We start from the raw sequence: 109,820 nt of genomic DNA, 5'->3' as shown, positions 1-109,820 counted from the left end.
TTCATAGCTTCTCACAGCTGCTTTGCCCATCAGCTTTATCATACTGCAGAGGCTCTATTTAAATGTCCCAAAAGAAGCCCTTGCTGGTCTAAATGAGAAATAATGCCTCTAGCAGGAGTCATCTTTTCTCACCTATCTCATTTTAGGTTTGGCGGGACAAGTGCTGCAGAGGTTCAATTCTCTGTTCTGGTCTGACATTCCCTTGAAGCACTTTCATAAACTAATTGATGGGCAGGAGCAGTCATAAACCAAGCTGATCCAAAGGATAGATGATTTTGCCAAGTTAAAGATGTTTCATTATAAGACCACCAAAGAGAAACAGTGCTACAGCTACTTTATTATGATGCACTCATGATACATTCATGTGCTTGGCTCAGGCATACAGCCAAGAAGAAAACTAAGGAAAACAGTGGGGATGCAGGGAAGTGATGCAAAATTTCACATTAGTTCTCCCCCTCCACCCCCACTCTGACACTCCCTTTCCACCTTCTGTAACTTTTGTGGATGGGCTGCAGCAGAAACGCTCTGTTCATAAGGTGCTCCATGAAGGCCTTGCAGCAGGCTTTGTTGCCTCTGCCAGGGAAGAGGCTCTTCCCTGTTTCAGGTGAATAGAGAGAGTATTGTACTTTGGCTGCTGAAATCCTGTCACTGCTTTTAGCAGTGTTTGATTATCAACAGCAGTTTTAAGCTTAGCAGAGCTACTCATTGTTATACAGGTGGTATCAGTTACTCAGTGGAGCCTCTGTAGCAACACATACACACATGTAATTACTGTTCAAGGAGTATCTGCCCTTCAATATGAGCCCTGACTGCAGAGTAAGAGAAGCAAAGCAAGGTTCACACCTGCGTTTTCATGAAGGCTGATCAAGAAATGTGTACAGATACCATCACTTAGGAATCACCAAGCAAATTATCCCTGGAAAAGGTCATGTGGCTTGGGCTTTAGAAATGGTGAATGTCTGGAGCACAAGTTCTTTGAGGAGTGGCTGAGGGAGCAGGGGTTGTTTAGGCTGGAGAAAAGCAGGCTCAGGAGAGACCTTATCACTCTTTACTACTACCTGAAAGGAGGGGTAGCCTTGGCCTCTTCTCCCAGGCAGCCATTGACAGGACAAGAGGACAGTCTCAAGCTGTGCCAGGGCAAGTATAGGTTGGGCGTTAGAAGGAATTTCTTCACAGAAAGGGTGATTGATTATATTCTGGAATGCAGTGCACGGGGAGGTGGTGGAGTCACCATCCCTGGAGGTGTTTAAGGAAAGACTGGACCTGTAGTACCCATGTCCAGCTGACATGGAGTTTGGTCATTGGCTGTTCCCGATGATCTCAGAGGTCTTTTCCAACCTAATTCATTCATGATCCTATAGAGGCTACTTTGGTACGAAGACAAGGCTGGTCCCGGCTTCGGAAGGCCTGAGCAGCCGGCTCTACTCCCCCGACGTCCTCCCGGCTTGGCAGGGCTGCCTCCGGCCCCATCGCTAACGGGGATGGCCGCGCCCCGGCGCTCCCAGCACGGGCAGGGCGGGCCCCGCCGGGCCCCTCCGCAGCTGTGGGGCCGGGCCGGGCCGGGGGATGCCGGGGCCGCCCCCGCTGCCCCGCGGCGCTTTAATGCCGGCGCTGGCGGCCCCAGCCCCGCTCACTACCATGCTCCGCGCCCGCCGGGGCCGGCCGGGGGCCGCGGGCAGCGCCCGGCAGGGCGGCCTCGCCTTCTACGTGCTGTGGGCTCTGCGGGAGCCGCCGCGGCGCCTCGGCAGGTGCGGCCCGGCCCGGCGTCGCTCCGGGTCAGGGCTGGGCTCCACCGCGGCCCGGGCACCTGCACGCCATGCAGGTGGAAATGCCTTGGCCCTCTCTGGAAACGCCGCTGCCCGCGTGGCTGCGCTGCTCCAGCCCCCGGCGGCTCTCCCTTCCCAGTGGTTATTTCCTTCCCTGCGTCCTTGCATGGTTTCATCTTTAAATGACATAAGCCCTCTGCTTTCAACCTTCCCTGGCATAAACATATTTTCAGGCGTTTTCATATATTTTCCCACCTTTTATTGATTCCTCTCTTGATTACTGTCTCTGGTTTTTTTCTCTCCCCTTTCAGCCAGTCCAGCCAGATGGGTTTCCAGGCTTGGCTGCCGCTGCCGTTGCCAAAGCAGCTGGTGGTGTTCGGGCTGGGAGACTGGAGCTGCTACTCCCCGGACACGAGCATCGCAGTGGACGTGCTGGTGTCCCCAGGCGTGGCGCCACAGCGGCTCGGCACGCTGGAGCCCACCCGCAGGTTACAGCAGGAGCTGCTGGGGTGTCAGGAGGGGAAAAGCTTTCTGATCTCTGGTGCTGCCTGATTCTGATTATCCAAGAACTTCTCAGGCCTGCTGGTCCTCCACCATGATGTTTCTCTCTAGTGATGATTCCTTTTGGCTGCTTTTAGGATTGGATCTCTTTTGGCTTTGGGCTGTTATCTAATATGGGAACAGGAATTTTGTCCTGGTCAGTGTTACTTTTGAGCTGAAAAGCCATGGTCCCTTGTGCAGGTCTCTGGTGTGGGAAGGTGACTGGAGAACAGATATTTTCATGGCCTCGTTGAAAGAGATGGACAAAGGCAATCCTGTGAGGCTTGTCCTGACTGTCAACGGACAGGTAAAAAGAATTGACACTCCCATCTCTTCCTGCCCAGGGTTTCAAATGTTATCACTTCTGAGCCCCAGAACCTCCTCTCCCTGCTCGCCTTCTCCTTCTCTGCTACTGCAATGTAGAGCTGACAAACATGGATCTGTTAATGCATGTCTGTGCTGAGCCTGAAACCTCTGTGTTGCTCCAGGCCTATCCTCTAAACATAGTTTTGCCAGAACACCTTGTGTGTCACAGGAGACGGGCAGCAGACAACTGTCCACTTCCATCTCCACTCTCCTGGGTCTTTGGTACTTACATAGTTGTTTTACCTTGAGCTGAAGCAAATAGATTTAGCATCTTGCAGTGCCTGGCTTTCCTTTCCTTCTTTTGTTGGTGTGGGAGATAAAAGGCAGGTTATGCCATTGCAGGGGACCTGTCCCTTGCAAGACATTTTTTTGATCATCCTTTGTGTGGATGGAGGCCAGCACACTTAAGGTCTTTTATTCTGTCGCTGTTTCTGCTGCAGCTGCCCCAAGGTGTCTACAGCAGTACACCTGCCCATCCCTTCCTTGTACCAGAGACCTCCCAGTCCCCAGTTCTCCCAGCAGATGATGGGCCCTGTGGCCAGGACCTGGAGGATCCTACGGGGGTATGTATATTTTGGAGTCATCTTCTTGTTATTTCACCTTTTTCTTAGTATCTTCTCCCTCACCAGTAGCCATTCAGTCAATGTCTAGCTGAAACATTTCCTGCCATTTTTTCAGTGGAGATATGGCTAAGCAAGTTCTAGAGCCAAAGTTTCTCTTGTGCTGAAGGAAGATATATTCTCCATTGAAATGAGTTTTTAAAGGTTGAATGTAGTAGTCCTTGGTGGGATGATCAACCAGCCCGTTCATTCCTGGTACAGGTAGCCTTTCTGCCCTTCCATGTTCTAGCAGTTCCCAGCAGCCAGCAGTCTGAAAGCCCACAACAGCACACAGCAGCAGAAAGCTGCATTGCTCAGCATCTGTTTGGCAGCTGATACTGATGGCATGCTGGCCCTTAAAAATCAATGGGAAGATGAGTCTAAAAACAGTTACCACTCTGGCCCTGTAAGATGCAAGTTACAGTAGTCTCAAGTATCTTTCTTCAGGGGTGATTTGGCTGGGACTCATGTCACAGGTTGAGAGTCAAAGCCCAGAAGTGGCTGCCAGAGCATCCAGGCCTGTGAAGAAGGATGTCCAGCCACCACCGAGGACTGTGGTGGTACCCTGTGCCCTGAAGTCACCAGCTGGAAAGGTGGAATCCAGTGAGGCCTGGAGGAAGAGTCCTGACCAAGGACCACCAAGAGTCCACTCCAAAAAGCCCAGAAAAGTTTTATTTGAACCCACACCATCTGAGAGAGATCTCGATGAAGAAGGTAATTCTGGTAGCTTCCAACTTTATTTTACAGGTCTTGTCTGAATGATGTCAATGATGCTGGGCTGCACCTTCCCAGTCCATTTCTCTATGTACCTTTAAGGCATGATGGGCTTGTATATTTGGCTTTGAAATACTGAGAATGGTCTTTATTCCTGAATCAGCTGCTTGATGAGTTTTTGCCTGCTGGGAAAAGGCCAGAAATAGAACATGGGATATTCCTGGTGCCACCACTTTTTACCATGACATAATGCCTATCTTTTCATACAAGTAGAAGTATTTTATAAATTAAGGCAAATATTGTTAACCTTGTTTTACAAAAAAGTAAATTGGGGCACAAGAATGTTACCTGCTGTGATGTTCTGTAAGCCCTGCATTAGTCTGTTTGTACCCCTACTAACAGCATACCACTTGGTCCATAGAAGACATTGGTTATTATTACAGTATAGAGAATACAAAAAGGAATATATATGTAATTAGTATAATTGGACTGACTTTTGAGTAGTGAGAGGGTAACTGCCAAGGGATTTGGAAACAAAACCTTAGGCTTCTGGAGTGGGAATTCCTTGTCAGCTCCAGAGTGTGACCAAGTTCATTTGTAAAGGTTTGGCAATAACTTAATGGTCCCCATAAGAAATTACTTATTGGGATTTGGCTTACTTGTCATAAAGGCAAATATAGCTCCATCATAAAGGGTTTTTTTCTGCTGCAGGCAGTGTGAGAAGGGGGGAAACGAACTTCCATCAGAAGGGTAAAATGCAATGGTGACAGCATTTGGCGGTCAGAGGAAGTGTGCCCTGTTCTTACCTGTCTTCTGCATTTCTTCTGATGAGACAGTTCATGATTCTTGGTCTTGCACCTTGTTTGTTGCAATGAGGTAGATTTGTGCTGCAGGTTGGAGGAAGGCAGGTCAAAGGGCTCTTACACAGTGGAGCTGAGCATTTTCCATAGTATGTCTGCTGGCTGCTTTATGGGGCCATCTCTGTGTTCCCTTGCAGATATGGCGGTCAAGGAGTTGCAAGGTGAGGATTTGGTTCCTAGACCCAGGTTTGTCTTTTCAGTCACTCAGTGATGATACTGCTTCCCTTCAACATCAGAAGCCTCTCATGCTTCACCCTGTATTTCTCCAGTGATCAATAATTACAAGTAGGTTGTGTGTATATACTGTTCCTTTTCATGCAATTGCCATCAGCGCTTCCAGTACTGTCAGGCTCTCAAATATGTTTCTTTAGCCCCTCTGAATCTCAGGCACATCTCTGGGTACACAGCTCTTTAAGCAAAAAAGGTAAGATATGAAATAGACTTTGATTAAAAAGTAGTTTTTTAGCTTGCTCAGCCAGCTGCAGGTGCCTGGGAGGGGAAGGGAGGAGGAACAGAACAGTACAAGGAATACCTCTGGAAGCAGCTCCAAGCTTCTGATTGTTCTATCTTAGGCACTGACAAGCTGTCCCTGGGTAGCCCTCCCTCATAAGGAGTAGCACGGGGCAGGTAGCACAACTGGGATAACACTTCTAAAGATGGGGTAGTAAATGGGGGACATCCAAGCCTGTCTGAAGTGGCAGCCTTAATGCATCCTACATCCAGCTACTCCTTGCTCCTGAGGTCTTTCCAAGCACAGCAAGTATTCCCCCAAGCCAACTGAAAATATTGCTCAGAGAGGTATGCCTTTTTCCCCTGCAGAGGGAAGGGACCAGGGGCCCTTGCCTTAGCATTTCCCCCTCTGAGCATTCAGGTGGCTTGTTCTCTCCAGCAGGGAAGGGAGCTGAGGGTGTCTTGTCCGACTGCTCACAGGCCTGTGCTCTTCCCTCCTCAGGCAGCCCCAGCCCTCGGTGGTGCCACGCCATGTGCCTCAGTGACCTGGGGACAGCTGTTCTCATTGGTGGAGAAGGTGTCAATCAACAGTCCTGCAGGGATGCTCTCTGGAAGCTGGAAATTGGTGGGGACCTTAGGGTTGTTAAAATCAATGGGGACAGTGGGACTTGAGGATAGCTCTTGCAGATGACAGGGGATACCTGGGCATCTGTGCATATGGAGGGGACAGCAAAGGCATCACATCTGGCATGTCACCAGGCTGAGCTGACAGCATAGGGTGCCTTATGAGGATTTATATATATATGGGATTGTACTTGAGAGCCCTCTAGGAGCCAAGGTACAAGTTCTGGAAAGAGTGGAATTTTAAGGGGTAAAAGCAACAGTGCAGTTTACAGTCTATGTGTGGTGGCTGGTGGGGAACTGTCAGACACAATTCCAGTGCCTTGTGTCTTTCTGCACCTCATGGGTCTCTTTCACCTTGCTATTCCCTATCATTCCTTACAGAAACAATTCTGTATGAGTTCCCTCTAGCCCAGAATCAAAGCAGAGGAGGAAAGAAAGGGAGCAAGGTTTTGAGTAAAGATTTTATGGCATATTCTTTAAATCTAGAGAAATCAAGAGCCTTTTTGAACTCCCACACCATGTATCTGCTGTTGTTCCCACAGACAGTGATTTATGGCTTCCAGTGGGTTTCCAGCTACAAAATGCCATGCCATCGTGCTTGCATGGTCACACAGCTACCTACGACCCTGACACCAAGCGTATCTACGTCTTTGGGGGCATAAGGGAGGACAAAGACTACAGCAGCATCTACATTCTGGACACAGTCACCTGGAAATGGCTCCTTGTGGCTGTGAGTACTGCATCTCTTCCAAGACAAAAGTGCAGGAGGGGTGGCAGGTTCTGCCTAGATGTGGCAGTCCATGTGCCCATGTCCAGTAGTCTTGGTGTCACTGTTGCTGCAGATTGTCCGAGATGCATAGTTGGGTTTGACAGGTATTAGGAGGCTGTGTTAAAAAGCCACATGCTGAATGGAAACCAGGAGCTGTGCCTACAATGAATGAGGCAGTGTGAAAAAGTGGTTGCTGCAGAGGGCTGTGCCTGACCAAGCTCAAGGGTGGGACGCAGTGAAGAGAAATGGCCTCTCATTTTATATGGTGCCATTGAGAGCAGCAGTAGATGCTGAGGTGAAGAGCCGGTCTTCTCAAATGAGGAACTGCCCTGAGCACAGCAGAATTCTGAGCCCTTGTCAGCATGGGACTGTCTCTTTCCTGGTAAAGCACAAAATGGCTTTTATAGAGTAAGCCTGGATGAGATCTTTCTGTTCCATGACATCTTCTGAGGAAGGTGTGGGAGGCTGACTTCCTTTTCTTATCAGAACATTCTGGTGGTGTAGAGCATGCAGAGAATGTACTGTCTGCCTGTACAGCAAAGATCTGGCTGGGGAGCCAATAAAGTGAAAATGGAGACTTGTCAAACTCACTGCATGACGTGAGCACCCTCCCTATGGGTCATACAGCAATAATACACTTCTTGTAACAAATATATATTGAACTTCCTCTAGGCTAAAGGGAGGATACCAGTGCTCACCTACCACAGTGCAACTATCTACCACAAGGAGCTCTTTGTTTTTGGAGGAACTTTCCCCAGAAAGACATCGCTGGCAGTTGCACCCTGCAGCAATGTGCTCTATGTCTTCAATCCAGAGCATGAAATTTGGTATCAGCCCATTTCAGAAGGGGAGAAGCCTCTGCCTAGGCTTGGGTGAGAGTGCTCTAGTTCCAGCTACTCAAAATAGTGCAGGAAACCTCTGCTTACCTTCCCTTCTGCACCTAAATATTAGGTGATTGTTCTCCACCAAGTCCTCCTTAAGATAGGACTGTGTTTAGAGCAATGGGATTCTCAGTACTTCCTGTTGTGAATCCTGATGGGATTCTTTCACAGGTGTAGACTGAAGCTATGGCAGCCCAGTATAAGAGGCCAAGGCTAAAATGAAAGTTTTGAGTTTGCTGAAGATGTTTTATTAATTTGCTTGCTCTCTGCCCAGGCATTCAGCTACTCTATTGAAAAACAAGCTGCTGATTTTTGGTGGTCGGACGACTTCTCTCTACCTCAGTGACATGCACATTCTGGATCTGGGTAAGAAAGTCTCTGCCATCTGGCTCCCTTGGGAAGGTGTGTTCCAAAGACAGGGACTTGGGAGTGAGGTGTGCTCAATGGGAAAATAGCAATAACATTATACAAACTCCTGACTAGGCAATGGAGATGAAAAATTATGTGTTAAAAAACCACCCTTTCTGGGGCAATAAGGCAGGGGATGAAGAAAAACCAAAGGCTTTTTTGGAAGAAGTTGGGTAATAGAGAAGGTAGATTGTGATGTGGCAGAGCATCTAAGTTTTTGTCTAGTTATGAGGCTGACGTTTTTGGACATTTCACCTGCCTTTTCTCTGTCTGTCAGGTTTCATGGAGTACACACCAGTCCCCCTCCTGGCAGGACAGCCTTCTGCACGTTGGTAAGATTCTATTGCAGACCCAGGAGCTATCTTCTGTCATTTCTCTTTGAAGCCGGGTTTAAACAGTGCTTGTGATCAGACCCAGCTGCAAATCTCTGTCCCACTAGTCAAAATAGAATGGCTCTTCTCTCTGCTGTGGGGCCAGGAATTCCTGTGCTGTCCTTGTTGGTGCCTGTATGGTGTTGGGGCATATTCCTTAGTCTTCTTGGAAATATGTCTGTCAGGCATGGGTAGTTTTCTGCCATGTGCTAGTAAACTGTATAGCTTGCTGTTTGGTCTTCACAGTGCCTGGAGAGGTACTGTGCCACAGAGGAAGAAACTCCTGTACCAGGACTATGCTGTTCCTAAAGGGACAGAACTGCTCACTAAACAATGACCTACATCAATGCAGGGCCCAGCTAACCTGTTACTTCACCCCACAGTGCAAAGCATAGGAGTTTTGACAGCTCCTTCTGAGATAATGAGTTGCTCTTGAAGTCTGCCCTGCAGAGGCAAACATCTCTTTTAGGGTTATTCTGCAAGTCAGAGCAGAGAGAAGCAGAAGTCCACTTTATTTCTGCAGCTTAAGCACCCAGCCTCCTGATCAAGTCTGCCCATCCCTGCCCATCGCTGAGTGAGACCATCCCAACAGGTTTTGTTGTAGTCACCTTTTGACTTTGCTTTGGTCACAGTTTTCATGCAGCTCTGGCTGTGTCAGACCAGAAGGTTCTGATCAGTGGAGGCTGCAACACCAGAGGAGCCTTGAACGATGCCTTTGTCTTCCACCTAGGTGAGTGACTCTCCTGCCCTGTTTTGATAGCTGAAGGTGACTCTGGGGCTGCAGTGGTGTTTCTGAACACCTACTCTAGTCCATTTGTCTCATCCCTTGTACAAAGAATGGGCTTGTCAGTATTGATATCCCCTTTCCACTTCAGATACTCTTTCATGGAGCACAGTGATCCACCACGACCTCTGCTCTGTTCCCCGAGCTGGCCACACATTGCTTGACCTGACTCCTGCCCACTTGATGGACATGGACAAGGAGAACAAAGAGGAGCAAAACCTGCACACAGTGTTGATCTTTGGGGGCTCCAACTGTGCTGGAACCTTCTATAACAGCACAGTCAAGATCCAGCTGGACCTAAGATAATGCATGATTCTCAGAATGAGCCTGAGCAGCAAAGCTCTTCACCAGCCTAAATACAGATATGGATGGCAATAAATGAGTCCAAGCAACATGGCAGTCCAGGTATCTGTATACAGATGCATGGCACCTTGGTACAAGAGATTGTAGGTTTGTAGTCTGAAGGCCATGGGTATGTTGTTCTCCTAGGGTACCTGATATACAACATCTGGGCTCAGGTGCCAAAACACTCAGTGGGATTTGAGCTGAGCCTGCACAAGAACAGACACAAGGTTATGGGTTCCCTTCTTGTGCTACAGGTTTTTAGCTGGAATTCCCAGGGTGCTTTCAGCTTTGAAGGTGACTATTTGGAAAGTCCTCACACTAAAAGTACAGGCATGATTCTGGTTTGGAGGGGATCTGGGGTGGGATTCTCTTGGGCAACAGTCTGCAGCTGAAGGCTAGGAAAATACCTAAAGCAGTATCTGAGGATGGGAAGAGAACATAATTACAATCACCTAGCTTTGCTGTAGGCAGATCTTTTATAAATTTCATGCAACTGCTCTTGTTATTGTAAGAGTGGCTGACTTGGCTCTTTCAAGACCCCAACAAGGGTTAAGCTATCTTCCAGCAGAGACTAGATCTCATTGCTTATATCCATGGAACAGATGACTGTGCTGTAGCTCTGAGGCAGCTCCAAGGACAAGCATACTGTGTTCACTGCTTCCCTGATGCTCTTTCTGTGGATGGCAGAAAGATGTAGCCCCCGTGGGAAATACAGAATTGGCTCAATGCCTCACAGTTGTTTGTGGCCACATTCCCCAACCCAAAGCCATACAGAGGGAACTTCTGATCATTATGGATACTTCTGCTTTAATCTGCTTCATGGGGATAGACTGCATAGAAAAACCTAGTAGCTGCAGGTGCTCCAGCACAGGCATAGCTCCTGTAACTCCTCCACAGTATTTGCAGGTCCTCTGTCCTGTCCACCCAGACGAAAGGGAAACAATAGTATTAGGGACTCCTACTGGCACTGAAGTCTTACTCAAACTGTAGGTGTTGTCTTCTTCATCACACCAGCTTTCTAGATTTAATGAGTAGAAAGGCTTCAAGCTCGCAGCTCTGCAGGAGTATCTGGCTGCCGGGAAGGGTGGCTTGTTTTGAAGGCCTCTAGCGCCAAGAGAGCTTTATTTATTCTGGCTATTGTGGGATATGGACTCATGTCCACTTTGAATCTGTGAAAGGAAAAGAATTATGAGTTGGAGAGCCAGTGCAGCAGTGAGCAGAAGTACAGAGCAGTGTGACAGGCCTGCCTAGTATGGGAGAATCTCACAGGCATTTACACTAACAGAAAAGGTTCATCCTTGTAGGTTTAAAAACAAATGCTAGAGGGATTAATCAGTGCTTAGAGAGGTCGTAAAGTCTCCTGTCTCTAGAGATACTCAAAACCCAACTGGATGCAATCCAGTCCCATTTCCTCTACCAGGAAAATTGGAATGGATGACCTCCAGAATTCCCTTCCAACCCCAGTGATTCTGTGATTGTGTGATGTTCACCAGATTTTTATTTAATGTGCAGCACAAGGTAAGAAGACACTGCTTTTCCTGGGAATCATGCAGCCACTACTTGTATGGGTTTAAGGCTTTAAACAAATAGTGTCTGATTAATCTTTTCCTTCTGTGTGCAGTGTAAGAATAGAACAAACAGGGACAGAGATCATGGAGTGTGGGCAACTTCAGCTTTTCTAAGGTCATAGATCAGGTTTTCCCAGGGGCCTCTATGAGGACATCACAACTCTTTACTTCCAAAAGACACAGTATTTACGAAATAGGAAAATTTGTGGAGAGAAAAAACGTAAGTGGATAGGGCAGACAGGAGGGATACTTTCTAACAGGCACAAGGAGCAGAAGGTAAGCTCTGACAGCCCAGCGTAAGTAGGTGCATTGAAGAATATCTCAGGCTTAGCCTTAATTACCTTTCAGCATTGGCAACTTGAGGCACTAAACACAGATCAGCCATGGAAACCTGCAAATATAGCAGAGAAAAGGGGTTAGAGTAACGCAGAGCCTGTCCCCTCACACTTCCCAGTGGTGGCAGGCTTTGAGACCAGGACAGAAATTATTTTATCAGCCAGTACAGAGAGTTGTCATGATGATCTAATTCTTTAATTTAGCATTAATAACGCAGTAATAGTAAGAAAAAGAACTTCATTGCAGTCACTAGTAGAAGCCATCAGCTTTTAGGGAGCTTTATGTTTACCAGCTGATCATTATGACCTCAAGGACATTGCTTTTATGGCAACTGCCTCTGAGCAAACAAGTCTGCTGGCAAGCTGCAGATGGAGGTGATGGAGGGAGAGGAGTGTTTGCATGACTGGGAAAAGTAAATTTTGCTTGTTTGCACTGCAGGAGTATCAAGCAGGTCCTGCCAATATCAAGACTTGGTATGTGATAGGGCCTCTACACAGGCCCAGAGACTTGCAATTGAACAGAAGACTCAAGGACAGTGCTGCTGGCTGCCCATCTGCACAGAGGCAGCTGGCCCCACCCTGCTCCCCAGCTCACAAAGCCCTGGGCAACTCTCAGAGCACGTTACTCTCCAACATTAGATCTTGTAAGAAGCCTTTGCCTACCAAGGGCTCCATAAGGCTGCTACTAGACAATCTTCCGCATCAGAGGATAATGCAGGACGCCTTCCTTTTTTTCTAAGGCATTTATAGGAAAAGTCTTTTGCCTGGCAGCAGAACTAATATATGGAAAAGGCCTGAGCTGCCTCTAGTTTGGTAAGGGTAAGAACAGCTTTTATGTGAGATCTGTGAAACCTGTCCATATTAAAACTGGATGATCAGAGCAGAAAAATACAAGGTGGTTAAAGGTTCCATAGAACAGAACTAAGAACTGAGCTCATGTTCCTTGAACCAAGCATTGCCCCTATGACAGGACATGGTGAAGTCTAAATCCCATAAAGATAAAATGATATCTTTTTCCACATCCTCTAGTACCAGCCAGATCCTAGATACAGCTGCAGAATCTGGCCATCAGCAGGTAATAGGCAGGGACAAATAAACATCTCCATAACGTTCTGCCAGTCAATAACGCCCTAAAGTAGGATCCATGCAGCTGCTTTTTTATTATGGTGAAGGCACCGCATGTAATTCTAGGCACTGGATGAGGTTGTGCTCTTGTCTCCTCAACTGATTTTCTTTCCTATTTTAGGAGAAGATACTGGGATTTTCAGTTCTGTGATAGCACACAGGGCTGTCTCAGATACTTACTTCATCCCCCACACAGTAGCATCCAGCAGTGTGCTGCAGAATCTGCTCCAGTGCTGTCAAGAGAGGTGGTACACTGGAGTGAGACATTGGAAAGTCAATTCAAAGGGACACCAAACACTTTCTAGGCTGGGAATTCTGTACAAGGGCATCTTAACCCTGAGCAGAGTATGAAAAAGGAGCATTTGGGGACAGAAACTAGAAGGAACAGAAATCTTATTATAGTTATGAGAGTCTTTAGGGTCCCTCAGCTTTTTTGGACCGAGGGTGATTTCAGCTGCTTCAGACAATTCACTTGAAATACTATGAGGATAATGTAGAAATACTTGACTGGGGAGGGGAAAAATGCAAAGGTTCAGTCAGTTTGTCTGTCTGAAGTGAAGATGGGCCTGTCATTGCAGCACATAGGGGAAAGGGTTTTGAGGGAACCAAAAGCACTTTATTTCTCTCAAAGAGGCAAAGAAATACTCTGCTACTTGCTAGACTCTGTGGGAGTTTGTTGTTAGATGTCCGATTACAAAAGCACATCTATCTATCTATCTACCTGTATATATATGTAAAACATTAGAAGTGCTGTGAGCCCTTGAGCTTCAGAATGAATCAACTGCTCCAGTGTGCAGGATGGCACCAGGCTTTCCCTCTTCATGTGCAGCAGTGGAAGTGTTCTGTGCACATCTTTCCTCTAAGATCCTGGGGAGCTACCAGTCCTGGACAAGAGACTCTAGGCAGGAAGAGCACTGTCTCTGCCAGCAAGGCAGGACCCCAGCACAGCAGCCTAGGAATATGTGGCTTTACTTGAAAAGGCAAGCAGAAAGCCAGCAGTGCAGCAATTTTGTAAGGTCAGACAAAATACTGATAATTTTGGATGTGAGATGTACCTTGAAAGCCAGATGTGATACATTTCTGAGCCCATTCCATTTTTTTCTCCCCCATTTGGTTCAGGACACTCAGGTTCTGTGAAGGCAAAGCAATCTCTAGGTTAGATGACTACTGCTGGCTGTATCTTACCCACTGGGTCACCCAGTGGAGGAGAGGGGAGATGAGGAGTTGCCAAGGCTGAAGCTCTGGCCTGAGTTCAGTTGGTTGGGTCAGCCCTGACCTCACCTGCACCAAATCATGCCCCCTGTGGTATCTTCCTCTTGGCACTACCCTTCTGTAACAGTTATCAGGGTATCCCTTTGCCTCTTCCCTTTGGGCTGCTCAATTCTCTTCTTCCTAAAACGTCCTAGACTCAGCAGTAAAACCATATGGATTCAGCTCTTTCTGGAAAGAACCCTGGGATGCTATAGGATTTGCTGTGTTGGAAATACTGTATTGTTGCCATTGGCAGATCAGGCAGAGGTTAACAGATTTTATCTGCTAGCACACCAATCAGAAGTTCTGCCACCCAGCTGGTAACAATTTAAGGAGACTGAGAATTTCGGAGACAGAAATCATTTCTGATTTTCTCATTTGCATGGATCTGACAAGGCAGTACCTGGAGTGGTTGAATGCCAGAGGCAATGTGATCAGCAATCATTCTGACTTGGGCTCTCTTCTTTGGATCTTGGGGCAGAAGCCTGGGGTTAGGATGTGTCTCTTCTAGGTAATTAATTATAGCTAGCTGTAATGAACAAAGAGATAATGGGAGGTTATTTGAGAGCCAAGGAAAACTTCACACCTGGGAAAGGGGAGTTGATCCAAGAGAATACAACAGCTTTTGAAGGCAGTTTGTTACCAATCGAAGGAACAGAATAACCCTTCTGACATCTGCCTGTGATCTTGTTGTCACTGCAGTAATTTCAGGTAAACTATGAAACAACCACTGAAATCGGACTACAAACTGCTTAGTGAAAGGTGGAGTTATGAACCAAAGCAGAATTGCACTTAAATCCTTGACAGCAGCTTCCCATCAGGGACTACGTGCTATTTTTGTTCCCAAGTGGGATCATAAATGCCATCACTTGTCCAATGTATAGGTGAGAGCTCTGGGTAAAAAGATGAGACAAAGCCATCCCATCCAGATTGGGCAGCAGGCTGGAGTGAAAGGTTAACAGGGGTGTGGCTGATAACTCACTGACTGAGAAAGGGTGATGCCATCAATTTTCAAGGCTGGGACTTGCTGCATTGGATTCAGTGCCTTGAATTCAGCAGAAAACTGTGGAAACAAACCTGTGATTACTCTACAGCAATGAGAAATTCTTCATCCTTGTTTTCTTCTCCCAGAAGCCAAATTTTTTTTTCCTACCTCTGTTTTCTCTCTATCTTAATACTAATCTTTGCAGTAAATTATGCTGTACCAAGCTCTCACTGGGGCTCAGGGATCACTGCATCCAGGGCCAGACTGCCTATCTCTGATAAACCACCACTGCAATGCCCAGAACGGATGGTACTGCGTCAGTGCCACCATTACTGTCCCTCTTGTCCAACTCTGCCTTAGCCCACACCAGCCCACTGAGTGGTACTACGAGATGCACAACTCCCTCCTGTGGACACCCAAGTAAGGTCTCAGTGAAGATCTCTTTTGGCAACCCATCTCTTCCTTTTGCAGGCCCTTTGCAGCCCCCTGCAATATCATTTAGCATCTTTTGGACACCCCCTATCCCCACCTTCATGCATTATCTGCTGCTAATTGAAATTGAGTCTGTTTGAAGTGTGGGGCAGCTTCTCTGAGGTCTGTGCTCCTGATGTATTCCGTTGTATCATGGTAAGCAAAAGATCTTCAGCCTTATGGATTTAGTCACAAATGTCTGAGACAGGAAAAAGCCTCTACTCTCCTGCAGTCATATTCTCCTCCTGTCTCACATGCCAGGGAATACTGGCTGAAAGCAACTATTAATTACAGAGAAGCGGTGAGGAATTCAGTAACTTTTCCTGTGATCTTTCTAGTGCTAATCCCAAGTCTCCTAATGATCCCCAAGTTCAGTACCCCTGGAGAGAACAGTGGTATTTTTATCCTTACCTGCTGTCCTCCATCCTTAATGAGGTTCACTGGGACCAGGTCATAGGAAATTCCTTTCAAAGCCAGTGCTAGGGAGAGAAGAATGTGCAGCTTCAGACAGCTACACTGGGACCAGTTTCATTGGTAATGGGCTCAGGGAAATGTTAGCATCTACATCTGGAGTCCACTGAGAAGACAGTGCTCTGGCAAATGAAGGACGAAGTACTAAAGATCAGTCCTGGCAAAAACACTGCATTTTTCAAAATAAGCTTTGCAACTGTTTACAGCACAGCCCTTCCTGTTTTGGCTTATAGAGGGCAGGGGACGATGTACTCACCTGTAAAACCTTTCTGTCTCAGTACAAGTAGGGACTATTCCCAGCCCTGCTTAGCTCTCAAGACCTAGGCAGGCCAGAGTCTGAGGCAGTATCATGAAGCCCTCTTATCTGTTCGCCTCTATTCCACCTGCCCCTCCTGCCCCATGGGTAGATGTCTCACTGTTCCAAGCTCATTTCTGCTGACTCTTCTGTTAATAAGTGATTGATTAATTAGATTAGTGAAGGCAAGGATACTGCAATATTGAGACAAAAAAAAGATACCAACTCTGAATCTTACCGATTCGCACTCTCCAAGAACAGGAACTTCGGAAATAGCTGTAAAGTATTGGCTGAGAAGAGAAAGAGAAAAGGGTTACATGCTGGGAGCACCAGAGTATGCAAAGTAAGGAGAAGAATGCATGAGCAGAAGGCATTTCAGGAACTCTAAGACAGGGGAGAGCAATGTTCAGAGGAGAGAGGGCTCCTTTCTGAAAGTAACGGTTCCTGATTTGAGCATACAAATAGCATTGCTATCTGTCACAAGAGCTTTCTCGCTATCCAGTTGTACCTGATATTTCCAGCAATGCACACCTGACCTTGAAATGATTCCCTATAAATCTTCCTTCTTCGTCCCTATCCAATACTGCTAACTTCTACTCCATCTTAGATTTCCGAAACAATTTCTCTACTGATTGTGCCAAGCACCTGCACAGAGTATTTGCATGGCATGAAATAGTTTTTCCAGCCATGCAGGGAAAAGCCAGGTCTCTTTCCAACCAAGAGCTTCTGCTGTTTGAGATTAAAGCCAGACGACAGACAATTCATCTCTACCTGAACTACAGCACTAAGGCAACCTTCCCAGATGCTTCCACCCTGTCCAAAATCTCACCTTTTCAGATGCCATGATAAGTGTGTGTAGTCGTCTCCACGAAATAAAAACATCCTCTGTGTTTTCCCTTTTAACTAACTGGAATGGGGGAAGGCTTTTTTCCTACAACCAATGAGGAAAGGACTATGCCCTCCAGTCTGTGCCCAGGACACAAAAACCAGCCAGTCAGATTCAATCCTGCGTCACTGCAGTCACCCTCTCTCAGCCCTGATATCCGAAACGTTAACCAGGTTTAAGCTTGGAAGCACGTTTGGGAACCATCCTTATTTCCACAGCTTTTCATCCAGAAACAAATCAGACATCTAGAGAGCCCCTCAAGCTGTCACGAGTTGCCAATGCAGAAATCTAACCCTGGAGAACAAAAAAAAAACCCAAACCAACCAAAAAAAAACCCCAAAAAAACCCAAAAAACCCCCAACCAACCAAAAAAAACCCCAAAAAACCCCAACCAACCAACCACAACAAAAAAAAAACCCCAAAAAACCAACCAACCAACCAACCAACAAAAAAACAAACAAACAAACACCCCAAAACCAAAAAAACCACAAAAACCCACAAACCACACAAAACCACCACCAAAAAACAAGCAAACAAACAAACAAAAAACCCCACCAAAAAAACCCCAAAGCTGCTTGCAGAATTTCTGTTTCACTAGGGAGATTCCTTAGTGTGCTCCTGTAGCCCCCCTCCTACCAGTACTGGCCAGTGCAGGGGATTTTCTACATTGCAGATATGGGAGAAGCTGCTACTCTGCTCTCAAACCAACTTTGTGTAAAATAAAAGATTGCTTTTTTTTGTGTGTGTCACAGTCTCTTCTTTCCACACAAGAAATTGGCACCCATGTATGTCTCTAAATAAACCTGTTAACATGTCTCTCCTTCCTTACATAGATCCCATGGAATGCCATGGATCTCTCTGTGTCTCTACCCTTCCAAAATGCATTAAAAGTTTTCCAGAGACTGGTAGCAAGACAAAAGAAAGCATGGATATGCTCAATTATAGTCTGTCACTAGAAAACCAGAGACACCGATGATCTCTGTCCTCCAGCGCTCTTTGTAAACTTCATGCTTCTCTTACAGATTAGATTGGCTTAAACAACTACAAATGAGGTATCTTTGACTAAATTACTCAGATTTATAAGTGAGGAGGAAAATGATGGTGGTACTGGTAACACTTTAGTGGACAAAGTAGTTACTGATTTTCTTAAATTCTCTTTTTCTGGGATTAGGGCATTAGAAATATCAGCTATGTTCATTTTTCGTACGTCTAGCCTGCTGAGTTGCAGGGAAAGAAACAGAAACTATGGCTTCAAAGAGAAACATAGAGCATTCATGGGATATTAATTTTGCCTGCTTTTCCTGAGGACCTTGCTAATGTTTTTTTTTCTCAGAAATTCATGTCCTTTACCACATTTGTTTTGGATTCTGGCCTCTCAGCCAGCAGACACATTTCTCCTCATCCTCTCTGCAGTTCTTTTTTTGTTTTGCAGCCTATGCTATCATTTGGAATAAACTGTGCTAAGATAATTGCCTTGCTCTATAATTTCAAGGCCCTGGAGGATTTCACTGAAAAGAAGATGGAAACCAACCCATCATTCTGCTGGGAACTGTCTCCAGAGGCTGGGGCACGGAGTGATCTCTTGAGTTTATGCTGTTTTGCTCCTAGCAGCAGGGCAGATCACAGGCAAAAATAATCAGCTAAGTAAAGACTAGAGACAGCAGAAATGTTTTGTCCTCAGTGGACAGATCCCCGAGTGACAGTGTCTTCCTCAGAGGAAATGCTGAGCATGTTCCAGGGAAGTCTCAGGAAAGAATTTCCTGCATTTACAACCCTGTGGGACAAAATCCCCAAAACCTGCAGTTTAATTGGTTGGAGCTGGGATGATAGCAGGAGGACAGGATTTGCTTAATGTCTACTGAGAGTTCTGGTTTGGTTCTGTTCTCATTTCTGGCAATCACTGAGGAAAGGCCTGGGCTTAAACACCAGTCCAGAGTAAAAATTTGGGAAACGCACTTCCTTGTTGTGAAAGACAGCACATCCCAAACTTTGTGTGTTGAGCTCTTAGGTTTCCTGTTGCCTTCAGTACGGTCTGCTCTGGATACCACCTCTTTCCAGGCGATGCAGGGGATGCACTTGGAAAGGCCAAACCTCTCACCTTTCCTGAGACCCATCAAGCCCAGCAGCCCGCACACATACACTGCTCCTTGGGGGCTGGCGCAGGGGACACCAGGGTGCCCGAAAGGCACTGCTTCTACTCTGCTGGGATCAAATGTAAAGCAGAAAGCGCACATCTGCTCCAAAACTCTCAGCATCTCTTCAGCAGGACTTGGTGTGAATAGTGCACCCGAATAAAATATGGTAAGCAAGCACCACCGCTAAAAGCATTAGCACATTAAAGCATTTTATTTAGCGAGGGGTTAAATTCCTTGCTTTCCACTGCGACAGAGACACGGGGCAGCGGGGGCGCGGTCCTCCCGGGAACCGCCATCCCGGCCTTCCCGGGCTGCCGGGCACCAGAAGCTACAGCCGGCGACCGAGAGAGGCCCCGCACGCCTTAGGCGGAGAGCCGCCGCCCCAAGCCCCGCTCCCTCCGGCTCTGGCGCCGCCATCGCCCCCCGTTCCCCTGGCGCCCGGCGGGGAGAGCGCGGAGGCAGCGCCGTGTACCTTGGCGGCGGCAGCGCTCATCGCCGTCCCGGCCTCCGCTCAGGGCTCCGCCGGCATCCCCGGGACTGCATTTCCCGGCGTGCCCCGCGCCGCGCCCCGTGCCCAGCATGCGCCGCGCCCGGCGCGGTGCAGCGCGCGGCCGGTGCCCGCGGATGCCGCCGCGGCAGCGGGAGCCCCGCCGGGGGCCGGGCGGGCCGGCGCGTCCCGCCGCCCCGCCCGCCGCCACCCGCCCGGCCGCGCTGGCCCTCGTCACCCTCCTCAGCTTCGCCTCCCGCTTCCACCGCCTGCGGGAGCCGCCGCATGTATGGTACGGGCCGGGGCGCGGCGTGCGCCCGTCCGTCCGGGCGCTGCCCGGGCCCCGGGTACGGGTGGGTGTGTGTCCGCCTCCTCCGCCCGCAGCGGCCGGGACCGCGCCCTGGCTCCCGGCCCCCGCCCCGGCCCTGCCCGGCGTGGGAGGAATCCCTGCTTGTCCCGGGCAGCTGCAGGGACGGGATGTGGCAGTGAGGACCACAGAGAAGCGCTGAGCTCTCAGGCCAGCCCGGCCTGGCCCGGCGCCCTCCCCGCTGCTCTCGGGACGTGCTGCAGGGACGCGTCCAGGGAAGGCGGCCTTGGGGATTTATGTGCAGCAGGCCGACTTTTTAACCTCGCTACGGTCAATTTGGAGTCAAAAGGGCAAACCAGAGGCTTTGAAGTGATAATATAAAACTCTTTTAAAAAAAGAGACCTTTCCTACAATGGCTACGATGCTCGCCGTGATTTCCCACTGAGTATAATGCATTGTCTCATAATGGAATGTATGACAGTAACCCTTTAGACTATAAAAAGCACAAGTAAAAAGACCATCCTGGATTTTTTTTTTTTTACTCTCTTTGGCATTGTAGTAGATTGGTTATTGTGGTTTGTCTTTTGTTTCTGTGTTTTTTCCAGTTGGGATGAAACTCATTTTGGGAAGATGGGAAGTTACTACATTAATCGGACCTTCTTCTTTGATGTCCATCCCCCTTTGGGGAAGGTAAACTGCTTTTCTGTCACATGTTTCACAAGCCACAGGAGTGGGCTAAGAAAAGTCTGCCTCTGCCTTCTGGCCAAAGGATGTGGTGAACAACAAAGTCCTTCCTAGCTATTGTTGACATCATAGTAATTTGCAGTCTGTGTCCAGAGCCTCAACTTGCAATTTTTTGTCTTCACAAAAAATGCTTCAAATATAAGAAAACCAAACAGTACTGCATGTTGGGTTTTTGAAAGGTTTGACATGAAAAAATCACTGTGACACTTGGAGGGTGTATGTAATAGAAGCCTGCATTTTAAAGAAAGCAAACTGTTCCTGATAACTTGTGAGCAGATGAGGTGCTTGCCACAAATGACTCTGAGAACACTGATTTCTGTAAATGAACTTGTTTTAGCAATTGTATATTGTGGATGAAGGTGCATCCTCGTACCTCATCAAGGTTATCTGCCTTTCAGAATGAGTCTCCTGAAACTAAAGGGATAGGGAGCTATGAGGGACTCTACAGAGTTCTCTCTGCTCAATTCCACACCTAGTATTTTTATTGAGCTTACAGTCATCCTTATAGTCTGTTGCAAAAATAATTCTGATTTTGCCTTTAGACAAAGGGCAGTATGTATGCATATGATTTCTGTGAATAAACTCTTCTTTGGATGACGTGTCTGAATTATTTGTCCTCTGGATCAATGTGGCTTCTATAAAAATCCTACCTGCTACTAGCTTGGATACTTCTTCTTCCAGTGTGATATTCCTGACCAGCTTTTTTGCCTTTCCTCTTTAGATGCTGATTGGACTTGCTGGCTACCTTAGTGGATATGATGGTACATTTCCTTTCCAGAAGCCAGGGGATCGATATGAGCAGCACAACTACATAGGCATGAGAGGGGTAAGGCTCTGCAGGCCAGTGTCAAGCTGGTTAGCTTTGCTGTGCCTTTCAATACAGAGTGTTACATCTGAAGAACAGCTCTCCTTGATCAGGTCAGAGGTCTGTTCAGCCTTGTGCCGTGTCTTTAAGCTCCTTTGAAAAGTGTCAGTGGTTCTATTGTGAATAAGTCTTAATGTGTGTCTCTGAGAGGCCAGGTAAGAAATTAAGGTGAAAATTGAGGCCAGCTCTTCCAGCTCATTAGTGAGACCACACTACTGCATGGGATAGATACCTTGCCTGTTCTGCAACAAACATTGCTGAGTTTGAGCTTCTCTCACTCCGTTGTGAGTTTGAGCTTCTCTCACTCTGTTGCTTGGCTGATCTGGGTAGCCAAGGATATCAGAAAGCCAGGATCATCCACTGTCACCTGCAGTTTGCCACCCCCAGTGACACTGAGCTGAGAATGCTGGTGGAGCCTGGGCCAGCAGGGCAGAATTCAGAATTCTATTCAATCTGAAACCCTGGCTGTACTGCTATTTAGAAAGACCAAGAGCTATGTAACTGACAGCAGATAAGTCAAAAGGAGAAACGGTGGCCAATTACTACTACCTAGAAAGAAAACTGAAAACTGGGAAGGCACGTTTTCTTAGTTTAGTTTCCAGAAGTTCATGGTTTTAGACTTCCCCTGAGCCAAAGGTGGGAGAGGTGCTAGAAACAGACATTAAAGATAACAGATTTTACTGTGGTCTTGCTTTCTTTTGTTTTGATTTTTCCTTTCTCCTCCACCTATCCTTGGTCTCATTTGTATGAGAGAGGGGAATCTGGTCTGCTAAAGATATAGGTGCAGGTGTATTTTGTTCTTAGCTTTCATAAGCTAGTATCTTGTTAAAAAAGGCTGAGTGTAGTGGATGTGTACTGCACCTACTTGACACATCCTTTTATGAATACCTGGTGTAGTCTCGCAAGAGAGTGACTGGCTGTTGTTACTGACACTTCTGCAGAACAGAGCAAGCCTCTGTCCTCTGAGCCGTGTCTTTGTTCAGTTGGCTTTTGTCTGATGTTCTTTGTGACTCAGTTCAGCTGCTGCAACACCTGCTGTTGTTGGAAGGGAAGGGAAGGGAAGGAGAAAGGAAGGAGAAAGGAAGGAGAAAGGAAAGGAAAGGAGAAAGGGAAAGGGAGGTATGAGCTCTTGTCTACCATGGGTGGGGTTATAATTTCTCCCGTGATCTTTTCCTGCAGTTTTGTGCATTTCTTGGCTCCTGCCTGGTTCCCTTTGCCTACCTCACAGTGTTGGAACTGTCAAAGTCACTGCCTGCAGCCTTACTCACGGCTTTCATCCTTATCTTTGGTAGGTGTTCCTGCAACAGCAAAATTGAGTATATTAATTGTTCAGGTAATTTAATTTCTGGATTGCCATGTGTTACCTAACCAGGGGATATTTGGGTTAATGAGAGACTTTCTCAAAAGCAAAGTAATTCCACTTTTTTTAATATATATATGTATGAGGCTTTTTAATTTGTGGTCCCCTTAAGAACTTTACAGTCTTGTTTAGTTCATAGGTACTTCTGTTATTTATATAACCACAGGATTGGATTAGATTACACCTTAATTTAAAAAAAAATTAAGGTGGATGGACAGGAATGATTTTACCCACTAGTGAGGCATTGTTGTTTCCCATATGAATTACAGAGATGTTTAGCAGCCCCTGCATTACTTTAGAAGAGACCACAATAAGAAATTAATAAAGTTCCTTGTTGAATTGAGCGAATTGGAGAAACTGACCTTGCAAATGGAGTTACGAAAATGGGGGTTTTGTGAGGACACACAGGTATCGAGAAATGGAGACTTAAAATATCAAAGCCATATTCATTTTTTATAGGTACCATCTGAAATATGATTTCTCCTCTGGCACCATGGTGGTGCCTTAGGTAGATCATTACTGGCTGTAATCCTCTCCATCTGAATGTTACCAGCACTTTCCAAATGGTGTTTCACAGATACTGCTGTACTGCCTTTTGTTTTTGTAATTGTTTTTATTTTTGTTTTGTTGTTTGCTTTTTTTTTCCTTTGTTATCCAGGTAGAAGATGAAATGTTGTCATCTCCTTCTGTTTCTAAAATTTCCTGCCTTATTCTTTTCTTTACTGCACTGAGGAAACTGAATTCCCACAATCTTAGATTCACTTTGGAACTGCAAGTCTTTTTGACATTGCTGTGTGTCTCTTTGCAGATACAGGCTGTATTACGTTGTCCCAATATATTCTGCTGGATCCCATTCTAATGTTCTTTCTCATGGGAGCTGTTCTGAGTATGGTGAAATGTAACAGCTGTGCAGACAGGTAAGATAAGGGTGATAGTTTTGTTAAATATGGGTATTTAACTTTCACACAGTTAAAGTAATGTCTGCCATTGGTGATGTGTGAATGGCGAGATGAGATTATTTTAGGAAATTTGAAGGTGAAAATGACTGTTGGTAGCAGAGAGAAATTTTTACTCTGAGGGGTTGTGTAGTTAGGGAGAAAGTACTGTGACTGGAATACACCAACTTACCTGTGACTGTAAGCATCTGTAAAAATCCTGCTGTCTGAGGTAAATAGTGTAATTTGTTTGGTGTAGAGAAATGGCTACAAAAACTTGGAGGGATATAGCCAGGGTGATTCTGGATACAGTAGTCAAGTTGCTAAGGATATTTCCTATAGACCCATCCAGAGAGGGTGGAGGTTTATAGGTATTGGTATGTGTCAAAAGGCTTCTTTGTGGCTGGGCTGCACAGAGTAGTTTCCTTGAAATGCACCCCGAATTCAAAGACATAAAAAGTCAAATTTCTGTGTTATATATGAGCAGTTTTTATTTCATGAAACATTCAAGAACTGATCGTTTCAATCTTAGTGTGTCTACAGTTCATGTGGCTGAAATGCAGCCTGTAGCATCATGTACAGCTATCCAAGGCCATCCTTATCTACAGCACATTCCCCAGGGAATGCAAGCACTAAATTACAGGGCAATGCTTGATGAGCTCTGTGTGCCTTGACCTGAATTTATTTTTCATATCTTAGAGCTTATGCTGTTGTCAAAGTAGTTGATATTCTGCAAATTAAAAGCCAGCTCTAGCTGTCGTGGTACTTTGCGGGTCACGGGGATTTTGTCAAGTTGAAATAAAAGCGTCAAGACATTAGGAATCATAAGGAAAATGGTTTTAAATTCTGCTGTCATTTCTTATCATCTCTCTTCTATGGTTCAGTTTTATGTCAGTTTATAATTTCTTTGCTTTTTCCTGCAGCTTTTGTTTGTGTTTTGGATAGATGTTTTCAGCTAAGGCTTTCTTGTTTTAGTTAGGGTGGCTGCTCTTTGGCTCTTCTTCCCCATGTCCCTAAATTTCTGAGAGAAGTAAGTTTGCACTTAATGGAACAAAATTCTTGTTTCTGTTCTCACAACTTCCATGTAGCTAGACTTTCTTCACATTAGTATTTTAGCTTATACCTGATGTCTGTGTTTCCATCTTTGAATGGGAGATCTAGGGTTGCTCCTGGCTTAAGTGTACCTGAAGCCTGTATCAAGGCTTCACAAGTCTGTATCTGGAAGCAGTATCCTTGCATGATTCTAAACTAAATGAAAAACTTGGTTTTCCACTTTCCTGAGAAGATGGACTGTAATTTTGTGGGGTAACTGATTGGTTATTTATTTTTGTGGTTGTGGGCTGCCCATTCATGTAGCCATCATTTTATTTACTGACTTGCTCTACTGGTCCTGCAGGCCATTTTCTGCCTCCTGGTGGTTCTGGCTGAGTCTGACTGGTGTGAGCCTTGCTGGAGCAATGGGGGTAAAATTTGTTGGCCTTTTTGTAGTCCTCTTGGTTGGCCTGAACACAGTCTATGACCTATGGGACTTGCTGGGGAACCTCAGCCTGTCACTGGTGAGTTTCAAAGGCTTTTTTTTACTTTAAGGGTTTCTTTGTTTTGTTTACTCTGTGATTCTCCTAGTCTTTGACAACCCTGCAAGTACCCAAACAGAGGTGCTCTGTCTACAGCAAGGAGAGGCATCTGATGTGGGTGATGAAAAATGTAGATTAAGGTTATAATGAAAGAAATGTTGCCAGACTTTTGAAAAAAAACAAAAACCAAACATGCTTACATTAGCAGGACGTAATAGTATACAAGCACAGCAGAAAGATTATTGCTTTTTCCTGAGAGAAACTGTTACCATTGCAGTTGGCTGAATTTTCAGTCTAAGCTAAAAATGCTCATTGGGAATGGCTTTCTAGTGGCCCAAAGCAAGATGTTGTCCAGCACTGACAAGGGGTGTGTGCTACCCGGCAGACAGGCATGGCTTGTGCACTTATTTTGCATAAAGCAACGTGAACTCAGGCTCTGCTTCGTGAGAGTAAGGGGCTGCATAGCAGGAGCAGCACCAGTCATAGAAATGCTCTGCAACCTACAGTATCCATAGCCAGTTCAGAGGATTAAGACAACAATACGTTTAGTTCTTCTAAGCCCTAAAAAATTTGCTAGTGGGTTTGAGGGTCCTGGTCTAATATATTGCATTTTGTGTTTGCGAAGTGTGAAATCTGCTATTTGGAGAAATGCCTTGATGTACCATTTGCTGTCTTGCAACCAGCAGGAAGACAAATTCTTCAGTTATATCTTTTAAAGGGCATTCAGTTCTCCTCTTTTCTCAGCCTCTCTTGAAGCTTGAAAATTTTATTTCTTTCACTTACTGTTTTTGTCTTGTTTCTGTTATAAACAGTGGGGGCAGACACAGGAGGAATAGAAAAATAGACTTTTTCTATTCCTCCTGTGTGATTTGTTTTCATTGATTAATGTGAATCAATATGGGCTGCAAAGATTCAGTGTTTCAGCTCCAGAGAAACACTTTTCTTGAGTAAAGTCAGTTAATTGCATTTGAAATAGAACAAATCCATCATGTCTAAGCTTTCTGCCAGCAGACAGCTGCACAGTGATTTCATTTGTGCTGCTGGCAACAAAGGCAGCAAACCCTTGAGTGTTAGAATATGTAAAGAAATTTACTCCAGAAGGTAGATGCTTTCTGAATAGCTATTTGGCAACCTTGGTGTTTGAGGAGAGGGGAAAAAAACCGTGAGGATTAATCTCCTGAAAGCCTGAATAATTTACCTCTGCATTTGTTAGGAAGATACTCATGATTATTTACGTGCAACTTTTTGGGACCAACTTGATTTCTAGAATTCTCAGCGTGTTGGTCCATTGTTCTGGTTTGCTCACTGCTGTCTTTCACATGCACTTCTTTTTTTTTGACTTTGCATTGAAGTCTTTAGATAAAGAAAACCACTCCATGAAAATTGAAACATATTGAAGCCTTTTTAAATAGGGAATTGGAGCTTAGTTCATGTGCCTCTCCACTGCCTATGTTTGGTTATTTACCATCAATCAGCATTTTTCTAAGTGTCCAGTGGTTATTAAGTGTTCTGCTGAAGTACTTGAACTGAACAGCTCTTTCCTTTGTTGACTTCAGTGAGTTTTGCAACGTGTTCAGCTTTTTCCATTCCTTCTGAATTAATTGGTTTGGGTACTAAGGGATGGAGAATGATTAGCTTAATGATTATATCATAGGTATCATGTAAAAAAAAAATTGGACAATAGCAAGTGCATCTACCTTCATCCACTTTGAAGTTAGTGTGAGCATTTAACAGTTTTTCTATTTAATTTTTTTCTTCTTCCACAGCTATTTATTATCCACCTTCTACTTTACATTATTTACTCTGCTACCAGCAGTGTCAGTAGGATGTGAAAATGTAGCAGCTTCTTTGGCATCTGTTTGCTAAACACATTTTCAGTTGGTTGCAAGAAAATGTTTTGCTTTCATTTTGGGACATACGAAGAACAGGTTTTGCTGCTGACTTTTCTGTAGCTTCTGGCTGAGCAGCACTAGAAGTTGCAGTGTGAGAGCATCCTTGCTAAGCCAGATGATTTCTGTAAGTGAAACATATCTAGATCCCCAAGATGTCCCAGTTACATTCACATTTGTATAGACTTACTGAGGGAACAAATTTTGATTTTCCCTCTTGCTTAGCTTTGGTAGTTACTATTTTGGAATCCATCCTTTTGCTGGGAGTTTGGGTCAAGATGTCACTGATAAACAAGTTAAGGTCCTTGCTCTCAAAGTATTTTCAATGGGGGCTGCCCAACCTCCTTTGCCAAAGTTAGGGATACCCAGCACTTTGGAACCCTAAACTCTCCTATTGCCTGTTTTTGTCTTTTTTCCTATGACCCTAAAATTTTGAGGTACCAGAGCCCCAGCTTTTGGAGATACACTGCAAGGTCTGCCTTTTACCTCTCTCTGTGCCTTTCTGAGGTAATTCTTCAGCCTGATCAGCTGCCTTGCACAGCAAGCTCCAGCTATAGGACTGCTGCTCAGGGTCTTGTGAAATAAGGAGTGAAGTTGTTCCTGCAGTGTTTGATCCAGATTGTGTTTGTTACAGGTCATGTTTGGGAAGCATTTACTGGCTCGTGTGCTCTGCCTCATCGTGCTCCCACTTGCCCTCTACATGGCTATGTTTGCTGTTCATTTTGCAGTGTTAAATAGAAGGTAAGTCACAAGGTTTTCTCCAGAAGAACTACTTGTCTTTCTTTGAATTAAAGGCTATTGGTTAGGTAGTTACTCCACCTTCAGTGTCAGAAGCACAATCACAAGCTGTGTCTTTGTTTCATTCCCTTCCCCAACTCTCTGGCCAAGCTGGCAGTGAAATTGAATTTGAGCTTGAGACTTTCTGAATTGCCAAGCAAGTAACCAAACCAAACTTTCTGTCTCATTTTTTCCTCTTCTCTTTCTGGGACCTGAAAATGTCTCAGCTCCATTCTTTGTCTTTTTGCAATTAAAAAAAAAAGTCATTGCATTCCTGAAAACAGCTGTGATTAAAAGAGTCTGAGTGTACCTGAGAGTAGGGCTTTTCCCTGAATACTTGCAACCAAGGGATGCTTTTTACAAGGAAAGAGTTAGTAAAATGGCCAAGTAATGTTTTCCGTATGCAACACTGAAAAATAAGGTGAATAAGCATTTCACTGTAGAAAAAGAATAGAAAAATAAATCGATTATTTTTCAGTTAAAGTCGACTGGTCTTACCACTAACCTCTTAGCAGAAGTAAAACTACAGGAGCCACAGAGAATGGCTTTGTTATATCTGTCCTGACAGTGGATCAGTTTATTTGTTGTAAGAACATGTCCAAAGACAGTTCTGATGCTTTGTGCAGTGCCAGCATGTACATTTTTGTGACCTCAAACCCTTACAGCTCTGGACAATTACCTGGAAGACTGCCTCTATCTTCTGTGATTCACAACATTAGAGAAGTGTGCCTCTTAAGGGAACTGCACCCACTCTCCTTTTTCTTCAGATACCTAGTCTGGTTTTATAATTTTTCTTCTGTAAAAACAACTTGGTAATGCATGATGGAAGTTTGTATGCTGTTTAGTGAGACTTCAAATTGTCATATTGTTTGCTCTCTTTTGTAGTGGTCCTGGGGATGGTTTCTTCAGTTCAGCATTTCAATCCCAGCTGATTGGGAACAATCTTCATAATGTCTCAGTTCCAGAGCGTGAGTGTCCAAATGAGCAAAGCACTCTGAATGTTTTCAGTGTACATGAGAACTTAAATAAAAAAGATGTCCCCATGACTCGGTGCAGGGCAGTGTGAATTATGCCTTCCATAGTCAAGGCCAGATCCATGCTCTTCCTCTGTACAGTTTTATGTATTGACAGAAAGAAAAAGGCTGAAAATAGCACCATGTTCAGTGCATGGTCACTAGCTGTTTCATCATATTACATCTAGAGGGAAAGATGCCATTTTGAGGGGTTTGACTTGTGTGCATGTATCTTGTTAGTCTTTGGTTCTGTATTGCTTGAGACAACAAAAAGGTGTTTTTCCTGTTTACCTTAGATTTGTAGGTATTCAGATGTGGGATTTGTTTCCAAAGTATTTGTAAATGGAAACCGTCAACTTTTGTGATACAGTGTGCCACTGCTCCAGCTTTGTTGTATTCGGAACAGATCCGAATTAGCAAAAAGAAGGCTCTGTGGTTGTTCCCTAATGCTCAGGTTGGCTAGGGACTACTAAGCCTATTAAATGGTTTAGCTTTCTGATTACTTCAGCTTTTTTCTGGCTGTTCCCTGCTTCAGAGCTGTCACTGGAGGAGCATCAGGTCTCCAAGGCTGAGTTCTCTCAATGCACTTGAATTGAGGGGCTAGGGGGGAAGATGTTTTAAGCCAGTGTATCAGCTCTACTATCCCATAGCTGAGCTTGTCTCCCTTCACTCTTGTATTGCTGGAGGGGTCAGCAGTGTTTTAATTTGACTGTATACTCTTAGGGAAAGCTATCTCAAAACTCTCATTATGAAATTACAAACAAAGGAATGCCTTACCACATCTGTTTATGTTAAAACCTTGTGGGAGAGTTTTAAGAGTTTCAGCCAAATGTTATGTAACAGTTTCACTGAATCCTTGTTAGGGATGGAAGATAGGCTTGCAATGAGCCCTGTGGAGTAATGTGTCAAACAGGAAACAAATTTCCATCAAAACAATGGAGAATGCATGCCTAATGGAGCACTGTAGACTAGCTGGGGGAGATACAGGAGAGCTGTCTTATGTCTTTTTTCCTCCTTCTTTCTTATGCAGATTTGGCATATGGGTCTGTGGTCACAATGAAGAACCTTAGGATGGCAGGGGGATACCTTCACTCCCACTGGCACCTCTATCCAGAGGGCATTGGGGCTCGCCAGCAGCAGGTTGGTGTGCTGTGCTAGTACTGCCTGTGGCTAAAACTACTGACTCACTCTTTGCATGTAGCATTAGGGGCCAAACTGGCAGGAGCTACGTGTTTACTCGGCATCTGTTGCCCTCTCAGTGCCACAGCTGTGTCCTTGGCTTGGAACTCTGATTAAAAAGGAGGCTTGATGAGAGCCTATCACACTGCACCAGAGGGGTGACTTACAGTGACAAGGCTTTGCAAGACCACTGTCCATAAACAGAGTCCAAGAGGGCTTCAGAATAGTTTTCCATAATGCAAGTTATCTCAAGGAAGGCTGTAAAACTTTGTTTAAAAAAGTACATTATCTTACAGCATTTCTGGCTGTATATTAAAAGCAAGGGAATATAACTGCTGAATATTGTTTTTACTCCAGCCACTGGCCTCTGTGACCTTACATGAATCCCTCTCCTTTGTGCATTGCTTCCTTCATCTGTCACCAAAGAGTTTGTAATGCTTTGCTCATTAAATTAGATACTGTAGGTTTGTAAGCCATATGGAAACCATCTGAACTAAGGGCATCTCATTAAATGATTAAGCAATAAGTGAAAGTAGAAATCAGAAATCATGTAACTATCTCTAATTAAGAAATACAAACATCAAGTGGATTACTTATTTTTGTCCATCATCATCAAGCTTCACAAATCTCTGCTGCTTCTGCACTTTTACCAAGATGTATTCTGCAGTTTGATTATTGGTGTCTAAAAATTGCTCTGAGATCCTTGAAAGAAAGTTGCCAGAGAAACACAAGTGTTTGGTTTTTAACTCTCTGCTGTCTCTGTGGCTAAGAGGAAGTTTTCAGAAGTGAAAACTTTGTCTCAATCTTTTTCTTCCTGCTGCTTGTCACAATCAGAATTTCTAATACTCTAGCATGACACTAATGTTTATTACAGTAGATGGAGATGTCATGCTAAACTGCCTCAAGCATAGGCAAAATTGGAGTGTAGATCATGCTTTATGACATTAAAAGCAGGGAAAGGCAATTTGGAGAGGACACTAATGGGATTTCCTTGTGGAAGGTGGGAAAGGATGGAGATTTCCCCCCTGTGCTCCCTGCCCCAGTGGTAGGACAACAGTAGGGTTCTAGGGTAGTTTCAGGGCTCTGGAGAGGGGAAGGGAATTTAGAACTTGGAGGAGATTTAGAAAGGAAAAAGTGATCTCTCTGCTTCCACTTTCCCCTCCTCTCCTGATGGCTTGACCTCAAGGTATGAGGTTGTACCTCCAGCTCGCCCTTTTTCCCCATCATCAGACACTCCGTGTTCTCTCACCCGCCCACTGGGCCATCCGCTCCCACCTAAGAGAGGGGCACAGGTAGCACTCTGGGCTGGGCTCCCACAGGGCAGGGCTTGCTGCTCTGTAAGAGCAGGGTGGGTGAAGGGAGTACAGTTCCACGTGCTGTGGGGAGCAGCAGCCTGGAATGAGATGGTCTTTGTGCCCATGTAGCAGTAGATGCAGTTACTCTGTGTGAGGCTGAGCAGGCTGGCAAGGGTTAGCTGTGTAGCATGTGTGGCTGTAATGGGTGATCCCTGAATCCTCACCGTATCTGGATCTTTTGGCAGATATGGTTGTCATAACCAGCCATTTGTCACAAATCTCTACTGTAAAGCCAGTACTGCTTCTGTCTCCTGGTTCGGATAGTGGTCAGTGATTATTCAAGAGTTCTGGTTTGGATATCCTGTTGTTGTAGAAGGAGCCTCTGAAACAGGGTGAGAGGAGGTCAGGCTGTGTTTGGAGGCTGTTGATGCATGTGAACTGCCATCAGGTGTGGTGCTTCTGAGTATGGGCTGTACACTGGCTGAGAGGTGTCATCTGGGTTAAAGAGTGGCCCATAACTGGTTTCCTAGGGGGCACTGTCATGAAGGTGATCCCAGGATTTCTGTGTGGTTGGTGCATTCATTTGGGGCTTTGATTTGCTGGTGAATGTGTGACTGCTATCAACAGTTTTGTTAGGTAAAATAATTAATCCTGTCATTTCAGGTCACTGCCTACTTACATAAAGATTTGAATAACCTGTGGATCATAAAGAAGCATGATTCAGATACAGGTAACAAATACCAGTAAAGTGCCTTTGTAACTGCTGCTTCTGTTTTTCACATAAATATTCTGAGTTCTTTCCAGGGCAGAGTATCTTTCATGGATATAAGGGGGAGAGCAGGAAGAAGAAGGGGAAGCTGTCTCCATCTTGATTTATGTTGTGTGTATGTCCACTGTGTTTTTGGTTTTTGGTAAATAAGCTTTTCTTAGCTGAAGGTTGCATTGACAGTTTTTCAGCTGTGTAGGGCTGCAAATAACAGCAGAGAGGAAATTTGTCTGAACTGAGTTAATATTTTTGTAATCTGTTATTGTGGCTAAGAGTCATGGGAAAGCTGGGCCCTGTTAGAGTCTGCTGCATTGTCTTTCACAGATTTTTGTGGATGATTGCTTGGGAGAAGATAAGAGTACTGAATGTGATATTTATGGTTTGCACAGAAAGCTGTTGGTTTAGATTATGTAGTGTAGGTAACTGAGGCATGCTTGGTCTGGCAGTTTCCTTGTTTTTTTTACCTGCTGCATGTGTTTATAAAAATTAACAAGAATTATCTAAATAGCAGAAAATGTAAATAACGTAGATATGTAAGAAAAATTATAATCAGTGTTGCAAATGTCATTTATATTTCACATTCTTTGGAGTAGCTCTCAGGGCTAGAGTCTAGAACAATGTTTTACACAAGGCTTAGAGTTGCACAACTTTGTTTGCTTTATTAACTGCTTGAGGCATGAGCATCAGCAAGAAACTTTCTAAGACCCTGGTAAATTTGTCAGTGCATTGATATGGTTGGATTGTCTTCCTTCAGCAGATCTGTCTGACCCCTCAAGCCCTGTGGAGTTTGTGAGGCATGGAGATATTATTCGTCTGGAACATAAAGAGTAAGGATGATTTCTGGGATTCAAAGAGATTGTGTGATTGAATAGAATTGGTGGGAGACTGTGCTTAGACCAGCACAAGCAGGCTGTGTGACAGAGGTATATCTGTATATCTGTATATCTAAATTTCTGGTGTGAACTTTGTAGAGTTTCTCTTCTATGGTTTATATTTTGAAAAGTGTCTATTAAATGAGAAACTTTTAACAGAACACCACTTTATTAGAACCACCTACCTAAGCAGCAGGGAGATTTGTTCATTTATGTGAGATGCAATAATCAGGGTAATTCTTCCAGAGAAGCAATTTCAAAACCCTTTTTCTGTTGCCTGTCTCCATGCTGAATTTTCTAGACAAATAGAATACAGTTTTTTTGTCAGTGTACTGCAGATATCCTGTTCCTGTGCTCATAGGCAGTATCCACATGCTGAAGTTCTCAACAGTACTGAGATCATAGCAGTTAAACACTTTGAATGCAAATGGAAGCCGATCCCTTCCCTTTCTGCAGGGAATACCTAAGGGAAAGCAGGGGATCCATAGTGACTTGATATTTAGTCTTTGTCTAGTCTAATGTCACTGTGCCAAAATGCTCTGTGCTTTCACAGCTTTGATTTCTTCACACAATCTCTAAACTCATGAGCCAGGAAATAATGTTGTGTGGTATTCAGTATGGCGTATGCACAAATCATTGCTTAGGTTTCTGAAATGATTATAAGAATTATTTTTTTAAATTTGGGATTTGGGAGTTTACTATCAAATATATGGTAATGGGGATGATAAACTCTTGATTAGGCAAAACGGGTTAGGTCCTGATGAGGTCTGTGGCTTGGGAGGGATCCGGCCTGTGGCGCATCCCACGGGACAGCGGTGTCCGTGCGGTGCGGCCGGGCGGCAGCAGCGCCCTGGGAGCTGTCCCAGTGCCTTTGGCAAGGACTAATGGCTGTGGCCAGGTTTCTCTGGTTGCCTCAGTTGGCAAACCCAGCCAGGGTGGAAGGCTCTTTTTCTGCACTGTGCTGGTGCTGAGTGGTGGCCACTGATTTCCCCCTAAATGGTACAATCTTTCCCCACAAAAGCAAAACTGATAATCACAAAAGATCAGGATCTTGCTTTGCTTCTTACAAGACAGGTCTCTTTGTCACACTTTTACTGTTAATTAAAAAAAAATAAAAACAGAGCAAACCAAAACAAATCTCCTTTCCTTTTAGAGGTGGTGGATTGTAGTTTGAGGGTTGGATTTATTCATGCTGTCCTCCTTTCCTGACACTGCCGAGTATGGCATAAGCTCAGTCACATGCTGGGACGTGACAGTTTCATTCCACGTCCCCCATCCCATTAAGGCTGCATCCTGCTGTGCCCTCAGCTGGAATTCAATGGTTGGAGTACTAGCAGATCTCTGCATGGCTCAAACCAATGTTTTTATCACAAATTGACAAGGTTAAAAGGTTTGACTTTTAATTTCATTTCAGAACTTCTAGAAATCTGCACAGTCACCAGCATGAGGCTCCCCTGACAAGGAAGCATTTTCAGGTCACTGGCTATGGAATAGTAAGTGAAGGCAAGATAAAATAAAAGCTTCTTCTTTTGGGAAGAGTTCGTATCATGCCAAGGGAATTTATTGTTGCTTTTTTTGGTTTGTTAGCCAGGATGATGGATGGACATCTGCCATCCTCAAGGAAAAAATTGATGTATGAAATGCCTTATCTCATATTTAAGGTCTATTTAATATGAACACAGATAAAAAAATAATTCAAACTTTTACTGTCAGTCTGGCAGCATTCAACTCCAGAAATGACAAACTGAACAACCTTGAAGTTGCTCTGACAAGTATTATTTTATGTATTTGGCCTTGTCACATAGACAATTGTGTTTTTTGACAGAGTGATGACAGAATTTTGAATCACAAAGTTGAAATATGCTTTGAGGGCTAAATTTCTAAATGTAAAGATCTGTCGCCTAAACCCCTTTTGTGAAGCAGCCAAGTTACCTCTGTTTATGCTCCAACTCTGAGCTACAGTCAAGAATGAATTGAAAGCAAACCAAATTAAGGTTAGCAAGATTGAGATATATTTGCAAGTGGTTGCTTATGTCTAGAGTGATGCCTTCCTGTTGGGGAATCTCTTCTGTGAAGTGTGAGTGAGGTTGGTCTGGACTAGTTTTTTTAGCTTTGCACACACTGGAGTTTCAGAATTTCCTATTTGCAGTGTATCAGTTCTGTGTGTCTTCTAGTTTGGGCATTCTTTAGTTTCTTCTTTCTGTTTTTGTAATATTTTTTCTCTGATGGTGTGTTTGCATGGCAGAATGGAACAGGAGACTCCAATGACTTCTGGAGGATTGAAGTGGTAGGCAGAAAGAGTGGGAAGCTCATCAAAGTCCTGCGGAGTCAGGTCCGGCTGACCCATGTGGCCACAGGGTGTATATTGGGATCTTCTGGAAAGACTCTGCCAAAATGGTGAATAGTTTTTAATCCCCATCCACCCCTGCAGGGCCTTGAGCTGACAGGTTCCTTTACTCAGTGGTACTTTTAGACTAAGCAGTAACTACATTTCTTCAATTTCTTTAAAAGAGTAAAAATGTAACTAGCAGGTACTAGAAATACGATCAGAGGGAGAGATCTGGGTTAGGATTATGCAGTGTGTTTCAGTGAAGGCATACGGCTCTGAAAAATAATATCCCTTACTAAGAGATCCAAGAGTGGCATGGACATAGATCTTGTCATCTGGTAAGGCCAGGAAGGGATGACAAACGTGTTATTTAACGTGTTATTTATTCTTGGGGTTTGTAAAAATCACTGGAAACTGGGGCAGTTCATGCTGTTCTGTACCACAATCTTCAAAATTGCTTTCTATTGGTATTAATTTACCTTGTGATCAGAGACCTTTGCCATTTTTGCACACAGCATCTGAAGCGAGGCAGCAGTTACAAGCTGCTGTTAGCAGGGGTCAGGATTTCATATGTGCTTGATTTGTACATCTTCATCATTCAAATGAGGTGTGTGCAGAGACATCCAGGCTGATGCCAAGCAAGCTGCCCTGTCTGTAAAGCTGCACCATGTGGGATGCTGACGTGGATCCTGAGGCAGAGGCTGTGCACTCATGTTGCTGCTGTTTCCAGAGCTGCCTCCCTTTCTGCTGCTCTGGGTTTCCCTTCACTCTGTTGTGGTACAACCATATTCCAAGGAATCCTGTGGATGCTGAATTATAGAGCTGGCAGGTACCTCTGGTAACTGCCTGGCCAGGAGTGCAAATGCCACTTAAGAGTCACCATAAAAGTGGGCTCATGGGTACATAATGTGTTCAGTTAAAAAAAAAGCCAATCTCCATCAAGAGCATTTAAAAAACATTGTGAATTGTTGTTTTTTTTTTCTCACTAACAATTTACTATGTGAATGGAAGTTATTGCCACAAAATATTGATGACAGAAACAGCTGAGTGAAAATAATACTTGTTAACTGCAAATAAAGATGGTTAGAGTACATTGGATTTTTAATATTATTTTTATTTAGGGGTAGTAATCACTGTCCTTCAGATAATTTAATGGTAATTATTTAATGGAATACTTAATTAGTGAAATTTGCTAAGTGGGGATTGATAGAAAATTCAGTATTAATGTCATATTACTGCCAGATTTGATACACTTTCTCCCAAAATCTTTCATATTACCTGCTAGACATAGGGTGACAAACTAAAGAACAGTTATCAGAATCCTCTAAGGTAATTGTTTTGTTTCTGTAATACAGTTCTTGTAGATATGGAATGACTTAAATTGGTGGTGATTTTCTTTGGAGGGACTATAAGGGTTGAATTGGGAGAAGTTTCTAGTTGGCAAGGTGCGTAATTTTCAAAAATCCCACATATCCACCTAGGGCTTTTTAGGCGAGAAAGTGCGAAATTCACTAATTAAATTAACTTAACTAAATTAACTTAATTAAATTAACTATTCTGTAGAATTGATGTCAGCTGCCTTGCAGATATGTTTTGGTTTCTACATGGTTCTTATAGCGTATAAGAATGCAACTGCTGAAGCATTACGGAGAAGTATAAAGCTAAATGGGGAAAAACTAAACATGAAATGGAAATATTGAGTGTTCCTGTGGGGTGGTGGTGAACTGTTTGCTGATCCTCAGGGGCTGGGAACAAGTAGAAGTCACCTGCACACCATACCTGAAGGAGACACCCAATTCCCTCTGGAACTTTGAAGATCATATTAACCCTAAATGTAAGTAATTGATTTCCTTTTCATTTGGGATTGCATCTCGGCTTGCTGTTAAAGGAAGGGATGAGCTATCACATAGCTCATTGGCAGTCTGGATTTGAAATGTGTGTGTTCTTTCCAGCTTAAGTGCAAACTTGCTGAACTTGAGTATGTGCAGGGATGCAGAGCCCTTTTCTGTTTCACTGTTTGTACTGGAAGCTGGTGATAATGCTTGAAGTGTAGTGGAAGTATAAAGACTTCTTAAAGGATTTTGAGATTTTAATGTGTTACAAAAGTGTAAGCACTCCAGTACAGGCTGTTATTTCTAAGGTTGTTTAATTGAGAATTGTGATTGATATGAGTATGTCATATATATTTCAATGATTTTTAAAAAAAGCTTGGATCCAGTCTGTTCTGGTGTATTTTCTTCCTTCTCCTACTGGGGGTGTGCTAAATTATGACTTTGCAGCACCGTCAAGAAATAAATAGTGTGTGACAGAGATCTAAGTTTGCCAGTAATGACAGGTGGGCCTTGCAGCCTCATCCAGGGGTTATGGATGTTTCACAGGCTCGTCTGGCTCGAGTTGTTCAATACAATTTTTATCCCATGAATTCCAGGTGACTGGGCTGAGTTCTGAGTTATTAAAACACCTACTCTTCTTCCTCCTATGAGAACAACTGTATGCAAACCAAAAGAGACAAATCCTGGGCTGTTGACTTGGTAGAATTTCCTCTTCTGTTGTAATGCATTTTACATTTCCATACTTATGGCTTTACAGATAAACAACAACCTATGAAGAGTGTGTCTCTGATTTCAGCCAGAAATACAGATCTGTTTATTTCATAGACTTTTATATATTTCTATTGCTCCTGGAAATAAAGGAGGAAATTTAGAAGTACAACAGTTGTAAAGTTCACTCTGGGATACTTCTGACTGGAAGCCACTGTGTTTAGAGTATGAATGAATTGCATAGAGAATTAAAAGAGGTCCTGGAAGCAGATTTGTTGTAGGAGGATAGAATTCAGTTTATTGTGAAAAAGCAAATAAAAGTAAACCGTACAAACTTCCAATCTATTTTTCTCTTTTTTTTTTTCTTTTTCTTTTTTTGAAGTGCCCAATATCAGCCTGGATGTTTTGAAGCCTTCTTTTGCAGAAATTCTGCTAGAATCCCACATGGTTATGATCCGGGTAGGATACCATTGATTCCAGATTTTAATTTTATTCCTCCTCTCTCCTGCATTCAAAAAGAAATAGCACTTTCTGAGAGATCTAGGTGATGGCTGTAAGCTAGGGCAGAATTTGCATGCCCAAGCAACCTACTTGAATTTATACTTAGAAAAAAGGATGGTCTTGGAGCTAAATCTTCCAAGTCCAAGTTTAGAAGCCTTGGGCTTAATGCCTGGCTCTGCTGTTGGTGTGATCTAGCTACAGCCTAGTTATTTAATGTTTTCCCTACCTTCCTGTAAGGCTAGAGAGGGCAATTAGTATTTGTGAGGCAGGAGGATATTACTGTGGTCAAAATCAGGAAAATCAGCTAAACAGACACTTAAAAAACCAGTAAGTGTTTGAATCGAAAACGGAAAATTTCTGATTTTTTTTCAAGTTCATCAAGGAGCTGTGATTGTTGGTTTCCTTTTTATCTCTGAATGTATATATTTTTTAAAAGAGCAGATTTAATATTTGCAAGGTGGACTGCTGTTGCAGTCTTTTTCTGTGATTGTTCTTTGTACTCTTGGCCACAGCCCTTCTGCTTCCAGCTCCTCAATCTTTCTTCTGAAGAATGAAAAGTTAATATTTTGAGAGAGGAGTCTAGGATTTTCTTTGCTACTGTTTGTGAAGCTCTTCAAGAGAAAAAAGTAGTCAAGCACATTATTGTTAGTACTTGTAAAGTGTTTTTGTAAAGCGTTTCCATGGCAATTATTGATAATGCTGTCTCAGGTAAGGAAGCACCTGCACGAGTTTCCATGGAAATAATCTTTGAGGCTTTTTTTTGTAGTGGAGGAAAACCTGTCACAGTAGTCTCTTAATGAAAAGAGGTCCTGCTTATGTAACATGTATCCTCAGTGACAGAAAAGCTGAAGAAGGAAAATGAGAGAATACTGCCTCTTTTGCTACCCAAAAAGCATTTTTACTTGCACAGTAGTATTGAAACATTCATAGTCCAAATTGTGACCATTGTGGAAGATGGTGTGTTTATGTAGCTCAAAAAAGACCCTTCACTCAGGAAGGGCATTGATGTGTGTTTGTGTACACAGACATTTCTGGGCAGACATTGCAGCATAACTGCCTGCTCATTTAAATTTTATGTTGATTTATCTGTAGGGAAACAGCGGCCTCAAACCAAAGGACAATGAAGTTACATCCAAACCTTGGCACTGGCCCATCAACTACCAGGTATATTGATCAATCCATATTCCTTTCTAGTTCCAAGTGCTTTTGCAGTGCCTTTTGAAGAGCACTACCCTGTAAATGCATTGAAGATGCTGTCAGCTTTCTTTTGTAGCACCTGAGATGCATGGATGGGAATTTGTCTTAGGCACTGCAAAATACAAACTGGACTGATGAATATCTGTTCTTCTCCCTTCTGATCTCTTTCCTCAGGGCCTGCGTTTTTCTGGTGTCAATGAGACAGATTATCGGGTTTATTTGCTTGGAAACCCGGTAAGTTGGAGTGAGAGGTTCCAAACCAATGTCTTTAGCAAATTTTTGCTTAATCTTGCTTCTGCCAGTTCTTTTTCTTCTCCTTTTGGACTGTCTCTTTTATTGGACTCTTAATGTTTGCATGTCACATGCACACGTCCAGCATAAGGTCCCAAATCTTTCTTTTTCTCTTGTGTAGGTGATTTGGTGGCTAAATCTGGTCACTATTGGGTTATATCTTCTGATAACAGTTTGCACTGCAGTGGCACTGAAGAGAGGTGTCCAGCTGACATCTGAACTCAAAGGTGAGGTCAGTCTTCCTTTTCATAAATGTCTTTTGCAGGAACCTTAAAAGTGTGTGGATGGCAGGACTCCCTGTGTCAAGAGTGGGAAACCACTGAGCTTGGATTATCAAGTGTCCACGGGGAAAAGAGTGGGAACTTCCTTGCTGTAGTTTAATAGTGAACACCACAGATCTTCTACAAAAACAGTGCACAGCTGCCTCCATTGGCTGCAAGGGATACAGACCAATTAATCAGTGTCCTGCTATCAAGCTCTGCATGTGCTCTGTGCTCGGTAGTTTGTACAGTGTGTTTTAAGACAAGAAATGTTTTCTGATATTTATGCAAAGCAAATGACAAATGCAAGAGATAAAATGATCCTTTATTATGTCCACTGCCAAGGTTTTGGAGCTTTTCACAAGCTCCAAATGAGTCATACTTTCAGCATTCCTCTTCACATCAACGGTTGCTTCATTTTGTAGATCTCCTTATGGGAAGTCAGTTCTAAGATGTGATGGGAAACTACTCAATTATACAATAGGTTATTGGCTAAGCTGTATACAGACACCAGAGCTCTCAGTCCTTTCCTCAGGCTCTGAAAGCTAGGCACCACTTCTTTCCAGGAAGGGCTGGCAAAGTGATGATCTGGATGGCTCTCACTGCAGAGACAATGAAAATTGTCAGAAACCAGAATCTCATGATTAATCTGATGCACATCCAGAGAAACTGCACATTTGGTCTTAACATAGAGCATGGTCAACCTCCTGCCATGCCTTGAGGCTTAGGTCTTTGTATATCTTTTCTGACAGCTGTTCTCCTGAAGAGTGCTTGTGTGTTTATAAAGAATGCAGCTAGGATGTTGCAGAGGCTTGAAGAAGACCAATACATGACTTGAATTCCAGACCAATACATGACTTCCTGCAAAGATTATTCCGGTTGAGTTTACTTAGTGTGTTAAGGTTTGCAAATAGGAACTCTAGCTGAGTTTTTCTCTGCTGGACTCTGTTTATTTGTGTTCCAGAACTGTCCAGAGTTGTGCTACGTGCTGGAGGGCAGATCACACTGGGCTGGCTCCTTCATTACCTCCCTTTTTTTATGATGGGACGAGTTCTCTACTTCCACCACTACTTTCCTGCCATGCTTTTTTCCAGCATGCTGACAGGTAAATACTAGAGTCTTGGAGAAGACAGAGTAGGGAAAAAGGTGATATTCTGTTACATTGAATGTTTTTCAGCCTAAAAAGTTAAATATTTTTATAGGCTTTGTTTGCTTGTGAAAGTGCTTGAAAGCATTGACTTACTCAAAGTGTTTCTCATAAAGCAGCTTGTAGGGCCAATTTTTTGTTAGTCTGTTTGGTTTTGGTTTTTTGGTGGTGGTTGATTGGCTGGTTGGTTGGTTGTTTTTTTTTTTGTTGTCAGCCTGAAGAGGGAGTCATGTCTAGTGCTTAGGGCATTTAAATTTAGAGCTATTTCACTGTTCTTATATATTCTTATATATAAGTTACTTCCTTCTTGGTTTACTGCCAACACTTTTCTGTCATGTCTGTTTATAATTTGGCCTTGGTGGTTTTTCCTGTGATTTTATACCAACTTCATTAGCATCTGAGGCCCAGATCTCTTTTGCATTTATTCAAATGGAAAGGTAGGACAAAAAGAACCTTTGCTGATACAAAACAATCTCTATGGTTCTGAAGGTTACCAAAGTAAATGAGTTTAAAAATTGACATAGTCTTTTGGTGTTAACAGAGTTAAATCAGCCTAGTTTGTGAACATAGCAGCTCTGTTCTTCTGACTTATACCTCTTCCTTCTCCTAGGAATCACCTGGGATGCACTACTGAAGTTCTGTGCTGGGTTCTTGTCACCCAGCACTACAGCTAGAAAAGTATATGGAGGTGGATTCCTAGCACTGGTTCTGCTCATCCTGTACAGGTGAGTGCTAAAACCTGAACTTTTTATGAACGGAATGTGTGATGGCTGTCATCTCAATAGAAACTTTGCTGCCTGTTAATTATCCTTAGCCTTTGTTCCTTTTTCTCTGCTGAATTTGTTAGATATCCTCAAGCCCAGTCTTAAACCTTTAAACTTGATTAGATTCAGCATCTGTGTCCCAGTAATGTATCATAGAAGATCTTTCCATTGCAGGGAATCTTTCTTTTGTTGCAGCACACAGTGTAAAACACTCTGTGCTCCTCAAATTTTTTGCTGTTCAGTGGTTCTAATCCCAGTGATGGTGACATATTCCTCAAATACAGGCAAATTTTTCATTATTGTAGGTTTTATCAGATTCTAAGAGAAAATACCATGTGTGGTAAAACTGTGTGCTCTGTATTTATTTGGTTCGGCAGGGGTTAGAAGGTTCCCAGTAGAGCTTAGAGCAGCCCAAGGACAAAGGTCCCATAGGCTGTGAACTTCTTGAGACAGGAAACTGTGCTGTGTTTGATGGGCATTTGGTTTCTTTCCACAGCTTCTACCTCTTCCATCCGCTGTGCTACGGGATGATAGGACCCATGGCCTCCAACCCGAGCAGCCCCATGGCAGGGCTCCGCTGGATGGACTCCTGGGAGTTCTAGAGCAAGGGAAGCCTGGGGACAGCGGGTCAGGAACATGAGATCTGCTGCCCGTCAGGCTGATTCTGGTGCTTTGAAGACGTGGCTATAAAACGCCCTCTCTGGAGAACTCAGGGTATAGTAACCCTGTTGTTTGCCATTTGTTTGCACTGCCTGCATTGGAAGATGCAGAGGATGAGAAGGTCCCCTTAAATGAAAAGATTCATGTCCTGAATCCTTAGGTTATATTAATGGACAGCTGGCTGCCTGAATGCAAATTCCTTGAAGCAGTATATGTCAGTCAAACAGCAGTGGCATTCCAGCAGCCAGACCAGTACAAGCTGGAATCTGGCTGTACACTCTGTGTGTCTTCCTGCTTGTAATCTAAGCAACACTAAAGTTTGAAGCACTATAGGACTTCTATCATGATTAACAACCTTTCTTATGGTGAGGTTTTTGAAAGCTTACTGTAAGTATCTGGGGACCTTCATTCTACCTGCCTTGGCTCTCTGAAGGTTTTTTTGTTCTGACCCTGGATTTTTAAAACTTGACAGAAAGGGTCTGTCTGAAATCTGCTGAGCCGTTGTGCCTTGCCTGTCTCCCAGGCCCTCTGCAGAAGTGGAAATTGTTTATTCCTATATACTGCCTTGCTTTCTGGTCACCTTTAATTGTTTATACAACTCATCTAGCAGGCCTGTTTTCAGGGCCAGACTGTTCCAGCTCAGCTCTTTGTAGCTTCTTTCAGTTCTGTCTGAAAGTGCCAAGGACATTACAGTAGAAATGGCAGGTGATTTATGTTCAGCCCCAGTATGCTGTGGAGACCAGCATGGGGATGTACTAGAGACTGTAATGATAGCTTGGAAATCTTACAGACAGCTGTCATTCAGCTTTTGTTCCCAGCTCTTTCAGTGCCAGTGCCTGTGCTTTGAGGGGAAGGCTTCATCTCAATGCATGTGGCATCTGCAAAGCTGGCTGCTGGTGCCAAAGTATCTGCTCAGTGTTCCCATATTGAACAAGTTCCTTCTCTAGACTGCTGAACATCAAATTACAAGGAAATGTGAGGCCAGGCAAAAATTCTTTGTCTGTGAAGTGTCAAGAACCACTGTATGTTGAATCCACCCCTTCCAAGGAAGTGGAGTTTAGTTTATCAGGTACCTTCATACTGTGTTAGGTCTATTTTTGTCTCTGTTCCTTTTATTCCATTTCCTATTCTTCATCCAGTGTCGATTTCTTGTCACAGTTCAAGTTGCTACCTGGTAGCATCCAACGTGAATGATCACAACTGTGTTCCTATATCAAGAAGTAATATTTGAAAAATTCTTTTGTGTATGTTTCAGTGAACTCATTTCAGAGTTCTTGCTTTGCTTCACAGCCTTGCATCAAAATTACAGGTAGAGAGAGTAGCTGGTGGGTGTGTCTGCCTTTAAACGTGGACTGTGTATTTATTTCTCTTAACAAATCTTGGATTCCAATACATTTCCTACCACACAGAAGGGCTGCATTAGCATAGTTGTTCTGTGGAGGGGACTAAACTCCAGTCAGCCTTGCTTTGGTTCCTTTTTAGTAGAGATCCATAGCATTGTTCAGTAGGGCAGCTGCTTGCTTTGTAAGGCTCTGGCTTGGTATGTCACATATCTCCAGAAACTGACTCCTGCAGATACGAGCTCAGATGGGATGGACCTCTGCTTTTGATTCTAAAGGTTTTGAGTTGATCATATGCTGCTTATACATGGTGGGAAGTCACTGCAATAATTAGCTGCTGGGTTTGATGATTCTTTTCCACTTTTTATTGCAGGAAGTGCTCCTACCTGCACGAGCCAGGGGTTCACAGAGGTTTGTACAGGCAAGAAGGATGTGGGGAAAGGCTGCAAACTTCTTCAGAACCTGCCAGATCAGACAGCAGCAGCAAATTGTTAACTGCTGGCAATGTGGAAGGCAGACAGTGCAGTGCTGCCTTGTAACAATGTGATCCAGCATCTTCTACTCTCAGTGAGATTGGTGTAATACATTGCTGCTCTCAGTATGAGCTTTCCCTAAGGTAGTCCCATTGCCATGGGGAGGATTTGCCAGAAGAGCTGGCAAAAGCCATGATATAAAGCACATACTATTATACACTTCCCCTTAGCACTAACAGCAAAGAAATGTAAGAAACATGCGAGTGTTTTGGAATTACTGTTTCTAACACCCTTTATTCATTATATTAAACTTGGGAATGCAAAAGTTGAGTCAGGAACCCTAGTTTCTTCAGTTACTATGAAGGGGTCAATTTTGTAGGAGTTGCCTGAGGAAGATGGACCAGTCTGTCCCTTGGCTAGGATCCCTCCATCCTTTATTACTAATAATCTTGTGGATGTGGATTGGCAGCTGAGTGCTGAAGGTGGCAAATTTAATGCTCCCATCCCACCTTCCTATGCACAACTCCAGTTTCTGTTTCAACACATACAAAAGATTTGTTTTTCTTTAGGACTGTCACTTCAGAAATTCTCCTGACAGCATTTGATTGACATTGAGACTATTTCTTAGGTCTTGTGTGCTGGTAAGGGGGTGAAGGCATACAGTGAAAAAAGAATCTAGCTATTCCACAAGAGGGAGCAACTTCCAGCAGAATTTTTATTTTTGATCCAGAGTTAAAAGGATTGAAAGGTCTACACTGAAGACTTGAGGGCAGACATTTCCTCTGCACTCTCTGGACTCCAAGGGTTGGGTTTTCAAGTAAGTGTACATTGATGTAGCTCTGTCTTCTTTTAGGAGAAAAATACTGAAAAAATAATCCAGTTAGAATTTGATCTTCAGTATTTGCTTCTTAAAAATAAAACCTGTCAGCCCATTGCTGAAACATAATAGTAACTGATATTTTGTGAGGTCAATAAAATACAATAATTTGGATTCCCTTCCTGACTCTGTTTTGAAATACCTGAGTGGTACAGATGTGAGGCAATGGGTGCAAGGCACTCTTTGCTTTTGGGACAAAATTTGGGCTGCTTTAGTTCATTTTTTCCAGTTGTGCTTGTGGAATGAGTTCAGGTTCTTTTTAAGAACTGCTCATTAGTCGTCTTCTCCAGTCATGTAGAAAATAGCTAACGGTGCTTTCTGAGGCCAGAAGGTGCTGTTCTCTGAGCAGCTGCTCTCTTTGAACCTTGCTTGACAGGGCTCCTTTTATCACTGACAAAGTATTTAATCAAACTGTATCCATGGATTCAAATCACAAAAAGCTGCAGGCTGCCACGTTCCCTGATTCAAATTCTTTTTTGTGTGTAAACTCTATTTTCAACTCTTTAGTCTCTGAAGGATAGATAGAGGGCCTTTAGGCTCATCTAGCTTTATCCTAGGCAATCCATCCATCTTAAAAGGTTTCTGCTAACAGGCGCTTCAGGACATCGATACGCACACATCTATTCCAGCAGCAGGGACTGGCCTATTTCCAGGAACTGGACCACGCATGCTATGAGACACAGATCTGACTGTGAGGAGGATTTGAATGGACATTTCTGTGCCAAGGTTGCCCTTGGTCCAGGTGGAGGACCTTGTGTCATCACTGTTTGCCACCATTGTTTGCAGCCCTGGTAGCTACCACCACTTTTCAGTCTGTACAGGGTTTTCTTTTTGCATCTTGATTGGAAAGGCTGATTGATGCACAAAGGACATTGACAGAATATACTGTTTTATATCTTCCTTCTTCCTTCTGGTTGTTGAAAAATGCCCAAAGTACAGGACATGTCTTTGCTTCCCCTAATTATTGGGGTATGCATCCATTTCATACAGGTGCCTGAACAGGACATCTTGTAGTAGCCTGAGTGAAGGAATACCTGTCACTGTGGTCTGAGAGCAAAACCAGAACCTTGTTATGGAAAGGTAAACAAATGTGTTGATAGTTCCCTCCTGTCCCTCCTGAATTCTTCAGAGAATTGTTTTTAAGGGACTTGAGAGCAAACCAACTGTTAATGTGGGAGCACAAGGCATTTACCTGAAATCCTCCATTGCCACGCTTAGCAGCTTCCCTTCTGTGCTGTGAGTGAGTAACGCTCTGGGTTGGCACTCTGTGCACAAGCACTGTTTCCTCCTCTCAGGGTCCTGCTGGCAATGTGAAAACCTCCTTAGCAGTGCCCTGTGTCTCTGCCAGCTGGGGAATGTAGGTAAGATTTTTTTTTTCTCCCCCTTTACAGCAAGTGACCCCATGGCCCCACACATGGGGAAATGTGTCATGAACGCAAAAATGTGTGGACTGTTAGAACAACATAAGGCTCTTCCCTGCTGGGAAAGGAAGGCTGAGGATTAAAAACACCACCTCCGTAGCATACTTTCTTTGGGGCAGAGCTGTTGGCTGCAAGCAATCAGGACTGAAAATTCTCTGTCTTCTGTAAAGTACTAAGACCTTGGTTGTGTGGTTGGTTGCGAGTTGCTTCACTTTGTAAACATTTTTACGCTCTTTACTTGAATGTCAAGGGCTATGGTTATAACAAATAATATCTGAGGCAATCACATGTTAGCATAGATACCACTCCTGCTGAATTTTTAATTGATTCTAAAACTTTGCCAAGTGAGCTTACTGTGTTTTACAAGAGATATGCTTTAGAGCCATCCTTGAAGAGCTTGCCGCTGGCTAAGCAAGAGTTTGCAGCAACAGAGGGAGGGATTCTTTGGTAATTCTGAACCTTTCTTACTAATGCCGGGGGGTGTGTGTGTGTCTGTCTGTGAAACTGAATTCTTTTAACTACGGTGCAATTACTGTACCATATGGTGTGGATGGGAGAATGTTCCCTTGAGCTGTAAATGTGTTTTGTACAGGTGATAATAGAAAATGAGGTAGAATTTGGAATTTAATTTTGTAATAAATATCCCTTCTTTGAAGCAATCTCTTTGTGTCTAGATTTTGGGGTGGGTTTTTTCCCACTTCCAGTTCTTCCTCACATACATGCTTGAAGTAACAACATGAACTTTAAATGGACCCATTGGAGAATTTAATCTAGGATAGTGATGATGTAGATCGGCTTTTAGCACACGAGTATTGCTGGACTGCAATTTTAGGAGATCAGATTTTACTGCAATCCAACCAATGTATTGGTGAGCACAACAGAAAGTGAAACTGGTATATTTAGACAAGAATAAAGTACTGTCTGTTGAAGCAGGTTTATTTCTCCCTATTAAAGATGTGGTAAATTGTCAATATGTATAATATGTCAGGTTTAATGGGTATTTTCACCAAGGTTACCTATGAACACTTCATTTGACAGGTGAAGCACTTTATTCAGAAACCCAGCATTTTTCTGTAAGTCATGTTCAGTCTGTAGTGTCCATAACATCAGACTGGTGCACAGTTTTGTACAAATGATGCCTTTACTGTGAACTAAATGTGAGCATCTGTAATAAAACTGGAACACTGAAAATCAGAATCTGGCTGTATACGAGGCTGTAGGAGTGGTTGGGATATGCTTTTGAGTACAGTGTAAAAAGGGGTTGCTTGGGGTGGAACTAGATGGGAAAAACCAACATAAAGCCACCTTACTGGGGACTAGACATGGATGCCCAGATAAGGGCTGGAGGAGAGCAAACCAGTCTGTTTGGACATGTTCCAAGGGCTGCTGAAGTACAGCCAGGACAGCTAGAAACTAGGCTGTGGCCTATTCAGGGGATACAATAGCCTATTAAATGGTTACTGAAAAGCCTATTGACTCCTTGTATTGCTTCACACAGTACAAGTTGGTCTTTGGCTATTGTCTGATCAGGGCTTTTGTTCTGGAAGGGAGGACTGCTGATACAGAAGCTGTACTAGAATGTAGGAAGATGACCAAAAAAGAAGGAAGTGGTGTTGATAAAATGCTGATAATATCTAAAGTAAAACTTCTCACTGCCCTCTAAAGGAAGAATGGCTTCTTTCCGCAGGTAAGTGGTCTCACATGGGTGAATAGTGGTGACTGATTCCAATTTGCACTTGATTTGAACCTGCCAGATTTGTAGGCTTCTAGATTCCAGCCATCACCTCGTTATCTCTTCCTCAACAAGAATGAGGCGTTTTTACAACCTGGTATTTTAATATAGATGTTGTGCTCTGTCTTCAAGATGCCTCTTAATATTCTATTTTCTAACCAAATAGAAACTTCCAATGCAAGTTGCTTCCTTTGGCCCTCAATCTCCCATGACTTCCTGTTAATTTTCTTCGTTTTACCATAAGGTTTCCCAATCTGTACCATTTCTTCCAACCTCAGTCTCCCAAGGTCCCTATGCTGAAATTATACCAATTTCATCTTCACTGTACCTACCACTGCGGCCTGGTTTACGTCCAAGGATTGTGGTTGTACCTTTGGAGTTGTTTTCTAATACACCACCACTAACTGTAACTCTGGCCCATGTAATGCTTGCTCTGGAAGTAGAAAGTTTGTGCTTTATAGAATGGGTGTAAATCTGACAAGCATTATAATTGTAAATTGCTTTTCCATTTTTATCCTTCTTGCAGTCATTGTTTTATCTCTGTATTGCATCCAAAGCCTGTCATCTTGTCAGGCAGCTGACAAAAGGTAGTCTTAAGACTTCATTCACCTGACCTATTTTTTACCATGTATTTTAGGATGAGGTGGTTCTGAAGTACTTGCGTTTCTCCATTGACCAGATTCAGAGTTTAGATTATGTGTCCTTATGAAAGCATCTGTATTGGATCACCTGAGTCACACCCTGGCAGTGTGCTGGTGCCTTGCAGTGCTTTAGGGATGATAAATGTTCAGTGACAAGGTGGAGAATGAAAGCAGCTGAGAAGTGGGGAGAATCAGTTAAGGTGAGAATGTGAATGTGGATTAAAGTGGTACATTCCTCATGTGCATCAGAAACAGTGTGGCCAGGCAGGACCAAGGCAATGATTGTCCCCTTCTCAGCACTCACACCTCAAATCTGGTGTTCATTTTTGGGATCCCTCACTTCAAGAAAGATGTTGAGGTACTGGGGTGTGTCCAGAGAAGGGTAACAGAGTTGGTAAAGGATCTGGAGCACAGCTCTGATGAGAAGCAGCTGATGGAGCTGGGGATGTTTAGCCTGGAGAAGCAGCTCAGAGGGGACCTTATCTCTCTCTCCAGCTACCTGAAAGGAGGCTGTAGCAAGGTGGGGGTCTCTTCTCGCAAGTAACAAGTGACAGGATGAGACAAAGTGGCCTCAAGTTGTACCACACCAGGTTTAGATTGAATATGAGGAAAACTTATGTCATTCAGAGGGTGGCCAGGTGTTGGAACAACCTGCCCAGGGAAGTGATGGAATTACCATATCTTAAAGTGTACAAAAACCACATAGATGTGACACTTGGGGACATGGTTTAGTGGTGAAGCTAGCAGTGCAGTTTGCAGGTGAAAAATTCCTCACTGAACAGGAGAATTATTTTTGACAAAGCTGTAATGGCTTAGGTGAGAAGGAGAAGGTCTCAAGCCAGAAGTGTCCCACACATAGAAGGAACAATACATGGCATTTGCTTTGAGACTGATGGCTGAGTGCAAAGCTGAAATGTGGCAATGCTGGCACAGCCCTGACATGAAGGAATGGGTGCAGTAAAATACAAAATCTTTGTTTTCATAGATCATATCAAAAATGCTATTCCTGGAAACAACTGCTGTAGGTCAAATGTTTATAGGAGATGGCCTAATCAATATTGTCGATTTAAATTGCAAGGAGGGAGAGAACTCAACTCTCAAGAGAGTTGAGATCAGAGAGAAGACGATCAATGACCACTTGAGAGACCAGCAGTGATTCTGAAACAAGAAATCTAAGGGGGAAACTACAGAGGAGACTCCACAATGAATAAAGCATTCTTTTACAAGCTTTTGCCATGATGTTTGATGTTTCAGCAGCTGAGAGATAACCCAGTCCAGAAGCATAAAGACAATTGGAGGAAGATCCAAGATCATGTGCATCATCCCTAGGTAGGACAGAAGCCATGTAACTGTGCTAACACAAAGCTTGCCAAGTTGCCAGGCATATTAACTAGAGCACCATGTTGAACTAATGAGGCTGGAGAGCTTTCTGCTTGCAGCCCACCAGCTTGGGGTGCATGCACCTCCATAGCTGTGTCTTATTACCAAATTCAGCTTGTGTGTCAAGACTGACATGGTCTTGAAATCTTTGAACTCACTCTGACAGAGTGACTTACAAAAAGCAGAGGTTGCTTCATGGGAGATCAGCCTGCTGGTGTTGGGTTATCATTGTGCTAGGGAGCCCAAGGTGGATAACATCTGGGATGAGGTCTGAGCATCTGCAAGTGCCAGACCTGGTCCAAGAGCTTAGTATGATCCCCTTTGACTTTTCTCACCATTTCATGTCTGGTCATCCTAGGACTGTTTTCACCTGCCTGTACAAATATTCCCTGGTGTCTTAGGTTGAAAAATGTAACCAAAAATGTGTATTCTATTTTCATCTGTTGAAATTGGTTGGGAGACATTGTTCTTTATCCTTTGTAACTCTAGGAGTGGAAAGAGGGCAGATGCCTTCTGTTGATGGGACACCTGATAAGACCAGATAAGGCAATGCCTTCTTATCTCTTCCTCCACCCATCCTCCTCTGAGGGACATCACCTGTGAATGGGCCATTTAAGGCCTCTCACATGACTGATAACATCATTTCATTCCATTGTGAGATGCTCCACCCCGTGGGAGGAACCAAAGCATTTTCACAGGGATAAAACCAGCAATCCCAAACTCCGGAGCAGCTGGTTTTTCTACTGAATTCTCAGAGGAAGGCCAGATCCATCTTGCCAGCACTGGACCCTTTTTTCTACAGGGTCATCTCTATTCCACAGAACAACATCTGTTACTCCAGGAAGACTTATTTGGACTGCTTCCAACATCCTGATAACAGGGTGTCAGGTCGTATCTCTGACTCTGTCAGGGTTTTCTAGGACTTTTCTTTGTTTGCTTGTTTGTTTTTTGTGCTACTGCATTTGTATTTTTTAAATATTCCTAGTAAACAACTGTTATTCCCATATTTTTGCCTGAAAGCTCCTAATTGCAAAATTGTAATAATTTGCAGGGAGGGGGTTTTTACATTCTCCATTCCAAGGGAAACTCCAGATTTCCCTGACAGATACCTGTCTTTCCAAACCAGGACACCTAGCTGGCCACAGGATATTCAAGGTAAACCTGGAGATGTCTAGCAAATTTAATTCAAAAGAAGTTTTCATTTTATTCTACTGTTGAATCCTCCCTCTGCCTATCCCTCTTCCCTTAGCCCAGATCCCCACCACTAAGGGTGGTAGCGCTGCCCTGCTCTCTCCACAGCCATGGTGACAGCAAGCAAGCTCTGCAGCTCATCTTAATCATTTTATGGACAAGATTAGTACCTTCTGCATTGCTTTGATTCTTGTTATGCAATCATCTTTCGTGACTTGCTTTGCTACTGAACTGTGCTGTACCATGGCCTGAGGGGGTAGCTTGAGAAGAAATTTGGGAACGTTGCATGATTTCTGCACCCACCTGAGGATGCGATGGGAGGGGATGGGAGTCTGGGAAAAAAGAACCTGTCATAATCTGTGGTTTGGAGACTGGGGACAAGGGGAAACAGAGGGGATTAGCCAAGCCCAGGAGTCTGTATCCTAAGTGAGCAGGGAGCTTGAGGCAGATAGATCAGAGTGTCTTTATTCATGAAGACTCACAGATGTAGATTTGGAAATGAGCAGGAGTTCAAAGGGAGATACGGCTTTGTTAGTGCAGCAGCTGGGATGAAAACTGACAGTGCCACAGCAGCACACGCAAAGCAGTCATCCCTGGGCCAGGCAGAAAGGGGAGGGCTGTTCTCCAGGTGCTGTGAACCCTGAGTGCTGGGCTGGGGACTGGCATTTGTGAGCTTACCTAGTTTTGTCACACTGTTTTATGGGACTGGGAAACTTTCTCTCCATGGGGGTAAACTGAGGCACTGAACAAGAAAAGCCAACACTTGGCAAGGGAAGTTTAAGAGTGTTGGTACTGTAACTTGAAGTGGATGTAAATTACAATAATGAAACCCACTGCAAACTAAAAACATTATAAATTTGTTCTCCCAGACACAAAGGAGCATTATCATCCTCTGCATGACAGAGAATTTCTCCAAAATCCTCCCTCCCCTTTCTTCAAGTGGTCTACAGATGATTTTGTGCTGCTGACCTGGTTATTCTTCACTTATGAGGGCTCCAGGGACAGTCTTTGCAGAAATCCAAGAGCAACTCAGAAAAGAGCTGAACTGGCACGTTAGGTACATGGAGCCAAGGGAGCTCAGAACCATCACAGGAAACCCTCAGACTGTGGAAACATTTGCAATGCTCAACCTCTTGGTGAGATTCTCATGCTTGAAGACTCACAAAACATTTGGAACAAGGAAAGAGGTTTTCTTCTTTGCTTCCTTGTACTTTAAATCCTCTCTGGACTCCACTTATGCTCTCAGCACCTCAGTGCCGTGACAGCAGGAGGAACTCTGGCAGCCACATAACTGCAAGGGAGAAGCTGCTTTGCACACAGGCAAGAGCACAGTCTCTCCCAAGCCCTCGGTCTTTTAAATCACTTGAATGGTGGTTTGAATGTTTCTTACCCCTGAGCTCTCCCTGTCTCCCATCTCAAGTCCCTCCTTGCAGCTCCTTCGTCCTGTGCTGGAAGACCTATGCTGTGACAGGGGAAAAAATGCTGGGTTTATTAAGAGAGTGGAGATCTATCAGTGCCAGAAGGCAGCTCTTGTATCTGGTCTGTTCTGACGCTTGTGCCTTGTCTGTGAACATTCAGCTGCCACCTGCAGCACAGGGGGAAGGTGCAGGGGGAACATTTGCCAAGAGCCACCGTTTCCTTTCACCATCACTGCTATTTTCTGAGACACCCTTTCTATCAGGAATAATGGCTGAACCTGTACTTTGTTGTTGCCCTGGGATAGTGTAGCTGATATGGTGCCCTATGTGGATGGGAGGAAAGGTGTCCCACATCCCAACAAATCTTCAGGAACTGATCAGTCTTAACTACAATGTCCTTTTGTGGATTTTTTTCTTCCTTACTATCAGCTTATATACTATCAGCCAGCTCTGAATGTATTCAAAATGTTGTTGGGCAAATAATGAGCCCTGGTTGCTGCTCTGACTGCACATATGTGCTTCAACTCTGCTCCTCAGTGTCCTGTGGCCTGGGATGGCTCTCCATGCTCCTTCCAGTACCCTGGCAGCACACCACTGCCTCTCTGTTCTTCCCATTATTGTTAGCAGGGCCAGGCTGAACTGCCCAGCCAGGCTCTGGTGAAGCTCCACATCTGTGTGGTTGTGCTAACTGGCTGAAATGTCAGTGTACCTTGCACAGGTGACAAAGGATGACACTTCATGCTCGTTGCTGATAGTTAAGGGTTAATGTTTGCGTTGGTGCTGCCGGGCTGGTCTTCTCCACCGCGCACAGATTAACCCTGTATTTCCTGCTGCTGTCCCAGCTGCCCTTTCAGCCTCCTTGCTGCTTCAGCGGTTATCATGGCAGTGGCTTATCATCAGCCCGTGTGAATGTGCCCTTTGAAACCACACAGTTAAGATGCTGTTTTATCTGGCTCCTTAGTCCCATCGGACAGTTCCTTTTTTTTTTTTTTGGGGGGGGTTGGGGGTGGAGTTTGTTAGACTCTTCCTTCAAGTGCCCAGCTTTAGGACAGGGTTCTTCAGCTTCCTTTAATGCGTGTGAAGCTTTTCCTATGCAGCATCTTGTGTGGTCTGGGCTGAGAATGTGAGGTCTCAAACTCCTGAGAAAACAGGTAATTTATTCTGGCACTTGCAGAGCCATCTCGAGTGGCTTCCTGCTGTCACTGCAGTCAGTGCTGTCACTACAGCTCTGTAGGAGAAAGGCCCTGGGAGACAAGCTAGGGCTGAGAACATTACCATTGAGCCTTTGAACTTTTCTCCTCCCAGAGAAGGTTTTTAACTCTTCCACAAGAGCCTCCTTTCTGCCTATACTGAGTCAGTGTGCCCTGAGATGGGTCAGAGGCTTCTGTCTGGTTACCAGAAATAAGTCTGATGTACAGAAGCAGAACTTGTAATAAAAGATCAACACAATTGTTATTTTGGTGCAGACTGTGATGGTTTCAGTATTAGTTGCACTTTTGTATTGCTCTCGTCTGTCTGAAAACCTTCACTTTCCTGACTTCCCTTGTGTTGCTTGTGACCTCATTTGCCTTTTCTTGCTTTGTTTCCTCTGTGCTGCGTAAATCCGGGGGCCAAATTAAGCAGTGTCTGAGCAGCAAAGAGAATCCTGAACACATTTGACAAAGATGTCATGTCTTCTCATCTGTTATTAACAACTTTGCCCGCTTCAGCTAGCATAATTAGCTTTAAATTAGACACGTACCTTGCAGTGTCTAGACTTCATCTGCCTGTGGAGATAGCAGGTGGCATCCAGAGTCTCAGTGGAAGTGGCCAAGAGCAAGAGGATGCTGTGGAGCATCGCTGAGGCCCTCCCAAGGTTACGCTCCGAGGGAGCTGTGCTGACGGTGAACGAAGGTGGCCAGGTCCCGGTGGTCTCCTCGCTGTCGCGGCTCTGCCCTGCTGTAAAATCAGGACGACGGGAAATGTCAACCGTGAACCAGCTGAACTTTCTGTTCTGCCCCGCGGGCCCGGGACAGGGAAGTTTGGGCATTTCGAATTCCTTTTTTCCTCCTTCCATCCCTATTTCCTTCCTTCCTTCTCCCGAGAGGGAGACCCTCGGTGAGCTTTTCCTGCCCCGGCCGTGGGGAGCGGGGTGGCCGCGGGGCCGGCGGGGCGGGCGGGCGGAGCGCGGGTGAGGCCGCGGCGGGGCCGCGGGGCGGGACCCCGGGGGCAGCGCCGGCGCTCCCGGCGGAGCGAGGGCAGGGCGGCCGCAGCTCGCCGGCCCCTCCGCCCGCGGAGCCGCGGCACCGGCGCAGGGCCCGCCATGGAGAGCGGGACGCCGCTGTCGGGCGGGCAGCGAGCGCTGATCCGGGAGAGCTGGCGGCGGGTGAGCGGCAGCCCCGTGCAGCACGGCCTCGTCCTCTTCTCCAGGTGAGCGGCGCGATGCGGCCACCGCCAGCCCGCTCCCGGCCGCCTGCCCGCCCCGCCGAGCCGAGCGGGAGGGACGGACGGGCTCCGCTTCGAGGAGAGAAGCGCTGCCCCGTGCCTGGCGATGGCTCCTGGCCGGCTCCCCTCCCCTGGGTCCTCCCCCCGGCTGGCGGCCCGCGGGGAGCCGCAGCCCAGCCGCAGGTGCCGCGGGCGTGGGGCAGGGCTGGGCTCCGCTCTGCCCTTGCCGTCCTTCGCGAGTGAGAACTTCGCCACGCCGAGACGGAGAGTGAGAGGGAAGCGGCGGGCAGGGTTTGTGCGATTCTGCCCGCTGATCCCCTGCCTTGTCACCGCGACTTCTGCCCTTGGAGGAGCTGTGTGTCCGCTCGGCTCTGAGGAGTGTGTGGAAGGGGCCGCCCGAGCATTCCCCGATCGGGAATCCCAGGCAGGGATTCGGGCGCTGGGCAGAGGAAATGGTGTGCCGGGCGGAATGGCTGATACCCAGCTTCTTGCCTCTCCTCAGCAGATGAATCTATCAGTTATGTGAAGAAAAAAAGGGAAAAATCAGTGAAAAGTCGTTTAAAAAGGGCAATTGGAGAGTTGATGAGCAGCTATCGGAGCGAGAGGGATCCAAATCTCCCAGAGCAGGATTAAAGCAGTGACAACAATGTGGGGGAGAGAGGTGCAGTAGTTTAATGTGCAGGATGAGGAGAAGAGAGACTGTCCTGCCTTTTATATCTGCGTGGGTGGCTGCTGATATACACTGGCAAAGGAGGATGGGGCAGGGAGCAGGGGGAGAGGAAATGGGAGCTGGAGATGGTGTTGGGGACTGGGGCATCAGCTGGGTTTGTACATGCCCGCCTTGGTCCAGATGGCTGCTGGAGCCTGGAGGCCTTCCCTGATTTGGGAGCTTTTGAGTTCAAGGGGATTGAAAAATGGGAATGGGAATAGTTGAGACAACACCCGGGACTTCAAGGAGAAGGGCCAGGCTGGGAGGAATTCCAGAGGGCTGGGACTAGTTCTCAGGTGCCATAAGAATGTATCTGAGAGCTGGGGTTATGGGCTAGAGAAACAGAAACGTTTTGTCTAGAGGTAATCTGGATTGCCCCAAACGAAAACTTTTCAGAACTTTTGGATCTTTTACAGATGGGGAGGGATCAGTGGTGGGAAAAGAGGCAGAAGTGAGCTGTGGGTGTGCTGCTGATGCGGTGAGGGGACCTTAAATAAAGCTGAGGAAGTGAGAAGATGCTTCCTTGCTGTTGCAGGCTGTTTGACTTGGATCCTGACCTGCTGCCCCTTTTCCAGTACAACTGCAAGCAGTTTGCCAGCCCTCAGGAGTGCCTCTCTGCCCCTGAGTTCCTGGATCACATCAGGAAGGTGAGAGAGGGGCTGTGGCATGGCTGGAGCAGAGTCTCCATGGAGGAAGAAACTCTTAGGCAGTGATTTGGGACTGTGGTGTGTCTGACCAGGGAACACATGGGAAGTGTCCTCCTGAGATGGTAACTGCAGGGGCTTACTCAGGCTAGCAGAAGGCCACGACAAAGTGTCCTACAATAGTGGGGAGGGGATGAGAAGATGGGTTATGGTGGCTGAGAGGCACCATGCTGATTTCCATGCCCTCATCTGAGAGCGGATTACATCCTGTGAAAGCTGAAAGAATCCTTCTCGTGCTGTGGAGATGCCTCAGGGAGCTCACCTGTGTCCCGATGAGGCCTGAGGTGCTCTGCTTGGCCACATGCTGACCAGGAGGGGGCACAGAGCCGGGCAGTGGGCCAGGCTGCCCTGGACCCACTGCTGTGGAGAGTTGCTGGTGCAGCTGCAGAGCCAGAGGGCCCAGAGCAGCTCTCAGAGAGCCTCCGAGGGAGGGCTGCAGTACCTTCCCTTCCCCCAAACAGAGAAAGGAGCTACGCTGAGGAGAGGCTCAGGCATGCACAGTACACCTGGTGCAGCAGAGACCCTTTTTGAACCCTGAACAGAAGCCACACTGGGACAAAGCACAGCCTTGCCTTGCAGATGTCTTCATAAACTGCCTGGCTCCATCTTTAAACCAGTTTGATGCTTTGCTTGCCTGTCTTTATTCCTTGTTAAGAGGCTGTTTCAGGACTGAGTTCCTTGATTGCTGCAAGCTTTTTGTTATTTTCCAGCCTCTCTTTATTGGCAATGTTAAGATTATTGCCTTGAGTTCTTTGCTCTTGTTGGAGATAAATTGCCTGTTGAAATTACAGAGCACAATTCTATCACCTCTTGGCTTTGCCAAGATAACTATGCCCTGGCTTTAATATCTTCTTCTAATTTGTTGTGTCTCTTCCCTTCATCCTTCATTAAATCTTTTCTGTCCTGTTTCCATTTGACTCTTAATGCTCCTGCGAGACCATGGTGTATGCTAGGTCAAGAGTTCCCATGCCATTGTCCTGGGGTCCTAGGAGTTGTAATTAATGCATCAGCATCAGGCCTGCAGCTGCATCTGCCACCTGCAGCTGCTCTGCTGTGGGGCTGTTTATCCCCTCTGGTTCAGCGTGGTCAGCAGTGCTGCTTGCTGTGCAGCTCTGGTAGTGTCCCGTGGAAGGATGAGGTGTGTGCCAGCCTCGCTGGTGTGACACATGGATCACAGGAGAGCACAGGAAAGCTCAGAGGGCCTCTGGGCTGGGAGGGGATCAGTCTGACAAGAGGGAAGTGGAGGGTCAGTTATTTTGTTTGCTCTGGGAGGGAAGCTGAACCTTTCTGTTAGTGCCACTCTGCCCTTCTGCTCCTGCGCTAGGTGATGCTGGTGATTGATGCTGCTGTGAGCCACCTGGAGAACTTGTCCTGCCTGGAAGAGTATCTCTGCAACCTTGGCAAGAAGCACCAGGCAGTTGGTGTGAAGGCTGAGTCTTTCTCGGTGAGGTGTTCTCTCTTGTCTCGCTGTGGCTGTGTTTGCTCACCCCTGCCTGCAACCCTCACTGTCCCCATCCTTCCTCTGTGTTCAGCTGTCTGGAGAGAAAGCTGATGGCTCAGGGCAGCCTGTCCAAGGTGCTGATACCAATGTAGTGACACTGCCCAGGTGAGGGAAACCTTTCAGCTCCCCTTGTTTTCTGCCCTTGCCCAGTAAGCCCAGGCAGAAAGGACAGCTGGGAGCAAAGCATTCCCACTGTTTGAAGAGGAGCGTGGTTTAGGACACTGAAGTCTCTCCTGTGCCACAGGGCTGCAGGCTCAGCCTTTACCCTGGATCCTTTGCATCTAATGCTCTGGGCAAACCTCACCACACCTGGAAAAGGGAGCATCCACTTCTCTGTGTCTGCACTGGGATGGAGTAGCTGCACCTCAGCCCCTGCTTCCTCTGTTCCAGTAACACCCAAGCATCTTCCATATTACACCCTTGATTACTCCTCTCCTGCTGTCAAGCAAGGACAGAAATGCAGTGGGGAAGGGTGGGTTGAAGAAAAGCTTTCTAACCCACACATGGCTCTTTCCTGATATTGCTAGCGTTTGTTCTCTTCAGAGGGAGCAGGGTCCCTTTTGTCTGGGGTAGTGACCCCCATCAGCTCTGCACTCACTGCATGGAGCTCCTGCATGGGGCTGCTCACGGCTCTGTGAGGAGCAGTGCCCTGTGGAGAAGCCTGAGAGGCACTGAGACGTGCCCTCAGCATCCAGCGTGGAGTCTGGTCCACTCTCCTGACACCAGGGCATTGCTCAGCTCTGCTGCTCCACTGCCATGCCGAGGGATGGGGCCAGCTACCTGCACCTGGGAGCCACAGAAACTGGATGTGTGCCTCTCCCCTGGTGCTACGTGTGCAGTGTCAGCCCTCGCTCCCTGACTTCCACTCTGCACTCATGCATGGTGAGGGACAGCATAAGGCAGGGGAAGAGGATGACATGGGCTCCTTCTGGGGCCCCTCTGATGAGCCAAGGACTGGAGGGGCCTGGTACTGTTGGTGGAATTGCCTTGCAATTAGAGAAGTCAAAAAAGGTGGTGAAATGAGACAAGAGACTCCATGTCATCCTCTGGTGCTGAGCCTGACACCTCCTTGTTTGTTTTGCAGACTGTTGGCGAGTCCTTGCTGTACATGCTGGAGAAATGCCTTGGTGCCGCCTTCAGCCCAGAGGTGCAGGAAGCTTGGAGCAAACTCTACAATGCTGTGGTGAAAGCCATGCAACGTGGCTGGGAGACCCTCCCAGAAGGGGACTAGATCGTGCCAGCCATCCCTGTCCCTGACCACGCAGCGGTCCTGAGCACGGGGAGTCTCACGCCGCACTCGCTGCCTCTCTCCTCTGTCTTTCTGTGTGCACCAGCCCATGGCCACTCTGCCACTCACCACGTGCTGTGGGGGCACTCACATGGTTCCACCCTGCTTCAACATGAGCATGTCTCTGCCTTTGCTAAAGGCTGGCAGGGCATGTCCCTGCAGTGAAGCCTGGCAGTGCCACAGCACAGGTAGGCCACCCTGCCCCAAGTTCCTTCAGGAGCACCAACATCCATGTACCTACTCTGGGTTTTAGCTTGCTCATCTTCCCTCCTCTTGCTACCCTCCCTAGGTAGGTGACAGCTGGCATAGGCCTCTTGGGCTTGTTTGCCTGAAATCTTATTTTCTGTGCTTTACCTGCCAGGTCTACCACTGCTTTGTCCTCCTGTGCTGCTGTACCTGGTTCAGCTGTGGCAGTGACAGATTTGGTTCCATCCAGGTCAAAAGGCAGCAAGAGAGTGAGGCTGGTCACACCATGTGGCTGTACTCAGACTTTACAGAGAGTTTTCCCCCTGTCCCTTCATCAATATATCATTACCAGATGGTTAATCCTGGTGCTTTCTTCTGCCTTGCCTCTGACCTGGGTGGGATCCCTGGCTTTTCCCTGTGTCAGGTTGGCCACAACCCAGTAGGTTTCCTAAGGATGCTTCAGGCAGTGGTGTCACATTAATTCCAGAGTGAGACTACTTTTGGCAGGGCTGGGCTACCAGCTGAAAGGCTTTGTGTTTGATTTGGCGAGCTGGTTTAACCTTAGAGCCATTTGAAATGCAACAGCAGCAGTAGCAATGTCTGTTTACTGCTTTGTGTTAAGGAAAATAAAGTAAATCCAAGGAAAAGATATCTTAAAATAAAAATGAAGGTTGCAATCGTGTCATAGCAACAGCTTCCAGAAATTGTGGCTCTTGGCCAGAGGAAGCATAGTTGGAATCTTTCTGCTGATGCTGTCAGAATCTGGAGCGCTTCCCAGCTGCTCACAGTGCCCATCTGCAGAGTTCCTCACCCTCACAGGAGCGAGGAGAATGCATCTGCTAGAAGAAATCCCAGAAAACTGCTGAGAGGCAGCACCTGAGGGCTCTGTGAAGGGGCTGAACTTGAGCACTTTGAGGAAGAGTTCATCTTTATGGGGAAGTCACCGTGGAACAAGCAGACCCATGTTTCTAGCCACCACTAGCCCCAGAGCAAGGACGTGGAGAAATTACTCAGTTACAGGCAGCAGCCTTTTTTTTGCCTCTTCTTCAAGACAGGAGGAGCCTAGTGTTGAGGTCTGAGATGGTCCTGTTCTGAGGACACGTTTCTCCTCTTTTCCAATGTCCTCCACTCTGGGGCAGGAGAAGGCTGCCTGCTCAACATAACAGGACTCCTAGGCCTGTGCCGTGGAGGAGATGTCGAGGTGCCCTGTGAGATGGGTCTCTAGTGCCCTGCCACCACACCTGATGGTAGCCATGGCCTTCCAGCAAGCAAAAAGCCCTCCAACTGTGTTTGGGAGGCAAGCTAACAGGTTTTGTGAAACAGGCAGTGAACATCCCCCACGTTCCTTGTCCTCCCTGTGGCACCATGTTGTGCCTCTGCAGCCCTGCAGTGTGGTGGTGTGCATCCTGGCCCATGGCTCTCTCCATCAGCTGGCTCAGGTGAGTCCTCCCCATTCTTGCACCCAGCAGTGAGGGGTGGAGGAGCTGGGGCTGGGGCCAGACACTAGCTTTGATGCACGGTATGGGGCAGGAGGGTTTGAGAATGGGGATGTCCTCTTTGCAACCCTCTTATGGGGCATCAGCCTTCAGCAGCGTGGCAGTGGGACACCCTCTGGCTCCATGTGACAAGTAGACAGCTGTGTGATGGGTGGGATGTGGGTGTTACTGCCCAAACCCCCCCTGCTCCCTCTAGCTTTCCCAGCTCCGTGACTACTGCTCTTCTGTGCCACATTTTGTGTAACTCCCAAGAGAACTGAACTAGTCTGTGTGCCTCTTATACCCTGCTGTACTGTTTATTAAAAAACAACAGTGAGTCTTAGCCGTTTTTGATGCCTTGTGTTTATTTTAATATAAAAGGCCCAAGCAGATCAGAAAAGAAGTATGACAGAGAGGGGTTTACTGCTTTTTCTTGATTTTGGCTTTGGAGATATTGGTCCCTGGGAGCACTTGTGTAGTGCAGCTTGACTGACATGAGAAAGCATCCACCAGCAAAAGCATGTTGGGAGTTTTGTGCCTGGTGATTGAATGGGTGAGCAGTGGAAGGGCTAACACAGACACCCTGCTACTGATTGCTCAGACCCTTCAAGTGTAATAGTCTCTAATGGAATCAGAATTTTAAGCAATCAGCCTAAAAATCCCCGTTCTGTTGTTCAGCTGCTGCTTTTGTTTTTTGACATGGCATTGGCTCACCTGTTGCTGGTGACCTGCTGCTGGTCACCCACTGGTGGTCATCTGCAGCAGTGGAGCATGGCCACATAAAGAAGTCCAGTCTGGCTCCATGGAGCATCCTTCACCCTGCCCGCTGGATTGCAGAGTCATTCCAGCAGCCCTGCCCAGGGAGCAGCTGGTGAGGACGCAGGAGGTTCTGTCTTCTAGCATGTTCTAGCTTTGACATGATGGGTGTCCAGCCCTGTAAGAGTTGGGCACTTGATGCTTAAGAGTGGAGCCTAGAGTGGGGAAGCCACCTCAGGGTCTGTAATAGCATCTCCCAAAAGCTGGGAATTCCAGCCCTGCCACAGGAGAGAAGGGAAAACATCCTGGGAGAGCCATGCTGCTCATTTAGGATGGGCTTGTTCCACAAGACAATGTGTGATGGGCTGTGAAGGGCAAGGAGAGCAGCAGAGATCCAAATGCAAAGAAATACCCCCTTTGGGTCATTGATAAATTAAGTTTTCCAGCTCTTCCTGGTCTCAGGACTGGTGGTGAGAGCCCAAACCTGGCACTGCAGGTAAGGGCCAGCATGGCAGCCTCCAGAAGCACTCCCATCTTTGCCTGCCTGTGCCAGCCGGGAGGTTTGCCACAGCTCCCACGAACTGCCCCTTTGCTGTGGCTGCTGCCCTGTGGGGATGCTCCCGTCACCGCCTGCCACCAGCCGGCACAGCGGGAGACTCCTTGTGATTGCTGGGCCCCGGCTGTGAGGGATGCTGTGTGCAGGCTGCAGTCAGAGGCGGGTTCCTGAGCGGGTTTCAAGGCAGAGGTGCAGTGGGATGGGGCTGACACCCCCTCCCCAGGCCGTGATGAGCTTCCCGGTGTGAGGGCTGGGAAAGCTGTGACCGGTGGCAATTACAGCCCTCGCTCACAGCCAGAGCTCCTGCCCAGCTCCCTGGCACAGCAATGCTCTGTGTTAACTCTGTTTACCACTCATTACAAACCACGGGGGGCCTCTGCAGGGGCATGCGATGGGTTTTTAATTTTCCAGTTTTCCACCCAAAGGGAAGCCCTCCCCATGCCTTCGGCCCTGTGCCATAACCCAGAGTGGCAGGGCTCACCCCGGGGAAGCTGTGGAGGAACCAGCAGGAGAAACTTGCTGAAAACAGAGGCAAATCATTCAAGCAGGAATTCAGGTAAAAATAGCATGTGTTTTGGGAGGAAGGAGGGCAGAAAAGAGCACTATTCCCTCAAAATCTAGAGAAGGACTTTTAAAATGGTGTTGACTCCCTTCCCTGGGATTTGCTGGTGGGTAGCTTTGGGAACATCGGCTTCATCCTCAGATGGGATGGGTTCCTCTTGCCCCTGCCCCTTGCTGTGGTCCCAGGGGGGCTCCAGGCCACCCTCCTGCTACCTTCAAGCAGCATCTGCACCTGTGGTGGGGTTCTGAGCCAGCTCTGCCAGTGGAGTGACTGCTGACACAAGGTGGGCAAGAAAGGCACACAACTGTCCCAGGACTGCAACCCATCCCCAAAGGAGGGATGGTGCCAAGGGCTGTGCCACTCTATTTGGGACACAGTGAGGTGCTCTTCCCTTCCTGAAACTTTGCTGCTTCTGCCCACTTGTTGGGGTTTGCTTTCATGGGGATCACAGTGGGCCATCTGGAGGTGGGGCTGTGTCCAAGCAGTCTCCTTGCCACTGAAGCCTCTGCAGGACATCCCCAGGCAGGGTCAAAAGCAGCCCACAGGTGGGAAAAGCCTCCAGTGGGAAGGGTTCCCCCTAAACCGGTGCCAGGAAAGACGCCAAGCAGCAGCTGGGTGAAGTCATTTTATTCAAGGCACGGTCATAGCAATAAATCACGAGAAGGTACAGACCTCTGGCACATTCCTACAGTGGGGCAGCCAAGGGCAATCAGACCAGCAGCCCGAGCTCCCGAGGACACAGTGCCACTAGCAGGCACTTGCTTCTACCCTCAGAGAGGCCACCAGCATCCCCGTGCCCTGCCTGGGGCTGCCTCTGGAGCAGGCAGTGAGGGGAGCAGCTCAGCCATGGGCAGCCACGGAGGCATCTGGGCAGGAGGCCACAAATCCCCTAGGGAACTTTTTTGGGCTGGAAGGGTGCATCTGAGCTCAAGACTCCCCCGAGGTGACCACTTTGTGCCTAGTGTGCCGCAGCCACCGTCCCAGCATGCAGGAGCGTGGGTGGGACGGGGGCCATGGGACTGCCAGCCGGCTGAGCTGAGACCCACCAGCCCCACAGGAATGTCCTAAGGGCCCCTTGATGCTCTCACTGCTGGGCTGCCTTTTAAGCTCCCCCTCAGCCCAGAACTGGCACACTACCCCTCCTCCCTGCAGCACTACTAATGCTAACCAGTGCCTTGGCTGAGCATCTGCTTTGCACAACAGTGCTCCCCACGCCAGCAGCCCTGGGGCTGGCAGAGCTGCACTTTCCTCTCTTCCTTCCCTGCACTGCCCTGGGATGGTGGCAACTCTAGTTGCTCTGAAGCTAGCAGGAGAATCGGGGACAGGAAAATCAGCCCTGAGGCCAAAGCAGGGCTGAGTAAGGAGTGAGCATGCCCAGGTGGGCTATGATGGGAAAGGAGCTGAGCAGGATGAGGATAAACCCTCGTCCCCAGGGGCCACCACAGCTAGTCTGGAGGAGCTGGAAAACTCCAGGTATGCTGTCTGGGCAGGCATTTACACTAATCACAGCAGGACACACTCGAGAGGCGGTGTGGCTACTGGGGGGGCATCCCACAGCTGCAGCTTGTGGACAAGGGCAGGCAGGATGTGTTGGGCCAGGAGGACCTGGAAGTCCAGGCTAGCCTGCACCTGTCCCCCCGTGTTCTGCTGCATTAGGACAGAGCTATTCTGGGTCCCATGAGCAGCCCCAGTGAGAGCATGAGCACAATGGGGTGCTGCCAGGGAAGAGGAGTGACAAAGAGCTGTCCTCAAAGCCATTAAACACACTTGTCTCTTGCCCTCCCACTTCTCCCCAAGAGCCCAAGGGCACAGGCATTGTGTAGCAAGATGGGGGGATGGGTTGGGAGGTTGAGGAAGAGCTGGGCTTGCATTTGATGCCTGCCATGGTGCAGGGTTGTTGGTGCTCATGTCGGGGCTCTGGTGGCCGATGTAGGGACACTCACCTCCTCCACCAAAACATGCATGTCAGCAGTCCCTGCTAAAATGGGCAAAGCAGGGGCAGGCAGCAGCCTGCAGGCCAGCAGCAGGGAAGGCAGCAGGACAGCTGCCTGAGCAGTGGGTGGATGGGGTGAGGCGCAATGGTTAGGGGTGGCTGTCCCCTCTGAGGACCCAGAGGACAGCGTGGTGGCAGGCACATTCATCTGGGCTGTCTGGGCTGCTTATTCCTCTCAGAGGGGCCAGAGCCTCCCTCCTGCCCTCAAAAACACGGCCTCTCAGAGAGACCCTCTCCCTATACTGCTGCACCCCCTCTTCCCCACTGTGTGCTGGAAGAGGCAGCTGGGGACAGGGGAACACTAGGGGCTCAGGCAGTGTGGGCAGCGGGAGGGACCATCAGCTCCTGCCACTGCCCATGCAGTGGGGTCTCTCCCTCACATCAGTCCTGTCACCCCCTGCCCCATTAGCAAGGTGGCCCCCACCAGTGCAGGGAAGGCTCCTTCCTGCCCCACGGCACGTCCTCCGCTCTCAGCAGTCTGTTCTCAGCCATGGCAGGGACGTTCACTGGTACCGAGCCTGGCTCTCCAGCACGGGGCCGCTCCTGTACTCGCCCTCCACTGTCTCCAGCTCTGTCTCGAAGCTCTGCAGGCCCCCATCCTCCCCATCCTCCACTGGCTCCAGGTGGTTGCCCATGGTGCCGTAGGACTGGTGTGCCGGAGAGGCTGCCGGGGTCAGGCTCAGCTCAGGCTCCTGCAGGACAGTGGCCACAAAGAGCTGCCCCGGGGGGCAGGGGGCCATCAGGACCCAGGGGAGCAAGGGCAGGTGGTCAGCAGGGCTGTGGAGGGGTACTCACATTGGAGTTAGGGGTAGAGGAAACGCTGCTCCGCTCCACATCATTGAAGGCGCCCTCAGACTGGTCAGACATCTGAGGAGAAGGAGGCCATGAGGAAACCATGGTTTGGGGGGCCCAGCTTTGGCTAGGGACAGCCAGGTGCTATCTCTAATTCCCCATGGCAAGCAAGGAGGAGATGCACTGGGGTGAAGGAACAGAGTGGGTGGCTGGCTGTACTCACCTGGTAGCTAGAGGGTTTCCGTGGCTGCAGCTTCTTCAGGCAGAGGCCAAAGAATGAGAAGACGATGCAGGAAAGGAGGACCACAAAGGTGAAGAGGGTGACAGGCCGGGTGGGACCTAGAGCACAGAGAGACTGGGGCAGCACATAAGCCTCCAAGAACCTGCTGCATGTCCAGCTGAGCCCCAGGGTGGTGCCTGCTTTGGGTTTTACAAGCTCTCAATCCCCTTCCCAAAACGCAACACCTCTTTCGTCTGCCAGGTCTTCACAACACCTTCCCCCTTACCACCCTCCATGCCATGCCTCACTCAAGGGTGACACCAGTGGCTTGTCACCCCCAAGCATCAGATATGACCCTCAGCAGTGGCAGGGCACAGCCCCAGGTTCTCCCTACCGAGGCGCAGGACGGAGAAGAAGAGCAGCCAGAACATGCAGAGGATGGGGGCCACCACAACCTGGCTGATGGCAGCGACGTGGAGGCGCTGGTTCAGTTTGGTGGGGATGTACACGTAGTAAATGTTGTACCGGTCAACCATGTGCTTGAGCAGCATGTAGAGCAACCCTGGTGGGACAAGAGGAGCCATTTGGGTGCAAGGCAATGGGGACAGCCAGGCCATAGGGACAGCAGGGCAAGCCCAGGGGATGATGCCCAAGGGTGCCCTCCCGTACCCTGCAGGAAGCCTGCACTGCCACGCTGCTGGTGGCTGGGACAGGCTTGTTCTTGGCATGGCTGGGACCATGGGCATGGGACCATACTCACCAAAGGGGACGATGATGGGGCAGGTGATGCTGTAGGTCATGACAACAGAGAAGATACAGCAGGTCCAGGCGTACTCCAGTCCAAACTGGAACTGGTATGCTTGGCTCTGGGGCACAACCAACAGTGTCACTGCAAAGCCTGCACTTGCCTTTGCACCCTGGCCCTCAGGACTGCCTCACCCCCACTAGTCCCCACAAGCATCCCCACAGAATGATGACAGCCTGAGTTTCCAGTGAGAGCATCTCTGCTGTGCTGGGGGTCACGAAGGCTCACAGATGGCCAGAGCCACGTACCCGCTTGACATGGAGCCTCTCAGGCTCAGACTTGGCAAAGCAGAGGCGAGCCGTGTAGACGAGGAGGCCTGGGATGCGCAGCAGCTCCATGGCCGTCCCAATCAGGCTGGAGGTGACCACGTAGTTGACAAAGAAGGCGCCATTGTCTGGGAGGAAAACGCACCTGCCCCAGGGACAGAGAGGTGAGACAGTGAGAGGATGCTCAGACAGGCGCTGCAAGAGCTGCTGGTGGTGGACAACAGGTGCTCCCGCTTGCCTGGGAAGTTTGGGAGCTTCCTGCTACTCACTGGAACTTGATTTCAGCCTCATCCAGAAAGTGGGTGTCGAAGAGCCAGCGGAAAAACAGGTCCAGGCTGGAAGGGAAAGAAGAGGAGCAGCTCAGACAGAAGGGGAGCTACAGAGTGATGTAGAGAGACACCCAGCAGGCACATGCTTTTCCCTGTCCTGAGTGGGCAAGACCCTCTGCACCCTACATTGCCAGAGCAGCCCCTTCTGCCACACACGACCACTGTGGAGTGTGTGCTCACCTCCTGGATGGCCAGGATTGCTGGAGCTGGAGCTATGCAGATACCTGACCAGGCCCTTTCAGGGTCTGCTGAACCCAAGCAGCAGCTGATCACTGCCACCAGCCCCCTTGGGTCAGCTGTGGCAGCCTGGTAAACTGCTCTGCTCCACTCCTCTGTGGGGAAGGTTTCAATCTGTGACCATGTGTGAGTGGCTCAGCACTGCTAAAGAGTATTTTTCTCCCCAGAGATCACTGTGCTTCAGTGGCAATGGGATCTTAGCACATTGGGGCTGGGTTTCCGGGATGAGGGGCCTGGGTGTGATCCTGGCAGCTCGTGAGCAGGGAGAGCAGCATGGCAGAGTGGTCTCTACCTGCTCAGACCCAGCGAGGGCAGGATGATAACCATGAACACCAGGAAGAAGAAGCACTTGTGCATGGTGATCTGATTTTCACTTGACCTGCAGAGAAGGAAGACAAGAAAAGAACATTGCACTTTTTTGGGAAAGAGCAGCAGGTGAGGTGAGGGGCTGGGCTTGGTCTCACTCTTTACCAAGGAGTTACTCCCTGCCTCACAAAGCTGTGTGCATTTGAAATGTGCCTCCACTGCAATCTTGCAAAGCCTCTCCCAGGCTAGGGTGTGTTACCTTGAGTAATCTGCTGTAGTAAAAGCTCTCATACTCCCAACCTCCTTCATCTTTGCCCTCTCCTACCATCCCTGCTGGTATGGACAGCCAACAAGAGGCAGATGGGTGTCTAGCATCAGTTCATGACCTACTGTTCTCCCCAGAAAAAGGAAGGGGAGTGGTGACAAAGCTCTTGCAAGGACTTATCAGGCACAAAGCCTGGCACTGATGGAGGGTCAAGACAGAGAAAGCACATTGTAGGAGCTGGGCAGTTTCCTCTACGTTAAGCATCCTGAACCCATACCTCTGCCTTGGAGGGCTGGAAGCATGTCTGGGATGGCCTTGCTGCTGCCTGTCCACCATCACAACGTCCCTCTTACAAACTTCTTCAGATCCATCTTAAAACCACCTGACTTTGTCAGTAGCCCGAAAGTGTTCAGGACTATGGAAAGCAAATGGCTCCTTTGAGCATGGACTTGGGGTTCTTTCTATAGCCCCAGAGAAACACCCCCACAGAAACACCCAGGGGGCTCTATTCCAGTGGGTGGTCTACTGCTCACTGCCTGCCTCCCTGCAGGTTGGGTTCCCCTTCCACTGCAGCTCCTCCCATGTATGGCAGCCCGGGGGACTGTGGGGGCCAGCCCCGTTACCTTGTCCAGTGAGACTCGAAGAACGCTGAGTAGTAGACAAGGAAGGGCAAGAAGACAGAGAAGGCCCAGAGCAACAGTGTGGGGAAAAACTGGGTGATGATGGGGTTCTGCAGAAAGAGAGAAGCCAAACACCCCCTCAGCAACCCACCACAGCACAGCCATGCTAGAGACAGCACACAATGGTGCATTCAGCAGGTGGGCTGGAGCATTCCCTCCCTGAGCAGGGGCATTTGTTTCAGGAGATAAGAACTTGAGGGCAGCCAAAGCCACCACAGCCATGTTCTGAGTGCCCACCCAAAAGCTCACAGATAAGGAGCAAGAAGGAGCTGTGCTGCTGGGAGCTCCGAATATCTCCTGACCCCTTTCCAGACCTTTCTTCTTGAATGGACAGCAACCTGCCTGACTCCATGGACAACAGCACCAAAGCTCAGGTGCTGCCCCAGGGCTCTGACACTGGAAACACAAGAAGGGGATGGATAGCAAGCACAGACACCACCTCATCAACGACCTTGTTTCTCATCAATGCCCATCCTAGTGATAGCTCATCTTCTTAGGACAGTGCCCCACCAGCTGGTGCCCCACCCTGTCACAAGTAAGCCTGGAAATGATGACCTTTTAGGAAAATTGGCATGGGTTAGGGACTACCTTGAGGCTCTCCACAGGGTGTGTGACATTGAACATGTCCATAGTGTTGACAATGATGGCTGGAGTAGTGAGGAAGAAGAGAAGGACGAACAGGCAGATATTAAGCAGAATGAATCGCACCCACCATGTTGTGCCACGAACTGATAAATTCTCCCTGTAAGAGGAAAACACAGCTTGGACATGATGAAGAGGAAAAACCCTGTGTTCTGGGCCTCCTGGCACAGCTTCATGAAGCTCTGCCTCCTGCTATCTGCACCAACCATCCTGGCAGACATTGTTCTGAACTCGCCTTCTTCCCCACCCCACGCTGCTTTGACACGCAGAACCCCCTGGATCAGAGAACAGCCACAGCAGAGGTCCATATCATCAGGAGGCTTTGGAAGTAGGCCAGAGAAATCAGAGTCTGGCAATCACCCCCAGTCTCAGCTGGCTGGGCCCTGTCACCCTTGGGGTGATCACCCCAATCACCCCTGCTGACTTGTGCTATGGCAATAGGAGGGATTTTCAGCCCCCATCACTCTGGGAAAGTGTCCTACAGATACAGACAAAGGTTCCCTACAGCTATATGGGCTCCTATAGCTATGGGCATAGGCTCCTTATAGCTATGCACATGGGCTCCTTACAGCTATGGACATGGGCTCCTTACAGCTATGGACATGGGCTTACCCATGTCTGCTTGTTCCCCCTCCCTCCCTCCCTCCCTCCCTCCCTCCCTCCCTCCCTTCTGCCATGAGGGCTCACCAGATGATATCGCTGGGTGCAGGGGCATAGCGAACACCCCAGTGGTGTGACTTGACCACGGTGGTGACAGAGGACTGCTGGGGGTGCTTGCGGCAGTGGATGTGGCTGTAGTCCTTCAAAATCCTGCAGGAAGAGGGAGCCATGGGTCACTCTCACTTCTTGTGAGACCCTTCCCGCAGCCCTAAAGGGCAGCCAACTCCACAGACGGCAGAGGCATAGAACACACCGACCCACTGCCTGCCTTTGGTTGGAAAAGCTGGCAAGGTGCCCCAGTTCCCTGGCAGTGGTGGCCAACAGGCTGCAGGACATCCCCATGGCTGTTGCATGAGGGACACTCACACAGCTGTCATCCGCTCATCCTGGAAGGTGACAAAGGCCATATCAAGCCGCTTGAGTGTGATGCGGTTGCGCTCTGCATTGAACTCATCTGTGAGCTTCTCCTCCAGCTCCCCGTAGTACTGCTCAGCATCCACCTGTGGGAGCAGCCAGGGCTGTGCTGTGCACTGGGGCAGGGGCAAGCTGCATGCTCTGCCTTTGCCTAGGGTGTAGGTGTGCTGCCTGCAGCACTGCCCGCACCCTCCTACCTCATCAAAGCCACAGAAGCGGCAGCAGAAGATGCGGGCGCAGGGGTGAGTTTTGATCATGATCTTCCCCTCTTTCTGTGCCTTGGTGGTGAAGTAAAGCCGCCCCTTCATTGCCTTGCGCCTGCCAGGAAGCCGACAGCAGAGGTCATTTGGGGAGCTCCAGACACACAGACATAAACCCAGGCTGGGTGTCTTGGTGTGGTGGGCAGGAGCAGTACACCCTCCCACAGAGGCAACGCGGACGTGCACGCACTCACCTCTCCGCATCCAGCTTCATCAGCTTGCGCACGTCGAAGCAGAACTGGACATTGGTGACGGTGCAGCTGGGATAAGCCTCGCTGCAAGCACAGGGGCATGGTGGCACCAGGAGCCAGGGGACAGGGACAGTCCCTGCCACCTGCCTGCCACTAAGCCAGCAAGGCTGTGGCACATGGCTACTCACTGGAAATGCTTGACAATAAGTGAAGGGTCTGTGATCTCCTTGGGGATGTGGGTAACCATCAGAGTCCGGGCGACCTGGGGGAAGAAAAGAGGCAAAGGGCTCTGCAAGACGGGCAGGGATGTGCAGGACATAACGCTCCCACCCCATCCACCCAGCAGTGAGCTGGGGCACCTACTGCCATCCTGGAGGCAAGTCAGCACAGACCTCCTCAATGCCCAATCCCAAACCCTGAGGGCACAGCCAGGCAAGGCCATACCCCAGACAGATGGATACAGCAGAGCTTCAGTCTCAAGAGACTTGCAAGACAGCGAGAGAGACTTGTCTCCAGGCTGTCACTTTACCTAGAAGCTGGTGAAAATCAGCCATATCTTTCCCTGCCAGCCCAGTTCCAGGCTGCTCCTGAAGACCTCTGTACCTACTGGGACCAGCATTTGTGCAAAGCAGGAAGTTGTCCATTAGCACTGACCAAGGCAGGGTTGGAGGAGGGGTGGTTTCTCACCTTCTCATTCTCTCTGTATTCCAGGTGGACAGAGTGGTGAGCCATGCAAAGGATGGTGAAGATGAAATAGATGAGGGCGAAGATGCTGTGCAGCCACAGGAGACGGTCTCTGGAAGAGAGGAAGTGGGGATCAATGAGCACTGTGGTGAGCGTGTGACATGGGGACCAGTCTGGCACTCAGCATCACACCTATGGCCACCCCTTTCACCCAGCAGGACCTCCCCGTGCCAGCTGTCAGACACTCATGCCAGGAACTACAAGGCAGCACCCAGGCTGTTGACTGAGATACTACAGAAATGAGGCACACAACATCCCAAGAGCACTGCTGCCAGCAGTGGGGTGCAACGAGCAGAGCCACTGGGTTGGCTGCCCTGATTGTGCTCATGTAGTACAGAGAAACAGGAGAGCTACTGTGAGCGGTGTGCTGCTCACATGGACCTGTCCCTGTCCCCAGCACGAGGCTGTGGTGAGTTCTGTGCCTAGGTGCTCCCAGCAGTGCCCACCACAGCGGCAGCACGCACAGCCCCCCTGCCTGTGGGAGCACCTACTGAGTTGGGATGTTGGCGATGGTTGTCCGGCCGAAGTGGGTGGGATTGTGTCCTGCAGAGGAAGAGGAGAAGCAGAAGGTTAAGGCAACAAGTGCAGTGTGCATGCCCATATTGCAGTTATTGGCTCTGGTCTTTGCTCCCTTCTTTTCCAGCTCCCAAGTCCCCACCAAGTCCCCACTGCCCTGAATTTCCCAGCCTCTTATGTTCCTCTGTCACCCAGCTGATGGTGGGCTCCTTCTCACATGGGGGCTTCTGAGAGAAGGGTTTTTTGCCTTCTTTCCCAGAGGCATAGTGCTTGCCCAAAGGCTTGGAAGCTTGCATGGCACTCCTGAGTCATCCTGTGACTAGGGAAGCACCTACCCAGGAGGTCCCCTGAGAAGTTGACAGGCAGGATAACAGCCACGGAGAGCACGCAAACCAACATCAGCAAGACCAGGAGGTGCCGCTGGAAGGAGAGGTAGGTGGTGGCATCGATCCCACACTTGCTCTGAATCTCCTCATCCCTGGAGAGATGCAGGTGGGGGTCAGTGCTGGTGGTTCCTCTCCACCATCTCCTGCCATGGGGACACTGGCTTGCTCCAGTCTCCCACAACCCACACCAACTCATGACATCCTGACCATGGCAGAAAGGATTTAAGGCCAGAGGGAAGGAGGACTCAAGCAGCCCTCCAGCTGACATCTCATTACAGGATTGGTTCCTATCAGGAGAGGTTGAAGCCCTTTTCTTTGGGATAGGATCTAGGGGCCAGGACGAAACACAGAGGTGAGCTCTCTGCTCTGTCTTCAGAGTGGATGTTTTAAGAGGGCTCCCCTCCGCTGCTGGCCACCACCTGTGGGCACCACCTCCCCATGGGTGGGCAGTGGTGGGGCATGACAATAATGCCAAGGACACACACTTACTTCATCTGGTAGATTGAAAGGAGCCAGGAACAGAATCCCTAGAAGGAAAAAGGGTCAGGATGAGACAAGGGCAACCAACCCCACTTCCCTGGTGAGGGACTGGGTCACAACATGTGCTGGGAAAAACATGCAGAGGTGGCCAGGGGGTTGAGCAAATGGAGGCAGTGACCAAGGCAGCTCAGCAATGCTCAGCCTAGTGGCAAAGGCAGCTGCCTCAGGAGAATCAAAGAAAACACACTCCAAGGAGCTGAAGAGAAGCTGAGCACAACCTCTCTTCCAGCTGGCGAAAGCCCTGATGGACCATGCGACCTTCCTGAAAGTACGGTAAGGTAAGAGAATTTCTGTGAGTGGGAACAAGGAGTCTGCTGGGGCAGGGGTATAAAGGGACAGGGAAGTCTCCCTACAAACATCAAACATCCTATCAGGTTGTCAAATTTTGGCTGCAAAATTTTGCTGCAGATTTGGAGAGGAAGCTGAGGTCAAGCATTAACCCACTGTTTCAGGGGTGACTTGCTGGACTTCAGCTTCCTCTGAACATTAAGGAGCATCACTGGCTCCTGCTTCCAGAGCTCCCACTTCTTCCCCTTCCATGACAGCCCCTAACATTCAATGCACTATTTTTACCACTATCAAGTGCTGAGGTGGCACTGCTGTAGAGTGCTATAGGACAACTTAAGTTCTCGTGCAATGACTAGCTTATTCCCTGTCACTGTGTACGCACATGGGTTTTCAGACTTTCCCCTGGTGAAGGAGGATTGGGTTAGAAAACACCTAGGCAGATTTGAGATCCACAAGTCCATAGGCCCTGACAGGATGCGTTCACAACTGCAGAGAGAGCTGGTGGACACCACAGCAAGGCAGCTCATGATCATCTTTGAAAGGTCCTGGTGATCAGGAGAGGTGCCTGAGGACTGGAAGAAAGCACCATGCACTGGAACAGATTGCCCAGAGAGGTTGTGGAGTCTCCTTCACTGGAGATATTCAAGATACAGTCTTGTGCCATGTGCTCTAGGATGACTCTGCTTGAACAAGGAGGTTGGACCAGATGACCCACATTGGTTCCTTTCGACTCTATCTATTCTGTGATTTTGTGATTCTGGGCTTTTTATGCTCTCTACAAATTTCTCCTCAAAACTGTTCCTCTCCCCCCTTAGTGGTATTTTACATCTAACCTGGCAGAGTTGAGATTTTCCTCATTTGTGAACAGTTTGACTCTTGAAAGGATGTCTTCTTACTTCTAATAATCTTCTTTAATCTGCTCTTTAGTGTGCTGGCTTTCACTGCAGTCTTTTTCATTTATTTTTTGATGAGCAATACACATTTGCCTAGAGCATCTGGTACAGAGCCTTTAAACAGGTCTCCTGCCACCTGCAAGGATTTTGCATCTTTTACTTCTTTCCTACCTAGATTTTTTAATATTTCATGACATTTTTTCATAATCTTACCAGTGACTAATTTTTGAGCTTTTGCTGCCAAAAAAGAAATAGAAAGAGGCAGCAAAATGTGCCCATCTGTGTTTCCAGCAAAGCCTGGTGTGGTAGAGAGAAACAAAATATTACTTTAAAGCCCCACCATGCTGGCAGAGGAGGAAATGTGGTGTGGGGAACTTTATCCCAAGGGGCGGGAAACATCCACACAGGCATGCAGCCAGGCTCTGGCCATGCATGATGCTAGATCCCCACAGCTGCAAGGACAGCCATGCAGCTGTGAAACACTTGCCAACAGGAGCATCCCCTCTAAACAATCATTCAAAATAGATGTCTCAAATAATTCAGGACAAAAACCCCTCCAGCTTCCAGGAATTCCCCACTGCTGAAGGCTGTTGAGCAGGAGATTTAATTTCTCACACTTAACTTCTGAGCTGGGTTTCTGATGAAGAACAGGACAGGTTGGGCCAGGACAAGCCCAGTCCAGGTTTGCACTGCCACAGGCACTGGCACTCACCACATCCTTGTTGTCAGCATCCAGAGGGCTGCTCTCTGATGGGGACTTCTCCTTCTCGCTCTGCTCTCCATAGAAAAGCGATGTCAGGCTGTGCAGTGAGGGGAGGAGTGCAGGGGTGAGGTAGAAGAGAAGCAGCAGAAATGAGAGAATAAGCACCTTTGGAGAAGTCTCTCCTAGGAGAGCAGCCCAAGACATGCCTCCCCGCTGTCCCTGCATCCTACAGTGGGGCTGGAACAGTGATTACTGCTGGGCTTGGGACAAAGGGGTTGCATCTCACTGCCTCCACACCAACAAATTTCCCCAGCTTCTTTGTAGCCCTGATCCACTATGGGCTCACAGAGATGTAGCTTTAGCTCCATTACAAGGGACTGTTGAACCAGATATTTTCTATTCCACTGTTTTCACATGTCTCAAATGGTTTTACAGTAAAAAAGAATGTAATCAGTGCTTGCATTTTAAATCTTGATTGCCCTTTGATCTCACTGGTGAAGGGAAAACATCATGTATTCATTGCCAGACTCTCAGCTCCAGATTCAGAGGCCAAGAGGAACTGGAGGGGAGAAGGCAGAAGAGGGACTGTAACAGAGCTTACTCTTGTGGGCTGCCCAGCCTTGCAAAGACCCCTCCTGTGTGCACCAGCCTGTGCAACAAAAGATGCTTTGTTGGCCAAGGTGAGCTGTGCTCTGGCAGGCAAGCTGTTGTAGGCAGCACAGCCCACCTGGAAATATGCTCTGGGCTCTACTTTTGCCAGAACACTGCTTATTTTTGTGGAATTCTGCACCTAGCACAAATGATGGGCCAGGCAAGTTGCTGTGGTGACATGAAGAACAGTGTTATTGCTGTGTCTCCCTCTGCCCCTTCCACCAGCCAGTCCTGCTCATCCCAAGAGAGTGGCAGGAGAAGAGGCAGCAGCACAGTCCCCACTGAAAAACAGCTCTTTGTCCTTCCCAGAACAGGGCCTGCAATGGCACCAAGAACACCAAATGCTAGAGGGACTGAAAGCTGGACTGGGCTTTCCCTCTCCCTGCAGCAGATGGTGACTGTGTCTCCATGGGAAAGGGGGGCACCAGGCCATTCCCAGTGGGAAGGAAGGACAGGAACACCTGCTGATCTCTGTGTGTCATGCCACAGTTCTGGCCTTCCCTTCAGACCTCTTGAAGAGAACAGAGCCATCAGCTGCAGCAGCTTTGCATCCTCCTCACCTATCATTGTCCATCAGCAGTGCCAGGCGCCCGTAGTCCCAAGCTGCTTTCCGAAGACATGAGAAGACCAGAAGGAGAAGCTGGAAGAAGAAGAAAGAGAAGTGTTTTGCAGCAAGGTCTCACCCCATGGGATCTTCTCATATTTCTGGTTTCTCACTCATGAGCCCAAGCTCGTGCAAAACTCTTATCCCAAACTGTTCCTGCCCCAAGACCTCACAACTTCTGCCCAAGTGTCCTTTGCTGCCCCCCATGCAAAGCCCTTGGATCCCTGCACTCCTCCCTGTCCCCTGTCAGCCAGGTGCACTGCTGCACAGGCTGCACTTGTGTGTGTCTGTCAGTGCACGTGGGAGCTGCAGAGCCTCAGGAATGGCCCTCCTGGCCCGCTCACCAGCCAGAGGATGAAGTTGATGGCGAGCACAGTGGGCACGCCTCCGAAGGGCAGCCCCTCCAGGACAGTGCTGCGGGAGCGGGCGCTGAAGCACTGCCCCTCCGTGCTGTTCACCGGCGCGTCCAGGAAGATGAGCATGTCCAGCGAGGTGAGGCCAGCACCTGATGGTGCTGGCTCCATCGAGTACGTGCCTTCCATTGGCACCGCTGTGGGGTCTCACCCTGCAACACAGAGACAGGAGCACGGATAGAGAAGCCTTTGCTTGAAAAGGGGCCATGGCTCTTCCAGGTCTCTTCCAGCAAGGTCTGAGGAGCTCACCAAGGGTATGGAGGGGAGAGGGCTGGCTGGTGACCTCAGAGCTTCCCCAGTCTCAGTTTCTCTCAGGGAGAGGTTGTTGGACACAAGGCAGAGGGTGTTGCTGAAGAAATCTCACAGCTACCTGCCCTTTCCCCACCCCATTAAACCCCATGCTATTTGGTTGTCTCTGTCATACCTGACACAGGACTCTCACCACCTCTGCCCCTCAGTCCTGGAAGCTGGTTGAGTCATGGCCACGCTGGTGTTGTCAGCAGGCAGGAATGAGAAGCTGAAGCATTTGTTTGAATTTCTGAAAAAAACAGCAATGATGATATTGACAACTGCGCTGCTGGGGCTGCACTTGCTTCTCTCCCCACAGCCAGATACCTACTGTCTATGGAATATCCCTAAGCCTGCTGTCCTCCTCCAGCATCGTGACTTGTGTGACTCAAGAGTTAGAGGACTTTCCTTTCCTCTTTCCACCTAAGCAGAACTGCTCCTTCCAAGATATCTTGATCTCTTCAGAAGAGTTAGCTTCTCAAAACCCTAGATGTTGAGCTTCCTGCCACCTTCCCTAGGAGCTGATACCATAGGTTACAGTCCTCACTGGCAGGAGACACTTAAAGACCATTAATGGCCAAGATTGTGGCTTGTTGCCAAAATCTTTCCTACCACCATGCTTTAGGTAGGAGAGGATCCTCTCCAAACCTGCAGTGCCTGGAACCTCTGGGAATGAGCCCCCTACAGCAGCAAGCATGGCTGTTGCTCATGGGGATGCCACAGGACAGTACGGAACGGCTGCTGCACTCACCATACAAAGATGAGGAGAGGGAACCAGCACAGCAAACACTAAAAAACATGGGGTGGGGGCTAGGGGGCCAGAGTCTCCTGTCCTTATGTGCCTGTCTTGCCTCTGCTTTGGAATCACCCTCAACACCTTTGGCCAGCTGCTTCTCGTGCCTGAAGAGCTGCATGGCCTTCAGAGAAGAACAGCTGTGTCTGTGGTGAGATGATCCAGTCTTTGGAGGCCTTGAGCAGCCAAATGTAATTTTGAAGATGGCCTGTCCCTGAGCCAGGTTTTTATCAGATGACCTCCAAGGGGGCTCTTCCAACCACAGTTACTCTACATCCCTATTCTCAAGAACTTGTGCTCCTGACAAGAACATTTTCAGGCCTGCCTGAAGTTTATAAGGAGTTTTATAAGTGCCTTGCCCTGCAGACATGATGGGTACAGTATATTGAGGTCAGTATATTTTGACCAGTGCAAAGGCTATGTGGAAACTCAAGAGTGGTTTATAACGTGCTCCTGGGAGCTGGCATTCAAGTCACTGAGCATTCATTCCTCTCCCTCCTTTTCATCTGTATTCCAGCCACAACTGAGACACTGCTACAGCCCCTGCAGTCATCCAGCACCAGGTAATCCCTGCTGGAGGATGCTCAAAGCCCACATGAACAGGGTGGAGGAAGAGAAGCAGGATCCATGGTTTGATTAAGCAGTGGAGGAGAATGCAAACAAAGACAGATGGGACCTCCAGAGATGTGGAAACACAAAGCGTTTATGGCAGTTTTTGCGACCAAGACCAAACAAGATCAGATCTTCTTCAACACCAAAGGAAACCTAATTGAGAGGTCATTGGGGAGCACAGAAACAGCACACAGAAAATGACGTGGCTTAGAAAGGGGATATTCCTAAGCTCTACACAGATCTGCTTTTGTTAGGAAACATTTACCTGTGCTGTGTCTGTGTGATAGATGGGGGACTACAGTAGCAACTGATTTTACATGCATGGCTGTGGCCTCAGCCTCTCTCTCTTGGACCTTACAGTTTGCTGCTCAAGGAGTCCTGTTCTAAAGTTCACAAGGAGAAGATTAGTCCTGTCCTAAAGTTGATGAGGAGCCCAGACACTCCCAACCCACAGCTGACCAGAGTGGGCAGGACCAGAGTGCTGGTGCAAGAGCTGACATACGTTACATGCCTGAGATGACTCTCTTTGACCTCCTCATCCAGGGAAAGAAAAAGCTGAGGAGGAGGGAGGTTTTCAAACACAAGAGTTGACAAAAAAAAAAAAAAAAAAAGGTCTGATAACCTGGACACTGAATATTCCCAAGGGATTGTAAACCCAAGATCTCCAGAGGGTTGAAGAATTAAGGAACTACTCTTGGTGCTTGCAGTTTCCAAATTAAACACACACAAAAAAGATGGTGACTTACTATTTTCTTCATTTCTGAAGCATAAATTCCATTTCAAAGAAAAATCCCTGCAGGAAGCCTAAGAGTGCCTGAGATGACTGGACCAAGGCTATGAGCCCAGAAGAGCTTGAGTCTCACCCCACTGCAGTATTAGGCTGGCATCTGACTACTACAAGATGCCTGGAAGGGACGTCAGAAGCTGCTGAGCTACAGGCACCAAGTTCCCCAAAACATGCAGCCACACGGCAGTCCCTTTTCCTGTGCATATGGTGCAATGTCACCTGAGCCATGGGCTTCAGTGTCTGCTACAGACCTGCCCATGCTGCATCTTCAGCTCTCCTCGGAGGTCCCTATCCATATACACATCCACCTGTCCAGACTATGATGTCTGGAGACATCACTGCCCAAGCAGGGAGAGCTGAACATTAGTGTGACTCTCAAAAGAACTGCCAGGTCACTTGACATATGCTGATGCTTCTCCAAAGGGCATCTCAGTAGACCTGGGGCTGATACTTGCACCCAGGTGTGGGGTGACGGATGGGCTGGCAAAGTGTCCCTGCAGTGCCCTTAGTCACAGCCTGTCTCCTAGGCACGCTTGGGAGTCCTGTACTTCAAGGGCCAACATGGTCCCTTCAGGATAATGACCTCTGACAAGGGACCTCTAGAAGAGACCTGGAAGAACTGAAGGGGCTCCTCTGGAAAGCAGAAGCTGTTTGCCCTGGCTTGCCTGCCCCCTGCTTGCCACTTGGGCCACCAGGACCTCTAGTCAGGGTCTGCTCTTTGCTATGGAAATTATCTCAATCTGTTCCTCACTATGTGCATGTCTCTCTCTCCTTTCCTTCTGTAAGCAGCAGAGCCATTGCCATCTGGCATTTTCAGCTGCTAAATAATTCACTGCCTTTTTGTTAAGGAGAGTGTGTCTCTGGCCAAGGGGACTGTTAGATCATCAGCAAACAAACAAGGAGACCCTTAGCAACCTCCAAGTCCCTTCTCCATCACCACCACTCCACTCCACAGCAATAAAATCCTGCAGCTTGTTTCTAGGCACCGGCTTCACGCTTGTAGGAGTAACATCCTGTCAGGGATGGCAGGGTGAGGGGGATTTTCACAGGGATCTGTACAAATTGTGTTTCTCTATCAAGTCCTTGTTGCTATCCCTTCCTCTCCCATATCAGGTATTTTGCTCCTGGTGGCCAAAAGCAATGGGTTCCTCCTGGAGATGGCGCTAGGGTCTCCCGTTCCCAGCTCTCCTGCCCAGAAACCTCCCAAATTCAAGCCTTCACCCTTCCAGCCCAATGAGCTCATTTCTCTCCACACAGTACAATGCCAGACTGCACAGAGAAATTTCAGGAGCAGAAGATACTTGAAGACCCAGTCCAGCTCTGTCCCCTCTCTCTTAAGAACCTCCAACTCCAAAGGAGTCCAAAGGAGCCATCATGTCATGCTCAAGCCCGTAAACACAGCCTTTGCAGTGTATCACAGCTCCTCTGAACCTGATCTCAAGCCACTCTCCTGCCCTTTTGCTGCTCCTTTCATCACCAGATAGCCACAGAAACTCTCCTCCAAATACCCAAATCACTACTTTTCTAGACCATTTGTTCCAGCTAGTCTCACCTTTTATGGTGCTGCTCTCAGAAAAGCTTATGTAAATTACATAGCTGCAGTGTTACCATTAAAATAACTATTGGGGGCAACCAGCTAAAAGTAAATCATTTATATGTTCCAGGAACAGCATGCAGCAGAAACAGTAAGAGATTTCTGCTCACATGCACCAAGAACAGCTTAAACTCAGACCTGTAGAACATGTTCAAACTCCTTCTGGTTGGAGAGCTAAATTCTTTTGTATACAGAAAGAGAAATCACAGGGACACTGCAGATCACACTTAAAGTCATTGTTGAAATGCCTAAGCTAAATTTTCACATCACACACATGAAAAAATTCAGCATTTTCCAATATTCACTTGATGGCACTCTGCAAGGGCATCTGAAAGGGTCAACAAAATGCACAGGATCACCAAACCAGTTCCTGTTCCCTGCTATGCCACTGCCATTGTGCTTTTCCCAATCTTTAGGGGCCAAAGGAACAAAGACTGTTGGGAATAACAGCGCTGGATGGGTGTCAGGACAGCTCTCCATTAGCTGTGTGTAAGGCATGGCCTCTAGATGCCAACCACAGACAGATGTCCTTCAGAGAAGACACTGTCCAGGAGAAGTGACAGCAACAGACCAGTCCAGAAATACAGTGGTATACAGGGTTGCAGGTGGGAAAATGAAGCAGTAACATAAAGGCAGAAATTTCAATATATGGTCTATCCACTATAGGTCTTACTTAGAGGGAAGATACTAAAACAGGGTCAGACAAAAAGTCAGAAAACATGTAGAGCAATTCCTTCTCCTCTTTGTGGCCTGAGAATGCACAGTGAGTGCATGAGATTTGCCACTGAAACTGATTGGCTGGATAATTTCTATGAAGCATTTTCAGTGCGTGTAAGCTTTGCCTTGAATATTCAGTGCCCTCTCTGTTTTGTTGATACATCAGCATATGTTTCTTCTCTCCGGTTGGGTGGGCACTAATCCAGAGAATCAGATTTCCAATTAAAAATAAGGCATGTCTTTTATGCGAATGCAATTTTTCATAATTTGTCTTTCCCTTGAAGCATACTGCCAGCAAACTCATTTGCTAGGGGATTCATGGACAGCTGGAGTAGCAAAACATCAAAACAGTCTTGGAAGCATTGAGATGACTAAGCTGGGTTTCCCAGCATGCCTACGCTCATCCAGCCTTAGCATCCCCCTCTGACACAGGTGGGATTACTGACTTTGCTGGCCAGAGGGCAGCCAGGGCATGAGGCTGTTGATGGAGCAGGCTGTGGCCACTCAGAAAAGCCAGGCTGAGGACCTAGAATAGAAACCAAGCATCTGTGCTACCTGACTGCTTCTACATCCTTCTTCCATTACAAATAGATTGTGGCCAGGCTGTGGAAGGGAAAATCAAGGACTGCTGTAACAGGGAGATCAGGTTCATGCCCTGGTGTGCACAGGACCAGGCAGGCAGGCAAACCTCCAGCATTCCACCCTGCAGGACTGCAGTGACTGACCTTGAGGGATTGCAGTGGCAGGGAGGGCAGGAAACCCAAGCCACTGCCACTTACTCAGCATGGCTAACCAAGAACCTCAGGACAGGAAAAGGCTCATCAACAGCCTGTGCTGAGCTCAGCACACACCCTGGCAGTTTTGGCACCACGGGGCATGGTAACCTCTCCATTCCTGTAGCTTGGTGCATGGGAGAACAGGCACACCATGGGCCACATCTGTCCCCAAAAGGTATGAGCACAGAGGGGATGGGACCAGAGACACAGACCTCCAAAACCCCACAGAGGTCCAAGGCGTTCCTCCCTGCTCTCCCTTCAATCTTCCCTCTTGAGATTAATGTCCTCGAGGTCCAAAAAGCAAAGAGAGGATCTGGCTGCTCGTGGTCTGTGAGGTGAGCACCTGTGCAGCAGCATCCCTGGGCAGGCTCACTGACACTGGTGTGAATGCTGTGCTCACACCCTGTCAGGGTATGAGAGAGATAACCCACCAGCAGAAGACCCCATCCTATCACCAGCAGGACACGGGACATACACCAGCCTGTTCTGTTAGCCTGCTGCAAATCAGACACATCTTTCAAACAAGGAGGACCATACCACAAGCAGGAACATGGCTTGTTAGCTACAGAGGCTGGGGTTAGTAAGGTTTGGAGGCAAAGGACCACTCTGCAGCAACAGATGACCCCTAAAGGTAAAAAAACACCTGCTCAAATATTTTTTCATTGCCAATGAAGATATGATTGCTCAGAGAGTTCATGAGAACTCATGTTTCATTCATCCTACTCCATCTCACACCCATACCCACCACTCAATGAGAAAATGAACATGAGCGCATGACAGCTTAAGAAAAATCTGCTTAAAAATGGTAAGATAAGCTTCATTTTCCCTACCAGTAAGCTCTGGCAGTGCTCTCTCACTGAGGAGTACAAAGCCAGGCTCCCTGCCAGCCAGGGCAGGAAGGCTGGGGAAAGAGCCAACCTGTGAGCCCACCCAAGCCTGGGGATGCAAACCCCACAGCAAGCTCCTTCCCCTCAGTGGTGACCCTGCCTTTGGCACTGCTGCTCCTACCCCCAGTGCTTCACCATTTCTGACCTGCCCTGCAAACACTGTTCATCTAAGTATTGTAACCCACTAGGAGGCTGAGACTGACCCCATTTTGGGGAGCTAAGCAAATTTTTCTGCACTCAGGACTGGCAGGTTGCCACTACCTTTAGGAAACCCTATACAGGGTCATGCTGCCCCAGGGACTCACCTGAAACCAATACATACCCCTCCCCTGCTATGTGTCCCTGTGGTGGCTGCCACATCACCCACAGCTCCCTGCCCTCCCCTTCTTCCCCAGCACCACCATGCAGGGTGGGTTTTTGGCACTTGGACAGACCAAGTTCCATGAAGTTTTTGAATGAGAAGGCATCCCAGTCCCCTTGGGACTCTGCAGGACAATGGTTGTGGCCTTCCAAACAGCCACCTGCATAAGCCCCTTCTCCTGCAGGCATGCTGTGGACTGAGCAGACCAACGCTGACTTGCTGGAGTGCTCCTTGGCAGAATAAAGCCAAACCCCAGGCAACTGAGAGCAAACAGTGCTTACAGTGGTATCTAGAGCCAGGGAGATTTGTTTGGGCCAGTGCGTGGGAGATGCTGTGCAGAGAGCAGCTCTTCTCCAGCCTCCTCCACACATGTGTGAGCCAGCAGCTGCTGGAGCCAGCACACAGACTGGAAAGGAAGAATCGGAGCGGAATTTATTTATTCCACCCCCAGCCATTTTTTGCCACATTTGACTAAGCTGCCAGTGCAGGTTGGCTCTAACCCACATCTGATTCGCATTTCACTCTCCTGCTGTGCACACAGCCCCTCACACCACAATTTGTGTGTGCAGTGCACCAAGCAAACATGAGCTAATGGGGCTGCAAGCTCCCCAGAGTATCGTGCACCTTTGTCCTCTGATAAAACTTAAATCAACACTCTTTGGCACAAAGGATTACCAACCCGAGCAGGGTGATGCTGGGCTGCTGGTAGGTAATGGCTGGGAGCAGAGAGATGGGAAAGGGACCTTATAACAAAGATGGGGACAGACTTTTTAATAGACCTTGTAGTGACATAATCTTAAACTAACAGAGGGTAGATTCAGACTAGATATAAAAAAGAAATTTTCTACGTTGAGGATGGTGAAACACTGGTACGAGTTGCCCACATAGATGGCAGATGCCCCATTCCTGGAAACGTTCAAAGTCAGGTTGGACAGGGCCGTGGGCAACCTTGTCAAGTTGAAGATGTCCAAGCTCATTGTGGGGGCATTGGACTAGAAGACATTTAAAGGTCCTTTCCAACCCAAACTTTTATATGATACTATGACAAAGCCAGGGTTGACTTCAGGGAATGGAGACCCAGGGAGCTCACATGTGGGAAAAGGGAAAGGTATCATCCCGAGGTTCTCAGTTAACCTATACACATGCACACACACATGTCCATTTAGAAAAACAATATTTCAGGAAAACAGTAAAGAGACACCCTGGTACCATCAGATCCCTGCTCCAAGCTGGGCTGCTGCATGCTGTTCATGGTCCCCAGAGCAACCCCTGCACTTGCAATTAATTAAGTAATTATGATACACGCACATGAGAACAACTCCCAGCCCCTGCTGCCTGTGTGACTGAGGGCCATGGCAGCAGCTGGACTAAGGGAAAGGCTTGAACTTCCTGCAAGGGGTATCCCTGGGTTCCTTATTGCCTGCCAGCTCCAAGACCACAGCATGTGCCCCCATGCACAGCCCGCTTTGCAGAGGCAGCTCCCATCTAGCATCGAAGACCAAGGAAGATACCTCTCAGCAAGGCTGCAACTGTGGTGGGATGTCAGGCAATTATAGGCAGATTGCTCCTTCTGACACCCAGGTTACAGTGCTCACACAGAGGATTTTAAGGTCTTTGTGGAGAAAAGTGCCACCTTCACTGGGAAAAACACTCCCTTGTGGAAACCTGTACAGACACCAGGAGTAGCTGTGCCTTAGCCAGACCGAAGCCGCACAGTGAGTCACAGGCATCTTTCACAATGCCACAAGGTGCAGGTGCACTTTGGTTCCTGGAGATGGGGAACAAGACAGGAGGGAAACAGGGAAAAGGCAGATCTTTCTTCCCCAAGTCCCTTCCACTGTTTGGGGAGCAGGGAGCTGTGGGTGACAGAAAGGAGAGTGGGAAGTTTATCAGATGCCTTTTATAAAGCCACGTGCTGCAGAGACTGTTTGCCATGGGATCAACCAGCCCAGCTGGAGCCATCACCCAAGGGAACTCCACCTGAGGGCAGAAGGAAGGAGACTGGCAAGGAGAGAAGTTGGGTTTTGCATGAAAGGGATGCAGACTGGGAAGCACAGCATCACAGCATTTGGGCCACCAATTTTGGTGGCTTTGCACCCCAGTGTCCTGCCTGGCCAGGACAGCATGACACACCTGGGGATGGCAGGGACCTCACTGCTGAGTTGGTGGAGAAAGTAGGCACATTTCAAGCCCTTGTGCAGCTGCTCTCAACTGCTGGGCTCCAGCCAGCCCTCCTCAGGGCTGATGCCCATCAGCCTGCTGTGCCCAGTGGAGTGAGCCCACGTGGTGGGCTACCAAGGGCCTGGCACTCGTGCTGCTGGGCACAGCTCTGCTCCATTCAGTCTGCTGCTGCCTGACAGGGACCTGGGAGCACCCTCCCACCAAGCACCGTCATCCTACAGCTTCCTAGGGGCCAATGGGTAGTGCTATGGTTATCCTGCTGATCCCTTTCTCCTGGGTCCATAAGTGCACCTTCCTCCACACTGCTCTGGGGGATGCCCTGGTGCCTGGCTGCCACCAGCCTCTCCACTGTTCACCCCTCCCCATCTTCAAGCAGTCACAACATCCTCCACAGCTGACTCTGCTGCAGAAGCAAAGGAACACTCCTGCCCAGTTCCCCTCTGCATGCACAGAGGCTTCTTACTGAGAGCACTACATACACACACACACAAAATACAATTTTAGAGTATCTAAAATCTGGAGCAGAGCTAGAACATTTCTATTGCCTGTGCTTGGTGCCAAGAGCAGAGTGAGGTTTGGACTGCAGCAGCAGCCCATAAGCATAACTGCTCACCAGTCCTGGTCTTGACAAGGCTTTCCTCCCACCTCTGCCCAGTTCCTGAGCAGTTTGGGTGACACCACACTGCCCTGGGAGCATGGGTGCTGGCAGCAGTGGATTGCACAAGTGGGGACGGCCCCAGCAGCCGCTGTGCAGTCACATCCAGCCATGCTCCTTGCATGCAGCTGTGCCAGAGGGATTAGCACTCAGCACACTGGTTTGAGTCAATAGTGCATCAAAGGGAAGGGAAAGCTTTTGATGGGATACAGCATGCAGGGCAGTCCTGGTGCTGCTTTTCACTGGGGAAGTGGAGGAAGCAGTAGGCACTTTCCTCCAGTCACTGGGGCACTCATCCAGTTGTCTCTGCAGCTTTTGGGGGAGATGAGAGGAAAGCTGCTGCTGCGGCCAGGAAGGAAGGCAACTCCCCCAGGCACATGTGGAGCTGCGGACATGTGGCTCTGCAAAGCATGACTGTTTTGACCTCCTTCCAGTGTGACAGGTGCTCACGTATGGTGACAAGACTTGTCCCTACCACTTGCATCATCCCCAGGAATTCCTCTTGCCCACAACACCCAAGCACAGCACAGTCATGTACCTGCTGCAGGGCACAGCAGAGCCAAGCAGAGCAGAGCAGGCAGGCCATCACAGCCTGCTCTCATCTCCTCCATGGAAAGGATCTGGGGAGTCAAATGGCCCTGGAGCACTAGAGATAAGAAGGAGATCACATGACTTTTGGGACCAGAACTGGGGTTCATGATTCCCCCCTGCCCAGTTCACACCTCTCAGTGGCAGGTGGCCCAGCACAGGGGATGAATGGGACACAGATGGTCAGCAAACAGACTCTGTTGTGCCAGTGCTGCAGGCTGGCACTGCCTGCACCCACCGCGCTGCTGTCCTGCCCTGTTCTCCCTATATCCACTGGCCAGCAGCTGCCCACACCAGCGCAAGGGGTGTTGGGAGTGATGGACGTGATGGCGAAAAACACAAGGAATTTTTTTTTTCCCTTCAGGCAGGGAAGGAAGTGTCACATCTGGACATGTACAGCAGAGGGCTGGGAAAGGGACAAGGCAGTGGCAGAAGAGGAGCTGTGGGCTGGGAGGCACAGCATTGCCCAGAGGATGTGAGACAGATGGCAGATTTGGCAGCAGGGCAGTCACAGAGCGACCTGCAAGCTTTTTCCGCTGCAAGAGCACACAACACAACACTGCGCAGGGGCTGCCAGCCCAGCCTGGCAGGTTTGCTGAGGGGTTGCATCCTTTCAAACATGCTGCATCCAAAAGGCAGCATCAGAGATGCTTCATGGGCACATTCAGCCTTGGAAAAAGGCTATCTAGGATCAGGGGAAAATGGGAGGGAAGGCAGAGAGATTGTCCCTGGCTTCTCTTCACAAGCCTACCTTCCCTGCACACAGGCAGCTCAGGGAAAGGCTGGCAGCCCCTCTGCTGATTTGCCCACTTTGTCAGCAGCACAGGGTCCTCAGGCAGCCACCTTCTGCCCTCCACATAACACTGCTCACTTGAAATAGAAAAAATGGGAAATTAAACACGAGGCACTGCAGAAGATGGCTGCCAAAAGAACCTCCCCAGGTTCACGCCTCCTTGTCCTTCCAGGGCAGTTTGGGTACAGCAGAGCCAGCACTACGAATACAGCTGGCTGAAGAGATTGGGGACCCAGTGTCAGCAGAACAGTATCTCTCTCTCTGTGATCACCCCCACCCTGCAGGGATCGGTGTCCCAGCAAGAGCCACTGCAACCCTCTTCACAGCTCAGCAGCTACTGAGGCCCTGCCACAATTAGGAATCAGACAGGCTCTGTGTCCATTTTGGAAGAGATGTTTGGGGATGCAGCATTGACATGGAAGTGTTTGTGGAATGGCTGGGTATCCTGGCCCAATCCCAGTCAAGGCTCCTGCTTTATGCCTGGCTTTGTATATTCTGTTCTCCCTTCCTGCATCCCCACCCAGCACATCCCAACTTGTCACTGTGTACTGTGGCTCTGCACTGAGCACCTTGAGAACCTGATCCCACATTCGGCCTCTGCAGCACCAGCAGGGCACTTATGAAATGAGTGAGAATCTCCACCTCTTCATCCACTATGTGACCCATGTAAGGGGCAGTTTGGTGCTCACTGTGCTTCACAGCTGCTGTCCCTGCTCTGGGAAGCATCTCCCCACATGGAAACACCTCCAGCCAGTTTGGGAAAATGCAAGGTGTCAATGCATGAGACCTCAGCACAGCTGCCACCTCCCAGACTGGCTTCCTGGGGCAACCAGCACTTCCAGGAAAGCATGGACACTTCATGCACCGAAACACCCCTTTGCTTCACTATTGCCACCAGACACCTGCACTCACTAGAGACAAAAATCTGTGCAACCACAGATGCTATGGGTTCTGGCTCATCCCAGCATCCCTGTGCCCACCACAGCTCTGGGAGGGTGAGCAGACCTCTGAACAGGCAACCCAGAGTGGTGGGCACCAACATTTAAGTGAAGCTGAATCCCACACTGTTGCATCTTCCCTGTGGACACACTGATACCTGCAGGACACACTGCTCTCCAAACCCTGCCCAGCTGCCTTCCATGCTTCTCCTGGCAGCACAGCTCTGTCACAGGGCACATCAATGTCATGCTGGAGGGAGGGGACCAAGAAGCAACAAAAGCCAGGTGTGAGGAGCCACAGGAGGACACTGGAAAGGCTCCTCCTAATGCTCACCATGCCACAGAGAGACCCAGTGCTAAATCAGCTGGTTCAGGACCCGACTGAACCCAAGAGCTCCCACAGTGCTGCTGCTGTGCAGAGCACCAGGCTGGGCATGCACAGGGCACGGCCACAAAACCCATCTGGCCAGCCCAGCTCTGCTCAGCTGGGGGAGATACAAACACTCTCCCTGCTTTCTACCCCTCAGACAGGGTGAGCTCCGAGGAACACAGAGCTTTCCCCAGGGTGCTCAGGGAGCACACCAGCCTGCAGCACAGAGAGCAGGACTGGAGCAAGGGTCAGCAGGGTCCCACCAAATCCCTGTGCAGCTCTTCTCCTGCCCCAGGGGATGGAGAGGACACAGCACTGCCGTGGAGGGCTCCCATGGGCAGCTGGGGAGCTGGATGGATACCCCCGAGTATCGCTCCCAGCTTGGACTTTTACGGCTACACATGTACAGAAATTTATGCTGCCTCCAGGATATTTTCCATAAAACAAAAACAAAACAAAACCGCAAACAACAATATAAACAAAAAATCGACCCCATCCTAAAAACAAACACACAAAACCAAAACACAAAACCAAAACAACAAAAACGACAAAAACCCCCAAACAAACAAAACAAACAAAAACAACCACACAAGAAAACCAAAACACCCCCCCTCCCCCCAAACACCTCTAAAAAGCAAAAAAAACAAGGCCCAAAGAAATGTGGAAACAAACTGCTGAAACAAACTGCAACATGCCTTTTAAGAGGGCTGGAAATTCACCTTCTCATTAGGAAGGCAAAGAAGCCCCTGAAGTTTAACTCTGGCAGGGACTGTCCAAATAAACAGTTGGTCCTTCAGACAGACACAGCTGCCAGGATGAAGGAATCCTGAAACCTGGAGCACACAAAGCTATAGTCATCAAAGTGTATGTATGTACCTAAGACAAGAGGTAGGGCATGGTCATAGCTTCTCTAAGTTCAGTTACTGAAGTTTTCCAGCTAGCTTTTTCCAGCCCAATGTGTAGGATATCAGAGGACTGCATTTGCAAAGACATCCACCCTCTGACTCCTGAAATGACTGAACAAAACATGAAAGCCTTTCAAATGCACAATTCTCAGGAGGTTACACAGCCAATACCACAATTATTATCAATATTCCCTTTGTTTGGCGTTTCTTTGTTTTTAAAGAAGGAAGAAATTGATAAAATTTAATGGAAGAAAACACATGAAATTAAAAACTTGGGAAAAGAAAATTAAGCTTGATGAAAACCCCCCAACAGAAAAATCAAATGAAACTGCTTGATGAGAAGATTAGCAGAAGTAATATGAAAGGAAAAAGCAATAAAGAGGACTTGGAACCAGAACAAATAAAAGAATTATGACTCTTGGAAACATACACCTGACTGAAAAGTAATCAGATTTTGTCTGAACTAAAAACTTTTTAAATTAAAAAGACAGCCAATTTAAAACTGGAAATTATTAAAACCTACATGATAAGACCTCATATCCCTCTCATCAGTGAAAAATAGAAATTCATGCAGTATATCCTTGCTGCCAGATCTGCTCAGTGGCTGAAAACCCAGAGCTAAAGCCTGATGAACTGCATAAGTGGCTCTGACAGCAACAATCTTTTTGAAAGTAGAGGGGGAAAAATGTTTCCATTAACTTAGTACATGGATTAGTTTAGTAAGAGTTCTGAAAAATTACTGCAGGTTAATGCAGGAAAGCCTGGTTCCCTTTCAAAGCCTAACAAACTGTGAGAGGATAATCTCTACTAGTTCTGATTCTTAAATGTTAAAAAACAATCAGGTTCTACCACTGGCTATATTTTGCATCTCCGATAACAAAATTTTATTCCTATGATTTGGTATTATAACAATACAATATAGTATAGCAGTATAGCATTGCTAAATTCATTACATATATAAATAATGTCTTCATAACTTATTCTCTTTTCTTTTGTGGACTCATACATTTTAAGCAGTTTTATTTGACCAACTAGAAATCACCTTTTAAATACTCACATTCTCTATTTTCAATCAGACTGCATTTTCCATTGAAATACAGCTGGACCAAATTAATAATAAACAATTAAGTGTTATCTAGTAAGAAATGCATCACTCACCATTTTGTAATGCAAGAAATATAGATATTAAGTATCAAAAAACCATATTTTAGCTATAAACCCACTCACTTAAGCACAGTGCAGCCTCCTGCTCAGCCCCAAGCATCACATCATGCTCATCACTGAGAATCAACTTGTCCTTAGGAAAAGAGCAGAAGAACAAACACACTGAGATTAAAAACAGGTACTTAGGTCATGACTTTCTGATCGTTAACTTGAGTTCTGACTTTAATTCATCCATCCTATTTAGCAACAGGTCATGAGCCAAACAAGGCACAGACCAAGTTTACTCTGAAGTCTATAAAGTTTGGTTCGTTTTTCTGTCCTCTTTGCCATTATACTTCCACATAGTTCTGCCCTCCCTGAGAAAAGCAGCCCAGAAACACAATGAGCAGTGAATGTCCCCAGCCTGCAAGCCCTGGCAGTCTCCTAGTCTTGGAGAGACCTCCAGAATACTGCTTGCAGAAAGCTAGGCCAACTTCAGCTTCTGGTCATTTCTCCAATGCTGCCTTGGGGATTACCCCATGGGGACTGAATTTGTCAGAAGACAGGACAAACAAGCTGAGAAGCACTGAGGGTGACAGGAGGTCATGTTCTCTGCCTCTCTTCTCAAAGTAGTGTCAGCTGGAGGAGGTTCCTCAGGGCCATGTCCAGGTTTTGAACATCTCAAAGTATGAACATTCTGCTCCAAACCACAGGCATGCCAAGAAGACCATCCCAACCTGCTGCTGGAACCAGACCCTCCAGCCAGGTGTGTCCCAAGCCCCATGTAATAGGGGTTGTCCAAATGCTGGCTGGGACCCTAGCTGCACAGGTGTCTGTGGTCCATGGCCAGCCACTTCCATGCCTCAAGAGTCACCCCACAGCTTGGCAGCCCTCAAAGGATCTCAGCACCTCAGCCTGTGCCACTTCCCTCGTGTGTCACCTTAGTGTGGACCACATTGCTGCACAGGTATTCCTCTCACAGGAATCTCTCAAAGCACAGGCTCACTTTGGGCAACAACTGGGAGCCACTCTTCAGCTACATTTCCAAAACTGTTGTTTGCCCTAACTCCCACATCCCCAGCTTCTCTGAATTTTGGTCTCCCCTTGCCCATCCAACACAGCACATCAGGGGCTCATTGTCTCAACTTACATCACCTCCTGCCCCAGCTACCTCCTACCCTCCCAGCTAATAACAAAGTGCTCTCCAGTGAAGCAGGGCCAGAGCACTTTCCTATCTCTGTTAGAGGAACTCAAAATTACACAATGACATATTTCTCCACCTCTCACAAGCTGCCTTTTAGCACTTGGAGGTGCAGTGGAGCTTGTCTTTGTTCGGATCCTGCCTTCCTCTCTGTTCACCCACAAATCTGTGGATGACAAGACACAAGACTTTGGTGCTGGGGAGGGGGGAATCAGGTCACCCTAAGTTTTCACATGCTCCCACTGAACAAGAGCACTGAATCTCTCTGCTCTGGTACCCTATTTTAAACACATCTTTATTTAAGATGAAACCATGACCGCCAGGAGCCCCTCCTTGGTCAAAACGGCAACCCCGGCTTCTCATGGGGACTCTGCTTGGAACTAAAAACTGATTCCAGTGTTGAAATGCTTCTATACAATGGTGTTCATGCTCCTCAGAGGTAGGATAACAGTGGTGAGGGTGACACAGGGATCAGGGCAACAGGCTAGGAGAGCTAAGTCTGTGTCCCCTCCAAGTTACTCTGCAGAGAGAGCCAGAGGGACTTGCCGTGCCCTTTCTCACCCATTAACCAGCAACAATAGTGCCCCAGGCGATGGGAAGGGCTGTGCACCACGCTCTGTCTGTCCCATTGTTGCAGTAATAGTGTGAGCAAACTGCTGACATTGTCCCCACCTATTAACAAGGTGTGATCACAGCCTAATTACTAGTCTCAGACATACTGAAGCAGTAACTTCAAACAAGCTTTGAAAGGATATTTAGGCACCTTAAAGTGCAGGTAGATGCCAAGCGGGACCTTTAAAAGCTCTAAGTTCTCATATGACAGCTAGTTAGGTGAACACACTGAATGTGTTCAAGCCATAGCTGAAGGAAATTAGGACTAGAGCTGCTCCTCCTGAAATAATCTCAAAGCAAACCTGCTCAAACCTGAGCACAGCACATCAGCAATCCAATGTTTTCTTCAAACTTAGGGCTAAGTAAACAAAATATATTTACAGCAACTAAAGTAAGTAAGAAACACAAGAGTCACAACAGTAGAAGGCTTTGGTGTTGTAGGACTCGTGGAGGAGTCAGCATTTGCACAGCACTCTGATGTTTGCCAAAGAGTTTAGGTGATTGATTAGTTTAATATCAATTGAATTCATTTGTGGGTGTTAGAAACATTTCTCCCTCTTCTTTGTGTTTTCAGAAAGCTCTCGAAGTCTCTTAACATGAGAGTATTTCCTGCAAGGAATATTTCAAAGCAGACACTCATCCTTTTACAGTTCTGCAGATGCAGGCTCTGAAGATGTCCTGAAATCTGCCTTGTGTTCCCGTGGGCCAGAAGTCCCTGCATGGCAGGAGGATGGTATTTACCTGCGGGGGCCTACACACACCCCTGATCAGCATCCCCAGCAAGCATCACTATTTCTATCCTTCACAGGACCACCCTATGCTTACCACTGTCAGCAGGCACCAAACCAGAGATGAAATAGTTCACCTCGGGAAAGCTTTGAATTGGAATGGAGTTTCAGGAGCCACGACAGGAGCCACAAGAAGAAGGCAGAGGTTTAAGCTCACAGGGAAGCCAGAAAAGCCCATATGTGCTATGGAGTCAGAGTCTGCAGGGGTGCTGGTGGCCTCCCTGCTTTTATTTATTACTTATTCGTTTGCCAGTGGCTCTTTGCCAGGATACTTTCGACAAATCCTTCCTGAAGGAGCTGCTTCTGCTTCCCTCTCCATCTGCTGCTCAGCCTTGACCACCACTTTGCAGGGCAGCAGGGAAGGCAGCGAGGCCAAGGTTCTGGTTTGGTATCACAGTCTTTCTGCTTCCTATTTTTCCCACTTTCTCCCCTCTGAATAATTACTGCAAACCACTACAACAGCACCTTTTCTCCCAAATGGCATATTTTGTTATCTCTCTTCTGCTCAGACAGGGCAGCCTGACCGGTCCTACAGAATTGTAAATCTCCACATGGGGCAAAGTGCTTTCTCATACCTTGTTTTCCCACCCAGTTTCCCTTCACACCCTGCACCCCCGTGAACTCTCTGGAAGGGGAAAGGGCTGGCATGTACATCAGTCCTGGAGATGGTGGCTAAACAGTTAAAAGGAAAAAGATGTTCATGCAGAAATAACATCTGTCAGCCAGACAAAGGTCTCTCTCTCTCATTCTCCTGGAAAACACTCCTTCTATTCAGGAGGTTTCTGAATAGCAAACCCACTGTGCAGCAGTGCTGCTGCTAGTGAGGATGGGGAAGCAAGCAAGGGGGAAGGCAGGGCCTTCACCCATGGACAAATCTGGATGAAGTCGTAAACTGGGGAAGAGCAGCTCGGCCAGAGAGTTAGATTGCCCTGACCTACCAGCCCTCTCAAAATCATCAGTATAACAAAACTGGAGGGAGACATGGGGAGAGGTTCCCCCTCCTCTCCCCTGCCAGCACACAGCATATCTAACACCCTCAGGTGCTAGATAGTTCCCAGAAGGAGGATTCTGTGGCCAGAATGACGTGGGGACCAAGCACAAGCCATGACATGGCACAGCAGCGGGGTGACATTTTATCTTCCATCACAGGCCAGTGGCATAGGCCAGTGCATGTGCACTGGGAAAGGACACTGAGGGGCTGGGGCTCTCTCCCTGCTTCTGCCACCAACTTCTTCCAGCAGCCCAGGGAAGCCCCTGTGCCTTGCTGGGCCTCAGACACCCTTCAGGCGGGCAGACACAGGCATGAGTTGCAAACACTTTGGTACATGGTCCACGATGAAGGCGGGCAAACAGCGCCTAAACAGAGCCAGGTACCCAGAAATCTCCCACAACAGCGACCAAACCCGTCCGTGCCTCCCGGACCCGCCGAACGGCCCTGGCGCGGTGTGCCCGGGCTGCCCGAGGAGATGCTGGCTCACCCGCCCAGCGAGCATCCCCGCCGCAGCCGCACCCGGCAGGCGCAGCTCGGCGTGGGCGGGCCGGGATCAGTCCCACGCACGCTTCCTCGCCACCCCAGCCACCAGGTCGTGCCCCCGGGGTGCCCCAGTCCCACTCGCTGGAGCCCCGCTGCCCGCCGGGCCTCCCGCCCGCTGCCGCTGCCGCCGAGCCCCGCAGCCGGACCGCGGCTCCCGTCCTGCCGCCGCCTCCCGCCCCGCACTGACCTGCTGGGGCTCCCGGCCCCGCTCGCTCCGGGCCCCGCGCCCACCGCCTCCCTCCTGCCCTCCCCGCGGTCGCCTCGGGCTGCCCGGCAGCGGCCAGGGCCCGGCAGCGGCAGGGAAGGGGCCGGGGCCGCCGCGCCCCGCCCCCCGCCCGCCCCGCTGCGGCGGAGAGGCCGCGGCCCGCGGGCTGCGGTGCCCGGGCTGCCCCCCCTCTCCGGTGCCGGGCCTCGGGGTCTGCGCCGCCGGAGCCCCGGGCCCCTGTGGGGAGCCGCGGCCGCCTCCCGGCCCGCGACGGGGTCGGGCAGCCCCCGCCGCCCTGCCTACCGAGCATCCGTGCGGAGAGGAGGGGGCTCGGCGGCGGCCCCGGCGCTCGGAGCGGAGAGCGGGCGGGGAGCTGGCGGCAGAACGCCTGGTGCGGGGTCTGCGCGTCTCAGGCTATTTCTGGTGTGAGGCTGTGCCCGCCGCATCCGCCGCTCGCCGCGGCTTCCGCGGCGCTCGGGCTCCTCGGGCTGGCTGCCCGGCGAGTGCCCCGGGGCGAGCGGAGCGGGCCCCCGGGGCCATCGGCCAGGGCGGTGGGGCACACCGGGGGTCGGCCCCCACCGCGGTAGGGGCAGGTGCGTGGGTGTATTTGAGACCTCAGCTCCGTTTGCAAAACCTCTCCCCTTGATGAAGCACTGCTCAGAGGCTTGGCAGGGGTGGCAGCAGGGGTGGCAGCTAAGAAACTTCCTAGGGGTCGTGTACCTGCAAAAGGTCTTTGCCTTCGACAGGAATGACCAGCAGGGGAGAGAGGAACCTGACCCACCAAATGCAAAGGGTTACCGAGAGCCTTGTTTTCCACGAGCATCCCAAACTGCTTCCCATTTCTCCAATCCGTGAGAACGCGGGCAGTGCACTGTGTGCTGGAGAAGCCGCCCGCAGCACCCTCAGGGCTGCAGTGCTGGGTGTCTTGCACGGCCAGCACTGTTCCCAAGCGATGGTCAGAGGCACATGTGCAAGTGGGCTACCAGGGAACAGTCACCAGAATGTGACTGAAGACAAGTCGTACTGACATGCCAAGGGCTTCATTGCTCCCACCTCATATGGGGGACCTGGCGTCCCGCATTTATGACTCCTCCAGATGCTGAGTAAATTGTGTTGTTCTGCAGCATCCTCTGAAAGCTTGTGTTGGCCCATTTTATCTATTTTGGGCTGAAGAAGCACAGTCCAGGGGTTAAACTCCAGCCATTTCAGTAAAGGAGCATGAGGAACCAAGGAGAGAAAGCCCGGTGTCCCCTATAGTGTCTTTCTTTTTTTAGACTCCCCAAGGCTGAGGTAGCACTCAGCTGACTTCTGGAGCAGGGTGCAGAGAACAGGTTGCCTACAATGTAATGTCTTTTGATAAAACTTCAGTTTCATGTAAATGAGTCTCATAAATGAGACCTTTATCTCCAACCGGGAGCTACCATAGCCCAAACAACACATGCCTAAAACTTTAGGGAACAGCTGAATGAAAAAAAGTATTTCCAAATCTCTTTCACTGCTGTCTTCTTTAGCTATATGTGTGATGAGCAGAAGCCATACAGCTTGCCCTCTCACTCCAGGCTTGCCAGTGCCAGTCCTACAGCATCACTGAGGCCTGGGGACCTTGGCTGCTGCCGTGCATCAGGGGACACAGTCTGCCTCAGGAGAGAGCAGAGATGACCATGCCATGGGGATTTTCTATATTGCCTCATGACTGTGATCTGCCACTAGGTCCCCAATATTTGATCCCCTGCTTTCGAGCAAGTAAAGACTACTTTTCATAAGCCATGGATTCTCTGACTTACTGAACCGGAATTTGACATATTTGATCATTGAAACTCACAAACACTGCTGGGAAATGTTGACTTCTGAGCAGATCTGGCAACCTTGCTGCTGGTGAGCTGCCCCAGTCCCAAAGGAACACCCTCTCCCCTTCCTTTGGCCTGCCAAGACATCAGGGATCACACAAAGCTGGACAAACCTAGCCTGTGTTTATGTTATTCTCTGGAGATACTTGTTTCTTCCTGCCTCTGGCCCAGTTTGTGCCCAATTGGAATAGGACAGGACAGGACAGGACAGGACAGGACAGGACAGGATAGGATAGGATAGGATAGGATAGGATAGGATAATAAACAAAAATCGAAATACAAAGCAGTCTCAAAAGGGAGAAAATTTCCTCTATTTTCTGTTATGTACTGGGCCTCAGTGGCCCTGATTTTGGCCCAAGAAGAGCCTTGCCCGTGCAGTCTCACAAGGGCTCAGGCATCCTGTGGTTTTTAAGCCCTCCACATGCCTGAGAAGCATGAGCGGTGCATAGCTCAGCTCCAGCTCTGTGAAGGAGCACAATACCTCCCTCCGGCATCACTTATAACCCTGCAGCAGTGCAGGAGAGAGGTGGAGCTGCAGCCAGAGGCAGCAGGAAGATGAGGCAAAGGGAGCTGCTTGGCAGCTGGGGCTGTAGCACTGCATCCTGCTATCTGTATGAATCTCCCAGTTTTAATTCTTCTTTTCCATCATTTATGGCTTTAATATTTACTCTGAATTTCTCCAGCCAGACTGAGGGGCTCAGGCTGAATTTATCTAGACATATTTGAGCAACATGGTGCAACTGTTCCTGAGAATGACATCTGTAGAAAAAGGTTATTGTGTCTATGTTTTTTGAAAAGGCTGTTGGTTTACCCTTGGGCAGCACCAGTGTCTCTGAGCTTCAGAGCCAAATACTGACAAAGGTGTGGCCTTTAGCTGGAGATGTGCCTTTGAACACCCCTATGGAGCTGATGCTCGTGAAACTGGAAAACTGCAATTTGCCCAGACCAGCGGCAAACTTGAAGCATCAGGGAATGAAAACACCCTTTAGTCCCTTGATCTCTGCACTTGGAGCCAGCTGTGTTTGTGTCCCTGGCTGACAGCCCAGCTTGGCATGGCACATGGCACTGCCAGGATATCCCCATGCTGGCTGCTCCCTGCCAGGATGAGGGGGCCGGCTGGAGTGTGCTGAGCACAGTATGTGAGCCTGTGGCAAATGGTTGCCTGTAGGCAAACGCTGAAGAGATCCCTGGCCTCCCTGCTGCAGGGGTGGGAGCCAGTGCAGGGCTCCATGGGGCTCTGCAGTGTGGGCAGGCCTGGATACAGAACCTGGGAGGTGAGGCTTGAAATGGGCAAAAGCACAAAATGGCATAGCACAGTCCAGCATGTGGTCCCAGAATTTCTCATCTGCAATCTGCTTCTAGCACAGAATTACTTATTTCCTTGGAGGACTGATAGAATCATTACATTATTTTCATGCTGCAAAGGCAGGAATGAATTTCTTCTCATCTCTGGACAAGTGGGGGTTACCCCCTGGGAAGAGATGGGAGCTCACACCTGCGGAGGTCGGAGCTGTGCTCACCCCGGGGTGCTGGCTGGATTCCTCCCGGCACAGCACTGCAGCCCTCCGGAGCCGGTTCCGGTCCGGGCCGTGGGCGCCCGGCGTCCCTTCGATCTGGACTGCGGGGCACCGGGCGGGCACCCGGGAATCGGAGCCCGGGCAGTTCAGACGCGGTGTAAGGGGCTGGTGGAGCCCGGGCCCCGCGCTGGGCTGGCTCTCCGCAGTCCTGCCGGCCTTTCCCAGCGCCGCCTGCCTCCTTCCCGGAATGAATCCTGCCTGCCGTAACTAAGGAAACCGAGCTCCTGTCGGCAGCGGCGCCTTGCAGCGCGCACATCGCAGGGCCGGGGAGCTGCGGGTGCCACCCCGGGCTGGGGCAGCCCCAGCCCGGCCAGGGACCGCCGGGCCGCCCCCCAGCCCGCTCCCAGAGCCCGAACGGGGCGGCCCCTCCCGCACACAGCCATGGGGAGAGGCGGCCGCAGCACAGCCGCAGCCTCTGGGAGAGCTCTGTGCCCTCCACTGCGCGCTGCCTGCCGGGGACCCGCGGCCCCAGGCGAGCTGCTTCTTCCTTCCCCACAGGAGACCATGGGACCTGAGCTGTGCAAAAGGAGAAGCTGAAAGAGCTGCAGCATAAGCTGAGCCACCATCACATCAGCCACCTCGGTTCCGTTAATTAAAAAAGTTAATTTCTTAATTTTCAAGTTCTCACCCCAGACCTTCTCAGGGCTCTTTGAAGGCAGCTTGCCATTGGGAATAGCTGAGAAACTGGGGCCACAGCTACTATGCTGGCAAATCATCTCTCCCCAATGCCAGCTCCCTCGTGGTTTGGTGCCTGCATGCTTATACTTTCAAATCTGCTTCAAAATTCACCCACCACCCAGGCTGTGTGACCACGCTATAATCAGTTGCATTAAAATATGCTAATTGGCTCTTCCCAATTGCCAGTGAGGTGGGACAGTGTGGTTCAGTACTTGCCAGCGCAGGATTTCTCTGTGACTCTATCTCTGTTCTTTGGCTGGCCTGAGCAATCAAGCTATTCCCATGGTGCTGCCCAGACACCACCAGCCCTGCTTCAAAAGGCACCATAGCTGGGCCCTCAGTACAGGCAGCTCAAGCTGTCCCAGTCCCCAGTGCAGCCTAAACCCATGGAACAATTCACTGACCTCCTTGAAGAAGGACCCAGTGGAGAGCTAAACATTCAGGCTTGCACTTGATAGCCGCAGTCCAGATTGTGTGCATCAAAAATCCTTGTATCATTCTGCAAATGATAGTCTGCATTTCCCCAGATGTCAGGCCTGCTGCTCACCTACCCTCAATACCAGACATTCTGACATAGCCCCTCGTGTCTGCTCTCAAAGCCTAGGACATGCTGTGTCACTGCTGTGGAGATGGATGCAGAAAGGAATATGGGTTCATTTACTCTGTGTAAAATACACCTCCCTCTCTTAGGCATATGTGTATGAGAGAGAAACAAAATAAATACATGTTTATATGGAGCTTGAAATGGAGGTCATGGATCAGAATGAAATGTTTTCTGGAAATCTCAGGGAAATAACCCCTCTGCTTCAAGCAGTGCAACTGGTAATTCCTGACACTGGAGAAAAAAAGATCCAGGCTGAGCACTTGACCTTCTGAAACAGTAAATGGCATTTTTTTATGATGTTTAGAGCAATGAAAGACTGTAGATAGACCAGGGAAAAGTGATGGTAGTTTTAATGAGAATGACCGTGGATTATAGGGGAAAGATGCAAGCTAACAGGCTGAGCTGGGAGAGGCAGTGAGGAAGATGCACATCATGTAATGAACCATACTGTTCTGGCCAAATGCAGGGCTCTGAATGCAGGCTGTGTTCTGCCCACAAGCCAGCCTTCCTGGGAGCAAACACTCAACGCACTGATGTTCTCCCTGGCTGAAACAGTTGCCAGCAGCACAGCTAGCTCATGCACTGTGGCACAGTCCTTTGTGAAAGTCATTAAACAGGATGTCTCATAAACAAAATATTCCACAATAACTTCTTTTCTAAGTAGCTCATTGCCCCTTCTTCTAGGTAAAGAATAGTGCCAGAATTAAAAGGGAAAAAAAAGAAAAGAAAAAAAGAAAAGAAAAAAAAAAATGGGCTGTTTTAGGTCAGAAAACAGGTTTGTGTAGGCCATCATTCTGTTTCTGGAAGGGCTGGCAGCAGACACCTTGAGAAGAGCATAAGAACAGAGCAGGTGGATGATGCTCCTTTAGTGTCCTCTCCCATTCACCAGCAAACAGAAATTGTTTCATTGTTCTTGAAAGAGAACCAGAAGCATATAAAATGTGGATATCCACAGCACTTTGCAGCAAGAGGTTCTCTGGTGAAACCACACATTGTATGAAGGGCACAGTGTCTCCTTGTGTCTCTTCTGACCCACTGACAAGCTACTTTCATCCATTTCTCTGCCTGCAACATGTGGTCAGCATTTTAGCCTAGTCAACTACAAATAACTATGTATTAATTTCTCTGTTTACGGTGCTGACTTTACCTATTTTCTTACTGTTTGTATAATTTATCACATTCAACTTCATTCATCTTCTGTGAAGATAGGCTGAGAGAATTTGGATTGTTCAGACTGGTGAAGAGAAGGCTCCAGCTAATAGCAGCCTTCCAGTACCTAAAGGCAGCGTACAAGAGAGCTGGAAAGGGACTCTTACAGCGACACGTAGTGATAGAACAAGGGGCAGTGGCTTTAGACTGAAAGAAAGTAGGTTTAGATTAAATATTAGGAAGAAATTCTTTACTGTGAGAGTAAAGAATTTTACTTGGTCAACTGGACCAAGTTGATCAGAGAAATTGTGGCGGTCTCATCTCTGAAAATGCTCAAGGCCAAGGCTGGTTGGGCTTTGACCAGCCTGTTCTAGTGGAAGGTGTCCCTGCCAACGGCAGGATATTGGAACTAGGTGATCTAGAAAGTTCCTTCCAACCCAAACAACTCTGATTCTATGGTTCAATTGTTTGCACCTCTTTTATCTCTCCATTTCTTTCCACATGCACTGAAAATAAAGGCACAACTCAGGTGGAGATAATAAGGAGTTTATCAGGCTGGAGTTACACCTGGGAGAAGCTGGGAATGCTCAACTGAACTGAATCCAGCAGGGAAATGTGAGTGAATGACAAACAATTTATGGTTAATAATGCCAACTCACGACAAGCAGAGTCCTAAAACACTGGTGGTCACTGCTGATTATAGCCCTACATCTGTCTGGTCCCTCATCCACCTTCCCATGTCGCTCAGCAGCTGCTTGAGCAGACCTCCCAGTGCCGCAGGGAGAGCTCCACCGTACTGAGACAAGGCAGATGCAGCAGCTCTTTTGCTTCCTGATGGTGACCAATGTAATATGTGGCACAACAAACAAGGAGAAAGCACTGCACCTCCCAAGCAAAAGCTTGGAGGGACTCCTGGAGCATATTTAGCCATGTTGCAAAAGAGCATCCCACTGCAGCGGGTAGGATTCACATCTGATGTTTCTCTTATCCTCCTGAGCTGAGGACTGCAGTCCTCACAGTGCCAGTTTGGGGAGCTGTGGCTGGGGGATGCTGCTCTGCGTGTGGGTCCTGCTCGGGAAGAGAGCGCTGCGCTCCCAGGGCTGATGGCAGCTGCAGGGCTGGGGCTCCGCGGCGGAGCTGGAGAGGGAGGCAGGGCAGGGATCACTCTTGGCTAGTGATGACTGCCTCCCACCCCACGCCCACGAGCGGCCTCCCCTGTGAAACCGCGGGCAGGTCACGCACTCCTCCCTCCGCTCCCTCCGCCCGCGGCTCCCGGCGGGTTCCGGCGCCATCTGCTGGCCCGGCATCCCTGCCACACCCAGGGCCGTGCCGGGCCGTGCCGTGCTGGGCCGAGCCGGGCCGTGCCGTGCCGTGCCGTGCCGGGCCGGGCCGGGCCGGGCCGGGCCGGGCCGTGCCGTGCCGTGCCGGGCCGTGCCGGGCCGGGCCGTGCCGTGCCGTGCCGTGCCGTGCCGTGCCGTGCCGTGCCGTGCCGGGCCGGGCCGGGCCGGGCCGGGCCGGGCCGGGCCGGGCCGTGCCGGGGAGCTGTGTCCCTCCACATGCCCGCCCGTCCCCAGCACCCCGGCGGTCGCTGCTCAGGATGTGGCAGGCTCACCTGTCACGCGTGGAGCCGCAGCTCCTCCTTGGCTGTGCCGGAGAGGGGCAGCAGCAGCGGGACAAGCAGGCAGGGGCGGGTGCCCGGGCAGGTCTGACCAGGAGGGTCGGCGCCAGAAGGGTGCCTGGGACGCCGGCGCCCCCTGAGCCTCTCATCCCGGCAATCATCCCAGCCTCTCTGCTGGATCTTTCTGATCCCGGCCACCCTTGTTCTTTCCAGCTTTCACATCACACCGAAATCCCCTCCATCTCCACATCTTCATCTCTACCATTCTTGTTTCCCAGCTCCTTTACATCCTGTCCTTCACATCACGGCAGGATTCCCTCTGCCCCAGCTCTCCACAGGGCTCTTCTTGGCCCTGGTCCCCTTGAAGCCCCGAAAGTGACCTTGTCCTTGCGGTCTGCTATACAGCCACTGCTCCCTCTGCTCCCAGAGCTGAAGGTGCCTGCTCCACCCCCCACCCCCCTTCCCCAATTCTATGGGACAGCTCCCTTTCCCAAGCTGAGTGAAGCAGATTCTGGCTCCTGCTTCTGGCAGGCATTTTGGAAACCTAGCTACTGGCTGTGCTTATCCCAAATCCACCAGACAGGAATCTGAGAGAAGCAAGTGAAGACAAGTCTGGAGAAATTCCAAGTCCCACTGCTATAGAACTTCTCCCTTATATTTATCCCCATTTTTCTGTTTCCTCCCTTATCTCCTCAGTGGGTCTTCAGATGGGTATAATTCATCCTTTTTTCTTGCTATTTACACTGTGATCCTCAGTAGTTGTCCCTTACAATTCTCCCCTGAGGAGAACCACTGCTTCTCCAGTGCAGTCCTCTGGTTTTCCTCACTCAGTCCCTACCCCTGCAAGGAGGGAGAATATGACTGAAGGTGTTGTCCCACAGGAGACACCACAGTGGCTCTGTAGTCCCTGGGCTACCATTGGCCTTTGGATGTGCCCAGAAGCTTGGGGATAAGGGAGATTACCATCTGACACAGGCATGCTCTTTATTCTAGCAGACTTGTGTGTAGTTGACCTTGATGCAGTGCCACCAGCTTAACCTTAGTCTTACTCGAAGCATTGCTAAGGTCTTCCTTTCTTTGATCCTGACTGCATCTGGTGATTCCTGGAAACTGGCAAACAGCTACCCATAATCAAATCATGGTTTTCTTTTCCTACAGCTGAGAAAAGTAGCATCTCAATTTTTTTTTTTTTGTTGACTCATGTAGGGAGTTGATATTCCTAGAACACGGTTTACCCTTCAGCCCTGCCCAGTCCAGAGGTGGTATTGGGCTCAGGAGCCTGGGGTTTGCTCCCAATATTTATAGGGATAGCTTGCCCAGCTCCACCTCTATCCCCATCCTTCTGGCACAGAGAAAGAGTTGCCTCTTCTGAAGGCCCAAGTCACATGGGGGCTGGGAAAAGGTGAGCATGGGGCTGCCTCCAGCCTCCTTAGAAGAGGACATAGTTCTGCCTCTTTTTCCTACAGTACTTTGAATTTCTTCTGTTAAAGCAAGCCAGATTGGTGCCAGGAAAAGGTGCTGTTCCTCACTAGTAGGGACAGAGAGCTTCCCAGAGGATGTCCTGGCAGGTGATGCTCTGAACAGGCGTCTAGCTCAGACCTGCACAGAATGCACCTTGACTAAGGGATCAGTGTGGGAATCCTCTCTGTATGGGCACCTGACTGGCAGAGATAAAGGACCTTCTTCTGCATCAGTCTGGGGCTTAAATATGTGCTTGGAAAGTGACATACCTGGACTTAAGGTCCTCCTAAATCTGCCATGGTTTGAGCCCAGTGTCTTTCATACCAAAGGATGGGATGGGATGGGATGGGATGGGATGGGATGGGATGGGATGGGATGGGATGGGATGGGATGGGATGGGATGGGATGGGATGGGATGGGATGGGATGGGATGGGATGGGGTGGGGTGGGGTGGGGTGGGGTGGGGTGGGGTGGGGTGGGATGGGATGGGATGGGATGGGATGGGATGGGATGGGATGGGATGGGATGGGATGGGATGGGATGGGATGGGATGGGATGGGATGGGATGGGATGGGATGGGATGGGATGGGATGGGATGGGATGGGATGGGATGGGATAGGATGGGATGGGATGGGATGGGACCATCTCCTTCAATGGAGCTGGGCAGGCTTATGTGTTGCATGTGGAGACAAAGAAAGGCAAGAAGCAAGATGGCTTGTCTTGGCATTGAGTAGCTGAGGGCCTGGTCTCTGCTCCCAGTGCTGTTAGTGCATCTTATGTAAGAGATCATAAATAAAAACTGCAGCCACTGGCATGGGTGGAAATGAAGCAGGCAGAGTTTGGCTCTCCGTGTAGCAACAGCTAAAATCAGTCGGTTAAAATCCTTGCCACCTGCAGTGTGGCTGGGGTGGTGGTCATGTGCAGTACATGTAGTGCACTGGCTGCTAGCTAGCATTTTTAAGATCAAAACCAATTTAGGAACTGCTCCTACAGACCCAGTGGAGGGGCATCTTGATAGCAGAGGCAGCAGCCATGTGACAGTGGGGAGAGAGATTGCTTCTCCCAGAGCACTGCTGCAGCATGCAGGAGGATTAATCCAAATCTATTTTCTGGAATTGATTTAACACTGTGTTCCTTTATCTGCAGCTTCTGCTGAAACATTTCATATATCAGATCTGAATGTTTCCAAGGCTGAGAGGCTTTCTTCTCTAGGGATTAGCAGTTCTACAAGAGAACAACAAGTAGGAGCCCTAGGGAAGCAGCAGAGGGAAGGAATATTTTATCTTTAGTAACTGGTCATTTCCATTTTGGAGGCAGTGAAAGAAGAACCATCTGGTGTGTGCTGAATATTCACTACAGAAACAATTACCTGGTTATGAATACGTGCATGTGTTATTGTTATTTATTATTTATAAGATTCCCTAGGTGCGCTTGACACCTCACAAGCAGAAAGGAAGACCAGGGCTCCTGCATCTTAATGTGCCCAGTATAAATTTGACACAACGCTCAAAGCACCCAATGATGGCAGACAAGGGTTGAGCAGGCAGCTGGGGGTGAGAAGATGCCAGACCTGTGAAAAAGGGCCTTGCACAATTTCTGAACAGAAGATTGCTTCAGGTGACCATCCTCACATATTCATGCCTGTTAGTTTGGGGCTTAATCCTCCCTTGCAATAAGCACCATTTATGTTTATTAGTTTAATTTTCTCTTCCCTAGGAGCTCTGTTCCTGCCTGGAAATGATGCAGAATGTCGGAACATTGCTCCAATAACTTTTCATGATAGTCACCTGGGAGTGATGTGTCTGCTCAGTTGGCTTGAGCTTTATGGCTCAGGACCTCCATGTCAGTCAGCTGAGACAAATGATTTAGAGATATTTTATAATGTACTTCACCTGATAGTCAAAGAATCTTGAAAGCAAGGAGAAGAGTCCCATCAAGTGGCAGCATGACACCTTGTTGTGAGGATATAATGTGTGGTACTGAGGTCTGCTGGGGATAATGGGAATTTGAAAGCACCCAGACACCTGCAGAAGATGCTCAGAGCTTTGCAGGAACAAAATGCCTGTAGTACTTCCCCTCTCTTGTCCTTCTTTTTCTTTTCACTACTGGAGCTTTTCCATAGGGTGTTTTGCCACAGCTTCAGCCATTCCTCTGGTGCTGAGACAGAATTATGGGCAGGGTTTGATGAAGGGAGCAGCTGTAGGCACTGGAAGGGAAGAATCTTAAATCTCTTAGGGGAACAATTCCCACACCATTATGAGGAGATAGCTCAGGGGCATTTTGCAGGGCCAGGGGGATGGAGGAGAGAGTGGACTACAGCCAGAGGCAACAATCCTGGCCTGAGCTTGGGCCCAAGAGTGCCTTCCCTCCCACAACATTCCCTTCCCACCTATCATCAACATTTTCTCTTCCTACTTTTATGCTCTGACACACTGAAATTTACTTGACTGCAAATGTTTGTTTCCTGACACCACCAACAAGCAGCAAATAAGTGAAATGCTGATTTTTGCAACAGCTTTCCTGGCACACCAGGGCACACCATAAATTGTGACTTAGAGCCCTCTTTTCAAACAGGTCTGTCGCTCCATTGCATGGGCCAGCTAGATTGAACTAGAGCATCATGAACAACGTGATATCCCAACTCCTTGGAAACGTGTGACCATCTCTTCCTTTGTTAATAAGCATGCTCTTCATCAAACCCCTCAGCATAAGCAGCACAATGGGCACTCCACATCATTTAAAACCCAGCTGCCTAAAGCCATACTGCCAGTCTGCCTGACCTCAGTGCTGGATGCCCCTCTCAGGTGCTTGTGCAGCACAAACCAAACCCCAGGACCCTCGCTCTTCCTCTCAGAAGCTTTCAAACACCATCCAAGAGGTAGTATTAAAGGGCTTGGATGGCTTCTTCTAGGGAAGACATGGTAGCCACTTTCAAGTATGTAAAAGACTGCAGTGAGGAAAGGATTTGTCTTTCTCTGAATCCACTGGAGTAAGGACTAAGGCCTTAGACTGCTGCAAGGGAGTGCCACATTATCCATGAAATATTCTGAATGAATAACAAGTAGCTGAATGGATTGCCTGGAGGTGGTGGAGAATCTCAATCCCCTGAAGTCTTCAGGACTTTATCAGACTTTTTTCTCCAAAGGGCAGGTAAACTTGGAGCAAGGGTATGGAAAATAGGGAAAGATGGTCGAGTTGGCCTCTGAAGGCCATTTCTGACTGTGAGTAGAAACTTAGCATTAGATTTGTGCTTAGGGAAGGTCAGGTGCTGACAACCCATGTAGTATAACCCAGAACTGAATAAGTAAAGGGCCAAGCACCATTTTGCTCTCAGTATTCATGCCTCCACCTGGGCAGATTTGCACCTGGTGAGCATAAAGGTGTGCAGCTCAGCCATGCTATATTTATTCTGTTGCTAAACTGAAGACATTAGGCTGCCCCTGTTACTTTTCTTGGCCATTCAGCCTGACCTAATCAAACAGGAAACCTCTCCAGACATTGTGGGTGTTCAAATTTTGAAGGCTAACTACCCAGGAAAAGAAAAATCAAACCAAACCAGAAAGTTGTAGTTAAGCGATAATTTAAATCAAGCAGCACCTGGTTTACCACAGAGAGCATTCATTTCTTTAGAAATGTCACAGCAAATAGCAGTGGTTAAATTACTCATTCCAGAGAAAAATCACCATCAGACTGTATCTTGAACAGTAAAGTAATGATGCGGGCTAACACACGGCACATTTTGAGATGGAAGCAATTACACATAATTTGGGATGCAATTTAAAGTGAAACCTTCAAAGATGTTGGGCAGGCTGTATCAGAGCATGACATCGACTGGAACACTATTTTATTCAGTTTGAAATCTCTCAGCACAAAGCATTAGGAGATCTGGGGACAAAGCTACAAAAAGTGTCATCTGCCAGTCATTATCAAATGTAGCCCACTGACTGAATGAGAGGATGGAATCACCAGCTGGCTGACAACTATGTGGATTATGTCAGTGGTTTCCTACCCTGCTTGCTAAAGGGACATATTGGGAGAGAGTCCACACTAAGGAAAGTCCTGCACACAACTGGGCAGCAGGGAAGAGTGGAGCAGTGACACTCAGAACCATCAAGGCTGGGGTGAGAGTGACTGGCTGTGCTGTGGTATGCTGTGCTAATTTCTGGAGAATATCTGCACAGTAGTAATGAGAACAACAAATTGCTCCTACATGTGTTTCTTATGCCCAGATGCCAAGTTCTTCCAGACAAAGGCAGATAGCATAATCCTTGCTATACTCAAAAGACAAGAAAATCTTGATGCATGAGTGAAGTGATTTTACCTATGGTTGAAAAGCAGAATAGGGAAATACTCCATCTCCTGGGTCACACTAGACTCAGAGAAGGAAAAGGGACAAAATATTTCTGAGTGTCACACCCCCAAGTTGTCTCATGGTGTTGATTTTACAGCAGGAGAAAACCCAATTCATGCAGTAAATGTTATTACTTTTTAATGCTTGCTCCAAATTAACTGTTCCCATTTTTTTGCTTACTTCCTGTGCTAATCTCCTTATTTACCCATCTCTCCCTTATATACACATGCATATACATAAGCAAATTCATCCCCAGTCAGTTTCTCCCCCATCCTGCAAACAGCTCATAAAATCAACACAACAGCACTGAAAGAGGATTTTTTGCTATATTGTAAAATATGAATCCACTATTTTGACAGTGACAAATCATAAGCATCAATGTGCAGGAGACTTTTAATGAGAATGTGGGGAATAATCTGCCTCACCAATCTTCAATTCCAGTGGAAACCAGTTTCCCCCTTCCCTTCCCTTCCCTTCCCTTCCCTTCCCTTCCCTTCCCTTCCCTTCCCTTCCCTTCCCTTCCCTTCCCTTCCCTTCCCTTCCCTTCCCTTCCCTTCCCTTCCCTTCCCTTCCCTTCCCTTCCCTTCCCTTCCCTTCCCTTCCCTTCCCTTCCCTTCCCTTCCC

General features: G+C 48.3%; 5 protein-coding genes across 12 annotated transcripts; 3 read left to right on the top strand and 2 right to left on the bottom strand.

Moving 5' to 3' along the window:
* The first annotated feature begins 789 nt into the window (after positions 1–789).
* On the top strand, positions 790–10,107 carry LOC134551436 (uncharacterized). Its single transcript, XM_063399065.1, has 13 exons — positions 790–1,748; positions 2,078–2,254; positions 2,508–2,613; positions 3,113–3,235; positions 3,748–3,985; positions 4,983–5,006; positions 5,798–5,920; positions 6,462–6,649; positions 7,361–7,560; positions 7,844–7,935; positions 8,255–8,309; positions 8,981–9,078; positions 9,224–10,107. Exons 1-13 carry the CDS (start codon positions 1,567–1,569, stop codon positions 9,436–9,438), a joined length of 1,821 nt encoding a protein of 606 aa, XP_063255135.1. The 5' UTR covers positions 790–1,566; the 3' UTR covers positions 9,439–10,107.
* Positions 10,108–10,258: 151 nt separating this feature from the next.
* On the bottom strand, positions 10,259–19,579 carry GSTZ1 (glutathione S-transferase zeta 1). Its single transcript, XM_063399066.1, has 9 exons — positions 19,472–19,579; positions 16,217–16,268; positions 15,624–15,691; positions 14,739–14,819; positions 14,160–14,285; positions 13,561–13,636; positions 12,686–12,738; positions 11,387–11,436; positions 10,259–10,646 (listed from the first exon to the last, which is right to left on the bottom strand). Exons 1-9 carry the CDS (start codon positions 19,490–19,492, stop codon positions 10,520–10,522), a joined length of 654 nt encoding a protein of 217 aa, XP_063255136.1. The 5' UTR covers positions 19,493–19,579; the 3' UTR covers positions 10,259–10,519.
* On the top strand, positions 19,579–47,522 carry POMT2 (protein O-mannosyltransferase 2). Of its 4 annotated transcripts, XR_010080572.1 has the most exons (22): positions 19,579–19,778; positions 20,399–20,483; positions 21,259–21,363; positions 22,582–22,690; positions 23,571–23,679; positions 25,094–25,253; positions 27,795–27,901; positions 28,823–28,905; positions 29,981–30,090; positions 32,088–32,154; positions 32,945–33,017; positions 34,477–34,555; positions 35,308–35,459; positions 37,134–37,225; positions 38,314–38,390; positions 39,525–39,596; positions 39,804–39,863; positions 40,042–40,147; positions 41,145–41,285; positions 41,938–42,052; positions 42,588–42,805; positions 44,465–47,522. XR_010080572.1 is itself a non-coding variant. In XM_063399064.1 (21 exons), the coding sequence occupies exons 1-21, from the start codon at positions 19,579–19,581 to the stop codon at positions 42,691–42,693; spliced, it is 2,205 nt and encodes a 734-aa protein (XP_063255134.1). In that variant the 3' UTR covers positions 42,694–47,522. The 4 variants fall into 4 exon arrangements, 2 of the variants coding, with proteins under 2 accessions (XP_063255134.1, XP_063255133.1); XM_063399064.1 differs by having other exon boundaries at positions 32,948–33,017; positions 42,588–47,522; XM_063399063.1 differs by having other exon boundaries at positions 42,588–47,522.
* A 7,868-nt stretch (positions 47,523–55,390) lies between these two features.
* Positions 55,391–61,849, top strand: NGB (neuroglobin). The gene is made up of 4 exons (XM_063399062.1): positions 55,391–55,633; positions 56,893–57,004; positions 58,386–58,505; positions 59,647–61,849. Exons 1-4 carry the CDS (start codon positions 55,527–55,529, stop codon positions 59,791–59,793), a joined length of 486 nt encoding a protein of 161 aa, XP_063255132.1. The 5' UTR covers positions 55,391–55,526; the 3' UTR covers positions 59,794–61,849.
* Positions 61,850–63,997: 2,148 nt separating this feature from the next.
* Positions 63,998–96,384, bottom strand: TMEM63C (transmembrane protein 63C). 5 transcript variants are annotated; one of them, XM_063399059.1, is made up of 25 exons: positions 96,215–96,384; positions 91,656–91,725; positions 77,608–77,721; positions 77,115–77,335; positions 76,727–76,806; positions 75,525–75,612; positions 73,581–73,618; positions 73,041–73,183; positions 72,681–72,732; positions 72,133–72,241; positions 71,634–71,707; positions 71,449–71,529; positions 71,192–71,312; positions 70,947–71,080; positions 70,608–70,730; positions 69,867–70,020; positions 69,222–69,328; positions 68,320–68,406; positions 67,731–67,796; positions 67,444–67,606; positions 67,151–67,256; positions 66,785–66,952; positions 66,394–66,509; positions 66,174–66,245; positions 63,998–66,094 (listed from the first exon to the last, which is right to left on the bottom strand). In XM_063399059.1, exons 4-25 carry the CDS (start codon positions 77,310–77,312, stop codon positions 65,882–65,884), a joined length of 2,493 nt encoding a protein of 830 aa, XP_063255129.1. In that variant the 5' UTR covers positions 77,313–77,335; positions 77,608–77,721; positions 91,656–91,725; positions 96,215–96,384; the 3' UTR covers positions 63,998–65,881. The 5 variants fall into 5 exon arrangements, with proteins under 5 accessions (XP_063255129.1, XP_063255128.1, XP_063255130.1 ...); XM_063399058.1 differs by lacking the exon at positions 96,215–96,384 and adding an exon at positions 95,894–96,042; XM_063399060.1 differs by lacking the exon at positions 91,656–91,725.
* Positions 96,385–109,820: the final 13,436 nt, after the last annotated feature.

Source organism: Prinia subflava, chromosome 5, assembly GCF_021018805.1.
Source record: "Prinia subflava isolate CZ2003 ecotype Zambia chromosome 5, Cam_Psub_1.2, whole genome shotgun sequence".
NCBI classification, from domain to species: domain Eukaryota; kingdom Metazoa; phylum Chordata; class Aves; order Passeriformes; family Cisticolidae; genus Prinia; species Prinia subflava.
Note: the sequence above shows the minus strand (reverse complement) of the source record. Positions and strands in the feature narration are given on the sequence as shown.

Excerpts from the sequence above, each read along its gene's own strand:
- NGB (XM_063399062.1), top strand. The coding sequence starts at position 55,527 with ATGGAGAGCGGGACGCCGCTGTCGGGCGGGCAGCGAGCGCTGATCCGG. Across the intron at positions 55,634-56,892 it reads GGCCTCGTCCTCTTCTCCAG|GCTGTTTGACTTGGATCCTG; the intron begins GTGAGCGGCGCG and ends TTGCTGTTGCAG. Across the intron at positions 57,005-58,385 it reads TCCTGGATCACATCAGGAAG|GTGATGCTGGTGATTGATGC; the intron begins GTGAGAGAGGGG and ends CTCCTGCGCTAG.
- POMT2 (XM_063399063.1), top strand. The coding sequence starts at position 19,579 with ATGCGCCGCGCCCGGCGCGGTGCAGCGCGCGGCCGGTGCCCGCGGATG. Across the intron at positions 21,364-22,581 it reads ACTACATAGGCATGAGAGGG|TTTTGTGCATTTCTTGGCTC; the intron begins GTAAGGCTCTGC and ends CTTTTCCTGCAG. Across the intron at positions 38,391-39,524 it reads CCCACATGGTTATGATCCGG|GGAAACAGCGGCCTCAAACC; the intron begins GTAGGATACCAT and ends ATTTATCTGTAG.
- TMEM63C (XM_063399059.1), bottom strand. The coding sequence starts at position 77,312 with ATGGAAGGCACGTACTCGATGGAGCCAGCACCATCAGGTGCTGGCCTC. Across the intron at positions 70,731-70,946 it reads GATGAGCGGATGACAGCTGT|GATTTTGAAGGACTACAGCC; the intron begins GTGAGTGTCCCT and ends CTCTTCCTGCAG. Across the intron at positions 66,510-66,784 it reads CTTCTCCGTCCTGCGCCTCG|GTCCCACCCGGCCTGTCACC; the intron begins GTAGGGAGAACC and ends TCTGTGCTCTAG.
- LOC134551436 (XM_063399065.1), top strand. The coding sequence starts at position 1,567 with ATGCCGGGGCCGCCCCCGCTGCCCCGCGGCGCTTTAATGCCGGCGCTG. Across the intron at positions 2,255-2,507 it reads ACGCTGGAGCCCACCCGCAG|GTCTCTGGTGTGGGAAGGTG; the intron begins GTTACAGCAGGA and ends TCCCTTGTGCAG. Across the intron at positions 8,310-8,980 it reads GGACAGCCTTCTGCACGTTG|TTTTCATGCAGCTCTGGCTG; the intron begins GTAAGATTCTAT and ends CTTTGGTCACAG.
- GSTZ1 (XM_063399066.1), bottom strand. The coding sequence starts at position 19,492 with ATGAGCGCTGCCGCCGCCAAG. Across the intron at positions 13,637-14,159 it reads CTGGCATTCAACCACTCCAG|AACCTGAGTGTCCTGAACCA; the intron begins GTACTGCCTTGT and ends TTGCCTTCACAG. Across the intron at positions 11,437-12,685 it reads GCTACTGTGTGGGGGATGAA|GTTTCCATGGCTGATCTGTG; the intron begins GTAAGTATCTGA and ends CTATATTTGCAG.